Here is a 144,179-nt window from a genome sequence, read left to right as displayed (position 1 = left end):
AAATGACTGTCAGTATCAGTATCAACAATTGTGTGTTCCTCGCGGTGTAACAGTGTGATTGTTTGACTTGACTCGATATTCAGACAAAGAATGCTAAAGTCATCAAGAATTGCCAGATGCCAATGTGAATTCCAATGAAAGAATTGTTAAGAATTCCAAATAATTGCCCCTATGTTAAAAAAAAAAAAAAAACACAGCAAAAGTGCCCTCTTGGATGCACTTATGGTAGATAACGCATGATAAAGTGCCCTCTACGGTGGCCCAGTGTGCAATAAAACGTGATAAAGTGCTCTCTAGGGTGCCCCAACGTGCAAGAAAATGTGATGCAGTGCCCTAATGGGCACACTTTCAATGGAAGAATTGTGATGCAGTGCCCTCTAGGGTGCCCCTATGTGTGAGAAAATGTGGTAAAGTGCCCTCCAAGATGCCCCTATGTGCAAAAACAATTTGATGAAGTGTCCTCTGGGTGCCCTTCCAACGGAGATAATGTGATGCAGTGCCATGTAGGCTGCCCTACATGCTAGAAAATTTGTTGGCCTCTGTGTGCTCCTACATGTGAGACAATGTGCCCTCATGGGATGCCTCTATAGTGGAAAATCCCCTCCTGGTGCCCCCGTTTTTTATTTTTCATATATCCTTTTAAAAAACAGTTTAGTGGCAGCTTGATTCTACCTCAATTTCATTTCTGTTTAGATCCAATAAACTCATCCAGATAGTTTTTAGAATTGTTAGCATGTAGAAGTTAAACGTATCTTTAGAAAGAATGAAAAAAATCTAAAAACTGTCTGGATGAGTTTATTGGTTCCAAAAGAAAGTGCAAATGAGGTAGAATCATCTCTTGGGTGGAGTACCGCTTTATTTTTGGTACAAACCTCACACACATACTCAGCCACAAATCCTTTAGAATGTTCAGGTGTCAGTGGGTTTAGTGCAGTCTGAGCTGTAACCTTCTCATCACACTACAGTGTGAGTGAGGTAGGTTACTTAGCAATATGTTTTACATTTAAACCAACGGAAAGATTGCAGCTTACCAAAGATGCACTACTAATGTGTGTCGACTGCATTTTCTGGTTCGGTTTGTTTTTTTAAGCTGTATACAATGTGATGCCCAGATGCTCTTGCGTAGCATAGATTTTGAATTTATTCTATGCATGGAGATCACCACACCTGTCTTCACTGAGACTGCAATTGCTTCTTCTGCACTCCAAAGAAAGGACCTTGATCTGTCAGTGTCATACACCATTGTGGAAGGAATCATGGGAAGGGTGAAAGCAATGAGGAAAGATGAGGAATTCAAGGTCCTCTTTTCAAAAGCCAAAGAACAAGCAGGGGCAGCTGGCATTGAGATCTCTGATGAAATACCTGGACAAGCCAGACACAAAAAGGTACCTCAGAGGTACAAGTACAGCTCCCAATCTTCTACAGAGGACCATCAAGCCCAGAGCATGGAGGAGCACTATTGGGGAAAGATGTTCTTTACTTTTATTGACATCCTCTCCAAGGAGCTAGACCGGAGATTCAAGGGGAAGGATGTCACCCCAACAGGGGCAATCCTATCGGGTCTTCACTGCCTTACCATCAAGTCACTGGAAAGGCATGACAGAGCTGCACTATCTGTTAGAGATGTTTGCAAGTTTTATGACGTGGAGGAAGAAAATCTTGTCACTGAACTCAAGGTGTTCTACTCATCCTATGCTCTTCCAACCAGCAATGTGCAAGCTATGCTAAGGTGCCTTAAAGTCAACGATGTGGACACAGTTTTCCCTACCCTGACTAAGCTCCTCAAAGTATATGCCACATTGCCAGTGACAATCGCTTCAGTAGAGTGGTCATTCTCTAAACTGAAGCTGATCAAAACACAGCTCAGGAACAGGTGTGGGGAAGGCAGGCTCTCAGATCTTCTGCTGCTATCCGTTGGGAGGGACATCCCAGTTGACCAAAATGAGGTCATTGATATTTACAAACACATTGCCAAAAGAAGAATTCTACTCTGATTCCACCACCCTGATTATCTCCCTACCCTGACTAAGCTCCTCAATATACAGCTCATTCTCTGTGACATCACTTGTGTGTGTTTGTGCGTGTGTGTGTGTGTGGGAGTGTGAAATAAATGGTTAATAGTTCCCTGTGTTTTTTTATGACAAAGGTGTAGTAGTTATACTTACAATCTGAGTCACATAATAAAACAATTTTAATCTTAACCAGGGTTTGGAACTGTTTCACCATAAATGCTTCAAAATATTTCTGCGCGCTGGTGCCCCACCACATGCAGCTGGTGCCCTTTTTATTTTTTTCACCCTGTCCCAAAGACAGCCTGAGTCCGCCACTGATATCTGTTGATGGTCTCCTTTAAGTCAGACATCATTTCTAGCTGTAAGCATATTCTTCAGATAGCCAGAACTTCAAATATTTTTTAAAAGGTTTAAATAAAGTCATATCATTGTCAAAGAAGAGGCTTTGGATATTCTTAAGAAAGAAGGCATGCTTACCAATGTGGAGGACAACATTTATACTGGTGGCCAAAAGTTTGGAATAATGTACAGATTTTGCTGTTTTGGAAAGAAATTGGTACCTTAATTTACCAAACTGGCATTCAACTGATCACAAAGTATAGTCACGACATTACTGATGTAAAAAACATCACCATCACTATTTGACAGGTGCCAAATCTAGACAGGTCCCATTTCCTGTAGCCATCACTCCAACACCTTATCCTTGAGTAATCATGCTAAATTGCTAATTTGGTACTAGAAAATCACTTGCCATTATATCAAACACAGTTGAAAGTTATTTGGTTCGTTAAATGAAGCTTAACGTTGTCTTTGTGTTTGTTTTTGAGTTGCCACAGTATGCAATAGACTGGCATGTCTTAAGGTCATTATTAGGTCAGAAATGGCAAAAAAGAAACAGCTTTTTCTTGAAACTCGTCAGTCAATCATTGTTTTGAGGAATGAAGGCTATGCAATGCTTGAAATTGCCAAAAAAGATTTCACACAAAGGTGTACACTACAGTCTTCAAAGACAAAGGACAACTGGCTCTAACAAGGACAGAAAGAGATGTGGAAGGCCAGAAATGTTACAATTTCAACCCTGCAAAGAAGAAGGAAAATAAAGCCAGCAGATTTTATCTGTAGACTTCACTCATCTTTAAAAGGACGATACAAGGAACACATGATTGGACATGGTCCGTCATTTGGATCAAAACTTTCACAAGCAAAAAGGAAAAGGAAAGCACTTGAGTTAACTGAAGAGCAGTGGGTAAAAAGACTTGATACCAACAAAGTCAAAGTACTGCAGTGTCCCTGTAATCATGCCTGTGCCAAAAAAGCAGAAAATCAAACATGCAGACAGAACACAAAACAAATCTGTTTTAAAGATCAAAAGTGAAAAACATGTCCAAGCCTTTGCCAAACCAAAAGCAAAAAAGGCATCAAATGTATGCAAGAAGGATGTTCAGCAATTTGATAACAGCGAACAGGTTAAGAAATGGTCTGAAGTTGCTGCAATTAAAGATCCCCAAGAAAAGGTATTTATCATTTCTTTTGTGTGTTTCTTTTATGTAATAATCCAAACATACATGATCAAATAAACATGAAAATAACATTTTACAGATGCATGCTCTCTGGGAGACAAATATTGAAGAAGCCATCATCGCTGCACTGCCCTCAAATTCAGATGGGACGAGCTCAGTGGTTTTGAGAGTTGTTGTTGTTTTGGGGTTTTTTTGCATGTTCCATGAACGCAGAACATCGAATACTACCTTCGGCTGTTAAAAATTCAAAATGAGGCAGCGAAGAGAGTTTTTATTATTAGTCATTACACTGTCGGTGTAATAATGAAAGGAACAGATAAAATGCTAAAGAGGAACTTGATGTCAAAGGTGAGGACTTTGTAAATATTAAAAATATGCATCATTTATGTCTAAAGCAGCAGCATATTTGTTTGCCAATGCATGTCATTTGGATACCCAAACATGTAAATATTATACTATGTTTTATAATATTATATAATAATAATTTCTACATTTCCTGACTGACGGTTGTTTTTAACAGTTAACCCTGTATGTATAAATCTGCTTCATTCATGCATTCATTTATTCACATTTTAAGTCATATTTAATATCCTGTATGTTGTTAACGCAGGTGAATTTTGATGACTTTGATGGAGCAGTAGGGGCCCTCAATGTACACACTGCACACTGGAGCTTGGTGGTGAGTTTTGTATTTAATCCTGATTACACTGGCTACCGTTTTCTCTGTAATAATAATGTAATTTGCAGTTATTGTCCCTAATTATCATGCTTCAAATTAACCTGACTACATTTGGCTACATCAACAAAACTTGTTCTTAGGTTTAGGCCAGTCACGATTATTAAATAACCGTCTGATCGCGGTTATTTGATCTAACCGCAGTTTTTTGAGACAACCGCGAATATTGGGCGTTGTAACTCCAATCACATTTTAATGCACAAAAAAGGGAATTTAAAGTGAACATACTGTATAAATGCCATGCACAGCCCGTTTGTGTGTCATTCAGTTGAACTCCGAGTGTCACTGAGCCGCCGTGGATGTCAACCAGCTCCGGTCTGGATCTGCACTGTCAGCAAAGGCTTGCGTCAAACTCCCACGAAAATATAAACAAACAAGTATAAACGGTGATACTGAACGCAAAGCGCTCCAGTTTCACTTTAAACGATTGCGTAGTGGCAAATGTTCCTGGTTCATACACGCTGTGTTAATGACATGCAGTGACGCACGCTTACTCTATTTCTGTAAAGTAATGAAATTATTAAATGAAATCTCAAAGGTTTTGCTTCATTACAAGTAAGTGCTCGTGGGTTTAATCAGAGCATTAAAATAACGTGTGAAAGTGAAGAAATTAGGACAGAAATATTTTACTACTGCATAATATAAAACAAATATAATGTAAATATATATATATATATAAATTATATTTTATTAAAACAATTCTAAAATATGAGTTCAAAAAACAAGTGTAAATGTAAAATTGACCAAAACTAAAGTTGAACAAAAAGAGAGACATATTTTAATTATTTAGAAATATTGTGATATTTATTTTTTTAAGTTTTTAAAGCCTTAAAAGGAAATCATAGTTTATCCCTATTTTATTATTTGATTTATATTTTTGAAGTTAAATATGTAAAAATGACTTCTTAAGGTGTATGAAGCACACATGCAGAAAAAAGCACACCTTAAAAAAATGACAATTATATGACAATTAATCATGAAAACTCTTAACGAGACAATTAACCGTCACAGCCCTAAAACAGACAATTATTCGTTATAATCGCAATTATCTGTTTGACAATTAATCGTCAGCCAAATTCCATAATCGTGGCAGCCCTAAACAGACGATTATTCGTCATAATCGCAATTATTTGTTTGACAATTAATCGTCAGCCAAATTCCATAATCGTGACAGCCCTACTTAGGGTTTGATCAAGTCAAAATAGCTCCCTCATGTATTAAATGCAGGTCACCATTTATTTACATTGTACAACATGTAATTATGAAATCTCTATTTTTCCTTTCTCAGTTTCTAAATGCTGCTTCCAAAGAAGTCTCAATAATAGATCCTTCTGGAACAAACAAGGAAACACAATCAAAGAAAGCAGGAGAAAGATTTAGGTACTTCTACATTTCAGTTGCCCATGCATTTCATAAAACCATAACTAAAACTTAACAATACTGTAACAACTTTAGTAGGTTCTTTCAAAAGCGCTGCAACATTCTTGGCAGAAAAGAATGGTGTAACCTGAGATGGAATCCAACAACAATTCAGCACTCAAACCAAAAGGATGGAAGTAGTTGTGGGGTTTTTATCATGAAGGTATTGAAAGAACATTTTCTAAATAAATGTCCATACTCATGAAAGCAGAAACCCTGTATGATACAGTAGGCAAATGGCAACATATTATTTTCCTTTTTTGTACAACTTTTCTGCTGAAATGAAACCCATAAAATGCACATTTATGATTTCTTTTGATGTCATGTGTTCTGTGAAAATGCACATAACTACAGAAAATGAGCCTCCCACTGGCTAGTGAGGTAGAGTTTGGCTTGTAATAACAATATATGAGGTACAATAATAATAATAAACTCAATTTTAGTTTGGAGGAGTTCCATGTGAGTACATTTATCAAAACATGAAATATAACGCTTGCCAGCCTCAGTCAGCTGTGTGCTTTCTACACTGCGAAAGGGACCCCACCACACACACACACAAAACACGCACTTACTTACAGTGACGTCACCACATAACAACACCTGTCAAACTCGCTTCATTTCAAGTGGCCCGAGAGCTCATTTCTGAAACGTAGGATGGCAGGGGATCGCAACGTTTCACTGAACAATAAGTTAGCGCTTTCCTCGTGAATATAAATGAGCCTTCCCCTGTCATCTGTATGTTTTGGAGCGTATTTTGCTCACTTCAAAAGCGGAATGAAACAGCGCTACATGGGTCAATTATCAACACGGCTTAATCATAGCAGCACGAGCGCAGAGCAGGTGCAGTAATTCGTGGACTTGTCTCAACCGCACAGACACATTTTAAATGCGCCTGTGAACCAGTAAGATTTGCGGCGGAGATTGCGAAACCTGTTTGAATGCGGTACAGAATTGTATGTTACAAAACTCTTATGACTCGGTGATGAAACTAGTTTTAAACAAACAGCCCCCACATTCTAAATGGCACTGACAAAGAAAACAGTTATATGAACTATTACAAATATCATTGATAAAACTATGGAAGAACTATGGTGCATTTTCATAATTATGGACCACGCTATCAGTTTTCCATCTGTGTAAATCTGTTCTCTTGTAATGCTCTCCGATTGTAGGAAATATAAGTTGTTTTGTTTGCATTCAGAAATTCCAAGACATGACTGTAGTTTAATTAGTAAGAGCCTGATTAAATAAGGGTGCTTTTACACTGGCAGTTTAGTTTGAAACACAGCACGGTTCGCATGAAAAATTGGTAACGTGAAAGCTGTCATGCGGACCGGGGAGTGCCCCGCGGTACCGAACCCGAGACTACCTGTAGGAGGTGGTCTGAGTTCGGTTGCAATGGAACTGTAGCGTGATTCGCGTGAATGTGAAAGCAACTTGGACTCAGGTGCGCACTCGTTCAAGAAGTAAAGTAACCTGCGCATGCATTTTAGCCGATGATGACATCATTAGTTTCGACTAATAAATATAGGGTATAATAGGAGATGACAGTGGCGATATCTTCACCTTGGACACGAGCGTGAGTAAGCATGCAGTGTAAACAAAGATGCAAATGAATTCCTTGCAATCAGCTATCTCCTCAAAAAACGCTGTTTGCGAACAGCAGCAAGCCGCCTTCCCCTGGACATCTGATGAGTTACACCATGAAGCGCACATATACACATTTGTCGTTTACTCTACTGTGCATAATGGCACCAAAATAACAAAAAACCAAAAAGTATGATGAGTCGCGTTGTGTTCTCCATGCCTGTTTGTGATGACGTAAGATGAACGCAAATAGACCGAGGTTCGATAGAATCAAGTGAGTGTGAAACCAGACCAACGCTGTGGGGGACACCAGGAACAATCACACTCGGAATCTGACCGCAGCAAACGTGCCCAGTGTGAAAGCCCCCTAAATCTGTCAGAATATTTCAATTTAACCATATACAAATTAGATGTTCATTTTTTCCACAGATGTTACTGTTGTTAATATACATTTTCATCTGCATCCCAACCTCAAAATCAATGCTGTACTGTCAAATGTCCATTTCAATGCAGATAACATGTAATAATATTTGCATGGGTGCTACCAAAGCAGGTGCTGGTGCCACATTTTCAACAGGCCCTTTGAGGGCACAAATAAACCCTGTTGTGACCAGGCTGAAATTAAGTTTGACACCCCTGTTTTAATCTATTCTTTGACCAACACGTGTTAATACAGGTCCGGCGTTGCGGGCTTGTGGACGTGCGCACAACAAAAATCCTCAAGACATGTTAAAATTGGTTTATGCACTATTATATAAATAAATACAAATTAGAGGTCGACTAATATAGGACTTTGCTAATACTATAACGTGTTGAAAGAAAGGCAATTAATCTGCCAATAGTTTAAAACTGGTAGCCTTTATTAAATGTTCTTAGTCTTTCCTTCCTGTGATGGGGAGGAAGGAAAAAGATTTGATTCATAGCACAATTTTAACTTTAAAGGCTGAAATACGCCTCGACTCTTATTTTGAAATGTATGATCTTCACTGCTTCCAGCTTCTCATTCAAACAGATGACCAAAATGACTGCAAACTGCCCCCAACCTGGCGTGCTTGGAGAAAATACAACAGTGAAGGACGCAGCACATGCATTTATTAAATCAGATCACAATCTTCTGACGTTTGATAATCACATTAGGTCATATCAAGATTCCTGTCTTTTCACCCTCAAATTTAAGACCTCTATAAATGATAATTAAGACTTTTGTTGTATCATTTAAGATATTTAAGACTTTTTATGACCTTAAATTTGCGAAAACTGAATTTAAGACATTTTAAGACTTAAGGATCCACGGGAACCGTTTTTTTTTTGTTGTTGTTGTTGTTTTGTTTTTTTTTACAGTGCCAGCGTGGTCATGTAAATTACAACAGTTTTGAACTGTAAAATTTACAGGTTGTTCTGTAAAGTTGTTAACATTTTTACTGTATTTTTTTACATAATTATTCTGGCAACAACAGCTGCAATTGTTTTGTTTTTTTTTTTATTTTGTTTATTTACAGTGTAGCCATGAAGTGACAAAATGATAAAAATAGACTTAATGCACAAAGCACTCACTGAAAATTATACAGTACATGCAATGTACATGATAGACTGTAAACACAAAATGTGCATATAAAAATACACACCATAGTTTACAAGTCACACAACAAAGCACACTGCACTTTCAACATGTTGCATGTATAGCTGAAAAAAACGTTCAATATATTGAGTACGCCCAATAAATGCCTGTCAAAGTCTAAAAACTGATTAGGCCTTGAAGTTGTAGACTCAAGGGAACTAAACAAGGATTGAGAGAGAAACGTAGGACTGTTTAAAAAAAAATTAAAAAAATCTCATGCCATTAAGGTTTATTTGAACACAATATGACTTGGAGGTCTGTTTTATTTTCTTTTTTTACCTTAGCATTTTATTCGTTTTATGGCTAGATCATTTTTATTTCAAAATGCAAGCATGTATGAAGCCAAGTAAATAAGTAAACTCATTTTGTGAAAGTTTTCATAAATCCAGTTTTGTCCTTGCCTATGAAATTTATCAGTGTGAAACAAGAAGATCATCTCCCATGTCCTGTACCACAGATTATTCTGGTGAGCAGTTAAGTCAAGAACTCAAACAAGAGTTAAAAGACTAAAACAGCTCTGTGAAACATTTCATAAATCATGAAGATCAATTTAAACCTAGTATAACCCATATGGGTGGCCACTGTTAAGAGTAATAAGCATTTGATTGCTTATATACACAACAGTTAGTTCCGGTCCTTGAATCTGATTGGACGAGAGAGGTTCCATGAGTTCTGTTGTCTCACACCATCAGCACTTTGACGCTTCACTGTGTGTTGACTTAACAAGAGTTGACAGACAAAAACTTTGCTGTGAAAAAAGACTGGTTAAGATGAAAGTGGTTTCACTCTTGTTGGTGTACAACTTTTGAGCAATACGCGTTTCAAAATGAAGAGTCGCTATGAAAAAAAACACGATTATGGACCGGAGGACCACGTCATATGAATTCACAAATAGTGAACACAACAGGAGATATTATTTACATGTCTACAGCAGCACACGGCGGATTTATAGGCAGATAAAGTCTGAATATCGAACCGCAAACTATCTTTACTGCGGTTTTATCATTATCATATAATTAAACAGAACCAGCTAAACAAAGATTGCACTGCTTCACAGGTATAATATTAAGTGGGTACAACACAAAGGTCCAAAACAGATTAATTATAAGACATGTGAAAGATCTAGAGTTCATTATGTTCAGCATCTGGTTCAGCTGAGACGAGCTGCTGCAGTATTAGCTTTAGCATGAGCAACTTAATAGCGACTGTTTTAAATTGCTTTCATTTCACCGACACACAGTAATCTACAGAGTATGGGGATCGCATATATGCAATTATTAACCTCTTAAACTGTAATGTTTTTGTGCAGATGCGATCAGTTCGTGTAGTGACAGCCCACCCATATGAATACACTTGGTAGCTGCTTTAGCACCGTCTCTGTCAGTGGAGGTTAAAAGTGATCGATGAAGATCATATACTCACTCTGAAAGACTTCACACGTTCCCAGTTACAGTCCTGCACGGGTTGTGACTTCACTGAATGCTGGAGATTCACGTCCGATTCTCCGTTTAATGTGTGTCGTATTCACTTTCTGTGTTGAAGTTCCGCGTCTACGGAGGCCGAACACATTCACTCTCAGACTCACGCGCCCAGCAGTAAACGTCAAGGGTTTGTAAACAGTGTATTTCATTGAAGATGTGCCTGTGAAGCAGCAACTAAAGTATACGAACGATAGATAGATAGATAGATAGATAGATAGATAGATAGATAGAGTAGATAGATAGATAGGGTAGATAGATGGATAGATATATAGATGGATAGATTGAGTAGACAGATAGATAGATAGATAGATTGGGTGGGTAGATAGACAGATAGATAGATAGATAGATAGATAGATAGATTGAGTAGACAGACAGACAGATAGATAGATAGATTGGGTAGATAGATAGATTAGACAGACAGACAAATTGATTGATTGAGTAGACAGACAGACAGATTGAGTAGACAGACAGACAGATAGATGGATAGATAGATTGGGTAGACAGATAGATAGACAGACAGACAGATAGATAGATAGATAGATTGGGTAGATAGATAGATAGATAGGGTAGACAGATAGATAGATAGATTAGACAGACAGACAGATTGATTGAGTGAGATAGACAGATAGACAGTAGATAGATAGATAGATAGATAGATAGATTGAGTAGACGGATAGATAGATTGAGCAGATAGATAGATAGAGTAGACAGACAGACAGATTGATTGATTGAGTAGACAGACAGATAGATTGAGCAGACAGACAGATAGATAGAGTAGACAGACAGACAGACAGATAGATTGAGTAGACAGACAGACAGACAGATTGATTGACTGAGTAGACAGACAGATAGATAGAGTAGACAGACAGACAGATAGATAGATTGATCGATTGATTGATTGATTTAATTTTCAACAAGCACATTTCCCCATTTTTGGTTTTTGAGGAGAAATATTACACAGGCCAGACAAGATTCACCCATGTACAGAGTATTCCAAAGTACAATTGGTTAGTTTAGATAGATACTGGATTTTCCACACTTACAAAAACGTCCCATGGAATAACCATTTTTAGACATTACCATGATGTTAACCCCATGTTATTCTTTGATGTACCTTGGAGTACCATGTTATTATTATAGTATGTGAAAATGGTCATATGGTAATCATACAGTACCAGTATGTATGACAAATAATAAAAAACCATGGTATTAGGCTACTTTCTGATACTATCACTGTACCATGGGATCACCACAATATTTTTTTCTATGGGCACTACTATGGAAAATTGTCTTTTCTTCTCGGAGAAATTCACAAGCAACACAAAAGTCAGATAAAAGTCATGCATCAAAAGGATCACATATTAGAATCACATAAAATCACAATCTTCATTAAAGTGCTTGCAAGGACATGAAATAAGGATGTTTAGCTAAAAATGATCTTCTAACTGTAAGCAAACCCCACCTCTCCTTTCTCCACACACATTCACACACTCATTCATTTTAGACGCAAAAACTTATTTGAACTGTTTGTAAAACCACAATGGAATGTGCTGGAAAATTCTGATAAACCAGCATGTGATGGTAAGTGGTTTTACAAGGTTTCTAACTGATTGAAGCTGGTCATTTATGGTCATTTGCTGGTTTAGCTGGTTAATCAGCAGGACTACCCAGTGGCCCAAGACCAACCTGATTAAAGTTAGTAGACCACCTTGGCTATGCCAGATACCTGGATGAGCTGGTTAACCATGTTCCAAAACACAGCTTGACCACTTTAGTTTGCATGACTTGGTATTTCTAGAAGGGCAGGTTCATCAACTCTCAAATATTAAATATTTGAAAGGGCAGATTCGCTTGGCTAATTTAATTTCCCCCTTGAAGACATTTGGCAGCCAGTCTGTAAATGTAGGTTTTGAGGTGGCTCTGTATCTAAGCACAGCATACGTGTAAGCCCAAAGCACAAAACACAGAGTGGCATGTTTAAAGGAATAGTTTACGAGAAAATGAAAATGCTGTCATCATTTACTCACCCTTATGTCGTTCCAAACCCATTCGACATTCTTTCTTGCTTAGAACTTAAAGGGATAGTTCACCCAAAAAGGAAAATTCTCTCATCATTTTCTCACCTTCATACCATCCTAGTTGTGTATGACTTTCTTCTGCAGAACACAAATTAAGATTTTTAGGAGAATATCTCAGCTCTGTGGGTCCATACAATGCAAGTGAATGGTAGCCAGAACTTTGAAGCTCCAAAATGCACATAAAGACGGCATAAAAGTAACCTATAAGACTCCAGTGATTAAAATCCATGAAAAAAGCACCTTAAAAGTATCATAAAAGTAATCCATAACACTACGGGTACTATAATCCAAGTCTTTTGAATTCATAGAATGTCTTAGTATAAAGAACAGAACAGTAAATGAAGTCGTTATTCACTGATAATCTTCCCCTCCAGTGGACTGTTAACCGCTGTGACTTGATCATTGAGCCAGTTGAGAACCATTTCCTTGCAATTATCTGACTCTAATGAATCAAACAGCACATATTCCTGTAAACACTCATGAACATGCCAAGGAGAGCTAGGGTGGATGTAAAGATTTTCAGTGAAGAACGACTTAAATTTCAGTCTATCCTAACAGGACATTCTTCAAAAATTAAACTTTTGTGTTCCACAGAAGAAAGTAACTCATACAGGTTTGGAACAACATGAGGGTGAGCAATAAGTAAATAGTGAACTATTTCTTTAAGGAGGGGACCAGAAATAGGCCAACTTATCTAATGTTTACCACCTTACACGCCTGAACTCGCTCAATTCTTCTCATTCATTCTTTCTTTAGGCCTCCTCCTCTCTTCCTCTCTTTGCCGCTTACTGTCTCTGCCATGCATGATATATAATTTGACCCCAAGTGTTATCACGCACACTATCTTCAAAATAGACTGTCTTTGGCAAATTGCCTCTCTGGATCAACCAAGTGTGAAACAGGATCTGAGCAGGCTCGGTTGCAGAGGATGCATCCATTCTATTTTTGATGCTCTTGGAGACAGATATCTATTGAAGTCAAATTTTGGTTTATAATTTACTTCTGTGAAGCTTGGCTTTGACAACAGGCTGTACAGCATTCACTTGTTGCCATAGCACACTAAATAGTTATTCTCTGTTAGCCTAGGATCAGTTCAGTTAACACTGTGGAAATAACTGTCCATTGACTTATTGAGAATGCACAATAAATATTAATATTAAAGAACCAAAAAAAAAAAAAAAAAAAAAATGTTTTGTGTCTGTGTTATTATTTTATCAACTACAATTTTGTTATGAAATATGCATGAAATATGCCAATACCATATCATATAAAAAGTTCATCTGGATCACCCCTGCTAGGTCATAAGCAATCGCACTGTGAATTCGGCGACAGTAGGTTGAATGTTCTTTAGCTATAATCAGTCTGTGCTTATTGAAATTCAAAGCACTGCCCCCTGTGGCCGAAGATGGAAGTGTTGTTGAATGTATGGACACATGTGAGCTCCATTTTCCAGGTGAAATGTCCACAAAGTGCCACCATATACAAGTTGTATTTTTAGTTGTAAATGATACAATACAGTCAACAGGAATGCATATTTTTTAACCCTACTCCATAAACAAAACTGTAACACTAAACATAACGGTCAGTGGAGTAAAAATATCATTTTTGTTGTGAAAGAAAAAATAACTGAATTAAATGTGTAATTTATTTAGGCTCACAATAAGAAAATACAGGCATATTCATTTTTTATATTCTCGGCATCAGGCACTGAATACAGGTACAGTAGCCAATGTAAAGAAATGCAAATAAACTCATTTATCCATTTTTATGTGCTGCTCAAAAGATAAAAGGTTCCCCGATCTCTCAAATACAGTATAATATCTTAATATATAGGTGTAAAATATGAAATCTTAACATATAAATCTAAATTCATTAAATATGTACATTTCCCTGTGAAGGGCGCTTTAATTTTGGAGCAAGAGGTACAGGATTGACTTAACAGTGTCAGAGATGTCACTTTACTCACAGCTGATTGGTTCAGTGTCTGTTTGCGATCTGCAACCCAGAATAAGCTGGGTTACAGATAGCTGTGTAGTGTAAATTGCTATGGCAATGAATGAAAAAAACAGAATTTGCTCAAACTAAACTCAAATTTACCTCGGTAGCCACTGAAACCAGCTTCGTGAGAAAGATCTTTGGAGGTTGCCCGCATTGTAAGCTATCAGTAGTGCCAGAGAGAAAGGAGATCATACTTGTCATTATCCAAAAATGTCTGAAGGGCAATGGCACTTGTCAGATTATGGACCAGCTGCTGTGTTTTATAGAACTAATTCAGACAAACCCACCCCTAAACGACACATAAAATCAAAATAAACTGTAGTTGCTCACTTTACATGTTAACTAGTCTCTTTCTATCTAATTGGGCAATTCCTGACCAGAATTAACCACAATATGGACTAGACTTTATTCCGATAATCAAAAATCTGGCTAAGCCAGACTAACTTGCAGTCTCACTGCAGTTTAAAAATAACCACAGGTCACAAACTGTACTCACATTCATTTTCAGAGTAGAGCCAGACTGGAGACATGTCTCATATTTAAGCCCATGTTGTACATATATCTACTGTATAGATATCCATAAATGTCTCCATGTCTACCATGAACAATTTTTATAGTGCTCATTTGAGTTCAGCTGTAGTAAGAAGTCATACAGTCACTGATGATGTGTAAAATAGAGTAACTCCAGCAATATTTCAATCTAGGTCTATTTGAGTCTATCAGCAATGTCAGTGGTGTGTTCAGTGTTCTGCCTGGCATATCCAATCACAGCTGTCAGGTTGTCTGATTCTCTCTCGCTATCACAGAGGGTTTCTAAAAGGCTACTATAAGCCAGAAAAACACATGATTTATGTCTTATTTTGAACTGCCAAGAAATATACATAAAAGTGTGAAACTCACGAAATCTGTCAAGTAAATGTACTGGTCATATTTTACTCCAAAATCAAACAATTTATAAGAGATTATGTTTTTCATATAGAACTTGAAGACAATTTTAGAACATTTAAAGATTAGGACATTATTTTAATTTCCATTAAGAATGCCCCTACCCACACTCTCATTACTGTATTGCAAAAAAATATATAAATAAAAATAAACTTTTTTTTTGTTGTTGTTGTTGTTGTTGTTGTTCTGACTGTTATTTATGATTATTTATGAGTATTTTCTACTGTAATACAGTAAAACTTTATATTGAATCCTAAAAAAATAATGTCACAACGCCAAAAATCTTAATGGTTTCAAAAAGAATTTGTGATTTTTTTACTACATAATTTACTTTATAAAGGAATATGGCAAGGAAAAAAGGGAAATCTGTTTGTTGTTAAAATTGAATTCTTTATTTTTTAGAGTAGTGTACACACCCAGAGCTTAGTACTTATGCTTCTTTTCCATGGAGTAACATTTAGATAAAATTCATATTGTATTTCATCTGAATTTGGAGGAGTTGGAGGTAACAAAGGATCTGTCTGTTCTTTCTATCTGGTATTCCAGAAAGGAAGCCATATTGAAAACAACATTGGCCACAGTGTGTGAACTCTGATAATATCTGCAAAAACATCTTCATCACAATAGACCTATTCAGCAGCATATGCCCACAGCATGACCGAGTGTGCAGATTTGTATTTCATGTAGTTGCACAAAATGACCGTATCATGTCTAGGTCCAATTTCTCAATGTGAACAACTTATATGGGAATATAACATTAATTAGTGGTGTTTGCAAAGGCAAGCTATTACTATTGCTCATCTACTTTGAGTTAGGGATTTGTTCTGAACCCCTAACCCCTAGATTTATAGTTTTGTGCATAACTCACCCCACACTGTTTGTGCTACGAACATGAATGATACCCAGTGCCATCATTTGTGTCTTCAGGACCTCAGTGCAAAGCACCAATCGGGCCCCCCTTAGTCGTTTTCGCTTTCCGGGGGGGGTCTTCATTTTCAGAGCCCGTCTGGCCCATGGGCATTTCAGTCGTACCCTTTCAGCCAGCCGTCAGGGACTCCCCTCTCTCAAGTGAGGCTGCACACCCTGCACTGCCTGTAGTTATGCCACTGATGGTACCTCATACTATGCAGCTTGTTGAGAAGATGTGCTAGTACAATCCGACTTGACATTTTTGCCTGATGGCTGACAAATGAGTGAAAACAATCACATAGACTTACATCGGAGGAGGAACCTGAGTCATATCTAGATACAAGAATCTCATGGGATTTTTTGACTTGGAAAAATAGATGCGCACATCCAGTTGCAAAAAAGCTTCATGTAGGTGCTTGAACAAAATGAGTTTTTTTTTTTTTTTTTAAAGAAGCAGCTCCAAAGAATAAATCATTTAATATAATTCCACCCTGGTGAAGTTTCGACCCACACTATCTTTTATTAGACCAACTCTTGGCAAGTAGCAAACTAAAAACACCTCACAACACCTTTGCAACCACCTAGCAACACCCTGGCTGCGACTTGGGCATGGGCAATCAATTAAAAAATCTAGTTTCTTAATATTATCAGTGATATATATATATATATATATATATATACACACACACACAGTTGTGCTCAAAAGTTTGCACACCCTGGCAGAAATTGTGAAATTTTGGCATTGATTTTGAAAATATGACTGATCATGCATATTAGTGACCGAGTTTTCCACTTCTTAATAAGTGATTGAACAGTACTGACTGGCATTTTCAAGGCTTTGGATATCTTTTTATATCCTTTTCCATCTTTATAAAGTTCCATTACCTTGTTACGCAGGTCTTTTGACAGTTCTTTTCTGCTCCCCATGGCTCAGTATCTAGCCTGCTCAGTGCATCCACGTGAGAGCTAACAAACTCATTGACTATTTATACACAGACGCTAACTGCAATTTAAAAAGCCACAGGTGTGGGAAATTACCCTTTAATTGCCATTTTAACCTGTTTGTGTCACCTTGTGTGTCTGTAACAAGGCCAAACATTCAAGGGTATGTAAACTTTTGATCAGGGCCATTTGGGTGATTTCTGTTATCATTTTGATTTAAAAAGGAGCCAAACAACTATGTGATAATAAATGGCTTCATATGATCACTATCCTTAAATAAAAGACATTTTTGTTTTGCATGATCAGTCCTATTTTCAAAATCAATGCCAAAATGTCAAAATTTCTGCCAGGGTATGCAAACTTTTGAGCACAACTGTATATTAAAGGGTTTGTCTAATTTTTGTGTGTCCCCTGGGAATTGAACCCATTACCATGGGATTTTGCTAGTGTCATGTGCTAACAGTTGAGCTACAGAAACAATAACATGGTAAACAGAAGTGAAATGAGCCCATTCAGGACTGAAATACCTGAAAATCAAGAGCTCTATGGATACCATTGTCAGAGAGTTAGAGAAGTTGTTGCAGTTGCTATCTATTATCTGTGTGAGTATAAATGAAAGAACTAGACTCAGGTTACAGCCAAGATACAAACTGTTAATTGTGGGTGTGTGTTTGTTCTAACAGAATGAGTAATGCTGGTTCAGATTTCTGCTTATCTTGCCCAGTCAATGTGCATGCGTGTGTGTATGTGTGCAGCTGTCACTGAAAAGTCCTGCCATGCATGAATGGAAAGCCAAGCCTTCAGGTGTGCAGTCCATGCAACAGAAAGTCTAATCGTGCACTTTAGTAGATCAGTTCTTTCACCCAAGTATTTGTTCTTTGGTGTGGATGAATATTTTCTTCAGGCTAAGTCAGGAGCGTTATTCCCGCAATTGTTAACAAATGTTTCAGTGTCGCTGTGGTTACCAGTCCTCACACTCTCTCCCTAGAATAGACCTTGAAATGGGGCGTTTAGTATTGTGTAAGGGTTGTTTTGGAAATTATTAAAGTGCTCGCAAGGCAACACTATATTTATTTTCCTAAAATATAAATCAGACCCTGGTCAGAGAACAAAACGAATAAACCTACACTGTAAAAAATGTAATTTTTATCATTATAATTATATTTATTTATCACACATTATACGTTTGCACATATACAGTGAAATTCTTTTTTTCACATATCCCAGCTAAGCTGGGGTCAGAGTGCAGGGTCAGCCATGATACGGCGCCCCTGGAGCAGTTAGGGTCAAGGGCCTTGCTCAAGGGCCCAACAGTGGCATCTTGGCGGTGCTGGGGCTTGAACCCCCTACCTTCTGATCAGTAACCCAGAGCCTTAACCGCTAATTTTAATGGTAGAAGACTGTAAAAATGCTAAAGTAAAAGAACGTTAATTGGCTAACGGGTAGTTACCTTGAAATATACGGTAAAGGTTATAATATATTTAAAAAGAAAAGACGTAATTTTACATTAAATTACTGTAGAAATTAAAAAATATTAGATGCAAAAATTATGATTTCCTGTATTATTAACAGTAAAAATGTTGTATGTTTAACAAGAGAGTACATGTAATTTTTACTGTAAATGATTGTTAAAATTACAGTAAAAAACAATAATCGGGCGCTATCAGAAATCCCTGCATGACCCGTCATATTTCATTATACTTTATGGGAATAGTTAAGTTTCTTCTTACTTTTAATATCAGTTATGTACATTGGGGTGTTCTGTGTTATATTTGATGTAGTTTAGTTAATGTTTACTGCATTATTTTAATTTCACATGTGTTACCCTGATGGTGTTTAGTGTTTGTGTGAGTGACACTGTGCACTGTCTCTACATGTTTATTGGTCTTTGCTCCTGGAAGAGCCACTATTGATGAACTTCATGTCATCATGTGTTTTTCTGTAATGACTACGGTGATTAACAATACATTATAAGGTAAAAAGCAGATTTTTACAGTTTCAGAAGATTAATGTATCAAGTTTATCATTTAATAAAATAAACGGTAATGCACCATAAAAAATACAGGCATCAAAATCACATCCCGTAAATTCTGAAACGTGGTTACCGGATTTTTTACGGTAATTTATTATTTTTTTTTACAATTTATATATATATATATATATATTATTTTTTTGTTTTTGTTTTTTTTGGAGATTACATTTTGAAAATCCCCCATTGGCTTAAATTGTTAGAATGTTCAGGTTATAAAATCTAACAGGTAGTATTGAAATCATTGTAAAGTTTGCATTCAGAATTGCAGTTGTTCTTCTTTCTTACATTTATTGGTATACTGAATTTTTTTTCCTCCCCAATTTGGAATGCCCAATTCCCAATGCGCTCTAAGTCCTTGTGGTGGAGTAGTGACTCGCCTCAATCTGGGTGGCGGAGAACTAATCTCAGTTGACTCCGCGTCTGAGACCGTCAATCCATGCATCTTATCACGTGGCTTGTTGAGTGCGTTACCGTGGAGACCTAGCACGTGTGGAGGCTTCAAGCTATTCTCCGTGGCATCCACACACAACTCACCACGCACCCCACTGAGAGCGAACCACATTATAGCGACCACGAGGAGTTTAACCCAACATGACATTACCCACCCTAGCAACCGGGCCAACTGATTGCTTAGTAGACCTGGCTGGAGTCACTCAGCACACCCTGGATTTGAACTTGCGTCTTTACTCGCTGAGCTACCCAGGCCCCCGGTATACTGAATTGTGATTGGAGAAGTAATTCCTTTATTTTTATTTTTATTTTTATTTTTATTTATTTATTTTTTTGTGAATCTCTCAGAAAGCAGACTTTACAAAAAGGCTGTTATTGAAGGATGAGGCAGTTAACAACTAAGTAGGACTTAAATTGTAAATGCAAATAATGCAATGACGTTTTTAATTTGTAGATGGGGAGTTAAAAATAATCAACACAGGACTCAAAAATATCTTTTGGTGTTATATTCTGATGTCTGTTTTAAATAACAAAAAAACAAAACAGGTGTCGATGGGGCCATGGTGTATTTAAAAATAAATAAATAAAGAAAATAAACTGAAATACGGTAATGAAAAAAAAATTAAAAAGCAATGAAATACGGTGTTATGAAATATGGTAGATGCTAATGTTATATGAAAATACAAATAGGGCATTAGCCTCTACCCATATGCCACAGCATACATCACCTTCATACATGCTTATATCATTCACAGCGTTTTATGCATTTAACACATGCTTAAATCACTCAAAGCATTTAATGCATTTTTATCCAGACTTTAAGGACATGTATAACAGTTTAAAACAATAGAATTCTCATTACACATGTTTTTCACATATAACATGTATTACACTTATTCACTAAACTAAACTGGAAATCACTAGTTTAGTGCAACATGAAAGAGTGGCAGAAAGCGGATATCACAAAACTCTGGTTCTTAAAAGGTCCATGTCCAATTTATGACTAAAGTAAAATTACATGACATTTTTCCACTTGGCTTCATATTTAACATGTGAAGAGGCATTAACATAGAAAGCAGCCTGTTTAAGATTTTGTGGAAATTGAGAGAATGATTTGTGTGGTCTTGAAGACATCAGTAAGAATGAGTTCTTCTTCTTCTTCTTTCGGCTGCTCCCGTTGGGAGTCGCCACAGCGAACCATCCATGATCCGCATATTTGACTTGGCACAGGTTTTACGCTGGATGCCCTTCTTGATATCAGTAAGAATGAGTTGAAAATAAAAAATCAATCGACAATGTTTTGCATCATACACAATCGTCTATTGTAAAGAAATGTAACATGTAATGACAAAATACAATTGCTAAAAACAAAAAAGACATTTTTGCTCCATTTAAAGTCCTTCAAAGTCAGACGATAGCTCCGTGTGAGGAACAGAGTGAAACTTAAAGTTTTAATTGTTGTAATTCTTCCTCTTCGTGAAGGTGGTGACAGCGCATTTAAAAATATACATCCAAACAGTAGCACGTCGCGTGTGATCATGTTGTCCGCACACAAAGCCATCACGCACCGCCTCAGAAGATTCGGAATACAGTGCACAAATATCATGGCCGATCATTTTTACAGTGCTTTTCTCATTTATTGCACGGACATTCTGAAAACTCCCTCCCAAACTCTGTTTCCCAAGGCAAACAAAACAACGAGCAAATAAGCAATAAAAGGGTGATGCTTTGGTGGCGCAGGTAAAAGCTATAGTGGCTATAGTGATGTATCATTACAAGAGTGCGTTGGTTTAATGCTAAGAGAGAGGGTGGAAAATGGTCATACATCTCATATACATCAGTTCTAAAGTCCATGAATACTAGTTGTATATCTTTTGATTTAGTATCAGCTCAATAAACCCCTTTGACATGACTAAATCTGATCAACACTGTCCAGTTAAGAGCAGAGCTTGGGTTTTAGCTTTATCCATTTCCCTTATCTGTCAGAGTTCATTTGAGTTGCCCGTAACTCTTGCAGAGGTTTTTCTGAGGTTTGAGAACAACCATCTCAAACATGTGCATGATTTCCCATGGCAACAGATGAGTATGTCAGCCATGGTTTCAGGCTGAATTCATTGTTAGGAATGGGCCTTGAGAGGTCCGTGAGACTGTGACTCAGCAACAGGTGTGAGGAGAAAAACAGTGTCTTTTTTTAGCCTCAACAGTCACATGGCCCAAGTTAAAGTTAACGAATTGCATAAGTCTTACAGCTGTTGAATGCACATGCTGTCTTAAAAACTAATGACCATCTGTAGGGATTCAGTTGGTTCTTCTCTAGCAAAGCTTAAGTCTATGAACAGCGGATTTTGTGGATAGAGTTTATTTCGGCAATGTGAATATTCCAGATTTGCTTGAGAACAATGTCACCCAAATTGAAAGAAATGCCAACGTGACACAGACCTTTAACTCTCAATGGGTCCATGTCATTTATAAATGACTCAACAGACAACAGCCAGTTTTATAATTTAAAAAACAAAAACCTATTGCTTTATACCTACAAATGGGCATTTATTTATTTTTTTTTGACTGTTTTGCTTCTTAAGGTGTTTTAGATCAATAAAATACATGTATTTCGGCTACTAAATGAAGGTTGTGTCAGGCATAAATGAGAGTGAACCATCATGGAACACATATTTAGTGCATGGAGTAGTCTAGGTAACAATGAACAGGATTTAAGAAGGTGATTATTGATACATTAGTATAGATATATGGTTTGTTATCATGTAAATGAGACAGGCATTAATATTGTTCAGTTGATTTAATATAGAGAGCCAAATATCTAAAAATTATATCAGTAAATGAATTGTAATATATTACAATAAATTATATTAAAATAGTTGAAATCATTAAATTAATCATCAAATCACCAAATAAATCAATAAGTGTATTCCATATATTTGATTTTAATAGGTCTTTTTTTTTAATTTTTTTTTTTTACTTACCTTTAGCTTTGGAATGATTTTTATTTATGCATACACTCTTTTTATAAAAAAAAATAAACAAAAAAAAAAAAAATACTTTGCTTCACTAAGGGTCCATTCACACAGAATGTGTTGTTGCGTTAAAAAAGCTAGACTCAGCACAACGAATGGCACAGCATGCAGGTCTTTTGATGAGTTATGTTTGAAAAAGTTAAATTTCTGGTTCAAAGTTAAAATGGTGGGCTGATTGCACAAGATGCTAAAAAATCAGTGAGACTTGTTGCAACAGACATGATGCAGACAGATGCAAAAATGTGTCTTATGTGAATGGCCCTTAGAAATCTATTTTGAAAGGTGACGCCCACAAATGAAAAGATGCAAAGCTTGAACTAAAAATCAACCCAAAGCTAATTGTAAATATTTTATTATTTAACCATTTAAAAGTTAATATAATTTAAATGTAATAATTTATTTATAAATGTAATTATTTATTTCAAACTTTACAATATGGTTTTATTTTATAACATTAGTACAGTAAATAGATAAGTATCCTGAACAAACAATTAATAATATATTTTTAGAGTACTTATTAATGTTCATTTCGAAAAATACAATTATTCATTGTTTGTTCATATTAGTTCAGAATGCATTAACTAATGTCATCATATACAACTTTTAATTTAGTCAAGTATTGGTCATTATAAGTAAATTTTAAGTCATGTAGAAAGTGTTTAATAATTTAATTTAGAGAAATATGGCTCTTTTTGTTTTGTTGATTTATAAACTTTTTTAATGTGTAGATAAATCTAATGAATTAATGAATGAATTAAAATTAATTAAATAAATTATAGCCAATGAACAATGAGCAATTAACTAAAAAATAAAAGTAAAAACCTTATTTCAAAAGAGATTTACATTCCATTTTTTTTTTTTTTTTTGTTTTTTTGTCATGCACAAATTGTTTTCGTAGGCCAAAAGTCATATTCAAGAACAAACTTTTAAATTATTTGGGGGATGTAATTGAACTGTAAAACCAACAGTTAATTTTTTCAAAACCTATTTCATAATATGGTCCATAGAGGGTAAAATGCTATCACTTTAATTGTGTTTATGTCAATTCAAAAGCCAACATTACAGGCAGCAAAACAATTATTTATTTAGTGCTTTTAATAATGGTGGTTGTAAAAAATTAATAAATAAAATAAAATAACCAACAACGGCAGTAAAAAAAAAAAAAAAAATTTCAGGATAAGGAACAAAGCTTGGAACCAAGGTTCAAAGGTAAAGTAAGGTGTTCACAATATTTGAACACTTTAGAGGATTGAAGTATGCAGCAGTCAATGGTCTATAGGGACTTGTTAATGAAGGACAGGTTAGATTCAGGGGAACTGTCAACAGCAGCCATCCATTTCTTGCAGCAGAGGTTTACATATATGCAAACTTTGAAAAAGCAACAATATAATTCCACAACAAAACCCAAGACTTCTGTCACTGTGTAATCAGAGCAATGGCATTGCTTAGGATCAATGCTAAAATAATCTCTTAGAATGATAAATGATCCTTAGGAATAATCTTAGTATGATAATAGTATGAGCACATTCAATTTACATTTGTTGGATACACACTCATAGTCAAAAGCAGTCTATAGTCAGTTGAACCCTGGAATGTGTAGCAACAGTTTATGAGCTACAGGGTGTGACCTCACAAATGCAACCTTTGAGCAGAAAAGGTAAATCTTTTTGAAATCATCAATTGTGTTAGCTGCTTGCTGATCTTTTTTTTAACATCAAAAATAACAAGATGCACATAGGTACTCACAATCCTACCCTAAAATAGATATACCTGTAGAGAGACACCATATAGATTTGTCAGTAGATTGAATCTCTGTGTGCATTGTGTTATTGTTTTTAAGTGGATTAGGTGCCCTGATTGATTATATTAAATGTGCTTTGGCATTTCTTTTCCCATACCTCCAGATACCTTGTTTGAAAGACAGACTAATACTAGAATGTAATTATACCATGCACAGGATGGATCAGTTGCCAAGAGATAGAATGAATGTCACAGTGATGGTGGCACTGTGGAACGTTATAGTACATTAGGTTACCTAGGAGATCATATAAGAAATAGTTCTACTGTTTCACATCATTTATAGAATTTAGCTGTATAAATACAAAAAGTACTGCTGGGGTACCATGACACACAAGATGGCAATATAACTTTGATATACAGTAAGGGAGACAGGGGAGATGGAGCACTTGTATTACATTGCTTAATCTCTATGAACTTTATCAGTCTGGGTTCCGTTCATCACACAGCACTGAGACTGCTCTCCTCCGGGTGGTTAATGACATCCTCCTGTCTGTAGATTCTGGGTCAACAAACATCTTAATTCTCCTTGATCTAAGTTCTGCCTTTGACACTGTTTGCCATGATATTTTTATCTCTCATCTCTCTGAAATTCTACCACTGCCCCTCTCACACAAGGTGTTCCCCAGGGTTCAGTCCTTGGACCATTACTGTTTATTATCTATATGCTCTGACTTGGTGACATCATTTGAAAGCATGGCCTTAATTTTCATTGTTATGCTGATGACATTCAAATTTACCTTACCGCCAGCTCGGACTCACCATCTCTTCCTGCTTCACTCATAGCATGTATTAGGGACATCAAACACTGGATGTTCTTGAATTTTAACTCAATACCAACTCAAACGCATTACCAACTAAACTGAAATATTGTTAATTGGCTCTACTACTCAAGTGAAAAGGATGGACCTTGGCATTGATGGGTCTCAAGTTAAGCCCTCCCTTTCTGTCCGTAACCATGGTGTCCTATTTGACTCATCTCTTTCCAATGATTCTCATATTTCAACTGTTGTTGAAAACTCTTTCTTCCATTTACAAAATATTGCACGCCTCCAATCTATTCTCAATTTGGCTGATCCGATGAAAAAAAAAAAAAAAAAATTGCTAAATTACAATATGTTCGAAATGCAGCAGCAAGAATTCTCCCCTTTGCTCTGCCCATATCACCCCTCTTCTGCATGATATCCACTGGCTGCCTGTTGCCGAATTCAATTTAAGATACTCCTTTCAACATTTAAGGCTTTAAATGGTCTTGCCCCAGCTTATCTGTCTGATCCACCCTTATCTCCCAACTCGGTCTCTTAGATCCTCTTGGCCTTTTGTCCGTTTCAAGATTTCGACTGTCCACCGTAGGTGGTAGGCCTTTCTTTGTTGTTGTTCCTAAGCTATGGAACTCACTACCTCTTAGTCATCATAATATTTCCTCTTTATCTATTTTCTAGTTAAAAACATATCTCTTTTCTATACATTTTGAGTAATTGTCTCTGATGTTACATTTCCCTTTTTTCTTTTATGTGTGTATTTTGTTGTGTGTATATTGCACTGAAATATATCAGTTATATCAGGTTATTGTAAAAGCAATCTTGAACTTGGGAAATGCGCAATATAAATAAAACTGCTTCTTCTTCTTTATTAAAATAAATGGGAGAAATTGGAATGCCCAATATGGTGGATGTAGAAAAGAAGTCCCACCTTACAGGTTAAAATGCCAATCACATTTTAGATACAGACATTGCCTGTCAGTCAACTCAAGAGCGTGTATGCACATTAGCTGAACTAGCATGAAAAAAAGAGAGCATTTTTTGCATGATCTGAGCTGAAGCACAACTATGATACCACTGCTGTCAGATTTTACTGCTGATTTTAAATAAGTTCTTGTATCATAATCTTGACCAACCATTTTAGAGATTTCTGTCTTTCCCCATTCAAGTAGATAGGAGCTGCAATTTTATGCTGTTTGTTTACATAGAAAACAATGGGAACCCCCATTAAACAGTCTATAATAGGCTATTAAACGTCTTTTTGTGCAAAATGTAAATACAGCTATGAAACACAAAACAAGGTCCAGGGGTCACGTGACGCCATGCAAGAAGCAGACGTGTGAACGACGAGCTCTGCGCACTTTGCTAAATTTTTTATTATTCTCATGTTATAATCTGGTGAAATTCGATACACCCAGTTACACATTAGTTCTTTGAGGTAAAACATGGCAAAGAAGTCAAAATCATCAGGCTCTGGAGACATTAAAAGACACTTACGTGTTCAGGATGAAAGCCCTGACAGGCCTACAGAACGGGGACTCGATTTGGATGGCACGAAGGCAGAAAAGATCCAGCGTCAGTTGTCCAAAATATCGGTGATGCTGACGAAGGTTCTTGCTGACTTGGAGGATCTCACTGTAATACGTCGATCGATTATGGCGATGGAAATAAAATTCTCTGAGTTAGTTACAAGAGTGTCAGATGCTGAGAAACTAATCGATTATTTGGAGTCTTCGGAGAGGGAATCATCCGCTAATCCGCCTGCGACCAAAGTTGATCTGGAACGTATTCTTGAAAAGCTTGAAGATCTTGAGAATAGAAGCCACAGGAATAACGTCAGAATTGTTGGAATTCCTGAGCATGAGGAGGGCAGAGATATGGTGAAATTCCTAGATGAGCTCTTTCCGAGTCTGCTCGACATAACAGGCCACAAGCTGGAAATCGAGCGAGCTCACAGAGTCCCTCTGTGATCCTGATCGATCCTGGCCAAAATTCTGAGGTCATCCGATAAAGATCTTGTGTTGCGCCAGGCGAGGAGCAAATGAGAGCTTTCTTGGAAGAATCATAATATTTTCTTTTTCCCGGACTTTGCGAGTTCGACAAGAGAGAAACGTGATCGGTTCAGGGAATGCAAGAAACTCTTGCACCAGCGTAAGATCACTTTTTCATTGATGTTCCCAGCCAAACTAAGAATAGAAATGAAGGACGGTCACAAAGTATTTACATGTCCCAATCGGGCAATGTCTTTTATAGAATCAATGGGTGAGTAAACCATTGGGTGTTTCTCATGTGAGTGGGTAGACTCGCTGTACTTACTCTGGCTTTTGAGGAAGCTGGGCGTCATTTTGGTTTCTTTTTGCGTTGGCTCCGCCTAGCGGCTAGAGTTTGTTTTGTGAATAACACTTTCCTTAAAGAAGCTTTTGCATTGACGGAAGATTACTTTTGCATGGAAGTTCCCGGCCAGTTTGAGAGTGGACACTACGGATGACCGCAAAATATCTACATGCTCACACAAAGGATGTCTTTTATAAAGTTGACGGATTGAGTAAGTCATGTTATATACATTTACACCTGAAATTTGTTTTGTGGAGGATCACACCTTTAAAACAGTTCTTTGAATTAATCTACATGTTCTTTGTGTTCATTCTTCCTTTTGGCTGGGGTTTATTTTACAAAGTATTTTCTGTTATGTAATTTTGCTTCACAAATTTGTGAGGAAAAATTGTGCAATCCGATGGCAAAGTTGTCGTGGGGGCTCGTGGGCGTTCATGGACCTTTTGAGTTTAGAGGGACTGTCGCTGGTTGGCGCTCTCGTGCGCGGGATTAATGCGCACGTTTTTCTTTTTTCTGTTTGTTTTGTTCTGGGGGAAGTTCGGGGTTTGATTGTTTTACTAATGGGGAATGTGGTCTGTATAATTTTGTTTTTGACACACAGTTTATTTTTTTTTATTATATCAAAATGTCAAATGTTAATATGAGTGGATTGTCTCTCTCCACATGGAATGTGAATGGGTTGGGACAACCCATAAAAAGAAGGAAGGTTATTTCTTTTTTAAACATAAGAAATATGATATAGTGTTTCTTCAAGAAACACACCTTTCTCCGCAGGAAGCGGAAAAATTTGGGAAGATATGGGGTGGGCATGTTTTCTTTAGTGCTGGCTCAAGTAAGAGCAAGGGAGTCATTATATTGATTAACAAACATCTACAATTCAAATGTCTCAAACAGATTAAAGATAAATTAGGAAGAGTCATTATTGTTTTAGCAGAAATTCAGGGGCAAAGGTTGATTTTGGCTAATATTTACGCACCTAATGCTGATAATAAGGGCTTTTTTATAGATCTTGAAGGGATGTTGCAAGCCGCTGGCACCCCTCATGATATAATATTGGGAGGAGACTTTAATCTATTGATGGACTCAGTCCTTGATCATAGTGAAGCAAAAGTGTGTAAGCCCCCTAGAGCAACACTGACGCTTCACAGGATGTGTAAAAATCTTGGTCTTACAGATATTTGGAGACTTTTGAACCCATCTGGTAGGGACTATACATTTTTTTCATCAGTCCATAAGATTTATTCTAGAATAGATTTTTTATTTATTTTTTATATCTAAGTCCCTCATTTCATCGGTTATTGATTGCTCAATTGGAAACATTTTAATCTCAGATCACGCCCTGGTGAGTTTAGAGATGTTGCCACATACGGAGAAAAAGAAATCATATAGTTGCCGCCTTAATGTGTCCCTTTTGCAAAATCCTGAAAATACAACAAATGTTAAAGACTGAAATCAGTGTTTATATGGAGACCAACTGGTCCTCAGTATCCACTGTGGGCGTGGCTAGGGAGGTACTTAAGGCGGTTCTTAGAGGCCGGACACCGGTTCTATACAGTATGCCTCATTCACCAAAAAATCCAAAGCACGAGAACTTGTGGAGTTGGAAGGAAATATTAAAAATGCAGAGGCAGAGCTGAAGCGCCGTATGTCCACTGATGACCTCAGAGAAACGGCTTTCCAGCTGGGTGCTTTCCAGTGGCCCAGCCAGGACATTGGGTATTTGGGTATTTTGTTTCCAGCAAGTTTGTGTGATTTAGTTAGAGTTTATTTTGACCCCTTAATAAAACGGTTTTCGAGCGGTGTGGGCAGGTGGGCTTCATTACATTTATCTATGATTGGGAAGGTTAATGTTATTAAAATGAATTGTATTCCAAAATTCAATTACTTACTGCAGTCTCTCCCTGTAGTTGTCCCCCTCTCTTATTTCAAACAATTTGATAGTATCACGAAGTCCTTCATTTGGATTGGTAAGCGTCCCAAATTACATTTCAATACGTTACATAGGCCGATTGACAAAGGTGGGCTAGGCCTACCCAAGATTTTATTTTATTATTATGCATTCGGTCTCAGACATTTGGCTTATTGGTTGCTTCCACCTGAGAAAGCCCCTCCCTGGTTCTGTATAGAACAGAAATTTCTTGCCCCTATTTCGCCACTGCAGAGCCTTTCTATCAAATTAATCGGAGAAGCTAAGTTACATCCTGTTATCTCGCACTTGAACTCGGTATGCACAAAAGTGTCCAGACTGTTTAATTCTGACGTTTTTTTAAATGTTGTCTCGAGCATATGGCTGAACCCCAAATTATCCATCAACAAGTCCCCTTTTTGCTGGTCAGAGTGGATTGGGAGTGGGGTTACTACACTCGGTGACCTATATGAGAATGGAGTGTTGAGATCCTTTCAAAATTTGGTTCAGCTTTTTGGGATTCCTAGATCTCAGTTCTATATGTATTTACAGCTGTGCCACCTGCTCTGTACTGTTTTTGGGAGTGGTTTACACCCTCCTAAAGTGGCAGATACTCTGGGAGTGGTGATTACTGCTTTTGGAAAAGGTCATGAGGCATCGGTGTATTACTCCCTACTAATTCAGAGTCTGGGGGACGGAACTTCAACTTCTCTTAAGAGATTATGGGAGAAAGATCTAAATTTAGTATTGGAGAAGGGAGAGTGGGCTAGGATTCTAAAAAACGTCAAATCTGCATCTAGAGATGCAAGGGTTCGCCTCATGCAATTTAAGATTTTACATAGAGTCTATTGGACCCCCTCTAGATTGCATAGGCTTGGTCTTAAAGACACACCCACCTGCTGGCGATGTCAGTCAGAAGATGGAGACACAACCCATGTCTTTTGGGGATGTGTTAAGATGCAAGAATTTTGGATGAGGATTCAGAGTTTTATGTGCGAGGTTTTGGCCTCTCAAATTTTATTTTGCCCCAGACTCTGTATCTTAGGAGATGGGGCAGTCATTAATTTGGAGAATGAGCACATGAAAAACTGGGTCCAAACTAGTGTTATGATCACCAGACAGATCACTTTGTGGAGTTGGAAGTCAGCTGGAGCACCCCCGTTTCAGGAATGGTGTTCAGAGATGGCCAGAGTGGCAGCTCTTGAGGAGGGGGTATCCAGAAGACTGGGGAGTCTAGATATGTTTGTGAGGAAGTGGGGCTGATATTTGTCTTTTTTGGAAGGCTCTCGTGGAGGGACAGTGGAGAGAGAGGTATAGGGGTTTTATGTGTGTGATTGTTTTATTTATTTAATTTAATTAATTAATTAATTAATTAATTAATTAATTAATTTTTGTTGTGTGTCTATGGTTGTGTGACCACTGGGGTGTTGTTGGGGGTCGGGTGGGGGATTGGGGGGGAGGGTATAGTGGGGGTTGGATATTGATTCTGTATATGTGTGTTCTGCTATTTATATTTAATGGTTGAATCAATAAAAAAAATTTAATCACAAAAAAAAACAAACAAACAAAAAAAAAACATAAACAAAAACAAGGTCCAGTTTTGAACTAGACAACCACTGCTGGAGAAAAACAAGCATTTGTACAATTGGAATTTAGACTCAAACATTACAGTTACTGAGATAAAGCACTTGTGACAGCTTACCTGTGTGACAACTAGCCCCAGTCTCCCATGTGACTGAATGATTACCATATTCATTTTCTATGGTATTTACAAGGTACTCTAAGAATGGTATTACCATGGTACCATGTCCAAAATAAATAAATAAATAAATAAATAAAAATAAAAAACACCCACACATTTTCATGTCTCTCTATGTCATTTATTTGCAATCATGACTGATGGACCAATACTTTCTATGCAACACTTTATTCTGTACTTTGCACATCTTAAAAACAGAAGTTATTGGCTAATACTTGCAATACCGATGTCCTTCTCTCTTTGATACATGACGTTTAATAACATTAAAAGCCATGTTTGACCATTCATGATATTACCTTTGACCCTTACTCATAAACCTGTCTGACTGTCCTCTTTATACGTCATCGGTGTTTTGTATTTATGATAACATAAATTCAGTGTTGCCATAAATTCAATGGCTGGCACACCCAATATTTACTAGGACATCGACTATCTTTTAATGCAGTGAACACATGTGTAACCCTCTCAGAATACATCATTTTGGATGATGTGATTTTCCTTTGTGCAAAAGGTTAAATATAATGAATATTAAAAATGTATTCTATTTCTCTGCCCCTCACTTGCGCGGAACGTCCCGCGATCTCTGATTGGTCACCTTCAAGTTGTCAAACTAAACTACAGAGCAGCGCGTCTTCTCATTGGCCGAAAAGTGTTTAGGCAGGTAGCCGGGCGACCAATCAAAACGCTGGTGTCATGTTTTCCTCAAGACCGTGGTATTTCACACAACGACTTCCTAGTACTGCCCATTTTATTACATAGACTGTAATAACTGTAATACTGTAAAAACTGTAATAACTTGGCCAGAGTTTCGCTCGTTTAAAAATAGAAAAGCCTCTCTAGATGCCAAAACCTTTGCTTCGAACGCGAAACTACAGCAACCGCCTGTCTTAAACATTTGTAGTGTGTGTGTAGGAAATATTAGCCCAGCCCAGCAGCACTTCCTACTTCCCCTCCCTTTCCTCCAACTGTGTCAGTCGGTTCGCCCGCTGCACTTGCGTTCCTCTCTGCCGGGTTTCACTTCAGAGATGGCTGCGAAAGTGTGTAGATCGGTCCTTCTCCTGTACCGGAGCAGTGGAGCTGTAGCCTCTTCTGCCTTTCCCGCATTCGGGCTCTCCTCACAGCGGCATCATCAGCGCACAAGAACGGTGAGTCCCCGGAATGCAAACCGAGCACGGGCTGCTGCTGTCGCTGAGGCTGGACAAGGGGAGGGTTGAATTTGGAGAGGGATAAGGGGGTTGGGTTCCTCTCTTTCTGGACTGTGAGGATTAGCTAAAAACATCACGATAAGGAAGTACATCGTTATTGGGACATTTCTGTCCGCATTGAGTATAGTTGTGTATTGCACTGGGGTATCAGCAATTCTGCATCATTAACCAGTGCTTTTTCAGTCTATACCTTTACAAGACGTCCCGGCGGCGTCCACTTATGTGTAGTGCAATAGCTTTTCCCCAGGTATGCACTGTCTGGTCACCTCTCCTACATTGCATTTGAACTTTGCATACATGCTACGGCATTAAACGCGAGCGATCAGACTCGATCTCGTGGCCGAAGGTGTGCATGAGGTCCATGCGTTCCCTTACCAGGATAACCTTGAAAGCAACAGTGGGTTCAACTTTAACGCTGAATGTACGCACAACTCTGGGGCACGGAAAACATCGTGCGCTCTCTGTGATTGATTACGTGGCATTGGATCGCTCCAGTGCTTTCGGCATTTAAGCACGGAGCACGTGCATTTCCCGAACCGGACGGACCGCGTGAGAGTGGTTGATCCACTGCAGTCTCCGATTGTGTGTGTGTGTGCGCGCGCGCGCGTGTGTATGCGAGAAGTGACAGTGCGGCAGAAGTCCTCTTGTCAGGGGCGTTCACACAGGACGTTGCGTTCGAAACAAAATGGAACCGAATGCGTTTTTTACAAGTTGAACTATTCATAACTTGACGCGCCGTCTTAAAAACGCAACGCTCGTGACGCGACGTCCGTCTAACGCATTTGTACATGCAACTGGCAAAAAACGAACGCCCCCTTACATCCCAGCGCCTCCCCATCAGTGTCCGGGGAACTACAGTCATCGGTAAGGAGAGAGAAAAAGGGATACACTCTCCCTCACACTCATGCACATGCACATTGACTGTTCCTCGTTTAATTATGTCAATCTCCTCCTCTTTACTCCCGCACCCCTCCCTTCCTTTTCTGTTTCCCGTTTCCATCGGCAAGCCTCTGGGTTTTCTTTTGAGCAAACTCCAGTGCGCATTGCTCAATGGCGCTCCAGCATGCTTTGGGAAGCTCTTCAGGCACAGCTGAACAAGACAACACGGGCAGTCCTTGAGATAACATCATAGCTGCTGATTTGTTCCATCTCCATGGCTGTATGGTCACGAATTAGTGTTTCGAGGAGGAAGGTTTGGAGTTGTACGAAAAGATCCATGGGATTGTTACTGTAAAAGTGTAGCATGGAAAAATATAGAAAGTTTTGGGCACAAACATGATGGTGATACAATGGTATTATTTTAAGTACCATAGATAGATACTATGTTGTCCATAAACTCACTCTCTCTCTCTCTCTCTCTCTCTCTCTCTCTCTCTCTCTCTCTCTCTCTCACACACACACACACACACACACACACACACACACACACACACACACACACACACGTTTTTTTGGACATTGAATGACATTGATTTTGGACATTGATTAATAGTATGCAGATAAATAGTCTTTTAGTTTCATAGATCATCACACCACTTGGACTGGCAAAGAATCACACCAATAGCCTCTGTGAATTGTCTGCCGATCCCTTCTATGATTAAAGGGATAGTTCACCTAAAAATGAAAATTCTCTCATCAATTACTCTCCCTCATGCCATCTCAGATGTGTATGACTTTCTACTGCAGAACGCAAATTTATATTTTTAGAAGAATATTTAAGCTCTGTAGGTCCATACAATGCAAGTGAATGGTGACCAGAACTTTGAAAGCGCATAAAGGCATCATAAAAGTAATCCATAAAACTTGAGTGGTTTAATCTGTCTCTTATAAAGATATCCAATCAGTTTTAAATGAGAACAGACTGAAATGTAACTTCTTTTCACTATAAATCTTGACATCAACAATCTCCTTGGCGATCACAATTTCAAGCTCGATTACACTTCTTAGGGTTTGACGCATGCGCAGAGGGCTAGATGGTGCTTGAAAGTGTAATTGAGCTTGAAATCATGATTGCCGTAGACTGCTGATGTCATGGTTTATAGTGGAAGAGGAGTTATATTTTGGTCTGTTCTTCCCCAAAATCGATTGGATCACATCTGAAGACACGGATTAAACCACTGGAGTCTTCAGTTTGGAGCTTCAAAGTTCTGGCCACCGTTCATTTGCATTGTATAGACCTACAGAGCTGAAGTATTCTTGTAAAAATCTTCATTTATGTTCTGCTGAAGAAAGAAAGTCATACACATCTGCGATGGCATGGAGGTGAGTAAATGATGAGAGAATTTTCATTTTTGGGTGAACTATTCCTTTAAGCAATCCCAGTTTGATCATGAATCCTGTCTGTCATCTATTTATTTCCCTCTGGGCAGTCGTATTTGTGGATCGGTTGGCATTTACAGCATTCTCCAAACCGACCATGCGTGGACACTTGCAATGGCCAGCACAAACCTGTCAGACTTAGACAAAGCAGTGATGGGCCTCTTAAAGCTATGTCATGCTGCACGAGTGGCAACTCTCAAAGCCCCCTTTTATCATAAACATCCAAAGCACACCTGTGAGGTGTTCAACGAATTGCTACAGCTTAATGTTTTCCCTAAGGACCGTGCAATTCAGTAGATCTGACAAGGCATTGAGAGGAAAATCTGCACTCTGTCTTCAAACACTTTGGGCCTGTGCTGGAAACTAGCAGTTAAAGGTGCTAAATGCTGATAAAATCAAAGTAGTGATTTGTACAGTAATTTCAAATCAGATGATTGCGTCACGCTCCAAATAAGTTGGGACAGGGGCAATTTAAGACTAATAACAATCTGACGAGTTAAAATAACAAGGCATGTGAGGCAATCGTGCTATAGTATATGAGGATCCTCCAAAAACAGCCTAGTCCTTCAAGGATGGGTTGAGGCTCACCAGTTTGCCAGCAGATGCTTCAGCAAATTATGCAGCGCTTTGAGAACAGTGTTTCCCAAAGACAAATCGGAAGGATTTTGGGCATTTCACCCTCTAAAGTGCACAGTATAGTTCATAGGTCAAATGTCGGTGCGTAAAGGGCAAGACGAAAACCACTTCTGAATGTGCATGATCTCTGGTACCTCAGACGTCACTGTCTTAAAAAACATCATTCATCTGTAATGGATATCATGAACATGGGCTTGGGATAACTTTAGTAAACCTTTGTTAGTCAACACCACTCACCGCTGCATCCACAGATGCAAGTTAAGACTTTACTGTGCAAAGCAGAACCCATACATCAACACTGTCCAGAAGCACTGCCAACTTCTCTGGGCTCGGTCTCATCTTAGATGGAAAGTAGAACAGTGGAACTGTGTTTTTTTTTGGTCAGATGAGTCCACATTTATAATTGTTTTTGGAATAAACAGTTGTCTTATTTTCCGGGCCAAAGAGGAAAAGGACCATCCAAGCTGTTATCAGCGTCAAAGTGTTGCAAAAGCCAGTGTCTGCCAGGTTATGGGATTGTTTCAATGGCCATGGCATGGGTAACTTGCACATCTGTGAGGGCGCCATTAATGCAGAAACAAAAATATACTGCCATCCAGCACCATCCTTTCCGGGGACGTCCCTGCATTTTCCTGCAGGACAACGTCAAACCACATACTGCCCGGATTACAAGTGCATGGCTGTGTAAGCAGAGAATGTGGGTGCTAGACTGTCCTGCCTGCAGTCCTGACCTGTCTCCAATTGAGAATGTACAGAAATTACACACTTTTAAGAGTGCCATGGGAAAAGAACTTCATCTTGATTCACTAACTGAAATGCCAGTCACTCAGTGTCAGATATTTAGCCAGACTCTTATGTTGGACCCTTGAGATAGGCACTTTTGTTGGCTCCCTGTTGACTCACCTATTCAATAAAAGCTTAGTTTTTGAAACGAGAGAAGTACAGAGACCACTGATGAACAAAGTGTACTCACACTGTCAGAAGAATTAGATCAGCTGGAGATCTCTGTGGTCCACTTCAATGGGTCAGTGCCATGCATGATAATTTTTAAGGCCATCGGTCTGGGCAGTGTTTTGTAGAATTTGTTTGTTCTTCTTTCATCCTTCATGCTTGAGAGACACGCTGACTTTGTGTTCATATAGTGTGTTCATGTGTTGTGCAAAAAATGTAAATTATTTATATGTGCAAAAAAATAAATAAATAAATGGACTAGGTGGCGTGGTGCCTGAATGACTAGTCGACTAATAGTTTTAAGGAAGCCCTTTATTACTATGTTGGTTTCGGGTTCTTCTGACCCTGATCAGATGTGTATCTTAAGAGTCATTTACATATAAGGTTGTGCAAAATTATATATTTTAAAATTGGTCTCAAGGAAGCCCTGTAATTAGGCTGGTTTCGGGGTTTTCCTGCCCCTGATCAGATGTGTTTCCTTGAGGACATTTATGTTAGGGTTAGGGCTGCATGATTATGACAAAAATCAGAATTGTTGATTGATTCCCTTGATATTGTATTTGAGATTAATTCCAATTTGTACAATTTACATTAAAATTCTTATTTTGGGTGAATAAATTGCATGCCATATATTTTATGTAGGCCACATCCAAAACAAGCCAAGAGCTGTTTCTGAATTACTTTATAGCAGTTTTTTTTTTTTTAACAGTACATGAAGACTGTGCCCAATGGGTCAACATCACATTGGCCTTAGAAGCATGAAAAACATAACTTGTATTCAACACAGAAGTGAGCAACGAACTTGCCTGTGACTAGTTTCAATATTCAACCGCTATGAAAACTCATGTTAAATAGAGAATTAAAATGAAAAAATTGAAGCAACATAAGTAGACCCACATGGACTGCTATATCTGACTACTATAACTGACCCTTTTCACTAACTACCTTTTTAATTACCAACTAATCAAAGAATCAAGAAACAAAATGCTGTGTAATTCACCTGGCCTCAAAAAGACAAATTTCTTTGGGAGCCTTTACATAAAATGCACTCTTACATTTTTACAAAATGTCATGGTTTTAATAGTGGTAGCCTGATATATCGGTTGTACCGATTATATACCGCCTTTTAAAACGATCGGTTATTGCCAAAAATATAAGCAGATAGTTTCAGAATGTATGAAGATAGATTTTTATCTGACATGCCATCTTAAAAACGCAGTGCTCGTTTGAAGCACGTTTGCAACACTATGGCCATAGATGTCCGTCTGCATGTGATTGGTTTATAGAAAAAAATCTGTAAAGAGTCAACCTCACTAATCAACTTGTTGGTTATTGGATTCCAATTCCTATTGTGTGTGCATCTAATCCTGTGAATGTGATGCTGATCAAAGATCGTGGATTATCCAGTGTGTTAATCCAATCAGGATTTAAATGACCCAATTAACTGTAGCAGTGATTGACTGGGCGGCTTCACTGATCTGGATTAGCAGGAAAGGAGGGATGTAGGTCTAGACAGAGAGCGCACCTCTCATTGTCCCAGCTGGAAGACTGCTAAAGCTCATCTCCCGGCAATGAGACAGCAAGCACAGAACACAACTCGCATTTTTGATGATGGTTAATTATATGTTTCAGGCTTTTTTGGCTGTGAAGGACAGTGAGGTAGGAGCACCAGATTCTGCAACCATTAAATGATTGAGGTGTTCCTGTGGGTTTGAATGAAGATTCATTGAATGGACAACGTTATCTCTGTCTGATTTATATGGCTGTACAGGTCTAATACTCTGAAAGACTTTCCTATTAAATCTACGCTCGGCCGGTCTCTCTCAAGAAAGCAACATGAATCATTTTTCCATCTGTTGTAAGGAGGTCCATGTCATGGTTTCAGATTGCTGTTGGCCCAAAATGATAATTCTGTCATCATTTAGTCTCATATTGTTCCAAACCTGTATGACTTTCAAATTCTTAACCCTAAGTATGAGCAATCGTAGTAGCAAAGCTTGCCTCAGAAAACATCGCTTATCAGTGTAATTACTTATTAGACCTAGATTGGGGTTTCAGATCATTTTTTTTTAATGATGGATAATGTTTAGTCTATTAATTGGAGGTCTTCGTGTTAATGCATGCCAGAGTTTATTCAACCTTAAGGAATGTCATTAAGGGCAAACTTGGGGCTCAAAATTATGCAACACTTTTTTGTCTAATAAAAAGTTGGGATCCATTGGTGCAGTGTTCATGGTTATGCACTTCATTATGGCTTGGCACAATTGTGCCTGTAATCATTGCAAATCCTCAGTTACATAATAGGCCATTACATTTAGGAATGCGTAAACTTTACTCACGCTGAACATCGTGTCCCTGTTTATCTTTCCTCACAGAGGTATAAACTCGAAATGTGCAAATAAAGGGATTCCGATCCAGTCATGTGTTCGGCAACATCATAAACAGAAGATCTTTCCTGTGATAGCTGTAGCTCATAGACGTGCTTTTAGGTCGTGTGGAACTTTAGTGTTCTTTCGTCTCTGTTGCATTTGTTGCTAGCATTCTGTTTTTTGAGGACACTGACTTTGTTCCAAAACTGAGATAGGCTAGATTGATTACATTACAAAACCTTGCTTTCGAATGTGTTCCTAGGCAGATTACTTTTAAGGCAGCATCCTAACTGAAATTGAGCATGAAGTGCACGGCAGACTCGAGTCACAGTTGATTCCAATTACGCATGGGAATCATAAGGAATTTATTTGATTCCCTTTTCGATTCCTCTTCACGATTCAGTTCCAATAACAATTCTTTAGTACTTTTGAAGAAGAATTATTTGGAGATAAGAAATGCAATTCTTAAAGCTTTTACTGCCCTCAGCAGCCTGCTGCCAGATGATGAGATCACTTCAGATTTTGACAGAGCAGATACAACAAATTAGAAATAAATTTGATACAATTCTTGTAAAAGGCATTTACATAGAGATTTAAAAACGCATTAAAGCAAACCAATAATTTATCCTTACCAAATAAGCAAAATAAACTACTTACTAAAAAAATAAAAATGAAAAACATAAAAAATGCGATTTAACATTTTATTGATCCTTTTTTTAAATTCCACTTTACAACAAAACTTGCATATGTTTAACAAAAACATTTTTCATTCACCTGAGAAGCAGCATATAAGACATTTAGACTTGCTTTTAGAGAATAAATCTTGAATATAAGTGTATTTTGTCTTTATTGCACTCGCAGAAGTATAGAAGATAGACGTATAACCAATTGAAAAAATACACTTATATAAAAAATACACACATTTAAGATACATTCTCTTAAAGCAAGCCTAAATATCTTATATGTTGCTTCTCAAGTAAATTTATCTTGTTTTAAGGATTTTAGACAATTTTAAATGGAAAACAAGACAAAAACACTTGATTACAATAGGATTTTTTGCAGTGAAGTTCTTTACTGAATTAAACTTTTTTCCTTTAATTCAGTGAATGTCATTTAGAGGTATTTTTAAAAGATGATTGTGTCCTCTTTATTGTTAGTAAGCATGTTTAATACAACCTTTTAAGTCAGGGCACAAGCTGAATAATCGGTTAAGAATGAATGATTAATCGTTGCAATAATCGCAGAATAATCGTTCTAATAATCGTTAGATTAGTCAATTATAAAAATAATCATTAGTTGCAGCCCTATTCAGCACACACACGTACGCCGCCTGTCAATCAAACAGGGCGCAGCTGTTACTAGATCGCTTGTGAATTATAAAATTATGTGCTCTGGATTACTTTCAACAGCAGAATAAGAATATGAACTTTCTAATAAGTGACACAGGCCTAGGCAATCACAAATATAGCCGGTTATTTTTTCGTTATTGACGTTTTAATCAGTCTGCTTGTCCGGTCGGGTAAGTCAAATTCTCTTTCACTTGCCCCCTCAAAAATCCACTTGTCCCGAACAAGCGGAAAAGCGTTAATGTCGAGCCCAGATTAAATATTGTATTCAACATTATAAAACATTCCAAGTTTTTTCTTCTGCAGTATAGCTCCTAAAGTAAATGTATGTTGTTTTAAAGGAGTTTTAGATATTATTTTGGAAATCAAGCCAAAAAAGACTAATTAAAAATGCATTTTGGGGCTAAGACTACACTCTCACCTTATGTTCACTTTGATCCATCTATAACTCACAAAAACAAACTTTCTCTTCTTGATAGAGCTACGTATCACAGATTTTCTTCATGATAAGATACACAGTGAACGTGACACATATATTATGATTCAGTACGTCACGAGTCATCACGTTATAATCTAGCTGCAGCAAACGCACGCGAGTGATGAGCGTCCTGTGACAGAGTGTGCATCAGCCGGGAGAAGATACAATCTCTTCCCCGGTCACTTCATGCAACTCATAGACGCGCCGCTGACCGCACAGTGAAATGCCAGTTTTCTGCTTCCGTATTATTTGAACTTTAATAAAGCTAAAACGCATTAACTATAACTGCATTTAAGATGTAATGCCGGGGTGTTTCCACAGTTTATTTTCATAACCCGCTTCCTTATTATTAGAATTTTAATAAAGGATGCTTTAAAGATATAACGGAATGTGGCACAATAATCGTTTTATCTTGATTATCTTGTTTTCATAATCGTTGGAAGCCAAAATCGTAATTGAAAATAAAATTCGATTAATTGCCCAGCCCTATCCTGCATAAGACCAGTTGTCAGTTCTCTGAGCATAAAAGTACATTGCATACACAATTAAAAATAGCAAACACATTTTAATTAGACTGAGCTATTTTGTACTGTAATTTTTTGTATTGAAAATTATATTTAGAATCAACATTTCTCTCGCTTTGTCCACTAAGTTGGATTTTTTTCCCAAGCTTGTCACAGTGCAGTATGGGATTGCCTTCTCTGCGAAGGATACATGTGATGCTGCCTTACAATTTGGCCAAAATAAATGACCTTAGAAGGCAACAAAATGATGATGGTTTAAATATAGGCAGCTCACTAGGTTGTGAAACACAGCCATTGACTCAGTTTTGAGTTTCTGTCAGAAATGGCTCAGTTTATGCCAAATGTAATATTTCGCTTTGATTTAAGAAAGACCTTTTCACATACCATATTTGCATTATGATGTCTTACAGCTTCAAGATCCATACTTAATCAGCTTAAGTGCACTAAAATTACGGCAGTTCTTGAGTGTGAAGAGGAATTGTTTTTGGTATAAATTAACTTAACATTCGACCTCTGCAGTGGTGCTGGGCGACTTGCTGTGCTTTCTTACTGCATAGGTGCAAGTCATTGTTGATGCGGGCAGTAATGGAGGCCAGTGAGAGTAATATGATGATGGATGAGAGGACGGTTTTCCTCGGATTCCAAGACTGTTACAAAGGGCTGGCCCTCTCAATGGGGAAATTTGGACACACTGTCGATGTCATTACTTTTAACAGGAAAACAAATCTCTCTCTTCATTAGGATCTGCATCAGCTTGGTAAATTAGACTTTTAGATGATGGTCACCCATGCTGAAATCAAAGTCAGTCTAGTGTGAATGAATGTGTTATTGGGTCGGTAAATGTTTCTGTATGTACTTTTACCTGTAAATGGATCATGTAATGTAGGGCTGGAAAATACGAAGTGGGATGTGCTGCAAAGTCAAGATGAGTTTAACCAAACAACATGGCTACTTCCCCATTTATGTAGTTTCAAGTGAAGTGTGACTGCTTTGAATGTGGCTCATCCAATCAGAATTTATAATCTCAACAAGCTGTTTTATGCAACATGGTCTCATAGAATCATGTTACTATACCTACTTTTTTTGAAAAATGATTTTTCACACTGCTCATTGGACATCGCGGCAGTTTCCTAGTGAAATGAACACTGGAGGCGCTACAACAACGACTTCTATTCACTTTCACACAAATCACGAGCAATACGGCAGATTATCAGTTCATAAACACAAACAATCTGCCTGTTTAACAGTATGTAAGCATGTATATTTCTAGTCGTTGAAGGTCATATTCCAAAACTGCGATGTGTGCCAACATGATGCCCCCCTCTGCTTTCATCAGTCCTGCACCTGCTTTGGCATTCTGTTGTCCCTCTCTGGACATCCTTGTTTACCCTCATTTGCTCCTTTACATTATTCAGCTTCATATAATGGCAGAACTAAATGAATTGTGCCTGAAGTGAGTTGGGCTAGTTCATGATTTTGAGCACCTCAATGGAAATCCATAGAGTTCAGCTAAAAAAAACACCATCCTGTCTAAATGGTAATGTTAGCATCTGACATACCGATGATTAATAAAGAGATTGCCTGCCTGGCATATTAGATAATTTAAACCTTTTATTTTGGAGACTGGCATGGGAAATGTTAAGCTAGGCATTTTTCAAAGAAATCATTGTTGTTAGAATGAGTTCAAGTTCAAGGAAATATGAGGCCACGTTCACACTATAACATTTTCGGATGAAAGCGCAATGATTTCTCTATCTTTACGCCTCTCATCGACACTGGAACAGCTCTTTTATCTGCTGAAAATGGAGACTTTCAAAAACCCTCTAGTGCCGCATACTTTGGAAAACAATGACGTTAGGAAATGGAAAAATGAAAACATATCAGACTGTCTGGATGTGGCCAGTAATTGAAATGGCCAATAATGCATTTGTAACGTGTTATAACATATATGATAAAATGGATAGTTACAACTCTAAATTCTGATTGGATTAGCTGCATGTGGAGCCATTGTAAAATGGCAATAAACACACATCTATGACCGCACATTCTAAATTAATGCAAGTTCTGTGTTGCTTGGCAACAGTAAACAACCTACAGTTAGGATAATGAACTGTATTACTCGTCGAAATATTTTTTGTTTCTGATTTATTATTAATAAATTCAACTGTTTATTGAACATTGGTGTCTTATATTATATACAGTATGTCATATTCTATATGTAAGTCACAAAGTGCTGTTTGATAAATAGCACCAGTGTCCTCTCTCATATAGCAATAAGGAAAGGAACAGATTTATCTGTCAGTGTTGTCAATGTTTGCATACTACTGAGATTACCTTGTTAGCTCATGCTATTTGCATTTCCATCTCTTCTCATTCTTATCAAAAGATTTTATGGTTTCATATCTTGCTTGCATTCACCTATCCACATACCAAATAAAGGTGTAGCACCGTGCTTCAACGGGGGTGTAGCAACCATTATAACCCCACCCCTTTTGGGAATTTCTGCATTCATCCCTCTAATTAAAGGCCCATTCAAGTAAGAACTAGCAAGAAAAAAAAAGGTTAATTTAATTTTTAGCAATGTATTTTTTACATGTTCCAGAATATTTATATATATATATATAAGTACTGTGCAAAAGTTTTAGGCACTTGTGAAAAATGTTGCATAGTGAAGATGTCTTCAAAAAATAATGCCATAAATAGTTTATTTATCAATTAACATCATACAAAGTCCAGTAAACATAAAAAAAGCTAAATCAATATTTGGTATGACCACCTTTGCCTTTAAAACAGCACCAATTCTTGTAGGAGTTCTTGGAGCTTCTTGGAGAATTCACCACAGTTCTTCTATCTATTTAGGCTGTCTCAATTGCTTCTGTCTCTTTATGTAATCTCAGACTGACACGATGTTCAGTGGGGGGGCTTTGTGGGGGCCATGACATCTGTTGCAGGGCTCCCTGTTCTTCTATTCTAATCTTTTCTATTTGCAAAAGTAATGTTTGGGAGTCTAACATTTATATTTCCTATTGACACATTAAAGCTGAAGATATAAATAACCATCTTAAGATAAATGCTTTCGTGAAACATCTTATGTGCCTAAGACTTTTGCACAGTACTGTGTGTATGTGTGTGTGTGTGTGTGTGTGTGTGTGTGTGTGTGTGTGTATATATATATATATATATATATATATATATATATATATATATATATATATATATATATATATATATATATATATATTATTAGTTTATTTAATTTGCAATAAAAACTAGATCATACCGCTGTAATGTAATTTCAACACAGCTATTTTTATAAGCAAACTTTTGCTGGAACATTTATTTTTTAGTATTTTCAACCAGTTCTTGTGCTTCCACACGTAACACAATTTTGACAACATTTTTGATCATTTATGTTAGTCATCTAGATTTTTTATGTTACATTGATGAAGTTTCAACCAGCTGAACAACAATGTTCAAAGCACAGAAAACTGAATGTTTAATGTTTAAGGAAAAAAAACAAAAACACATGATGAACAAATGTATGTAAATGTAGAGTGACAACTAGGGCTGTAATGGTTAAAATTTCTCAAAGTTCAGTTTATATCACAGTTTTTGGGTCACGGTTACGGTATGGTTCAGTATTTGCAATGTTCAGAAAAAAATATACATTACTGCCAAATCCAAAGTAAGAATACACTATGTGGTAAACACTTAAACATGTTTGCCATTAATAAAAATCATGGTTTTATTACAGTAACCATAGCTTAACTATGGTATTTAGTAAAATCATAGTAACCACAAAATCAACATGGTTACTGTCAGGGTTACCATATTGAAACTACAGTATTACTATAGTAAAACCATGGTTCATTTTCGGGAGGGACCTTTACTAAAAAAAAAAAAAAAACTTTTTTCTGATTACTAAATCAACATTTTATATTAATACCTGCACTACTACGCTACATGCATCAACATAAAATGCATTTCAAATTCAACAACATATATTCAATGTTCAGAAGCTGTACATCACTATAGAAGAAATAAACTTGCTATTAAAATGGATACGAGAAGGGCTGTCGTAACAAGGCTAGAGTATTTTAATCATACGCGGAAATCCCACATCCTTATCACTGGAGTAGCGCCCCAAGTGCTTTTATTATTGTTTCATGTCTGAATTAGCACTAAGTGCCTGCGTATATTCGGAAGGGAGTGTGTGCAGTTTCGGCTCACCTGTGGTTGTGTGTGCGCCGCGCGATATCCTTCCTTGGGTGATGTTGGCGTACATGATTACTCATATATCAATGTATTAACAGTATACGACAGTGCCTGTTTTCTAAATGTTTTTGGCCATCACTGTTGTAATTTACTGTGAAAAGAAAATGTTCTAGACAGGAGGTTTAAATAACGCACGGGGCTTCTCTATCAGCGTCTCGTTTTCTGCACTTGGCGCTTAACGTTTTCAACTATGCACAACGCGTGCAGAACAGTGACATCATCAAGTTGACCCACGTGAAACTCAGGCGGAGCGTATCCATCCAGGTTCATTAGCGGAGGTTGTAACAGTGCGTGTCTATTGGACGCTTAGTTTTCTTCGCCAAACCTTGTGCTCCAGATGCATTTTTTTTTTTTTTTTTTTGGGGGGGGGATTTTTCCCCTTTGTCTCCCAATTTGGAATGCCCAATTCCCAATGTGCTCTAAGTCCTCGTGGTCGCATAGTGATTCGCCTCAGTCCGGGTGGCGGAGGACGAATCCCAGTTGTCTCCGCGTCTGAGACAGTCAACCCGCGCATCTTATCACGTGGCTTGTTCAGCGCATTACCACGGAGACATGGCGCGTGTTGAGGCTTCACGCCATCCACCGCGGCAACCACACTCAATTCACCATGCGCCCCACCGAGAACAAACCACATTATAGTGACCACGAGGAGGTTACCCCATGTGACTCTACCCTCCCTAGCAACCGGGCCAATTTGGTTGCTTAGGAGACCTGGCTGGAGTCACTCAGCACGCCCTGGGATTCGAACTAGCGAACTCCAGGGGTGGTAGCCAGCGTATTTTACCACTGAGCTACCCAGGCCCCCATGCTCCAGATGCGTTATTAAACTTGAGGTGAACCCTCAAAGGTGAACCCTTTGAGGTGAACCCTCAAAGTTTAACCCTCAGTGCTTACCGAACCACGCATGGTGAACCGTACGGTTCGTTTTATTTTAACCGAGAACCGTTACACCCCTAGTTAAAGCCCTACATTGGCCCCCAGAACTCTCTAACGTCCTTATTGTTAAACCCAACCCATGCCGTAATGTTCCCCTTGTATGCCCCTGGTTCATAATGGCCCATGTGTAAGTATTTATTTGTAAGTGTTCTGGAGCAGAGGTCCCATGTACAAAGATGCTTTGTGCTTTTCTTCTCAGCATCTGGTTGGAGCTTGTGAAGGGCTCCCTGTGGCCGAGGTGATCGATGTGTGGATTAACTGCACAGGGCCTTGACATTTTCAGGCCTGTTATGTTTGTTTTATTGTTGGAAATTTTAGAGAGACGTGTACAGCATGATAAAGACTGTCTGACTGACCAACATAAAAAGCAAACTGTCTGGCAATCTGATTGGAGCTTGCAATTTTTCACAAGTCCTTTCCTGTTTTGTGTAGAATAAGGGCTGATCGATTATGACAAAAATCTAAATTCTTTTTTTTGGCACCACATCCAAAACAATCTGAGAACTGTGTTCCTGAATTACTGCTTTATACATCAAGACCTAAATGATCAACTTCAAATTGGCTGTTTTATCAGCATGAAAATTGTTGTTATTCAAATTTGGAATAAATTACATACAACGTACATATAACGTGAGCAGTGAATTTCTTTGATTGGTTACAGTGCTCAACCGCTGGTAAACAACATGCTGTACATAGAAAAGTAAGTAGATGTAACTGGAAAGCTATAGATTTCACAATTAGTCTATTGTGGCAGCTATAATTGTAAACTAATCTTGATTATTTATGATTACTGTAATTGTGCAACCTTATCAAGATATGCATCAGACAGTCACAGTCTGTTTGTGTCTGAGGTTGAGACTAGTTTTATGGTGGATCTATTCATTTGCAAATGCCAATATTTTGTAATTGTTGTGTGAAATACTTCTGATATTTGAAATACTGCCCACTCTGTCAAAGCCTTAGGCCACATGTAACTTTTATCTTTAATTTAACTCCCTTAAAAAGTACAAAGTTATTTGCACAGAAAGAAGAAAGACCAGATTTCATATTAATGCAAATTTTGCTCTTCAGTGAAGCATGCAAAAAGCTTTAAAAAACCTTAAAGCCTTCATCGAACCAGTGAGGTTCCACTGGCAACACTTTCATGCCCAAAGATGAATAATCATTAAAGGAGAGATTAAGGGAATTCTTTACATGCATGTTATAGTGGCTAATTAGTGCTATTAAAAGGACACGAACAAGCCTGGGTGTCCACATGAGGACCTGAAATCTGTGTTTACACTGTTATTAGTAACTACAACAACAGCGCTCTGCCAGATGAACTGTAGAGCGCTATGAGAACTCCATAAACAAACACGCGAGTCCAGCTCCACCGGCTCAACGGCTGCCATGCTAACACTGCTTCTGTTGTGTTTCTACTCGATTACCCTGACTGACCGTTTCTCCAGCATATAATGGACAAACACCAACCCAAACCACAGGCTTCTCTATGGGAGCTTTATGATGTTTTTTTTTTTTTGCTCATGTTGCATAGGATCTGCATCTGATTGCCTATTAGACATCGAGCTTTCAATCAATGTGTTTTTGTTCTGTCTGGAAGCCTGGCTTCTCTATCCACAGTTTTCCTGAGCAACCACTGGGTGGTACAATTATGATTCTAATTGCCTGTTTTATGTTTCTGGTCTCGAGACACAATTTAAAAACAATTAAAATGAACAATTCAGATGGAGAACAACAACCATTTAAGTGTTATTTGGAGTTATTTGTGCAGTTGCTGGCTGTCATAAATAGTTAATGTTATCAACACAACTAACCTCGGAATTCATGACATCTACCCACTCAGGTGAGGTATTGTTAAAAAAATGTCATATCGACTCTGTGAAGTATCGGCACTATAGAGCTACCTATTTTTATTAATTTTTTTTAAACAAATGTAATACTTTAAACATCACATTATCTGCTAAGAATATTCGCAGACGAGTGAAAATACTGGAGATCAGAAATTGAAAACAGGCCATATTTAAAACATTTAATCTGAAAACAATATTACGTGAGGAATTACGCATTTTTTTGGTAAGTAACCATCTAATAAGCACAATCCGCTCCCCATTGGAGTTATGATCAAAGTTTATTTTGTGATTAAAAATGGCTGACTATAAAATTCCTTAAAGGAGCAGTATGTAACATTGGGTACTGCAATCCAAATTCAAAATATTGGAGAGAGTTGTCTCCCCTGCCCCCTCCTCCCCAGACTTGAAGCTCACGTGGGTTTCCAGGTTGAGGACACGCAACAGGAATGAGCAAACTGACAATGGAAAGTGACGAGCCTTACACTGTAAGTTGATCAGCTAATGTATATGTTTGCAATGTTTTTATAGTTTGCAAATTATAAACCAGCTTATGTGGATTTTTATAACTCTGTCAATGTTAGCTAGATGTTTTGTTGGCTTCCATGGCTGCAGCGCGCTGTGTTTGCCCGCTAAATAGTTTCAAATCTGGCAACCCGGGGTGTCGAAATAATATTGAGAAATGGGCAGTGGGCGGGAACTTCGAAAAGCTGCTTCGCGAACTTCGTTTGAATTTTGGCCTTCTTTTAGAAGGCTATCCAGAGATACAGTTTTTCAAAACCAGGAACACAACAACATCTGGGGACTTAATACTCTTTTTGCTGGTTAAATGCAAATTACAGAGACATTAGTAACACTTTCAGTGTTGCAGTACCCCAGCAGCTTTCTCTCTCTGTCACTCACCGGACACGAAGATTGCATATGTTGTGGAGGCGGGCGCTATGTGGATGACACTACACTGTGACATCTAGGGATGCTGCGATTTATACGGTTTCACTATTAACCGCTATAAAAAATGTCACTGTTAATTTAACCGCAAGAATTTAGAATCCACGGTTAAAACCGTGAAATGCTTTATTTAGACATGGCAAAAATAACATAACGTATAAGTATATAATATAAAAGAGTTATTCATAAGATTTTGTAAGCCTAAATGTGAAAACTCTTGTGCCTGTGTGGGTACTGGTGCTGTTGCTGTGGTTACGGATGGTGGCCACGTGGTGCTTAGCCAGGTGAGTGTGAACTTTCAATTCATGTGAAACTGTGGCTAGTACACACAAACTCCAAACTATAACAGAGGAACCAGACTCATAGCAACCAAAAAAGCAGCTTTTAGGGAGTATTCAAATAACTGACTGAAGATGACGGATGTAAATTTTGCAGACAGAAGTCATAGAAAGAAACACACCCTACAATTGGGACAGGATGCTCCACTAGTCGTCCAACAACAAACTAGTAAGTTAAATATTTTTAGCTGTGCTGATTTTAAAGTGAGGAATTAAAAGATGCTACTTTTTGTAATGTTTAAGCGTGCTGACAGCACTCGGTGCATTGCGTGTAGTTATCAGCGAGTAAACTTTGAAAAGTTGCGCCTTAAATCTTCGTCATTATTTTAAGCATTGCTTCTGTACAAATTTACTACATTCAATAATAAGTGTACATTTTAGTCATTATCGGACTTTAAATTGCCTGCTGTAAGCAATGTTCCCATTATTATGCATAGTCCACAGGTTTATTTGTAAGGTGTTGTGGACAGTATTTTTGCTTATTATTTATGTTGCCAATTCTTTATGTTGGGGTGTCTTACAAACAACGGATTGCTTTAATAAACTGTTAGAAGGCAGAAGAAAAAAAACGTTGGATGCAGTGAACTAGGCTACATGTTGCGCTCCCACAATAACCTTACATTTACACACTTTTGTACTACTCTGGTTAAACTGAAGCACATCGAGCTTGGGATGCACATAAGCAGTGTCATGCCCTAGATTGGAGCTTTTATTATATACCTCCTATTTATTTTCTGTGTATTTATCAGTTTTCTTATTGTAGGGCTTCCCTTAGCATCCACATATCCCCCAGAATTACATCCACTAAGACATTCAGTTGTGATATAATATGCATTTTTTGCATCAGTGCTGTTGTATAATAAGAAAAATTGCAAATAATCGTAAAACATAATCGCGTTTTTTTTCTCAGACGGTAATCTCACCATCAAAAACTCACACCGCAGCATCCCTAGTGACATCACAATGTAGCCGATTTCAAAACGTGTAGTTTTTGCTGGGTGGAAACAACAAACGTTCTTTTTGGACTGGAGAGGAAGCTTTGAGTTCTAAAACTTACATATAGTAGTACAATGACCCCTTATATGTCAAAATATCAAGGGAATTTTGATTCATCATGACCCCTTTAAATGGGCGGGACTTTGCCCATTTTTTACAGCGTATGTATGTAATAGTACCACTGTCGAGTGCAGAGTGTTCGGCAGCTCTAAGATACAGGCGGCATTATATTTTTCCTCTAACACATTAATTTAAACTTTCTAAATCAGATTTAAAAAAAAAATTTAAGCCGAGTTAATTATTTTTCTTAAGACATTTCATTCTCTTTGTAGTAGTTTGACCAACTTTTTGGAGCAACATGGGAAAAGCAACTGTCTGCTTCCCCATTTTTGAAAAACACCAGCCGTACCATACCTACAGTATGATACATATTGTAATAGGTCATGATTCATACATTGCGATGCATCACAATATTTAATTGGATTGCATTTGAAACTGTGCCAAATGCGTGAGCAGAACTCTATGGGATCAGTTTAAACCTTGCTTCAATTTATCCTTTATGACAATGAATCAACAAATCATAACCTGCCAAATTGGCTAGTGAGTTGATTTTCACCCACAGTTGGCAGGCTGGTGGGTGTTAATTTCAAACTCTGGTTACACTGGTCCAAAAGACCACTGAAGGAAAGAGCTTTTAATTTGTCTGCTGTCAGTAAGATGAACATGGTGGTTTTGTTGTTCTACATGATGGAACTTGTCTCAGGTCATTGTGGTCAGTCAAAAGTGTTTTGGATAGGAGATTGAGATCCTCCATATCTTCTAATTGTTATTGTTAGACACGGGTTAGCTCCTCTGCTATCATATGAGCCTATCTAGAGAAGTGATTTATGTGACGTCAAAGTAGCCGAAGGCTAATTGCTACTTTCAGTAGTCCAGTCTCTTGGGCACTGCTGGACTCCACATGGTATTACTGAGACCACAGTAGCCATATGAATAAGTACTGCATCAAGCTTTCATAGCTAAACTGAAGTGAGCGAGATAATGAGGGCCAGTTGTGTGGCGCACTCATCCTTAATTCAGCATGTGCCACTGTGTCTGTGCTGAGTAATGGGGCTCCTGATGTAGATGACTCAGCTTCCCGCTGTTCCATAACTCTACTCTTTGGCTGCACCGCACCCCTGCGTTGAAACGGCCAGTTCACTTGTGCCCATGTTCTGCAGCTGCCTTTACATTAATCTATTAGGCTGCATTTGCACTGTAAGGTCTAATGCACAGATCCGATTTAGGAAATTTCAGCCAGTTGACACATTTCTGCAGTCTAGTGTTATAACTACCATTGTACCGCTCAGCCGCAGCCTACAGTAGGCCATTCAGGGGATTACCATGTCATTATGGACAGTTTTTGGCAATTGTGACATCTAACTGAACTGATTTCCACCTGCACATATAAGAATTGATTTGTATGAAGACGCATTAGGTTGTTGAAACCCTGCATAACTTTACAGTAAACCCTAACCGGAAAGAAAAGTAGGCATCGTAATGGCAAGGACAAGTGAGGTTAAGTGTCTCGCTGCCTTGGCTAGTGGAGGGTTAAGGCACGACTGTGTGTTGTTTGTCAACTGGGTCTTGAGGGAAAAGAGAGTTTGCGCTCTGGATCAGCCTGTCAGCCTTGCCTCTTGAGCAGCAGATTTGCAGCCCTGCTCCTGCTACGTGCTGTCAGAGGGAAACAAGCTCTTCCGCTACTACTGATAAATAAATGCACACTTTTCATTTAGCATGCTTTCTCCGTTTCATCTACCAGACTATTTTACCATTAGCAAGTTCGGCTTGGCACACAGCATTTAGGCTATATTTTGCTATGCAATATAAATAATTTCTTTATAGCATGTCCCTAATCAGAACTTTTTAATGTCATGATAAAAGGTTAATTTTACAATACAAGGTAAGTCGTTTAACTAGGGTTGGCAATAAAGAACTGGTTCTTTTTCAGAACTGGTTCCATTAAAAAATAAAAATAAAATAAAATGCTGATAACTACCCGAATTTAGCTCATTCAAAATATCAGACAGTGTAAGAAAACTGTTTACCTTGCATTTAAATCAAATTATTGTCTGCTTTGATGTCAACTTAAAAAGCCATGCTCACAACACTCGTGCACATTGGAAGCCAGTAAGAACGCCGGTAAAGGTGTGTACATGCAATACAAAATCGGGATAGTAGGCAAAAGTCTACCTGTGTTTATTGGTTTATTCTTAAGCAGTTTAAGACCTTATCCCATTAATTGAAAGCCTTGGTGTTGACTTATTAATCATAATCAGTGTTAGATCATGCATGTAAATATGCTCACTGATTTTTATTTTTATGATATGCAGTTTAGTTTCCTTGAACGTAACTGTATTCTATGGAACACGTACTAAAATACGTTGACAGCGTTCCCTGCACCATTATTAAACATTTGGCAGAAGTACTAGAACTGGACTCGTTAAGTAGAATAGGAAACAGAAACCATATTTCTTAAGTTCATGAATGTGAAAATATAAGTAGACTGGGGCATGTTATTTCTCAAAGCATGTCCTAACCAGACGCGACACGATAAGATTCCAATGACAAGCAATCTGTCTGTTCACACCAGGCGTGACGCGACACTGTGATATTAATACACTAAAATGAGGATAATTGACAATAAAATGTAGAAAACAGAGAAATTACAGACAGAACAGACAACTAATTTTCTCACATAAGCTCCGTAACACTTTCTACGGCAAGCCCCAAGGGCATAAATACACAATCACAAACATACACAGGGCAAAGTTGCGTTATGAATCGCACCCTTATTCAGTCTATTCCGATAGTTTATGTTCACGCAGTACTCCTGTTTTTATTTCTCCAATCTCCATGTGACAGGGAAGCGGAGAGAAGGTCAGAATGAGCCGGGATGTCTCTCCACTGCCATTCTGAACCAGTGTGTGTGTGTGACAGAGCTCCTGCTGAAGAGAGCGAGACCTGATGCACAACATTCAGTAGGTGTGTGACACCCTCAGCCAAAATCAAGTTATTGTGAACCGGCTAGTGAGATGCCAGCTTTAGTATACTGTAATAAAAATAATTTTAGGCCCATTTGTTGATTGCGCTGCCTGGCTCAACATCGCAATAATAGAAACCATTCCAAAAATAAAATGCCCTGTCGCTTGTTGTGCGTCGCGGCTGCTTAGGACAAAATCTCTGATTAACATGGAAAAGATACATTTTATTGTGTGTCACGGCGTCACGTCACGTCTGGTTAGAACAGGGTGTGACGCAACCAATGTCGCATTGCAATGGTTTGAGGCTGTCTACAATGGATGCGTAGAAGCAAGTTTTCTAATAGATGAAGTGCATGGACAGTCAACTGAAAGCTGTAGTGCCAAGTGCATGCAGCACATTAGAAATACAACAAGTTCTGCTTAAATTGTTAGTTCGAGGCACCCAATGTAATGGTTGGATTCAGTGTAGACAGCATCATTGATTAAATGGGAGCAATTTGCTTTTGACGTGACACGGTGCGTTGATCACTGCGTTGACTGTGCATGCAAACTGCACAGCAGACTTCTGAGATGGTCTGAGTTTGTTCTGAGTGTTTAAATGCAAGTCAAAATTCTTGTAAACCCCTGAAATTCTTGCCCAACCCCTGAAACGAATGAAGGTGTACTTTTCTGTATAACCTCTCAAAAGTAAGTAGTCAAAAGCCCTAGCACTCACAAACATTTATGTTTGCAATGCATTCATGAAACCCTGTCATAATGTGAAAAAGACAAAGGCAGCACATAAGAAACCCTGAGAAACTAATTAATGGCCCTAACAGTTAATTCCTAAGAGGGGTTAGCAGGCAGATCAGAGAGTGTGAGGGTCCCCCTGGTGCAAAGCATCACATCGGGTCTCCTTGGCAACTGAAAAACTTCCAGACTATTGCGTTATACTCTGGCCTGCCTTCTGAAACTGAGGAAGTGAATGTAGAACATGTTAGACAAAAATAGTTGTAAGATGTGAGACATCTGAACAGGGCAACATTCATTTCTAGCAAAGGCACAGTGGCTAAAATATTAAAACATTAAAACCACATGCCTAATATTAAGTAGGTCCCCCTCATGCCACCAAAACAGCGCCAACCCGCATCTCAGAATAGCATTCTGATATGATATTCTTCTCACCACAATTGTACAGAGCGCTTATCTAAGTTACCGTAGACTTTGTCAGTTTGAACCATTCTGGCCATTCTCTGTTGACCTCTCTCATCAACAAGGCGTTTCTGTCCAAAGAACTGCCGCTCACTGGATGTTTTCTGTTTTTGGCACCATTCAGAGTAAATTCTAGAGACTGTTGTGTGTGAAAATCCCAGGAGATCAGCAGTTACAGAAATACTCAAACCAGCCCATCTGGCACCAACAATCATGCCATGGTCCAAATCACTGAGATCACATTTTTTCCCATACTGATGGTTGATGTGAACATTAACTGAAGCTCCTGACCCGTATCTGCATGATTTTATAAACTGCACTGCTACCACAGGAATGACTGATTAGATAATCCCATAAATGATTGTTGGTGCCAGAAGGCTGGTTTGAGTATTTCTGTAACTGCTGATCTTCTGGGATTTTCACGCACAACAGTCTCTAGAATTTACTCCGAATGGTGCCAAAAACAAAAAACATCCAGTGAGCGGCAGTTCTGTGGACGGAAATGCCTTGTTGATGAGAGAGGTCAACAGAGAATGGCCAGACTGGTTCGAACTGACAAAGTTTACGATAACTTGGATAATCACTCTGTACAATTGTGGTGAGAAGTATGTAATCTCAGGATGCTATTCTGAGATGCGAGTTGTTGCTGTTTTGGCGGCACGAGGGGGACCTACACAATATTAGGCAGGTGGTTTTAATGTTGTGGCTGATCGGTGTATGTGTACCATAGTAGAGTCTTTGGTTGAGCCAATGTCGGGCTGCACAAACAGATTTCAAATGTGTTTCTGGCGGCGCAGAAAATACACCCAGCAGCTTTAATGTGTGAAAACAACTCTACATTAAGTAAGCCATTTGTTGGCGGACTTCCCAAAGAGTGTTAACACTGGAGCAATTTTAATATGTTTTGCTCTTGTTTGTTTGAGCCGTCCGACATGTCAACTTTGGTCTCAAATAATGGTGTGAATTTGTTGTGAGACTACCTATTTTTTTTAACATTGGCAGATGGTGGAAGTGTTTGGGGAACCTGTTTAAAACAGTCATTATTGGGGCTTGCTTTATCAAGGCCCCACTATTACTATTGCTCTGACCTTCTTTTAGGGATTTTCCAAAATCCCTAACCCAATTCTTCTTCTGCGGCAAAAACTTTGGCACGTAACTTGTCAAATCGACCGGCTTAATGAGAAGAGGTGTACTATGACTTTTGTGAGCGATCGGGTGTATGATGTTTGCACAGTGGGCGAAAAAAAAAATTGCGAAAAGCCCATAGATTTAACATTGAAAATGGAGCAGAGGGGCATTATGTCTCCAGAGCAGAAAATCTTCAAGACATGGGTGTGGCTTCTTTTCACTTGGGGCAGTAAAGCAAGTATAGTGACACACTAGCAATCCCCCAAAACACCATAGCTGCATTCTACTTCAAATTTTTATGCCCTTACCTTGCTAACTTCCCTCCGTGTCATGGACTCCGATGTACGTCATTGCTTATGTTGTGTGAATGCCCACTTCTGGCAGAATCCGTGCAGTGAGTTTAACTGGAACACCCTTAGTCCTTGATCACTTGGAGCACATTTAGGGCTGATGTCATTTTGTGGAATTATTTAGTGATTTTTCCACCAGAGAAGACAATGCTTTCAGAGATTGATGCAATCACAGATTCAGGTAAAATTTAGTTGTAATCAGAGGCTTATGTATAATTTTTGTCTGTTAAGAAAAAATTAACTTTTTATTAGAATTAATTATTAGAAAGGATTAATCAAGTTTTATACAAACAAATATGGTAACATTACAATGAACTCATTGACTGTGTAACAGTCAGTTTGAGTTAGCTACAAGTATTATGCTGTTAAATCTCAATATAACATTTCTAAACTGCTTAATTGACCTAACTTCCCTTCCATCATACATTAGAGTTGTGTGGGGGTGGGGTAGGTTAAGCGTGATCTGTGCTGTGATGTCACAAACGAGTTGCATTTTGGGATATGGAGCTGCCTGAAGCATACATCTGAGTAGGCTCGCTCCCTCGGTCAAATCAAGGAGTTGAGGGTCTGTCAACAGAAACTTCCCTCGCCCACTTAACAAAGTGGACTTCCATAATGGTGGTGTTGATTCCCCCGAGGGGAAGTGCTTAGGGATGTTAGCGAGTGGATGTTTAATGTGAAGTGGAACGCTGCCCATATCTTGGCACCAGAACATTTTAGGGACATGGAAGTGGGCTTGTATGACTTTGGGCAGACTACGGAGGCCCTTGAGGGCCCACGGGGCCCCCAGGGGTCCCAGCTATATCTCAGAACCAGAACATCGTAGAGACATGGGTGTGGCCTCTTTTGACTTAAGGAAGTATACTGAGGCCCTTGGTAGAACATTGTGGCAGCAGGCATACTTCTTCAGAAAATGGGCATATTTAGGTATTTTTACTATTCATTTTGGTGCCTAAAATGACACATTGCTGATTTGACTGACCGAAGTAATAACAGTGAATTCTTCCACTGTTCGATGTTTACATGGGGAAAATTTGACAGTAGTCCTTTAAAAAAAATGCTATGGAAAAGCTGTAATGTAAAAAAACAAGGTTTCCCATTTGTCTTTCACAGGAAGCAGACACATACACAAAAGCTTTGTTTCACAGGCAATTTGCATTGCCACGTGAGCCTGTGGCAACTCCACAAAGGCATTTAAATCTAGACTGAAGGCTTCCACGCACAGCTCGAGAGGAAAGCATGAGCTTTCAGATCAAGCTGCTTTCAGACGATCAAGAGCGAAGAGATGGCAGTCACTGTGCATATGACCTCACTCTTCTCTCAGTCACCATGGAGTTGCTGTGGAAACGCTCCCTTTTTCCAGAAAGTTGCAATTCAGCCTGCTGAATGCACCCACTCCAACACGCTTCTTTATGTGTGATCCGTGAAATGTTACAGATATGCCAAGTGGCCAATGCTAACACTGTTAAAGACCCTATGAATTCAAAATTGTTTTTGTGGCTTTTAGTCCATGTCTGTTAGCTTTGAAGGCATCTCTATGTTTGTATATTCCTAAAGGTTTATGAAAATATGAATGACTCATCTAGCACTCCACAGATTTTTGTCCAATCAGATGTTCTCAAGAATGAGAATCTCCCTCTTCCTAATAGGACAGTGCCCACCCACGTTTTCAGCACTCTTGGTTCTTGAAGTATTTTTTATTTTTTTTTTCCCAATAAGGATTTCATAAAGTATGTTATAAAAGAGTTTTAAGGCATGAATCAAACCAACCACCTCTGCGGTGAATCAAAACATTACAAACTTGAAATATTTGAAAGTCAGACAAAAGACAGTGGTAAAAGACTGTATACATCACGTCTTAATAAAGTACAATCCCATGAATTATTGCGCATTATGTAATTTAATTAATAACAATGGAAAAAATAATTGTAATTGTTAATTGTAAGTATAGAAACAACTTATGTCAAGTTTATTGCAAAATATTCAGATATGTACAAATACACAAATAGTTTGAGATTGTAGGGAGAATGACTCGATTGCAGTGCATCATTCACAGTGCGTCACGGGAGTGGGCAGTCGCTGCAGAGCTTTTTGGCTTCGGTTTGTTTGGTGTGATTCTCTGATTGGTGGATTTTCCTCCTCAGGATAGTGGACAATGTAGTTCTTCACCAGAAATTCAGCTATTAAATAAGATTTTTCAAAAATAAAGTTGAAATAATGTGGACTGATAACTTCAACAGAAGCATATCGATGATGTAGCATATACCAACTTTGGAGCTCATGGTAGGATGGTCTTCAAATGTTTATAAGTTATCGTTAAAAATCAATTCCCTAATGGGATTGTTACTTCCAGAACCAATTGTTGCTCTATAACATTTTTCACAGAATAGCAAGTAGCAGATCATGGTTAATAGATGTGACACAACATACAGACTATTAGCTATTTTTTTTTTAAAAAGAAGAAAAAAAACATCTGTGTTGACGTTTCACGTATTGAGGACAAAAACAAAAAACTAAAACGCTTGTCAAGCCATTTCACTGGGTTTTTTAAGAGCATCAGCAATTAGCCTATCAGGTTTAAGCCGAGTTGATGTGTCAACGTGTTCTCTAACATGCAGCTGTGGTGTTAGTCTCAGACTAATGCGGTCTTGTATTGACTCCTCTTGCCCTTATCAAATTTCTTTTCAGAGTGATTTGATTGTATGCTATGTGTGGCCTTGCATCAATAAATCACTGTAGTTCACTGATTCTCGTTCAATAGAAATACCCATTGAGTGGCTCATGTGCTCCTCTAAAGACCTGAACTCCAACAAATTTGTCATTCCAAAAAAAGTTCTCCCTCCCTCACAAAATTAATTTACATTTAGTAAGTTTGCTTGAAATTAATGAATCCACTAAATGGGAAAGAAAATAGCATGTGTACCTGTACCAAAAATTAGAACAGTCTAAGAAGTCGATAGGTAAAAGCAGCTGTTTTGCTGTCACTTAAAATAAATGTTTGTTAAAGACTGTTGTTTCTTTGAGAGTTTTTAGTTTGTCCTACTAAAGTTACAAGCCTGGCACTTTTGAAGGAATAGTGCCCACAAAAATGAAAGTTGTTGTTATTGACTCCCCGTCATGCCGTTCATGGTGTTATTTTTTTTCCATTGAACATGTAGAAAAGGAGAAATGTTTAAAGAATCTAAGCAGCTATTGTCCACAGTCGGCACGGACTGTCCATGTGCAGCCCAGATTTTCTCAACATGCGGACAGCCAGAAGAAATTGCATAACAATATTGCTCAGCCAATGGAAGACCAGTGATCTAAACCCAGTGCAGTGAGTGTAAGTCTCAAGACTGCAGTAAGGCTGAAGGTTGGCTTCTATATGAGGGCTCAGAGTGTTAAGTACAATACAGTGGCCAGTAAAACAATCAGTGCTCTCAGCAGTGCAGGACTAATGACAGAATCAAATTAAGGGGATGGGTGTCAAACAAACATCACTCTTTCCCTGGAAACCTTAACCAATCAAACATTCCCACATTTTAATGTTTGGATTACATAAAAAACTACATTTACAAGCTTGTTCAGGCGTCATTGAATTGATAGAGCGTTGCACTTGTGATGCAAAGGAATAGGGTACGATTCCTGAAGAACATGAGGGTCGACACGAGCTGAAAGTGTCATAGAACAATTACTAAACTATATGGTTGCTTCAGTAATTGCATTTTTCATGTCACGTTCCCATTCCCAGGTTGGGGATGTCAGTTTTGTAGATGTAAGACTTGATAGTGCATTAACCTTAAAAACCTCATCTGTTTGGGAAAACATTTAACACTTTTAGTGTCACACAGTAGACATTTTTCACCTGGGAACTGTTGTGATGTGTGAACCATGTAAAATCATTTAGTAAAATCTGCTTTGTGAAAGTGCGAAAGTTGAGTTGGAAGCAAGACTTCCTGGCAACTGCACCATCTCTCCATTTTTTTTTTCTGCCTTCTAAAAGGGCATTCTCTGAAATTGTCAGGAAAACATAGTGTAGTTGTTGATGACTGAGCGTAGTCATCATTTCAAACTATAAACTCCTCAGTAATCTCTTGACATCGTAAGGACCTCGTAGGTTTACGGGACTCTTGCTGGCATTGTTTATCTTTTAGCGACAGTAGCTGCACAGCTTGTTCCCATATTCCCCCTTCTAGAGAATTTTAGTGCAAACAGCAGCAGTAAATGTGAATAATAATCTGGTTTTGATAACATTTCACTACTCTTATAGGAGTGTGTAGATGAATGGGCATGCTTTCTCTGTTCCTTCTTTTTTAGGGCTGCCATGTTGCTAGTCTTTGATTATGAATGAAGAGGAGTTAAAGTTGTTCATCTCTGCTTGTTCGGAGGCAGCCAGTTTAAGAGATTAACCTACTGCACTGTCATTGAGCGTGCCAGCCTACACCACACTACTGAGTGTATTTGAGTGTTTTGCTATTGCCTTGCAGTTATAAATTCTTCAATATTATTCTTTCAGGGTACATATGTCTTTTCAGACTCCCTTGTATATCGTCGCAAAAAATAGTTTTTCAAGAGTATGGAAAAACTCTTTTTATCATAAACAATCTTTCAAAATGAATCGAAATAACATGATTAGTCATCTTAACACCATAAATGGAATTCTATCATTACACATCTGTTACTGAACTGTTCAATATTTTAATTGGACTTGGGTATTTGTTAGCAAACATGGACATACACGGTTTTCTTATCATGTGTTCCAGTGGGGCATGTTCAGTTACAGACTCGAGTCTAACCGTTCATGTACTCAACTCAGTTGGTAGGTTATTGATTGCTAGGGAATTTATTTTTGGATATAGTCTGAGCTTTCACTTACTATTATAGATCGAAATCAGTTTTATGACTAGGGTTTCTAGTCCGGTGGTTGTGTGGACAGTTCGGTTTCGAGATGCGTTTTCCGGGTCCATCGCATAAATTGCCAGAATTAGCTTTCACTCGTGGTTTTGTGAAGAAGGAAATCTGGCAACCGTATATGGCTGGGATAGTCTACTTTTTAAAGCCATCTGGCATTGTGCTTGCATGAATGACTTTGGTTATCAGAGAAATCACAGAGCCAGCGCGATGTAGCCAGTCTCTGCACTACACTTCAGCCGGACAGCTGAGGTAAATTAGTTGACACTCTTCAAAACATAAGGGCGGGACGTATGCGGTTTTGATGGACACTTCTCAAGGCCAAAGGAGATACTTGTTAAACAGATAGCCTGCTTAAACATCTTTTCATTAGTCATTTCGATGCACAATTCAAACAGTAGGAAGAGGTCAATCGGCACATTCCTAAAGTGGAGATAGGCCTTGTTTTTCATTGGACAGCAATGATGTAGACCTTAGTTAAGCAGATGTAGTCTGAAAGAGTATCCGGGGAATTCAAAAATGACGAATTGCGCCCTGGCAAAGGTGCAAATGCGGCCAGAAAAACCACGCTGAATGCAATTTGCGGACAGGTTCTGAGCGCTATAAATCGGAGGATGCAGCCGACCACTGCGATCTGGCACACTCTGCCTGGACTGTACAGCATCATTCCATTACTGTGATTGGGGCTGAAACGATTAGTCGATGTTATCGACGACGTCGACAATAAAGATACATTCTCTGAAAGCAAGTCTAAATATCTTATGTTGCTTCTCAAGTAAATTTATCTTGTTTTAAGGATTTTTAGACTATTTTAAATGGAAAACAAGACAAAAACACTTGATAACAATAGGATTTTTTGCAGTGAATTTCTTTACGGAAGGAAACTTAAAATATTTCTTTCCCTTTAATTCAGTGAATGTCATTTAGAGGTATATTTAAAAGATGATTTTGTCCTCTTTATTGTTAGCAAGCACATTTAATTAAGTCGGGGCACAAGCTGAATAATCGGTTAAGAGCGAATGATTAATCATTGCAATAATCGCCAAATAGGCGAATAATCGTTCTAATAATCGTTAGATTAATCGATTATCGTTAGTTGCAGCCCTAACTGTGATCTAGACACCTGAATCATCTCTTTAAACTGGCAGTGTGTTGGGTTAGGGTAGTCTTATTTACATCAAAAGGAGGTGTGTTTGTTTGATAAGTAATGGCAATGACTTAATTTAAATACTGAAGATGCAGTGCTATTTCATTGCTGATTGTGCCTGTTTAAGCTAGACTACGGGTGGTTATTGAATAAGACGTAGATTTTTGCGCTGAAATACCACGCACAAAAGTGGTGCGACTGTTTAGTAAATTCTTCCCTCAGTTCGCTAATTGTTTGAAATTGATAATGCACAGAAAACTGGCAAGCACTATCTGGAAATCGGTGGTACCAATCCAATTGGCAGGCTTCTACTCAGTTTCCAGCAGTTGGAGTATACCAGTCCACCAGGAAATTAGGTTGTTACCTTGTTGGACAATGAGCGCTTTAGTTTTTCCACAAATCACTGGATTTGCCAAAGTTTACCAGGTTAGTGGCTTCTTTGGAAGACAGACGTTTTGTGAAAGAAGTATGCATACTTTTAGTTAGACAGAATTTCTGGTTGCAAAGTCTACAAACATTTCTTTTAATTAAACAGACTGTACTTCTATTTCACACAGCCTCATTTTCATTCACATCAAAAGAAATCAACTCTTATCTAAGGTCTGCTAGCTGCCTCAAGCTTCCCTGTTTTGTTCTCTACATAGGTTACCTAGAGATGTGGAATAAAGGAAAGTTGGACATGAATGTGTTCGTGACTAAGTGTGTCAGCTGCAGCACGCTCACACACAGCTGGCGTCTTCCATGCCTCATGCCTCCGCTCACGTGTGTTGTTGCAAGCACACCAGAGCCTGCTCATTAGGAGGAATTCCCCTCATTTCAAATTCAGCAGAAAAGCTCACGGCTTCCCCTCACGACTCCTGCCTTGGAATCTTTCTGCACGGAAACATGTGCACACACTCCTGCTTAACATATTGTAGGCAGAACTTCATCACTGCCTACAAAATGCACTGCCTAAGTGTCTTAACCATCATAATAGGATGTTCTACATAGGCAAAACTATATGCACCACACGAATGGCGCTCAACACGAAAGACTCTTTTAAAATTAAAAAGATTTTAATACCGGGCACAGTTAATTAACAAGGAAAATGAAAAATGGCCCTTGATAATAGAAAAGTTACTGATCCCTGCCCTTCACCAAACCATAACCCTAAACATAACCTTTACCCACCCCTAATCCTAACCCTTAACTTTGTCTTGTAAGACTTTCGCAAAAGGAGCCTTACAGTCTAGACATGACCAATGCTGAGCCACAGAAGAAAGCCATCACCGTTTGCAGCAGGACCAGGAAGGGAACTCACCATCAGGAATAGACCCCAGACCTTATCCAGACCAAACCCTTCTCTGACCTCCCCAATCTACACTGTGACCAAATTAGTGTGAGGAAATCAACTTTTATGTTCATTTCTATTTATTATTATAAGTAGTATTACAGTAAGTGTTAAGAGTGGGGACAGGAAACAGTATGGGCAGAAGAGTGTGACAAAGTATGGATTTGAACTCAGGATGCGGACACACTCAAAAAAAAAAAAAAGCATATTTACACAATTTTTACTCTTCACGGCACTATAGCAACACTAGTGTTGCACTTTGCTGTAACAGAACATCTCTCCTCAACAAGCCTCTTGATGTGAAGTGTCTGTAGTCTGTAGCACAAAGGATGCGGGACAAATTAAGGCTAGGTCACATTTACCTTTGCTTGGCAAAATTCCGTGGGCGAAATACAGTCATCTCAATGGGGATTGGTGCGATCAGGAATTTCCAGTGTTGGACCTCTTGTGGCGAAGAAATTTCCCTTAAACAAAATGTTTGTAGGATACAAGTTGGTAATCTTTGACACGCAAATTTGCAGCATTCGCCAGCAGGAAGATGCTTGGTTTGGCAGTAACCTCTGTATGGCCGATGCTTCACAGATAGTTTGAATATTAACAATGGACAAGGAAATAATTTTAGTTGTGAGATTCTTAACAGTAAAACTTCCTAGAGTATACTTGCAATATAGAAAAGATACTGCTTGGCAAGTAGTATTTGCTGGTTTCACACTCACTTCACATCCGCCCATGCCCTCAATGCCTGCAGAATTTCACCAAACAAAGGTTCAGATCCTTAACCCAATGTACAAGCTTAAGTAATAGAGATGCATGTCTTGGGATTAGAGCTTGAAGTCTTGGAGAAGGCTACTTTTCATTTGAACAAAGCGTACCTGTCCACTGACCCTCTCTCAAATTATACATTTGCATTCAAGTGGTGAATGCTGCCTTTATCTTTCATTCACACTGATGCAGAAGGCAGCAAGATTCACATCGATTTTTCCCAGCAGCTGTCTACATTGAAATTGCTTTTGATGTGAGAGAAGTGTTCCCTTCCTCCCTACACACACACACACACACACACACACACACACACACACACACACACCAGTAGCCACAGTTTCAAACCATATGGAGAAAAAAAGTAAATTAGATTTTAAGATGCAGTATAGAGAAGGTCTCCCAGGTTTCTTCCAGATAAAGACCAACTTAGACCAGCATGAATTTACATGCTGATTCAGGTTGGTTTCTGCTGGTGGTGCTGGTTTGGTCTAATTAGTGGACCAACGTAGCCATGCTGTTCACCAGCAAAAAGTTTTCCGTGTGCTGGTACGTCTGCATGCAGCCTAGTTTTTATAAACACGCAGACAGTCTGTGTCTTTTTGCACCATCGGTGCGTGCGCATTTTCGCTTAAAGGGTATCAAGAAGCAGTCATGGTGTGCATGCGTCTGTATGGGGACGCGGTCAAAAGAATATACTTTGAAAAGACTGAGCACTCAACTGTGTGGAACGGTACATGGATAAACTAAGTATACCTTAGGCTTAAGTTTCTCTCAGCTGTTTCTGTATTTAGAAGTGCTGTGCTCTGGATCTTGTGTATCACGAGGGCCCTCATTACCACTGGTTTAGTGCCCAAGTGTGTATGTCAGGTCATATATTAACTCAAAGTCTGTTACTCATCTCTGAAAGAGTACAGGCTTTGACCTCATAGGGAATCTTATTAAGTTGTGTTCACTCTCTAACTATTGAGGAGAGGGTTAGTAATTGTCAGATTGAGGCTGCAGGGTTTGAATTCAGCATCACATTCGAAATACAGAATGTGATGTTTAAGCATATTAAATTTGTGAAAATTGCCAAATAAAACGAGTGGCTTAATAGTGTCGATACTTTACAGAGTTGTGATGACAGTCTTTTGACATTGGCTCACATGAGTGGGTAGATGAAATGAAGCGATGTAATGTACATTGATATTAGGGCTGAACGATCCATAGATCAGGATTGATGCATCGGTAAATTAACCAATGATGCGATGTCATTGATGCAGCATGTAAACATTGATGTGTATTTTTTTTTAAGATGCACCTTTATGTTGGCCCTTTCATGCCAGCCACGTCCGTACACATTTCCGTCAGGGGATGCAGCAATCTTATTATATTAATTTAGCTTTATAAGCCCTAAATATGCTTCTCATGTGGGACACAGATGTGCACGAGGTGACTGAAGCCAAGTTGAGCTCTGCTCTATCCTTTCGCATCCTTGAAATGTGAGCTCTGATGACAAGACAGCGCAGAGTGGCTCACATGTGCGATTAAATCGGCTTCCTTAGATATCGTGGCACATGCGACATTTGAATTCAACATGAGAATTTTCTATTTTAAAGCGCTATGGAGCAATGCAACAATGTCAAACGGCTAGACAGCCCCGACATTCTGAAGAGCACTGACGAGGAAAAGAGAAAACACCTGCCTTGAACCAGCATTAATTACAAGACTTTTCACATCTTCACATCAACACCCTTACTAACATTTATCACAGTAAACTGTAACAGAATTTTTCAAAACAACCGTGGAAGTTGTAGCTAAGAAAAAACAGGGTAGCGCATGCTCTTCTGTCGTGGGTTTGTAAGTATTTTAGATTGAAAGACAAAATTTAGGCACATAATATCGTAATATCGATCACTGGCAACTGAATCAAACTTTGAGGTGTCTGCAAACATCGGATCGCTGGCTAAGAGAATCGATATAAGATCGTATCGTGATGAAACATGCAAATTACACACCTAGTTTATATCTTTAACTACTTCGAGTTGTTATGACAGCCGACAACTGCACAAATTAAAACTGAACTCATTTTTACTCCAACTCACACTTACAATGCTTTTTGTTCTCCTTCTGGACTGCTCGTTTCGATCGTTTTACATTTGCTTCTTATGGAGACCAGAACCAGAGAATAGTACTGCGGAAATCAGAATCATCATGCCGTTGCCCAGTGGTTGGTCAGGAAAACTGGACTGGGGCAGGAGAAGGTATTGTAACATTGAAAAAATTCCACACATCACTTTTAACTCCTTTTTAGGAAAGAAAATAACAAATGCTGTGCAGGGACTTCTGGGAACCCTTGATGACTCAAAATGGATGAATTGGAGAAAGGGTTTTATGAAACGGTATATTGACCACCAGTGGTTTGTGCAATAAAAGTGCCATTTAAAACACTACTGTGGCTCCTCCGTCCATGTTTTTGTTTTTGTAATACTTAAAAGCGCCTCTTAAAATCTTAATGTGATAAAATCAGAGATTTACTGACATTTACTGGATTATAGGGTTTACCTTTTTTACGTCTTCATGACAATGACGTTGTACTATTGGATAAAATGTGACACAAATAGGGTTAGTAAGTGATTTTACATGTATAATGTTTACTTCTTGTGGCAATACTTTTGAAAAATTTGAAGTATTATGTTTTATAATTTGTTATGGAATGGCTGCATTCACTTCCATTGTAAGTGCCTTACTGTAACCGCAATTTTAGCTTTTTCTACAAAGATACATGATGCCACAAATGCAGTTGATTGAGCTTAACTTGAATTGAACCCGGAACAATCCTTTAAGTGAGGGGCCATTACCAAATGGCAGACATGTGCAAACTATGAAAAGTTTGAATTATTAACATGGATAGTTTGGACATCGCAAATGACATTGCAAAGTTTATGATTTCAACACCATTATCAAGAAAGAAGAGCTCTTGTTTTGATGTATCAAGACAAAAGCCTAAGGGTGTGTGTGTGTGTGTGTGTGTGTGTGTGTGTGTGTGTGTGTGTGTGTGTGTGTGTGTGTGTGTGTGTGTGTGTTTGTGTGTGTTTGTGTGTCTGACAATTTTCTGATGAGCTCAACCTTTGTAAATCAACCTGCAATCAATATTTAGCCAGTCAAGATTCTAAGTAAAAATACAGGATGACTCTTGTGGTTTATAGTCTCCAGCTGGGAAGAAAGTGCTCCATCCTGGACTGAAAGATATTATGTAACTGTCAGCAACAGTCTACTGGGGTGTTTTTTAAACATTTGATATCCAACATTTTTTTTTTCTGGTTATAAAAAGTTATTTTAGCCATTTTGAAAACACTGACAGAGCACTCATGCATGTTTAGAAAGACTGCAGATTTTGAATCTGTCAGCCTTAAGTCATGGACACTGTCTCTACAGGGGATGAAATGTCCATAAAATTGCTATCATTGTGCTGACAAAGGAAAACTCGACAGCTTGGGTGTTGTTGTTTTGATCTTTGGTGGGACGTTTGCCGTTAACGCTGACAGGATAATCTACAGAAATACACGTGGTTGCTTTATAACCATCACAACCATGGTGACAGTACATTACCATTAAAAATTTAAAAGCAGATGACCATGAAGCTTTATATTCAGGGTGATAATGATGTTTCAGCCCTTCACAGAAAGATAACCTTGCTTTTTTTTTTTGGAGGGATATTTCCCATATTTAAAGATAATCGCTCTTCCAGCGGTCCCATACAGTGATAAGTAGAACTGCTGTGTGACGATATCTGGTCTTAGACACACACAGGAGGAACTACAGTCTGTTTTTGTGAGATGTACCAAAGTCTGTTAGGATACGGCATATTAGATTGCTCTGTGGTTGTGAACGGTTATTAGTAGGGATGTGGGAAGTACCAGTACTTTAGTTCTAAGTCGAAGTAACAATGCCATTTTTTCTACAGTACCAGCAGTAATGATAGAAGTACAGGCTGTACTTGTGTTTGCATACATGTCACAGTTCAGGCAAATTGAGCTTTTTGGAGAGATATTAATAGAAACACAGTTGTTGATTGTCTTTAAAAATGAGAAATGTCAAAATATCAGATCTGTGGAATAGATCTCAGTACGACGGCGTTTTAGTGCCACGTAAAAAAATAAATAAAAATCTAACATTTCGAGAATAGTCATAATATTTTGAGAATAAAGTCAAAATATCAAGAATAAAGTCGTAACATTATGAGAATTAAAGTCGCAATATTTCGGAAATAAAGTCAAACTTATGAGAGTAAAGTCGTAGCATTATGAGAGCTCTCTGTTCATGAATGAGGTGTGCATTAGTACAGGAGTTGGTACACCTGTTGGTGCCTGTCAAGTGAGGCGCGAGATACAGGCTTGCTCTCAAGTGAAGCGAAAAATAATTGGATCGCTGTGAATTATATAGGTCCATTTCAAGACATTGTGCAGATTCACTAAACAGTTGTGCAACTTTTGCACATGGAATTTGAGTGCAAAAACCTGCATCTTGTTCAGTAACCACCCACAGTCTATTTTAGCAGTACAATCAGCACTGAAATTGCTCTGCGTATTGAGTATTTAGTCATTGTCATTCCTATCGGTGCAAACATGCTCCTTTCTGTGTAAATTAGGCTCATTGTATATTGCGCTTCATTCACAAAAAATGCTTGGCACAATTTAGATGATGCTATTACCACAAATAAAAGTAGGCGGTAAAATAAATTTTATTTTAAAAGAGATGTTGAGAACATTTTCAGTTCATCAAATCAGCAGTAGTTCATCAAACACTAATCAAATTATGGAGAAGAGCATTATAGCTTGGCATATAGCCCATCCAGATGCGCTGTGTAGTCAAGGACACTTTTTCTGCATTTTTTAAGAGATGATTTAGGTGTCTGGATCACAGTGGACATGTACAGTCCAGACAAGGTCAAATTCGGTGATCTGCAGCATGCAAAAAAAATAGCGCATTTACCTGACACAATTCATTCATAGTGAATGTAGTAACCCCTCAGTTATAGTATTGTTTTGAGAGTAAAAATCAACAAAAAGCAGACCATGTCTGGGCTTCCCAATAACGTTGCAACTTAAGGGTTTACGATCATCTTAACTAACGTCGCTCCTTATTCTAAGATGGAGTAACAGCTGTTTCCCATACCAGCATGCAGATCGCTCGTTAAAGTATATTTAAGTGTTATGGGAGCTGTCCGGTTCGAAGATGTGGAAACTTTGGCAGATATGTCCAGGAGTTTGTCTTCCCAAAATGAAAATAATGTGGAAATACTGACAAACATGGAAGTTGTTTGTAAACTTGCCAAAGTGCCGAAATTTATTAACTATTACAGAACTTAATTATAGAAATAATGATGGCTTTAGTAAGATGGGGTTTCTAATAATTCTCAACTTCATTGAGATTAATGAAAGAGACACAAGAAATGCATGTAACATGAATGCACGTGATGTGGGCTCTCACGTAGCCTAAAGTTTTGTTTCTTTCGCTGGGACCTGAACAGATGCACAAAGAACAGGATTAAAATGACGGACATCAGTACTGAACTATAGACCTATGTAAATATGAATAGATCATCTGGTTACAGTTCTAGGCACTGTGCACTTGTAGCATTCCCCTGGATGAATTCAATAACTGAAAAAAGTGTTCTTGACTACACAGCGCATCTGGATATATGCCAAGCTACAACGCTCCCTTTCATCCAGGGGTGGACTGGTTACCGGGAGCTCTGGGTATTGTCCCGGTGGGCCACTGGGTAATTTAGGCCGGCCTTCTGTTGCGCAAATACTGGCCCGAACTATAGGTGATATAGGCAGCCACCCTGGGTTCCAACATGCCCGCGCGGACCTCAGAACAAGCAAAAATGTCATGAACTCTGCTAGACAAGCCAATACAATGGCTTTTATTTTGAATAATGTAATGATTTTTATTTCGAAATTGCTTATACATCGGAGCGCATTTCTACTGTACCTCTTGTGGACCTCATTATTTGACATACAAATCACAATAATGGTGACAACCAAAAACAACATTAAGTCTAAGATGAGCTCTAAAAAATCACTAAATGACAAATAACTGCAAGTTGCAACAAATACAATATCAACAGCGTAAATAAAATCGGCAAACAGTAAAGCTATGAGCAGTACATAGTAATTTGCATAATTTATTCATGCCGCAAAGCATTTATGGGAGCTGAAGCGCGGCTTGCTGAATAGTGCTCATGCCTGATAAACATGCAGAAAATAAGTCATGAAAAATATTACTTTGTAGCTGATTGAGTCTTTGAGGCTTACTTTGTTTAAAGGATAGCAGAAACAACACTTGACAAAGCACTGGGCTTTTCACTTTTCCTCAAGAATAATCTGGGGAAGGACTTAAAACACTGCAGATATAAAGACGCAACAAACTCACATAGAGTGAAAATATGAGCAAATAATCTGCAAAGATCTACACTTTAAGAGGTGTTTATTTTATTTTATTTTTTTACACACTTTCCCTTGTACTTTCATATACATTTTAACCTTACATCTGTATGTTGGGAAAAAAGTTTTCTGACATGTTATTTGTCTGAGATATATATATATATATATATATATTAGTGCTTTCTCTAAAAAATCCATTCATCACATTTACAGTGGTTTTATGTTTTAAAGTTATGACAGTTTTTGCACCATGGGGCCCGTTGTCATGACTAGCAGTCAATAGAAATATATTTTTTAAACACAAAAATGTGAAACTGAGCCGGAAAATAAAAAAATGAGCCGGTGTGTTGCGGGCTGGGTTTGGTGGGCCGCTCTGGGCCAGGGCCACTTTTTAGTCCCAGTCCCTGCCTTCCTCATTAGTGTTTGATGAATTACTGCTGATATGATGGGTTGAAAATGTTCACAAACATCTCTTTTAAATAAAATTCACTTTTACTACTTTTTACTACTTTTATTTGTGGTAATAGCACAATCTAAATTGTGCCAGGCAATTTTTGTGAATGAAGCGCAATCTGCAATGAGCCTAATTTACATAGATAGGAGGTGTGTTTGCACCTTGTTTGATGCTGCTTTCTTCATGATTTATTCTCAAAATATTTTTTATTCTAGTAATTTTGACTTTATTCTCAAAATATGATGACTTTAATCTTGTAATGCTATGACTTTATTCTCAAAATTGTGACTTTATTCTCTAAATATTAGAACTTTTTTAAATTTTTTTTTTTTTACTTTGCACTAAAACACTGTTGTACTAATAGACCTGCTGCTGTTGTTGATATTAATCAAACAACTACATTGACAAGAAAATGAGAGAACTACTCACTGCTCTTGGCTGGATAACTTTAGCTTCAATAAGTATCAACATATTATAGTATCTTATTATATACTGCAAAGATTATGCCAGTACTTTATGTGTTATTATTTTGTATACTTGATTTCGTTCATCTTAATTTATTCTATTGCTTGAAGCCTGATTCTTTGTTCATTTTATTACTGACTGTTTACTTGTTTTTTAATAACTGCTTGAGAACTTGAAAATGTTTACTTAATTAAGAAATTAATATTAGTTTTTGCTATGATATTGAAATTGTAATGCAGAAAAGTTAAATTTCACAGATATTGAAATTTTGGTATCATGACAACCCTAGTTATTAGTTTTTTTTTATCCAATTTCACCCGTTTAGTAATTTTGCCAAGTCCACCCCTGAAACTCTGCCACTGTCAATTTTTATCTTCTAGCATATGAATCCGCAGTGTGCAGTTACTAAATCACACCAAGCATGCGCTTCTAACCTCAAGTCATTGTAAACAATTACAGCCGGTGTACTGGGTTAATTGGAGTCTCTCAGCGTCTGAATGGCTGGAACAAAAGAATTATCACGTCTACATGCTCCATTACTCTGCATGCAAAATAAATGTTTTTTTTTTTTTTTTTTTTTTTTTTTTGAGAGAGAGAGAGAGACAGGAAATCAAGGGGTAAGAAAGAGTGGACAGGGATGCACTGAAAAAAACAACCTATAGATTGTACCCCCCAAAAATGAGGCAGCAATTTGCATCCACTTTCTTTGAATACATTTTCTCAATTTTACCATGCAGTATATAGGTTAAGAATATAAGTTTACCTAATATAACTTAGATAGTTAGTGCAATTTACCTTTGAAAAATAGGCAAATTTTACTTTTAAATATATGGTAAAATTAACCTAACCTAAGTATTTTTTAGACCTATTTAACCCCCCCCCCCCCATTATAATTATTGCAGATTTTTTTAGATAAATTACAAAAGTTATTGTTAATAATATTTATTGACCAATATGTGTACAAATGGGTTGACTAAACAAAAATCTTTCACAGAGAATCATCTTTGAATCAATGTTTAAATGCACAATACAGTAAAACTTTAATACATAAAAATCACATCTGATCTGGTAACCAGTTCTTTAAAAAATGTCCTATTAACAGTACACAAGCCTTGTTGCTCCATTTATTCAGTACTTCATTGTCCTCAAAATCATAGCTAAAGAAAGACACAAAGATTTCCATATCACACAGGTGTATTAACAGCTAATTCGGTGTTGAATTCAAGTGGGCTGCTCAACTCGCGCTGTGTTTACCATTCTGTACATGAGGGTGCGAGTGGAATGCAGGTTCATCAGGGCTGCGCTGCTCCGGTGAGAGACCGGTGGTAGTACTGTTCTGCTCTCGTGCGGCAGCCGGCAAATAACGCTGCACGTTTAATTCCGATGGCTGTTCCATCCTTGTATCCCAGTCCAACAGTGGCAGAACAACGATTCCTTCATTGTTGATCTGAAACACATACCTGAGCCTCAGTGAGACGCTGGCAACTTTCCGTGATTTTTATTTTTATTTTTAACAGCAAACAGAAATATTTTCAGATTCATAACATGATAAACATGCATTAAAGTATTAATGTCTTTAGTATCTAAACAAAAATTCGCTTTTCTGCAACACATGAACCATTAAATACTCAGATTCAAAATGTGCACTGCACGATAACGTAGAGCTTGGTCATACTTTAATTACAACAAATTTAATGTTATTTTATCACATTATCTTAATCCATGATAAAGGATTTCATTCAGCCCTTTGTAAAATGTTCCTGAGCGGGCAGCGGGATGAACTTGTAAAGCCTTGCCACTCGGATAAAACCGATATAAAACTTGCATGATGTTTTAATTTCCTTTCAATTTGCCAAGTATAATATCAAAAACACAAAGAAAATAAAAAAAACAAATATGTCTTACCTTAAATTATTTGTCCAAATGGCATTTTTCTGTCGATCCTGCTGGATGTCCGTTATTTCTGTCACCGGCTGCGTTTCTCATCGATAACGCATGTGCGCATGCGTACATGAATAACATTTATTTTAATAGATTTAATGAGGCTTTTGTATGTGGTAGTTTTAATTAAATTATTAGAGGACATGTTGTGTAATTTTATCAAAGGAAATTTACTGCTGCTAATTCAAGAAATGTTTAACTGTTAAATATTAAGTAAATATACCTCAAATGATTAGGTAAACTGAAGATCTTATTTCCTTGGCTACATTTTAACCATCCTGTAGGAATAGTAAATAACCCCCAACCCCCCCCCCCACCCCACAATTTTTTTTTTTTTTTTTCAGTGTGGGAACATGACCCAGGCTGGACTCAAACATGGTTTTCCCTTGAGCATAACAGCTCAAGATGTTGGAGTATTCAAACTGACCACCAGATCAACACAATATAAAGCTTTTGAGTCACCAATAGGCCTTCAACTTTCACTATACCAGCATGTTTATCTTGTTATCTGTATTTATTGCAATCGGAAAGGTAAAAAAAAAACAAAAAACAAAAAAAAAAATTGGGCTTTATTCAACATCATGTTTTGGTGGGTAAATTCAGTAGGACTGAAGAGAGAAAATGAAGAGAGGTCTCTTAAAGGGATAGATAGATGTTTGTGTACATATAATTTCGTTTTTTTTTTTTTGTTTGTTTGTTTTTTACAATTGGAGTTTCAATAGTCTTGGCCTGTTTGAAAATTCCTTCAAGTAAGTTTATGGGATTTTTGGGGATTTTCGCTACAAGAAAACCGCAAGTCCGTTCAGTAAAAAAAAAAAAAAAGACATAGCAACTCGAGTCAGAAAAGGCTGAAGGTCTGTGCCGAATTTGGTGGAAGTTGCTTAAAAGCTCAAGGAGGAGTGAGAGTCAGAAAGACATTTGGTCTTGGTTTAAGGATTTTGAAATTTTGTCAAGCCAACATACACTGATCAGCCACAACATTAAAACCACTGACAGGTGAAGTGAATAACATTTATTATCTCGTTACAGTGGCACCTGTCAAGGGGTGGGATATATTAGGCAGCATGTGAACAGTCAGTTCTTGAATTTCATGTGTTGGAAGTAGGAAAAATGGGCAAGCGTAAGGATCTGAGCGACTTTGACAAGCGCCAAATTATGATGGCTAGACGACTGGGTCAGAGCATCTCCAAAACGGCAGGTCTTGTGGGGTGTTCCCAGTAAGCAGTGGTTAGTACCTACCAAAAGTGGTCCAAGGAAGGACAACCTGTGAACCGGTGACAGGGTCATGGGCACCCAAGGCTCACTGATGCGTGTGGGAGTGAAAGATAGCCTGTATGGTCCGATCCCACAGAAGAGCTACTGTAGCACAAATTGCTGAAAAACTTAATGCTGGCCATAATAGAAAGGTGTCAGAATACACCGTGCATCGCAGCTTGCTGCGTATGGGCTGCATAGCCGCAGACCGGTCAGAGTGCCCATGCTGACCCCTGTCCACCGCCGAAAGCATCTACAACAGGCACATGAGCATCTGAACTGGACCATGGAGCAACAGAAGGAGGTGGCCTGGTCCGATGAATCACGTTTTCTTTTAGATCATGTGGACGGCTGGGTGCGGGTGCGTCATTTACCTGGGGAAGAGATGGAAGCAGGATGCACTATGGGAAGAAGGCAGGCCGGCAGAGGCAGTGTGATGCTCTGCTCTGGGCAATGTTCTTCTGGGAAACCTTGGGTCTTGGCATTCATGTAGATGTTACTTTAACACGTACCACCTACCTAAAGATTGTTGCAGACCACGTACACCTCTTTATGGCAATGGTATTCCCTGATGGCACACTGCAAAAATTGTTCAGGAATGGTTTGAGGAACATGACAAGAGTTCACGGTGTTGAACTGACCTCCAAATTCCCCAGATTTCAATCCGATAGAGCATATATGGGATGTATTGGACAAACAAGTCCGATCAATGGAGGCCCCACATCACAACTTACAGGACTTAAAGGATCTGCTGCTAACGTCTTGGTGCCAGATACCACAGGACACCTTCAGAGTTTTTGACTATCAACATGAAGTTTGGTCCACTTTGCAGCTTATTCTGTATTAAAACCGCCCATTTAGACAGGAAAAGATGGTTTGACCGACATGCTGTACAAAGCAACCAATAACCGTTCATTTTATTTTAACATGCTTTTTTGGACAGGTTTATCTGAAATTGTTTATTCCTTATAACCTAACAGTTGTATAGTAAGCAGAAAAGGCAAATAGGATAAATGTATGTATAGATCAAACATCTGTCCGTCCAAAAGAAACAAGTACTGATCATTTCACAGACATAATGCAGAAAACAAAGCGGAATATAGAATTCTGCTCAGAGATATCTTGATAATTTTCTACGCTGTGTCCAGATTTCATGCCTCTAACCTGAAAAACTTTTGCAATTCCAGTGATTTGTTCTTCCCCAAACTACCTTATTTAAATAATCCGGTACTTTTTTGTTTCTAGTGAACTGTTAAAATTTTGTGCACCCTAACCCCTGAAAGTTACGTAATGCCAGCCATAATCAGCTCAGGTTATAGTAATCCCATGCAAATTGTTGTAATGGTGAACATTACCCAGTCTCCTGTGAGAAAGGAGATTTCCAGGTATTTTTGCACTACTGGATGGCGTATTTTGTTTTAATTTATTAATTTAATTGAATTTTGTACCTTGTACCTAGGCCTGTCACGATTATTGAGATAATCGTCTGATCGATTATTGTGCACTTCAAATTCCAATCACATTTTAATGCCCAAGTAAGGGAATTTGAAATGAATATATAAATGCCATCAACTGCGCATATGTCTGTGTCATTCAGTTGAACTCCAAGCATCACTGAGCCGCACCGCAGACAGCAACCAGATCAGCTTCTGTCCGGAAGAGTACGTGAAGCGTTCCTCAAGCATTCTGATGCGTGCACCGTCAGCAGAAGCTCTCGCCAAACTCGCACGAAAATATAAACCAACAAATTTATGCTTTGATAGTGAGCACAAAGCGCTCCGGCTTCACTTTAAACAATTGTGTAATGGCAAATGTTCCTGGTCATTGTGAGTTCATATGAGATGAACATATAATGATGAAATGAAATCTCAAATAAGGGCTCATGGGTTTAATCGGAGTATTAAAATAACGTGTGAAAGTGCTTCAGATTTTTACTTGCCCTGCCAAAATTTTCACTGGCCCCAATACAAAAATGAAAAATAGCTGTTTTTACCATCATGGCTTTAAAAAATGTGTCGGAAGCTAAATATTTTTTAAAATATATATTTCGTTTTTTAAGACCATTTCCCCCAAAATTGTATCACATGTATAATTTGCAAGATATGATTTATGTAATTTAATTTAAGCACTTATATAAATACAGATATAAATTCACAAAAACATTGTTAACCTCAGCTGTCCTGCCATTTACACGTGTTTTTAGTGAAGAGTTCTGTGGAACAGATCATGGTTTTTCAATCGCTCCATTAGTCATGCTGTCAACCTTTGGGCCCTGTGTTTTCACAACCAGGATCAAAGATTTAGTCATGGAGATTTGATTATTGGCTGAATGTAATAAACATGAATTCCTGAGAGAGGAGACTTGCTTCTAAATCGGTTGCAATGTGTAATATACAGTATAGATATTACAGATATGTATAGATATGTGAATTAAGAATTTGGATATAAACATAAAATTAGACAACCTAAACAAGTCCAACACTGACTGATACATAAAGCACAGAAAGAAAAATACCTGTATTGTTCAGAAATGAGAAATGTAATGTGTGTTATGAGGATGATATGAAGTAGACTGTTTGAAATGGTCATCTTCACCCTGGAGCTGAACAGGTCTGATAATAATAGCCATAGTGGTTTTGCTTCATTTCATATCAAACGCCATTATCATGATGAATGTTTACGGTTTAAAACATTACCTAATAAAATGTATACTTACATTTTAGATACTGAGCAGCTTGTGATTTCTGGGGTGTATAACTGGGGTTTAACGAGGTTTATAACGTTTCATTTAGCTCTTCACCTCTAAAGGTGAATTAATGGGATGAAAGACATTTTATTTTTTTTTACTGTGGGAACAATACTAGTGCTCCGTCCCTTTACGAGGACACATGCACGTTGAACAGAGTCTACGCTGCACAGAAAGAGATGCACGGAGAGACATAGATTTACAGTACTATTGAAAGAAACTGTTGGTTTCTTGTGTTCCAGTGTGTGGATTACAAATTTTCACCAACATGTTCAAACGAAAAACAAAAGTGTGAATTTTGCATACTGTGAATTTAAAATGTTGCACAAGACGTGCAATCCCGCTACGAAATTCATGAAGTGGGGTTTTCCTGCTGTTTTCTACACATTGGTAATTGCTGCTGTTAAGACACTTGGAAAACAACGAGAACAGTTCAAGGAGGGCACGCTCAGTGTCTGCGTGCTGTTGTGTGCCCACGCGACTGTGCCTTGCGCATCCAGTATATTATGCGCTCGCGCGTCTTTGCGAGTATCTGAGTGCTCGGGTAAAAGACTTTGTTCGCGCCATGTAATTTTTGTGTTCTCTCGCTTGTTTGCTTGCACTAATGTTATAAATGCAGCACTGGCCCGATTGGGTAAGTGACAGTTCTAGCAACTGGCCTGAATCTCTCTTACACTGGCCCCGGGCCATTGGCCAGTCCTTATTGTCGAGCCCTGATATCTTACTATTGCAGAAAGTCATATAATATTTATATTATATAAATATAAAACAGCGGTGTAAATGTACAATTGACCAAAACTAAAATGGACCAAAAAGAGAGACATATTTTAAGTATTTAGAAATATTTTGAAATTGAAAACATTTTTTTCATGTCTTTCATAAGTTTTTATAGCCTTGAAAGGAAATCATATAACCACTTTTTTATTATTTGGTTTATATATTTGAAGTTAAATATGTAAAAATGACTTCTTAAGGTGTATGAAGCACACATGACAATTAATCGTGAAAGCCCTAATAGAGACAATTAGTCGTCACAATCGCAATTATTTGTTTGACAATTAATCGTCAACCAAATTTCATAATCGTGACAGCCCTACTTGTACCCGAACTTTGTTGTGTAGTAATAGAGCCCGAAGACACAGTATTGAAACATCAAGAAAATGCACACCACGCATCAGAGGATTAAGGGTGTGTTCACACTTGGCAGGTTTGGTTCGATTAAAAAGAACTTTGGTGCGATTGCTCTGTTAGTGCGGTTAATTTGAACAAGTGTGAACGCTGCCATTTGAACCTTGCTGTGCACCAAACAAGCGGACCGAGACCACCTGAATAGTGGGTCTCGGTCCGCTTCCAAACGAACTCTGATGCGGTTCGATTGATAAATGAACTCTAGTGCGGTTCGATTGATAAATGACCAAAGATGTCTAAACAAACCAAAAACAGGAAGTAATTTGCCTAATACTGATCTCAATCATACCTGGCTCTTCTCATCATAGGAGCTATGTTGCCCATTATAGTTCAGTACAGGCGTCGGAAACACCGTCAGCCGTCCTTGCAGCATATCTTCGTTTGTTCTCAGCTAGTAAAAATACCACCATATATACATATATAAATCTAACGAGGGCAAGTTCCATCGCAAAATATACATCATAAAAGCTGTCCAATCAGGTTGTGACTTTTTCCTGATGCCTTTTGTTTCGTATCTTTAGGTTTGGTGTTAAAAATGCCAGTGTGAACGCTAAGCGAACAAGGACTAAATGTATCATTTTCTTTTTTGGTCTGGATCAAGAGAACCGAACTACAAGTGTGAACACACCCTAAGTCTTGCGGCAACTTTAGGGAAGATTTATTCTGCAGTAGCTAGCCTAGCTTAGCATAAGCATCTCCCTTTACCCATAATGCTAATATTTAATAAACTAATTGCTGGAAAAGTAATCAGCTAAATAAATACTGTGATCGATCTGTTTAGATTCGACTTGACAACAGTATGTAAATGACAAGGACAAACTCATCTCGGCAATTTCAACAGACATTGCTGTTCCCATGCGAATTGACAGTAAACAACACGGATGTCCTGTAGTAACAATTAATTTATTAAACAATTTGTTAATTTGCAGACATATCTCTGGAGAACGAATCCCGTCTAAATAGAGCTTTTCTCTACTGTAAGCTCTGCTTACTAGGGAAAAAGCACACATACTGTACACGAAAGAGTCATATGTATATACATTAGACATATACAAAATTCAAACCACAAGGTAATTGCAAATGTTCCTAAAAGACTACAGGAAAACCTTCACAAGCAATAGAAGTAGACACCAGGTAAAACGTGTAGAACACAGCTGCTTGAATGGAGGTTTTGATTCTGTAGTTTAGCTCTTGTGTATTGCGAGTTGTTGAGGATTTGAAGGAGGGAAATCCTCACACAGGGCAGGACTAATTGCCGCTGTCATGGTTGAGTGGCTGAGAGCCTCACTCATGCTTGGAGACTGTGGCAGTTCAACAGAAAGATTTAGTTACTCTCATGGACTGACCTGTCACCACTTCCTGTTTAAACACTGGTGACACAACGTGTTTGAAATCTCATCTCTGGCTCGGCATGCACTGGCCTATTATTTTCTTTCAATTAATTTCGTCTACTCGTTCCTGAGAACTGAACACCTTTTATCTATCACTCCAGGTGTCAGCGCGAGCTGTAAAATATACTGCAGAACTCAAGAGGGCAAATGTACGGGCTTGGTGCCTGCATTAAATTAAAAGATAAGAGCTTTCAAGAGACTTGAGTCCTTGACCCGACGCAACCTGCACTAAACCTCGCCCACATACTCCCACACACCCCACACGCTGTACCCTGCAGCTTTTTACTTCTTTGATGAGACACGCCAACTGCATCTGTTGCTAATACCAAGCTTTTGCATAATTAATTTGTAATGAGTGTAAAAGTGCTTAATTGGATGGGGAACAGCTGCTATATGATGTGTAAAACGAGAGGAGGATGGGAAATTTTCAGTGCTGCATTTGTGCCAAGGTCCGTTACATAGAAGAAATGCTCCCTTGAAATTAAATATTTCATAACGATGGGTTTCTGTAACCATAGGCAACGCTTGTTGACGCTGTGAAATCCGTCTTGGTATGCTGCACCAGAACTATCTTACAAAAGCCCTAGTTGTAACAGTTAAAGGAATAGTTCACCCTAAAATTACAATTCTGCTATCATTTACTCAACCTCATTGTTGCTCCAAACTCTAATGACTTTCTTTCATGGAAAACAAAAGTTGGATTTTTAAAGAGAATGAGGACTGTGGCTGTCAAGTTCCAAAATTACCAAAAAGCACCATAAAAGTGGTCCACAAAGTATGACTGATGTGCTATATTCTAAGTCTTTTCAATCAATACGATAGCTTTTTGTGATGATAAGTTGATAATCCCCTCCACTAAGCTCTGAAATGGACCACAAAATATGTATGGACTACAAAAATGGCACATAAATGCCATTTGTTGCCAGACACCATTGTTTCTCGCATGTTTCGAGACCAAACAGCATAACTGTCAAAACTAAGGCAGGCCGTTTAATGGTGCCAAAATTAGATTTGAGAGCTAAACCGGAAGGGAAGATTTTGAGTGAAAAACGACTTAAATTTGGTTTGTTCATCTTACAAAGCTTTTGTATGTCTTCAGACAACACACGAGTCATATGGACTACTCTTATGGTAAAGCATGAGAATATCCATTTATTGGTTCACTTCATTTCTTGTTCTTTGCGTGTCATTTACATTTTCAGAGACTGATTTTGTTTCCTCCTTTCCTCCAGGAGGCACTATCCATTCCCCTCGGAAGTCACCAGACTCTCAGGAGAGCACATGGCCTGAGAACAGGTGCCAGTTCTGCTCTCTTCAGCCACCTCAGTGCCACTTTGCCAGCCCAGGTGAGTGTTTTAAACAATATAGTATATGTTTAATATTATAGTGGTGAAGTCAGCCTGATGCCATGCATTTTTAATGCTTTATTAACTGTCAGGGCTTCTGTGCAAACCTGCACTTGACCAATATTGAGTTGTATAGGCCCTGTTTCAAGTGCCGCCCTCAGCCCTTGCAGTCCACTCTTAGTTGACGTAATGTCATGTTGCACCAGTACTGGGCTCAATAAAGGGAGCGCATTAAGGATGCACAGCGTCGGGAAAGCTTTCTGTAAAATTCTTCTTTAAATATTAGGCTATCAATTGATTAAAATGTTTTCAAATTAATGACATGCCTGTTAATTAATGGAATTGATTACAATTAATAGCTTTAATAAACATTGACTAAGACTGAACATAAGCCTATCATTGGTGTACAGTACGGCCGGGTGATGTGTAAAAAATATTTTATTGATAATTGCCTTAAAAAATATCGCAATATCTGATTACATCCTCAACCCCCCTGCCAAGGGTTGGTGAATATTTTAGCTTTATTTATTTTGCTTTAAAAATTAAATTCATTTATTGAAACACAAAAAATTTAAAAGACATTTCTAAATTTAAAATGCACTTTAAATGAAATGAAAAAAGCAATTAAAATAATGAAGTGATCAAAAAATCTTATATAACCATAGGGGTGGGCAATATGACCAGAATCTTATATCACGATTTCACTAATTTTATATCACGATAACGATATACATCACAATGTAGTTTAATAAAAATTGGTTTATATATTAAATAACCATATTGTTATGCCTATTTTTGAAAAATCCAGTCAGTGAATTAAATACTTTATAAATGAAAACTACTTCCTCTTTTATAATTTTCTCTTTATTTGGATCTTGACAAACAGAGTAAAAAAACAAAAAATTTTTGACGTTTTTCCCACGATAGAAAGAAACCGTGTTGAGTAGCGCAAGTGTCTGAGGAGCCCAATCTGGAAGCCTGCTGGAGTCGTGTGCAATTTCATGCCTCAGAGATAGCACGAGTGAAAATCACGTGAAACACAGCTGCGTGTCTGATGAGAAGTATATTGAAATTGCTTCGGCGACCTGAAATTTAGCTTGGGCGGCCGCCGAAAAAGGGTTAGTACTTGAAAATCCCTGTTTCTTCAATTCTCTCAGTCTCAACTGAAGCCGCTCCTCCTTCCTTCTCCATTTCTCCAACAGAATGTGTACCACGTACATGTTACGTGAATAGAATGAAGTGCTAATTTCTTGCACGCGGTTTTTGCGTAACCACGATATAGACGATAATCCAAAATGTATACCAGTTGCCAAATTTGTACCAGCTTATCATGTCTACCGGTATACCGCCCCTATATAACCACCACCCCAAATCCAAACATTTACCATCTCCAATGGCCCCATTTGCCTTCACGCAAGTATCAGGTAGAAAATTACTAATTGCCTACAAATTAAGAACTAAAGACAATTACAAATGTAAAGATAATAATAATCATAATAAATAAGCCTAATTAATTCTCTTGTGTTCCCAAAATAATGCTGCCAAATGTGTTCTTCTCGAATGTGTGTTTGTATTGCATTTTGGTAATACAATTAATGCTGCCTAAAGAAAAGAAAATAGAACTCAATGTTAGGTTCAAGGTGAACGTGTCTTGTAGTATTTTATGATTTAATTACGTTCGTCTTTGTTTCTTTAATACAAAGATATATATTACTGAACCTGCAGAGTTGTGTTCATAATAGTGGTCGACCGATATGGGTTTTTAATGGCTGATGCCGATATCCAGAGAGCAGGGTGGCCGATAGGCCGATACAATGCCGATATATCACACAATTTAATACAGCAAATAACAAACATTAAAATTGTTACAAAAAAAAACAATTTTTATTTAGCACTATATTTACTCAATTTCACACAAAACTAAAAAATTATATTGTATTTTAAATGGTAGACAGCAGTTTCTTCAGATTTCTGTTTAGTCATCAAATTTTAGTAATTTATTTGCATGTGAAGAAATTGTTAATATATTAGGAAGAAGCAAATAACAGTACACACAGTAGTCCAGCACCCATGGATGGCATTTCCACGTTATCAATCACATTTACTCAAAATATAGAATCTAACCAACTGTACATACAGTGATAGTGAATAAGAGATTAACTGAGCACGTGACGCGCTTTTAACTTGGTTGCATCCGAATACGTAGGCAGCTGACTTGCTACCTTTCTGCCTAATCAGTTAATAGCTTAATTGACATCTGTTTTGAATGAATGGAACTCTTAAGGAAACTGGTCTCCAAACAGTTTGAAAAGCACCTTATTTTCATCGTACCTCCGTATACAGCCTCCGGAGGCAGCATTTTCCTGGTTTCAGAAGCAGCCTTGAAGTTGCGCTCGTGCGGATCCAGTGCGAGCCTCAAGCTCCTGACAGTTTAAACAGCTTGGATTGTCGTCTTGATTTGTGAATCAGAGGAACTTTTGATCCTGGTCCTGAAGTTTTTGATTCTGGCTGATAGAATATGCACTTCAGAGGAAGATATAAGACGAGCGCTCAGAAAACGCTGGATTTTCACGAGGTTCGTGAATGACATCTGTTTAAACAAGATATCTGCATATTTGCAAACGGTATATAATGCAAGTTTTATTGATATTTGCCTTTTATCATTAGAAAAGTGACAGGGAACTGTTGACGAGAGACATAAATAAATGAGCACTCCACAGGATGCTGGATCTGCTGAAGTTGTGTGAGGTTGGTTTATTACATCTGTTTACACAAGATATGTGCATATTTGCAGACGGTATATGATATTAGTTTTGTTGATATTTGCCTTTTTCTCATTTGACAAGACAGTTAAAAGTTACAAGTTGAACTGTTGAGGAGAGAGAGGGAGAATGAAACAGTCGGACACTTTAACATAATGAGCTCAAGCGCGTCTACAGCAGCTCTGATATGCGGACTGTTTAAATGAGACTGTTGCACACCGGTCTATTATTGTAGTAATACAATGGCACATAACAACAAAACGAACCTGACTGCTCGTTTACATGTCTCAGTCGCTTCACATGCAAGCAGGTGATTTTCGCCACCCTCAAGAAAAAAATCGGCCAAATGGGAAAATGTATCGGCCGGTGGCGATAATTAAAAAAAAATCAGAATATCGGCTGATTTATCTGCCTCAGTGATGCATCGGTCGACCACTAGTTCACAATGCATGTTAACTGCATTGAAATCATTGATGGGGTTAATCCACATCATGCCATAGATGTGGTCCATAGAAATTAAATTGAAAGTAACCCAGAATATTCCTGTTAAGGTGTCTGATTTGAGTGGTTATCTCTTATGCACTATGGTATGATTTAGACTCCAAGAGCTTTTTTGTTTGCTGTGTTTCATTTAGTTCCTGGGAAGGACCGTAATCCCGCCCATTGAGCCTGATGTCTTCAGTAGTGGCATTCTTTAACATATGATCAATTCTTCCCAGTGAATTTTGTTTGAAAGGGAGATCAATTCTAAATCTGCCCAGAGAAATATAAAGATTGGCTTTTTATGCCACGCTATGTTGGTTTGTTAATCCAATGAGGCGTACACATGGTATTAAAAACATCCCTGTAAGGTAAAGTGTTCGTATATTTCAAATAGGGTAGTGTATCTTCCTCGAGCCAGTGCATATGACATGAAAAATGTATGATCAGAGGAGAATATTTGTTCTGGGAGTGCTTGCCTTCCTTCTTAGCAGTGCATTAGCATGTTTATCCTTCTGTGAGTGTTTGTCTTTATGTCTGTGTATTCTGATTATAGAAATGAAAAAATGGTATATGGAAGTCAAATTTTTTGAGAGCGTTATTGAGTGTAATATGGAGACTTGCTCTTTCCTAGACCAGGGAATTGATGAAGAAACAGATAAAAATGCTCCATCAACGTCTTTAGGATGGCAGAGAGAGTGCTACTGGTCTATTTTTCTCTCTTCTGACCTTGTTGCTGTTCAAGGCTCTGTCCTTACTACTGCAGAGTGCAGTGTTTGGCATGTTTTTTTTTTTTAGGGAAAGGAAAGAGCATCTATGTGGAAATGCAGAACATTGTAACCTGTCAAATACAAATTGCCTTTGCCTTTGATATCGAAATAAAAGCTTTCAGTGTCAAAATAAAAGCCCCCAAGTGAAGGTGAAGTAAACAGGACAGAAATATATTACTTTTGTATAACGTAAATCTAATAATCAGAATAATTAAGAATTATATTATAATAATCAACCTGACGTGTCCCACAGTAATAATTTAGTATTATGCAATGTTCAACTGGGGTTTCAAAAATAAGTCAGTGAAGTCGCTTTGTGCACCTTGTTCATTCACAAAACGTATTAGTAAAAACATTTGAAGGTAAATAATGCTTTTTATTCAGCTACTACGTATCACTGTGTATGGAATATAAATTTAAAGTGCATATCGATGAAAATGATTGAATTTCATTCTCCCTTGTGTTTATTTAATGAAACACTAATTATTAGGTTTTTATTTAATGTCTTTAAAATATTTACTTGGCTTCAGTGGCTGTTTGAATGAAATGATGGTTCCTCTGATTAAAAAAAAACAAAATAAAAAAACACTTTTGAGCCATTTTAGGGCAAATACATAATTATCAAGATATATATTGAAAATCGTCAATACGATGAAAAATATCAAGACATAATTTAAGACATATTGCCCAGCAGTACTTTTCAGTAGTGATATATTTCTGTCATTTTTCCCCCTATAAATTTACCTTTAATTTTGAGGGAACTTTTATTTTGAAGTGATTCTGTGTTGTTTTGACCAAGGAACTCTGACGTTATGACGGCAGCTTCCCACTATTTTGCATCTTTGTAATTTAATAGTTTATTTTTCATTACAAATGATATTATCAGCATAATGGTTTGAGTGAAAATTTTGTGTGAAACCTGATGATTATGATATAATCATGATCCTGCATGTGAATTTTCACAGATCATCTTGTGAAAGTGCTTTAATGAAAGAAAACCTGTCCTTTTGTACAAAATGTTTTAATGCAGTTAATGTCAAAAATGTTCTTGTTTGATTACCGATCATGAAATTGTGTGGAATCTTAAATAGTTCTTATATTATGTCATTGTAATCATGTAATCACTAGCACGCAAGCAACAGCGAGAGAGGAGCAGGCTATTTTATTTATAAGAAGTTTTTCACACCTGCATTCCAATCTACATCTTGATGTAATCCCTCCTCGTGATCATGCAGCGAGTTCATCAGCTGAATGGGAGACTAAACACTATTAAAGTGTGACGAGACTCACGCTGCGTGTGCAAGCCATTCGCGCATCACAAGCCTATCAACTATTAACCTTTTTCAGTGAATCACATCTGCAAAATCCTAAAACTTTATTTCCAGGTTTGATTTATATTTTGAATAGACTCAGATTTTTGAACGCCATGATGTGGGTTTATGTTTTCTCTTTTATCGTTTAATGTAGTGGTCGACCGATATATCGCCGAGGCCGATATTCTGACTTTTTAAATGATCAGCATCGTCTGATAAATTTTCCTGTTTGGCCGTTTGTTTTCTTGAGGCCGCCGAAAATCACCTGCTTGCATGTGAAGCGTCTGAGACATGTAAACGAGCAGTCACGGTCGCATATCTCGTGTAAACAGATGTAATAAACCAACCTCACACAACTTCAGCAGATCCAGCATCCTGTGGAGCGCTCATAAATCTTCGACTAAAGCACGTTTCTCGTCAACAGTTCCCTGTAACTTTTCTAATGATAAAAGGCAAATATCAATAATACTTCTATTATATACCATCTGCAAATATGCAGATATCTCATTTAAACAGATGTAATTCACGAACCTCACGAAAATCCAGCGTTTTCTTCCCATTGAGCGCTCTTCTAATATCTTCCTCTGAAGCACGTATTCTATCAGCCAGAATCAAAAACTTCAGGATCAGGATCAAAAGTTCCTCTGATTCACAAATAATGACAGTAACTCTGTGACAATACAAGTAGGCGATCCAGGCCATTTAAACTGTCAGGAGAAAATTGGACACACTGGATCAACATGAGCGCGTGAGTACAACGTCAAGGATACGTCCGAAACTAGGAAAATGCTGCCTCCGGAGGCTGAATACGGAGGTATGATGAAAATATGGTGCTTTTCAAACTGTTCGGAGACCAGTTTCCTTAAGAGTTCCATTCATTCAAAACAGATGTCAATTAAGCCATTTAACTGATTAGGCAGCAAGGTAGCAAGTCAGCTGCCTACGTTTTCGGATGCAGCCCAAGTTAAAAGCGCATCACATGCGCTATAAGTAAATGTCTTATTCACTATCACTGTATGTACAGTTGGTTTGATTCTATATTTTTTGAGTAAATGTGATTGATAACGTGGACATGCCATGGTTGCTGGACTACTGTGTGTACTGTTATTTCCTTCCTAATATATTAACAGTTTCTTCACATGCAGATAAGTTACTAAAATTTGATGACTAAACAGAAATCTGAAGAAACTGCTGTCTACCATTTAAAATACAATAATATAATTTTAGTTTGTGTGAAATTTAGTAAATATATTGCTAAATAAGCAATTTTAATGTTTGTTATTTGCTGTATTAAATTGTGTGATATATTGGCATTGTATCGGCATATCAGCCACCTTGTTTTCTGGATATCGGCATCGGCCATTAAAACACCCCATATCAGTCGACCACTAGTTTAATGTAATTTTGACTTGTGACCATGGTTTAATGAGGGTGCACCTGTATGCTGGGTTGGAAATCTCAAGGATTAATAGTAGTGTTTTCCTTATTACATCACGTGTTGTTCTGAAAGCAAAATGAAACACTGAATGTGTAGGCTGTCATCCGCGCAGCCTGACCGAAGCAAAGCGGGCGCTTTTACTCGTGCGATTAACCAAACGTGAATCACTGCCGGCTCGTGATGTGTGAATGGCTTGCACGTGCTGCACGAGTCTGTTGGGTATACTGCAGTCTCGTCACATTTGAACTTTTTGTTTAGCCTCCCGTTCAGCTCATGAAAACACGCTGCGTGATCATGAGGAAGGATTACATCAAGATGTAGATTGGAATGCAGGTGCGGAATTTATATAAATAAAATAGTCTACTCCTCTCTCGCCATTGCTGACGTGCCAGTGATTACCTCTCCATAGGTGCCATAGTTTGCTGACCCTTGTCCTAGAGCTTTCAAGCTACATACACCAAACTCGGAACAGACCTTCAGACTTTTCTCGCTCTGGTTGCTATAGGCCTTTCTTTTCTAACTGATCGGACTTCTGGTTTCCACAGCGGATGATTATGCTAGCAGTGCCTAGCTACATGCTAAAACATGCTAGCAATGCCTTATAACGTGCTAGCAACACATAACTACATGCTAAAACATGCTAGCAATGGCAAGCAACATGCTAGTAACTCCTAGCTTCGTGTTAAAGAATGTTAGCAATAACTAGCAACATGCTAGCAAGGCCTAGCTACATGCTAAAGCATGCTAGCAATTCCTAGAAACATGCAAACAAGTCATAGTTCCTTACAAAAAATCTAAACTAGCCGTGAACTTGCCACAAATTTGCAGCAAATTTGCTGGTTGTTATTTTTACATGCAAATAAGCTTTTGATTCGCCACAAATGTTTGCCAGAAGTTTGCAGCTCTTCGCCGGTAGTGGTGAACCTCCGGCAAACCTTTGGCAACAATGAACAATTTGCCGCACATTTGTCACAAAGCTCATTTTCATGTGAAAATTATCAGTTGCGAATTTGCGGCACGTTTGCGCCAAATTTTCCGTGAACTCTCGATTTTCATTAGGGTTTGTAGGAATATATAGATCTTTGACAGCGTGTTTCCCCATCAAACAATAACAAGATTAGTACAGCTGAATTAATACATTTCTGTAAGGCTGAATCTCTCTCTCTCTCTCTCTCTCTGTCTCTCTTTTAGCTGTCTCTACCGTCTGTCTCTATCTCTCTCTCCCCCCTGCATTGCTGTATTGAGGGTCATCCGCTGCATTGATTGCCTGAGCTGCAGCCCTTTCCTCCACTGACAGCTTATCTCTCAAAGAGAGAGTACTATACTCAGCATTATTCTTACATGCATATGATTTAACACACACACACACACACACATACACACACACACACGTACAGAACTATCTAAACAAACAGCATGTCACAGAGGGATGCAGGATTGGTTAACTGCAGCAGTTTGGTAAGATCAGAGAGGAGATGGGGATGTGAGGAGGTTTATAATACCTGGAGAGAGCTATCCGTTAGCATTCCCGTTTATCTCTTTGTCAGTTGCTTGGCACCCCCGAAAATACTTGACCTGCATGCTGGCATCTTTGCTCAGGGGCACTCATTTCATGGAACATTTATAGCCAGTTTTTGATACATTTTATACAATGGTTAAATAAACAAGTAAATAATACTTGTTAGTTCACACATTTTTTTCTCTACCAGCGAAAATAGTTTCAAATGAAGCCAACACGTATAATTCAAAATGCAAGGCTTGGACCACAACGGCAGAAAAAGTAAATGGTGTCAAGCGTCGGTCGCATGGACCATCAAAGATGTTAGGAAACACTTAAATGTGGTGTAGATATTCAAGAGACAAAACGTTTTATAACAGGTTGGAAATAAGTGCTAAATTAAAAGGGACAACACAACTGGTCTTTGAAATATATAGTAAAAATCTATCGTATTTTAGGGAAGTTAGCATAGGGGTATGCAGTCTTACTTTTAGTTCTTATGTGGACCCGATCTAAACTTTATGCAACTGACTTGAAGAGTCAGGACCAGTCTTAAAGTATAACTTTTAACAAACTTTTAAGACTAGTCTAAAACAGATTTATGCAGCCGGCCCCTTTATTTTAATTAGCGTTCTAGGTAGGGGTGGGTAATAGTATTGTTTTCCCGATTAATCACGATCTTTGTTCGAACAATCTCGATATCGGCTCTTAAATCCCAAGATCGATCTTTCACTCATTGCGCAACCCTCCACTTCAATGAGAGGAAATCATATGCAACCAAATTTCGCTCTATGCGACTAAAGTGAATGTATGTATTTGGCAACTGGCTGGTAAATGTTTACATTTCACTCACCAGGGGGCCTGGGTAGCTCAGTGGTAAAGACGCTGCCTACCACCCCTGGAGTTCGCTAGTTCGAATCCCAGGGCGTGCTGAGTGACTCCAGCCAGGTCTCCTAAGCAACCAAATTGGCCCGGTTGCTAGGGAGGGTAGAGTCACATGGGGTAACCTCCTCGTGATCGCTATAATGTGGTTTGTTCTCAGTGGGGCGCGTGGTGAGTTGAGCGTGGTTGCCACGGTGGATGGCGTTAAGCCTCCACACGTGCTATGTCTCCGTGGCAACGCGCTCAACAAACCACGTGACAGGATGCGCAAGTTGACGGAATTTTTTTTTCAGTCATAATTTTGTAATATATAATCATTTTCCACACTGTCTCTGGCCCTCTGTCTGAAATGCTCGGTTTTAAGCTTTAGCCCTTTAAGACTTCAATGTAAATGCCCAATACAGCCATATTTAAAATGCAATCCAAAGAAAACAAACAAACTCCACAAGACCACAACATTTATAAAGCTAAAATTTTTAGGATTAACAAAACCCACATCCAACACATTTCATCTTTAATGTATTAAACTGTTCACTCAAGCAGCACCATAAACTATTAAACAGTCATAGCATTTGAAACATTTGTTAACGAAACTGTTTACTCACATGTCTGGTAGTGTTTAACTGCCCCATCTCAATAACAGTTCCTTTGCAAAGTATGAATCATATTGTGACTGGTTCACAAGCAATCCGTGTGATATGAGCCGAAAACACATACAGTCCACGCTGAACTTTTCTTAAAACGCAAATATAATACAATCCATGGTGATGTTGGGTGCTTCAACTGGCTTCAACAGACCAAAGCAGAGATGCTTGTCTTCACAGCTCACATCTTCTGTGTTTGTTTACACAAAGAATGGCACGTATTTCTCCCAAAAGTTTTTAAAAGTTGTGCTATACTGCTCTTAAAATGCTGCTCACATCGCCAGAAACGCATCAAAACGATCAAAGACGTCCATCTAGTGCATGTTTACAAAAGACCAACACTTAAAAATAGGGCAGATGGTTGAAAAAATGGTACAGGGCAGCTTCAAAACAGCAAGAAATAGCGCAGCTGAATGAAATCAAACGGAGGTCTCTTTTTAGAGTTATAACTTGACACTGCATCTTTTAAAAGAGGCGCAAGATGCATGGTATTGGTCAAAGCCATTCATCTAGTGCATGTTTATGTAGAAAACATTTAAATCCAGATAGGCACATGAAAGTGTCCTGTGTAATTCTGCTTTGCTGTAGATGAATCTTCCATGACAGGCCCTCTCTCTTCTTCACCTATGTGACAGACTGAGCACCAGTGGGCGGGGCCAAGGGTGCAATGACGATAAACAGGCGTTGATGTCTTGATGAAGAGGCAGTCGTATGCAGATGTTTTTGGTCCTTGTGATGTCACAAATTCCACAAATTCCAAATGAGCTGTTTCTGGAGTTTGATTTAAACAAATGCTCTTCTATTAAGAAGGAAGTTTTCGACTTTGTATTGGAGGAGGGAGTGTGGGCTAGGATTCTGAAAAAACGTCAAGTCTGCATATAGAGATGCAAGGGTGCGTCTTATGCAATTTAAGATTTTACATTGATTTTATTGGACCCCCTCTAGATTGTATAGGCTTGGTCTTCAAGACACACCCACCTGCTGGCGATGCCAGTCAGAAGATGGAGGCACAACCCATGTTTTTTGGGGGTGTGTTAAGATCCAAGAATTTTGGTTGAAGGTTCAGAGTTTTATGTGTGACGTTTTGGGCACTCAAATTTCACTTTGCCCCAGACTCTATATTTTGGACAATGGGGCGGTCATAAATTTGGGGGATAAACACATAAAAAATTTGGTTCTGACCCATATCATGATTGGCAGGCAAATTATTTTAGGGGACGGAAGTCGGATGGAGCGCCTTCATTTCCGGAGTGGTGTGCGGAGATGGGGAGGGTGGCTGCTTTCGAGGAGGGGTCAAGCAGAAGGCTGGGGGTTCGGAATTTGTTTGATAGGAAATGGGGCAAATTAGTGTTTTTGGGGGACTCTCGGGGAGGGGCTGTGTAGTGAGTGGTTTAGTTTGAATTATACATGATTATTATATTTTCTTTTTTTGTCTTGTTTTTTGTTTTGTGTGTGTATTCCTATTTGTGACCACAGGGGTGTTCGTTGGGGGTCAGGATGTGGTGGGTGATTGGGGAGGGGTAATAATTGGGGGTTAAATGTGATTCAATGTATATATGTTGTATTTTTCTTTGTGATATGTCTATGAATCAATAAAAATATTAAATAAAAAATAAATAAATAAAAAAAGAAAAAAAAAGGAAGTTTTCAGTTTTGAAACTTACAGAATGTTTTAAAGATCAAGGAAAATGTGATTCCTGCCATGACCCTTTAAAAAAAATACTGGAACCCAATGATTTTCATGACGTTTAATACCGTTAACAATAAGCCTATTTTATTGTATTCCGATTCTCAAGCTCTCTAGTCGATCCGAGTTCAGTTTTGATACAATTTGGTTTGATTCTGATTCATTTTGGTAGTTATAATGCACATTTTTCTTACCATAAAATAAATTCTCTCTCAGCTAATGCTGTAAATTACACAGGGAACCTGCTTGGTACATTACGAAAATATTAAAAAAAAATTAACAACAGGGCCCAAACTATGCAGTTCAGTTGCTATTTATTTGACAGATATGATAATGAACACAACCAAAATTGAAGTAATGTTTAAAGTAAAAGTAAATAAAAATAGATTTTGGGATTTTAAGCATATACTGTATATTGTAATTGTTCAAATGAAGATTGGAAAATCAATGTTTTTAAACAGCCATTGGCCACATTTAAACGAATCCCTTTTTACAATTCCTAATGTCATCGTTTTCCAAAGTATGCGGTAATGGAAAGCGTTTTCAAATGCTCAGTTTTCGATGCAGGAAAATGCTGTTCTAGTAAGGATGAGAGCCATAAATGTAGCAAAATAAATGTGTGTTTTTTTTTTTTTTAAACAAAAACATACAAGTGTGGACATGGCCCTAGTAAACGATTCTTGAACGTCTGCATTCTTGTGAATGTTCAAGAACCGCCTATGAACCAGTTCTTTAATGAACTGGTCAAACGACTTGCATGTCAATCTCAACTCCTCTGTCTAATTGCTCACTCACTCAGTGAATCAATCTGGACAGTTACAGAGTTAACATCTGACTCACTCATCAAACTGCAAGTCATAACTTTGTCATATCTGACTCTACCTGAAAAAGAATTGACACTGTATTCATTGAGTTTACTTACTGACTGTTCATATGACATTATGTAGATACACATTCAGAACACATTCTGTTTTGTTAAAATAAATGGTCCAAACCCTCATCCCACTGTATATCCAAGGTATGCCTCAATCTTTCGTTGAAAGCAAACTATAGTAGCTTGTAACTGTTTGTTTGTTTGTTTGGTTGTTTGTTTGTTTGGTCTTCTCAATAGAACAGCTGGGAAACCTTTACACACACTGAATTGCCAAAGAGAACATCTGGTAATTCTGTTGTTTTTGCTTCATTTATTTTTCTCTTTCTTTGTGTGCCTCTTTGTTATTTATGATGTACTGTAATAAGATATAGTCATAATGAAATCAGAAAATAGTTGTATAGCACAGTTCCTCAGGGATCAAGTCCATGATGCAACATAATGGTAACAAATTAAGCAGCAGTGTCAACTCCAGACATCGAGAGTTTAGGGTCTGTTGTGACAACAAGGGTCTGTGTTTGGTGTATTGCCGAAGCTTTGGAAAGTTAGCCAAGCCAGCTGCCAGTCTTGTGCCTAGAGCAAGGACCTTTATCAAGAGGATTTTGGATTGGCACCCTGTGTGCTGGCACACATCTGCTAGCTTGGAGTCTTGATTCGTCTGTGCTAATGGTGTCCAGACCAATTCACAAACAAATCAACACATTCATTAAAATGATTTGCTACCGAATCACTGTAGCACTTCATCCTAATCAGATTACGACACAATAAAACAACAAGTTTTTCGTCCTGACCAGCTTTGACTGTGATGAGCTTGGTTTCAGTTTTCTATTTCTTTAGCGTTTTGCTTTGTAGCCTCGCCCACAGAGAAACCTCATTGAACCAGATGTAAAAATCACATTCTTTCAATAGTTGAATTGCTTATTAGGGGGACCGGGGTAGCTCAGTGGTAAAGACGCTGGCTACCACCCCTGGAGTTCGCTAGTTTGAATCCCAGGGCGTGCTGAGTGACTCCAGCCAGGTCTCCTAAACAACCAGATTGGCCCGGTTGCTAGGGAGGGTAGAGTCACATGGGGTAACCTCCTGGTGATTGCTATAATGTGGTTCGTTCTCGGTGGGGCGCGTGGTGAGTTGAGCATGGTTGCCGCGGTGGATGGCGTGAAGCCTCCACACGCTCTATGTCTCTGTGGCAACGTGCTCAACAAACCACGTGATAAGATGCGTGGGTTGACGATCTCAGATGCGGAGGCAACTGGGATTCGTCCTCCGCCACCCGGACTGAGGCAAATCACTACGCGACCACGAGGACTTAAAAGCACATTGGGAATTGGGCATTCCAAATTGGGAGTAAAAAAAAAATACACTGAACTAAGAATATTTTTAGAGGAAAAGTGTATTAATTTTAATTTTATTTAAACTATTAGCTATACGCACATATTATTTGGGGTCCTCCACATGCGTTTTGCGGTATTAATGTTAACGATTAATCAATCGAACATGTCTGAAAATGTACATCTTTAGTACTTTAAGTACCTAAATGCTGCACTTTTTCAGCTGTCAAAACGGAGTGTGGAACGTTGGACACTTTGTGTACCCATTGCTGGTGGATTGCTGTACGTAGCGGAAGGCACGGAGTTACCTGGATTTGTTGCTGGTCTGACAAAACAATAAATAACAGAGAATGCAGCAACTAGTGAAACTTCATTGAAGACCGCACCATCAACACACACTGTGTGAATATGTACATTGTTTGAGATTCAAGTGTTGAACTGAGGTTTGCTTAACGTGCTAAAGCTAGCAGCAAGACATCACATGCGTTTGAAACGTCAGCTTTTAAACGCCGAATGCTTCTGTGTAGTAAAAAAACACTGTGTTCCATTTGGGACGATACAACACTTTGAAAATTCATGCATTATGGCTGAGTGCATGGTATATTTTGTAAGTGCATATTGTATAGTGTGTCATTCATTTGGGACGCAGCTCAATTTTAAGCAGAATTTGTGGTGAAAAACTGCATAACCCATGATCCTGAAGGGAAACTATCCACCAATCAGAGAGTCATGACAAACAAACTGCGCCAAATGAGCTCTGAGGCGACTGCCCTCTCCCCAGACTGACCACACTGTGAATTTGGAAACAGTTGGATGACTTTTGCTGAGCTTTCCGAAATTCGAAGCACTGCCCCCAGTGGCCGAAGCAGGAAGTGTTTTTGAAAGTAAGGGCACATGTGAGCTCCAGTTTCAAAGTAAAATGACCACTGAGGAGTGCTAAATGCTAATTGTTTTTTTTTCCCCCATTGTAAATAGGGGCGGGCGATATACCAGTAGACATGATAAACCGGTAGAAATTTGTCAAACGGTATACATTTTGGATTATCATGTCTAGTGTGGTTACGCAAAATCGCCACCATGTGGCAAGAAATGGGCACTTCATTCTGTTCAATTTACATGTACATGGTACACATTCTGTAAGAGAAATGAAGGAGGAAGGCGGAAGGGCTTCAGGTGAGACTGTGAGAATTTACCCTTCGCTAAGCTCCGCCCCCCTTGGTTATCATTGTTCGCTCTGACAAGCTCTGCAGAACTCCCCATTGCAATGAATAGGAAATTGTGAACAATGCAGTTTTTGGCAAAATATTCTCATAAACAGAATGGATAATATTTTTATGTGAGCTGGTATGAAGAGTGACATTGAAATGCATATATCTGAAGTTTTTTGTAAAAGATATTGTTACATTTCACAGTAATTTGATTAAAAACTGTAAATCAGAATCAAGGCAAACGATTATAAAGAGAAAAACTTAAGTTTAATAGCGATTACACACCTAATAACATTAGCATAAGAGAAAAGAGCTGTTTATAACGTCTCATAACACACTCATTTTGATGCTGTGAACTGTTTATTTACTATCGCTTTTACTATGACTTAGCGTTCAGTTATTAGCTTTAATTTACCTTGGAGAAATTGTAGGTGTCATTACAGATGTTATATATTCATTTGGGAATGAGGGCTGACACAGTTTAATCCATAACATACTCTTCTCCAGATTTATTAAAAGATTATTTAAAAAATACAAAATAAAAACACCACGTATATCATCTCTGTGTAACTCGTTTCACTATTACAAATGAGCAGGCAACAAATTTTTTTTTGTTTTTTTTTTGATGATTTTTATAAAATCCTGCTTAAAAGTACTCAAACACATATACTTCCATAGGCTGTCATTGGAAAATAGCAAACACATGTCAGAGTAATGGCGGCAGGGCAACCGTTGCTAAGACAGGATTAGTCAGAAGCGCTTTTAAGGCGGGGCTTAGCGAAGGGTCAGTTGAAGAAACAGGGTGTTTCAGGCACTGTCAATTTTGAAATTGGCCGGCTGTCGAAGCAAATTCAATAAAATTCATCTCACGTTCTAAATATGCTTCTCATCTGACACATGCAGCTGTTTCACTGGATTGTCGTAAGCGCTATCTCTGGAGCATGCAATTGTGGGTGAGTTCAACAGGCTTCCAGATATTTGTGCTCCAGAAGAGCGCAGAGCGAGATCATTCACGCTACTCAGTTGTGATTCACCTTAGAAATGTTGGAATAATTATGCAACATTTGTGTGGACACAGTCCATTGGCCTTATTGATACAAACCAAAGATTTACTTTACCACAAATAAAGAACATGCAGAATGACACTCAAAGTCTCCTGGGAATACTACAGAGTGATGAACAAAATGGTGAATTGTTCAACTTGGTCTCAGAATCACATTACTTATGTGGCTCGTTGTGCGTATCACGGCAGTTTCCTGGTGAAATAAAAGACGCTACAACAACAATTGCTTTTATTCACTTTCACACAAATCATGGGTGAAACGACAGATAATCAATTCATAAACACTTTTCTCCCCTGTTCCTCACAAAATGCTGTCTTACGACATCTGAACACTTGTACGATAGCATCTGACTTGTAAGCTAGGCTAATACATTTTAACGTTTTCATGACACAACTACATTTACAGGTGATTTCAAGTGCGATCAAATTGCACAGTAGCTCAACTGATAGAGCATTGCACTGCGGTCCTGAAGTCTTGAAGAGCATGCGAGTTGACACGTGAGCCAAAAGTGTAACAGAAGCACCACAAAATGATGTGGTTGCTTCAGCAATTATGTTCTTTATCATGTTTGCTTTTTATGACACTGTCGGTTAGGTTTAGGGTAGGGAGGTCGGGTTAGGGTTAGGTTAGGGTTAGATTTAAAACTCGATAGAGCACTAACCTTAAAAATCTCATTTGTTTGGGAAAACATTTAACTACCGCGATACCTGTAAGGACCCACATAATGTCGTTTTGCAAAAATGTCACCACAGTCACATAAACCATATGTGGTTTGCCCATACAGCTTGAGTTTTGTTTACTGGCCCCTGCTGAATACAGGTGGTACTTCAAGCTTGAATTACTCCAATGGTAGAAATATGCTTTATTACGGTCCGGGGACACGATTAATTGCGTTAATTTGTTTAACGCGTTATTTTTAAATATAATCAATCAACCGAATTAACAAATTAAATCAACAGCCCGAGTAAAAACATTTGAAAACGCTGCAAAAGAGTTTCGGAAAGTCATGGAAATGTACTTGTCAAACTTTGTGCGAACCCTGAATAGGAAGAAGGAAATAACAGTACACACAGTTGTCCAGCAACCATGGATGGCATATGTGCATTAGCAATCGCATTTTCTCACAAAAGACCAAATCAAACCAATTGTACATACAGTACACAGCGAAAATGACATTTATTCATAGCGCATTTGAAACGCTTTTACTTTAAAGTTGCACTCATGCGCTCGTGCGAATCCAGCGAGAGCAGCAGCAATCTACTGAGAGTTTAAACGGCCTGGATCGCCTGCTTGGATTGTTACGGACTGACCGTCATGATTTGTGAACTTTTGATCCAGATCCTGAAGTTTTGATTCTGGCTGATGGAATTTGCGATTCAGAGGAAGATATTAGATGAGCGCTCGACAAGAAAATGCTGGATTTCCATGAGGTTCATGAATTACATTGCAGATGATATATATAATATACGTTTTATTGATATTTGCCTTTTATCATTAGACAAGAAAGTTAAAAGTTACAGGGAACTCCTGAGGAGAGGCTGATCAAATACGCTTTAGTGGAAGAAATATTATTGCTCCACAGGATGCTGGATTTGCTCACGTTTTGTGAGGTTTGTGTATTACATCTGTTATGGTATACAATATTATTTTTATTGATATTTGCCTTTTTAATCATTAGACAAGACTGTTAAGAGAAACAGGGAACTGTTGAGGAGAGAGAGAAGGAGAATGAAACAGGTGAGCAGTTTAACATTATGAGCTCAAACGCATCTATCGCGGCTCTGATATGCGGACCGTTTAAATGACACCATGTTGCACACCGGTCTGTTATTGTAGTAACACAATGGCACATAACTACAAAACTGGGGCAGCAACTAACGATTATTTTGATATTCGATTAATCTTCGATTATTTCTACGATTAATCGATTAATCGGATAAAAAAATGGAATTTTATTTCCTGTAAAAAAACTGATAATGATAAAGGGCGTAAGGATTTGGTTTGATTTACAGTACTGAGCTCACGATTCTTAACAAAACGTAACAATAAATGCTCATCATTAAAGAGTAAAATGATCTATAGGGCATGGAGTGGGACAAAAAATCATCCCAGCAGAGGGCAATAGTGACACGAGAATAGAAATATTCATAATTCTGCCCAACTGAAAAATACATATTATGGTAGATACATATGCTTGTACACCGTCACTGAATACATACATTTAAGTATTTTAATATTATAGTTTTTAAAATAGTATTTTCACTGATTAAATGTTTATAAACTATTCTTTAAAAAAAATTGTGTATGCTTATACAGTAAAATAATGTTTGCCATAGTATAAATTAACTGTGAAATCATTACATGTGGCATTATCAGGAGGACTTTCAAATATCAGGACCCTTAGCATTATTATACATTATATTCAGCATTGCATACAGTTTAATATAGTACAATCATGCTGAAAAGACTCATCCCGGTGCTCACTGTATTACATGCGCTTACATGAGCAGGAGAAAACACTTTAAAAACAGTCACACCTTGACTGCTGAGACATCAGTCTGATACCCATGAAAGCTGCACAATTGATTACATTGAAACTGAAATCAAGGTGTGATGTAAATGATTGCGCTCCCTTTCTCCATTGCGAACGGTTTGAGTGATGTGGATGTAAGAACAAACAGTTTTGCAAAATACGTGGCTGATTATTAATTTATAACATGTTTACATTATAAAACGTAGAAAATAGCAGTAAAATGTAAGTGATGCGCTGGAGAGAAACAACTCATGCATCAAACAGCACAAGCACTCTTTCAACGCACCTGATGCAGAAACCGCTCCACATTAAACTGTATGCTTATTATGATCTTCTTTGAAGTGTGAAGGGCGCCCTCACGAATTGGAAAATGGGAGAATTGATCTGCCGATAATTAAAAAATTCCGAATATCGTCCAATTTGTCGGCCTCTGCGATATATCGGTCAACCACTACTTTAAACTGCCGTTGTCATGACAGTCAGCTTATGTCTTCATTTCTGCCAGCTTTGTGCAAGATTGAAATCTGATGAAATCTAAAATGATCTCATCCTTTCTCAGCAGGCTGCTGTAAGTGTGTAGTGAATGCAATAAAAATAGTTTCCAACCATCGTCCATTCTTTTTCCCTCTTAATCATTAATGGCATTGTTAATGAACCAGAATTAAATTCCTTACAATTCTCATCCCTAGTCAGCGCAAGAGCACAAACTACCTGCACTCCCCATTATTCTACTATAAATAGACTTAATGATTTCTTACTCTCATGAGTTGTATTTCATGCCACAACCTCCCCTTGATGCCAGAAAGGTTTGATTACATCATTCTTAGAGTTGGAAAAACACTCTCTAAACAGTAGCTAGATGCTTTTCTCAGAGTTGGGCTGTTTTTGTGGTGGTGAAGACGAGTTGTGTTTTTCAGGCTGTGTTTGTGATTGCAAAGCCATCTGGAGATTCTCTTTCTCCCTCTGGAAAACTGAAAGATAATGGTATCTGGCCCCCAGAGATGTGAAAACCCATCAGAGGCCACAGGTAGCTAGCGCACACAAACATTGGCCGTAATTTTGCTTGCTGCTACTGAAATCAAAACTCATCAAAGCTCAAATGAATGTGTGAGGCAGGAATGGAGATCCAGTGTTGTGCTATAGGACAGATGTGTGAAGTTTGGAGGGAACCAACACCATGACCAACGCTCTCCATTAGGGCTGTCACTGGACACAAACTCTAGTAGTCGATACCAGTAATATTTTACGATTTTTGGTACCAATTTTCATACCACCGCAAAAACTAATATGCTGTTGAACAAACTCCTTTATTTAAAATCTTAAATATTAATCTATGGGTGTTTCTTCAACTAAGGGCACTTGTTTAAATGTTTTTCACACTCAATACTTTTTTGTTTGTCTACTAACGATGTCTACTAACGATGTCCAACAGTCTATGCACATGCATCACAGCAGATTAATGTATTTTGTTTTCTGAAAGTCATGAAAATTCCCACCACAGTCGTTTCCAGCACAAATTCAAATTCTGTATTGTGTTTAATAGAATTTTGTACCGAAAAATGACATTTGTAATGTTTTTGAAATCAAATGGTTGAATCATTTTTCTTGCTAAGGCTAATTTCATAGCTAACATTTTATGTATCCGATTAAATATTTAATACACACAATTAAATACTTTCTCACTTTTTCCATTTTGGCAAAATTACAGTTTGACTGGAAATGACGGCCAATAAAACGTTCTGCTCACAAGTGACATCTAACGTTTTTAAAAGACATTAACATTTTGGAAAAAAATTATAGAAATAATTTTCACACTATAAATATTTAAATAGTTTATTTTACTCCCTGTTTAGATTATCATAATTTTAAGCATGTCATAATTTGTATTTTTGAAATAGATTTTCATATTTTATTATTGAAAGTCTGGCTCTGGGACAAGGCTAAATCAGCAAAATGTAGAATACACATAAAAAAATTAAAAAAATGCAAAAAATAAATAATGAACCTGGTAAAAAGTTTCCAATTTAATGAGACCTTATATATATATATATATATATATATATATATATATATATGAAATAAAAATTGACATTTGTTCGTTTTAATAAAAATCAACCCCATGACATGAAATTGCCCGAAGTTGAAGAAACACCCTTAAATTAAAACAATTGCATATAGCCTTCAAGTTTTTCTCAGTTAGGCAATTTGCTTTACATTTTTCAAGTCATTATTCAAGTGAACAGCGAATAATAAAAACCAATGAAGCAATTTACAAGCAATTGAACAAAGAAACTATTTAAATAAACAATGCTTGAAGTTTTTCAAGTATCTAAACACCTGAAAGTTATTACATTTAAAATAAAACTACATAAAGTATTGGCGTAGTCTTCAGTGCATTAGATTATTAGATATAATACATTGATAATGACTTCTGTCAGTGTGAGAATCAGGTCTGTAAATTAAATTTAGCTTTAATATTCTGTAAAAAAATTAGCTGAATTGATTTTTTCTTTAGACTTAACTTTATGCTCATGTTGGATTGTAGGGGGCTTATTAAAGTGCTGCTTCTCTCTATTTCTTGTCAATGTTGTTGTTTGATTATTATTAATTCCAATATATTCCGATTTTCTTGATGAGCGAACCATGGTGCAAATAATGGTATATGCTATTTACACCCCAGTGCAAATAGTGGCAGATATAATTTGCACCCCAACCCTGGTGGAAATAATGGTAGATACTGATTGCACCCTGGTGCACATAGTGTCAGATACTATTTGCACCCATTTTCAATTATAACATACAATATGGGCATCACTGCAGTGTGTTTATTGTGTTTATTTAGAGACCCACACACACACTACATTACCCTCTACCCCTAAACCTAACCTTAACCTTACCCTAGAAAAAATAACCTTGGTTTTACTACAGTAACCATGGTTTCACGTGGAAACAAGTGCGATTGACAGATCCTGCCTCCGGATCAAACCGCGCTCTGCACTCTCCGACATTCACTGTGATCAAATCACTGCGATGAAATCAACATTAATATTCATTTTTATCTATTATTTTAAGTAGTATTAAAGGAAATATTAAGAGTGGAAACAGGAAATCGATTGGAAAAAGAGCGGGACAAGATGCGGATTCGGTCGCTAGGACAACACAACACACTAAAACACCGTCTTTACACCCCACGCCACTGCAGAGACATCTATTGTTCAGTTTGTCATATATTTCTGTGGTTCAACCAGACTATTGTGGTGCAAATAGCTGCACTGTGTGGCAGATGCTATTTACGCCGGGGTGCAAATAGGCACTCCCAAATTTGTATTGTTATTATTTTAGTCAATTTGGTACTGAATCACTGGTACTTTTGATATCCCTAGTCTCCATAGTATCTAAGATACAATCGGTGTCATTTATGAAGGAAAGAATAAAGCTAATGAAGTGTAACCATCTCACTCAGTGTTTGAACACTTGAATTGAGTCTCACTTTCTTTGTTTAAGGCTGGATTTTTTATCTGATCTCCTGGTAGGCGTGTTTGCCGGAGAGGAATGGCATGATTAACAGAAATGGGCCACAACTGTGAATAGCAGATAAAATTTGATTCTAATGCCTCCATTTCACTGTTACAGTGGAGAGTTTTATTTTTATTTCTTTTTTTAATCTATTTATAGCATTTATGTGTTTTAGAAAGACTGCTGCTTTCTTTGAGCTGGTAAAAACAATGCTAATGTCCTAATGCTTGTGTAGTCCAAGATTGAGTCTAGACCAGCTCACCCAGAAGATGCAGGCCTGTCCCTGATTTTGTCCAATTGTTTCTGTAACACCCAAGCAGCTGTGTGTGTTCATTGATTCACTTCAGTGAATCATTTGGTTTTTAATTGTTTCTCAACTCTCCAAGGGTCTTTTGTTTAGGCTTTTGCAGTGTGATTATGTTGATTGGAAAGTCTACAGATTGCTTTATCCATAAATTAAAAAGCATGCAATTTTTGTGCCTAGGGGTGAATGATGTCCCACAAGGCTTTTGTTAGGTTTCAGGATCCAAGTTGTGAAGCTACTTTGAAAGGACAACAATGAAACACAAACACATTGTCTTCCACGCTGTTCAAGTTCAAGCAAGTTGCTGTTGTCGGTTGTTGTTGGTTAGCATATTTATGCAACTAGCTTGTAGCAGTTTTGTGTAGGTGTGTGCTATAGTGATTGGGATGGGAATTGTGAGGAATTGAACAATTCTGGTCCGGATTCTAATTCCTCTTAACGATTCTGGTTTGTTAATGGTTCTATCTATGATACTTTTAGGACTTTTGAGGAAGAAAATGAATGATTTCAGTCTCACAAGCCTTAAAGGGATAGTTCACCCAAAAATGAAAATTAATTTACTCACCATCCCAGATGTTTATGACTTTGTTTCTTCTGCAGAACACAAACAAACATTTTTATAGGAATATCTCACACCATACAAGGCGATATGCACGAAGAATCCGAATTGCCATAAAAGAAGAAGAAAGTGAAAGTGGAGATTTATAGTCAAAAAGGACTTCAATATTGATCCGTTTCTCACCCACACCTATCAATCGCTTCTGGAGACATGTATTTAACCACTGGAGTCGTGTCGATTACTTTTGTGCTGCCTTTATGTGTGTTCGTTTTGGAGCTTCAAAGTTCTGGTCGCCATTCACTTGCATTATATGGACCTACAGAGCTGAAATATTCTTCTAAAAATCTTCATTTGTGTTCAGCAGAAGAAAAAAAGTCATACACAAGTACAACATTACAGAACACAGTAACAGTTCTTATTTCCTTTTGAGTTGGACATGACAATACTTGCGCGAAAGTAAGAATGATTCAGTAACAGCTCCAACTGATGATGTTTTTGATTCACTAAAAAGAGCCACCTCACAAGAATCATTTGTTTGGAAATTGGACCACACTAGGCGTGTTTTATTTTACGATGTAGATTGAGTTGAGAGTCAGCAATGCTGCTGAATTGCGTTGCAGGAAACACTGTCAGAGTATTTTAGTATGTTGTTCTGTCCGCATTGGCGGAAAGTTGCACGTGTGGGAACCGTTAATTGACCTTAAAGTCATAACCTGAAAGTAGTAAATTTTTTTAATGGAACCGGTTCTAAACAAGAACTGGTTCTTGGTTCCCAACCCTAAAAAGTGATAAAGCTGTCTCTTCCATGTAAGTCTGACTTTTTTCCTAACCGATGGTGACCAGCGACAGGACGTTTTGTTGATTTGTTTAGTTTTTATTTCGAAAGTGTCATATTGATTAGCCCTGCCCACAGTGTAATCTCATTGGCCCAAAATCCTGCTTCATAATTTTGCGCAATTTGCACTGACAATGACTAATGTTTTCCGCAAGTGAAAGTGTCCAATTACAGGGGATTATCGAGATAAAGCAAGCAATATTTGGCTGGTCATGTGATCTCAACATGGCAGCGCTCATGAATGTGCACCCAGCACCACATGTAAAATAAAGCAGCTGTTTCTTTAAAACTGATATGACTAGAATGTTTTTAAGCATATTTTAAAAAAATACAATTTTACTATTACTGTTTCTCTTTGTTTAAAAGTCTAGCAATTATTCCCCCCCCCCAAATATGATTGTCTGTCATTTTGTCGCATTGGTGCTGCATTTTCACTTTCACTGTGGACAGAAAGCAGGACCTTTGACAAAAGGAACACAAGACAGGGCCAATTCCCTCCATCCCAGCCCAGCTGTGCCTGAAAGCCTGACACATCCACACAGACCCCTCGAGATGCCAGCATCATCTATAGTTACCAGCAGATATTGTTCCTGCAGAGGAGAGCTCATCCACAGGGTTGCAGAGAGAGAGAGGGAGGTAGAATCAGAGTAAAAGAAAGACAGAGCATGTGCTGCATTGACATGCGGTGATGTGAGACTCTGTAGCAGGTCATCAGGGTTCTCCAGTGAGTCACAGACTGAGGTTTTTGTGCACATATTTGCGTGATTGTGTCACTGAGGATTCTCCAGTGATTTATATTATGAGGGTTGTGTGATATTGTGTTGGTGTTTGGGGTGTGTTACATACTCTACATTGGAGCCTACTGTCATCTGTCTGCATATGCAACCAGGCTATGACAAACTGGGTGGGCAGCTTTGCACGTATACTCACATGCATTAAAGGGATACTTCACCATTTACTTCAGTTGCTGTTTTGTCATACAATTTGAAAGAGTTTGAGGTTTGAAGGACTTCCTACTTTTATAAAAAGGTATAAATTTAAATCATCCTGGTCAATAATATGTTCCGTTCATATGTCATCCTGAGTGAGGTGAATATGAGCAGATCCTCAACATAGGGTTGTAGATGCCTGGGTTGTGCCTATTTAAAAACACTGCAGGTGAATTACTATAGTAACGTCTCAAAAACATGATGAATTATGCAAAAGAAAAGAAGTAATTTTTCGACCACCCGGGCAATAGCCTTTATCTTGATATACAGTAGCATTACCCCACTCATCACAGGTTCAGATGCTATAGAGCACTAGTAGTAGTTTGGGTTGTTTTACTACATTTGGGATTACTGCTATCAAATCCGTTCCGTTCAGTGCAGTGTGGGTGGGTGCCATTTGTGGAAATGTTGAAACTGTAATACTGATGATTTGCAGATGGAGTAGAACGCATCCTTTAGAAAGATCGTCATTTGGCTGATGGTGACCATGTTATGTGGGCAGAACTCAACAATAAGGATGTTTTTTTTCCCCGCTAGCCTTGTCGAGCCAGTAAGTCAGATTTTTAATTGCCCTGCCAACATTGTTACTGACCCCAACATTATTTTATTTGATTTTTTTTTTCTGTCAAAAATATATTTACATATTTTATTCAGCATTTAAAATGTTTAATTTGCAATAATAGCTGTTATAGACAGAACTGATACAATATGCTAAAGTAGATCATTTTGTGATTTTGTTCTACAAATTTTATTTAAAGAAAAAATTGATCTTAAAATTTTTTAAACACCTGAGAGACTGCTCTGAAAAGATAAGTATGAAAATATTACTTATAAAAAAATTAAAAACTGTACTTTTAATAACTTGTTTAAAGATCATGCGTGTAAAATTAACATATTTTTTTAAATAAATACTACGGTCGCACCACATTATATTTTTTAGGGGCAAGAACAAGTTAAAGGACAGTTCACCCAAAAAATGAAAATTCTCTCATCATTTACTCACCCTCATGCCATCCCAGATGTGTATGACTTTTTTTCTTCTGCAGAACACAAACAAAGGTTTTTAGAAGAATATTTCAGCTCTGTAGATCCATACAATGCAAGTGAATGGTGACTAGTACTCAGAAGTTTCAAAAAGCACATAAAGGCAGCATAAAAGTAATCCATACTACTCCAGTGGTTTAATCGATATTTTCAGAAGTGATATGATAAGTGAGCATGAGAAACAGATCAATATTTAAGTTTTTTTTTTTTTTTTTTTTTCTAAAAATCTACACCTTCACTTTCACTTCCACATTCAGCCACCTACTGGTCAGGGCTGGTCAAAGGTGGAGATTGATAGTTAAAAAGGACTTAAATATTGATCTGTTTCTCACCCACACCTATCATATCGCTTCTGAAGATATGGATTTAAAAACTGGAGTCATATGGATGACTTTTATGCTGCCTTTATGTGCTTTATGGACCTTCTAAGTTCTGGTCACCATTCACTTGCATTGTATGGACCTACAGAGCTGAACTGTTCTTCTAAAAATCTTAATTTGTGTTCTGCAAAAGAAAGAAAGTCTTACACATCTGGGATGGCATAATGGTGAGTAAATTATGAGAATTTTAATTTTGGGGTGAACTATCTCTTTAACTTGGTAAAATACATTAATTCAACATTAATACATTCAATTTTCAAATAAAATTGAGTACCAAACTGTTAAAAATGTTAACTATACTAAAAATATGTGCTTTTTTTAGCTTTTAAATAGCCCTTTGAAAATCATAATCCGTTATTGACCTCCATAACAATTGCACACACCGCAAAACATTACTGATTGCTTTGTCATTATTTGCAGTTAGGTAACCAAAACTCTGTTAGCCAAGTAGATAATGTTGTGACATTAATTAAATGTGCTCTGGTTGATGTGTCACTTTTCCCTAAACCTCATTGTAGGTAAACAAGCACACATATAAGACATCATCTTTGGTTTACAAATAGCTATAAATGCTTGTCTGTTACACTATTCCTCACTGCAATAAGAAGCAAGAGTATAATATTGACCCAAATTGATCCAAACAGAGTAATTCAGCTGCACTGACTTCTAAGCATTGGTCTAAGCATTGGGCTTTAATGCATAGGTCAGGCAGCTAGAGAAAATATTAGGAAAATAATAATAAGATAAAATTGCCATAGCAGACTCTACATGTATCGTCCTTAATATTACATCCCACAAAGGTTTTTTTGTTTGTTTTCTTTCTGCTCTCAGTATTTGATAAATGAGGGAGCCATCAGGCCACTTTCACATTGTAATATATGAAGCATTGCATCTAAGCTGAAACATAATAAATGAAAATGCCACTTTGGGACTTCCATTAAAATTTGAGTGCTGACACTTTTAATCATTGTATATTCCTGTACGGAGTCAGTAAGTCAGAGATTTAGTGAGCAGTATTTAGAGCATTTATTAAGTATGCAGTGATTTACTGTATATACTGTGACCTACTCTGTATGTGCATGTGTGAGTTTCCTCACAAATATAGTTAAACCTAATAAAACCAACTTGTGAGGACAGTCCTTTCATTAAAAAAAAAAAAGTACAATTGTGGGGCTTGGGTAGCTCAAGGAGTATTGACGCTGACTACCACCCCTGGAGTCGCAAGTTCAAATCCAGGGTGTGATAATTGACTCCAGCCAGGTCTCCTAAGCAACCAAATTGGCCCGGTTGCTAGGGTGGGTAGAGTCATATGGGGTAACCTCTTTGTGGTCACGATTAGTGGTTCTCGCTCTCAATGGGGTGCATGGTAAGTTGTGCGTGGATCGCGGAGAGTAGCATGAGTCTCCACATGCTGTGAGTCTCTGCGGTGTCATGCACGACGAGCCACGTGATAAGATGCATGGATCAACTGATACTTGTCCTCCGCCACCCGGATTGAGGTGAGTAACCGTGCCACGAGGACCTAGTAAGTAGTGGGAATTGTGCATTCCAAATTGGGAGAAAGAAGTAAAAAAAAATAAAATTGTTTAAATTCTATAAATTCTTCAGACTTGTAATCAGAATTTCTGTTCGTCCAAAATAAATAAGTACAGATTATTTTACAGACATAACTCAAAAGCAAAGCAGAATGTACAGATCTGCTTGTGGATATCTAGTTTATGTGCTAATAAGTATCTCGAACAAAACTCTCATTAGGAAATTCATTTAGAATGAATTGTGCCTGGTAAAAGCGCTGCTTATTTGAATGCATTGTCTGCGCTGGTTTAACGGCCGAATTATCTTCATGTTTGCTAGCGTTCAGTGGCAGATGCCTTATATCTAAGAACGAAAGCATGTCAGACAGTTCTGGGAAGTCATAGTTGCCAGTCATTTTGATGACGGGCTTTGGCTCCGGCATTTCCGACAGTTGCGATGCTATGTAGTGATATTGGTCCTCTGGTTATGCAATGTTCCATTCAGCTTGGAAAGTTAAAATTTCCAATTTCCTACCAGGAAAAGTGCAATGGAACGCCACTCGACGTCATACATCCAACTAGGAAACTTTCAGTCTTTAACTTTGTCAAAATGCAGGTGCACGACCTCACACAAACATCTCAGCACCAAAGGAAATTTACAGAGTTAATGATAAACTTTCACCTTTTAAGATCCTTTAATGAGTCCTATATCCTACTTTGAATGGAATGCAGCATTAGTCTAGCCATGAGCGAATTATTCAGTCACGTGTCTTGTTTAGGCAAAGTGACATGACTGTTTTTAGTGCACATTTATAATTTAATTAGTTCTTTACATTTATATAGCACTTTACATAGTATTGGGTGAATCTCCTCAACCACCACCAGTGTGCAGCATCAATCTGAATGATGCGACTTCAGCCATAGGGTGCCAGAACGCCCGTTACACACCAGCTATTGGTGGAGAGGAGGTAGTAGAGTGATAGAGCTGTTTCATATGTATAGGGGATTATTAGGAAGCCATGACAGATAGAGGCCAGTGGGCAAATTTAGCCAGGATATCGGGGTACACCTCACTCTTTTCGAGAGTTGCCTGCTTAACTTATTGGGTACACAGGTGAGAACTGCAGGGTGGACAACTGAAGTATTCTTGGGCCTTTACTGAATAAAAAATGTATCTACCTCAAGCAAGAGTTTAAGTTTTTTAGGCATATTCTGGAAGTTTTATATGCATCATGATCTTTCCATCCACCATTTTTTAATAGCCCAGAATTTGCATAAAAAAACATGGACAGAAACCCAGCTAGCGTGACATTTCAAAGGTGTCTGGGGGGCTGTATGTCTTTGTGGTGGGATTACCATCTCATACTCTTAATTGACCGATTCATAATGATCAGAACCACAAAAATATCACATCCCTTGAAAGAAATCCTCATGTGCACGTACATGCACACGCGGCCTGTGAAATGCATTTTGCTGAGCTGTTTCTGCGCAGTGCGGGGGAAGCGGGGGTGTTAGTGCATATCAAACAGGGAAACACTGAGATTCAGAGCGAGATAGTGGGAGGGAGGGGGATGCCGGTGAGTGGAGACGAGAGGAGAGGGGTAACCCTCCTCTCTAGAAAAGGGATTCCACCACTGCAGTAATCAGCCATTTCTGCAGTCTCTCTTTCTCTCTGTGCTACTGCAGAGTTCCCATGAGCACGCCCACAAACACATGTTCCCCCTCAGAAATCCTTTCATCTGAGTCGTGTCATCAGTGACCGGAAAACACGTTCAATCTCTCTTTCTGCCTGTGCTGTAAAGGATGCTGTTCTTTTTTGGAAAGGAACAGAATGCAGGCCTCTCAAATCACGTTTTTCAAAGTTGAACTACTTTTGAAATCATCTTGAAATACGTTTGTAACCAATTAACTTTTGCTAAAATGTAGGTATAGTATCATGAGACCAGATTGGCATTAACCCCTGACAATTCATGGGCATTCAGTTCTAGACTGTTCAATTTTGAGTCCATCACCTGCACCATAAATGCTGTGTGACTGATTACATCGCCATGGACGTTGGAAAAAGATGTCCTAACAGTGCTGCTGTTGATGTTTCTGTGGCTCAACTGGTAGAGCATGGCACTAACAACGTTTTGATTCCCAGGGAACTCATACTGAAAAAATGAATATCTTGAATGCACTGTAAGTAGCTTTGGATAAACGCATCTGCCAGATGCATAAATCATTAGCTGATGGCACCACAAGAAATTGCACAATCCAAAGCCCTTCACCAATTCACTGGATTGTTGACCTCAGTTGAAAAGGAAAATTGTTCGAGGCAGGACAAAGATAAATAACATGCATTGATGACCAGAAATAGGATCAATTTTGATTTCATGTTGTCTTTAACTTGAAACAGCGTCTTAAAATAAAGACCTGACACAATGACCAAAGACGTCCATCTGATGCAGGTTTATAGACCAACAATTAGAAAGTGCAAGAATGTGTCTTTTGTGAATGGCTCACATATTTATACAAAATTTAAACATTTAAATCCTAAGAATGATTGTATAAAATAAAAAGACACATATGTACAAAATAGGAGAATGTATACAATATGAATGAAATGTATACAGTGAATTAGTCATGTCTAACAGTGTGAATGGCAGACACATATTTAGCAGCTAGTGCAGCTGTGCTGTCATCCTCTCCAGGTATATAGGGGATTTTCTCTGTATCACTGAGGATAAGGAATGATGGATTCAGTGTTTCAGATTTGGGGAAAAACATTTCTCTCACAGTGTGGTACTTGAGACAGATGAGAAGAAAGCGTTTCTCATCCTCTATCTGCTTTAGGTCGCAGGACTGGGCAGCCAAATAAATGAATTTTCAGTATTGACTATTTTAATCCAGTGGTTTAGATTGTCTTTATGCCATATAAATATTCCACCTGAATCATGGCTGCATTTTATTTGAGAATTTTTTAATGAGGGAACAACAATTTCTCGGTATCCTTTTGGATAATGAAAAGTCTTAGTACATCGTGGTCTACAGTCTTGTTACCAAAAGTAGAAGAGTGCAGCCAATACGGCAAAGGCTGGAATAAAGTCAGCTTTGTTAACAGCCGACTGGCAGTTCCACGTTTTGAATTAGGAGAAAGTGATCAGGGGTGTGTCTTATTATTTAATAAATCAAAGCCTAAAATTGTATACTGAAACTCCAGTAGGATCACTCTACACTAACAACTTTTCAACTTGTCTTACCTCAGTAACATGAAAATGCAGTTCTACCTAATATAGGAACAATCATTAAAGGCTCTTTCACACCGAACACAACACAAAGACACGACTGGCCAACGCAAATACTCTCCGTTAGCATATTCTAGCCTTTACAATTGGTGATGTTGGTCAACAATCAATTTTTCTCTGGTACAGTATGTGCTGCACCATGAACAAAAAGACAAAATCAAAGCAAATGAACTTCTTCAAACCTATGCAGGGATGATGAGTTTGTTTACTGGCTCAAGCCACCAATTGCACTGTTTTTTTTAACTGCTGCGGCCCCTGACACATGGCCCCTGACACATGATCCAAAACTCACATTTTACTGGTTGGGGCATTTATTCACTGATACACTCACTTTAGAAAAAAAGCCTCACTTTGTCGGCATGCGAATGCTCGCTCCCAGTGTGAAAGGCTCTTGGAATCCATTGGTTCTATAAAAATGTTCATCGCAGCAACAGTGGCCGTTAAATCTGAAATCCAATAGAGAGCAAAGCAAAATATACAGGGGTACTCAAAGATATGTTGTTTATTTGCTATTATGAGCCTCTAACAGAACTGTGAATATCTTTTAGAGATATGATGCCACAAACTAGTTTTTCCTTTAAAGCACTCATTGTAGCTGTCTGGGAAGTTTGAACTTGTAAACAGGACCTTCCGGCAGACTGATAACAACCTATGCACCCAGACTCCTGGAATTTTCCTAGATGCTGACAAATTTCATTTGAATTAGTGACTTAATCCAGCTCTTGCCATTTTTGTGTCCAATTAATATCCATCAGACCGTCTATAAACAGTCCATGCAGTTCTAATCTGGGACTAAGTGCTATAGTCAAGTTCAGATGGTTTGTACAGTTTGGATTCACATTGTGTGGCTTATTGTGTGTTTGTGTAAAGCTTAAGCTTGTTGTTCCAATTCAATGCCCATCGCGCCTTTTCACATTTTCAGCTGTAATGAAAGCACACATCACCCTCTGTGGAGGGATTGGCTTGTTATCTCTTCATTACTAATTAATGACAGTCCTCGCCTGAAATCTGCTCTTCAACGGCTGTTACAGAACTGAAGCGACCTCAGTCTCTTCCCTCAGGCCCAGCCCACTCACTCATTAAACTTCTTCACACCTCTGTGCTGTCTGTCAAAGCATTTACCTTCATCGCTTAATATTGTTATGTCGAAAAGGATTGATTAACACTGGATTATATTTGGACTTCTTGCATTGGATGTATTTAGACATCTTGAAGTGTTTATTTTTTGACATCGGACAATCAAACACTGTATTACAATGACAGTTAGGGTTCAGGTCAGGTGAACCTATGACTTCTAGTTCCCACCCAGTGCATAGGGTTTAGAATCGAGAATGGATACTGGTTAGATTTTTGAAAAACATAGTGACCGTTTGATTTTCATGACTTTTGGTTTCCATTAACAGTTCTTGAATGGGCATTTTTCCACCAATATGGACAGTACATTGTACTAAAATACTCAGACATTTTATACTTTTGTGCTATTCAGTGGCAGCGTTGACTCTTATGAGTCAGTTCTTTTGAATCTACAGAGCATGAGGCCAGTGTAATGCACTTACCAAATGAATGAGCTGGTTCTTTTCAGTGAATCAAAAACACTTTAGTCTGAGCAATCACTGAATTAATCTCACTGACCAAAAAAGGGACTTCAGCCATAGACAGCTTGAAATAAACTAAGAACTTTTACCATGTTATGTCGTACATAGGGCTCCTTGGACTTAAATCAGACAGTGCATTTACTGACTAGCTTTGAATAGTAATGAGTGAATGAAATATGTTTATAAATATTTGTTCCTCAGAAGTAAAAATCATTATTGGAACCATTAAGGAAGCGAAATTATTGTGAGGAATTGGAACTGGAATCCCTAAGTTCCTTGCAATTCCCATACCTAAAGAGGGGACATTAGAGCCTGTTCTGCCTCTGTGCATAGTTCCTGGCAGAAAAAGACAGGTCCTATAAGTTTAAGGTGGTCAAGGTTTTTATCCAGTTTAAACAGCTCTTCCAAGCCAACATGGTCTACCAACTCTAGTGAGGTTGACCAAGATGTTCTACCATGTTGACCTCAACCCCATCATCTCGTAGTCTGACTGATTGGACTGGCTTTGACCAGTTTGAGACCAATTAAAAATTAACTACCATTAGAAGCTGTTTGGGGGTTTTTCTTGAAAACTCAAGAGATGTTTAAGGATTATTTGCATGTGTGCAGATGGTTGTGATTTGCATCTAAGAATCTGGGTCAGTGTTACCGTACAGCGAGTCATCTGCTTACAGGAGGAGTAGATGGAGAACCTCTCTCAGATGTTTGAAGCAAGTGGTCATGTAGCAGACACTTTTTGCCAAAGCTACCACAGTACACTTATTACGGGGACACACCACCTAGAGCAACCTGGAGGTTAAGTGACTTGATCAAGGGCACAGTGGTGGAGTTCATGACTTGTTCCTCACTTGTACCTTGTTTGAAACAGCAGCCTTCTTGTTAGCAGCCATGGGCTTTGACAGTTACGCCACAAGTGCTGCGTTAATGCTGTATACTGTGGAGTATTTTCAGACTGCTATCAGGTTTTTGGGGCAGCGTATGTGGGAGGAGAGTTTAATGTGGATATGTGATGCGTTGGTGGATGTGCCTTGAGCTCTATTTCAGGCTTACATGGGGTGCTTGTGAAACAAGCTGACAGAACAGACACTGGATCAGACCTGTTCAAATCGACACCAATCAGACACCAGGTGTACTCGAATATGACAACACTGCACTTCTCCAGACATTCTACACCCAAACACATGGCTCCTGCTGCTGTCAGATCAGCACACTGTCTGGGTGTGTTCATAGTGTTGTGTAAGCCAGAGTTCCCTTGAATTCCCATGCTCTCAATATAGAATCCCCACTCAGCTTCTTCATCGCTCTACCTCTCTCTCTTCCTATGTTTGTTTCTCTCTCTCTGTGGTAAGTGTCCTCTCTAGAGGCAGAGTGGAAAACATGATGTATTTGCCCTAAATTCAGAACATGTGGTTTCCATCTGGCTGCCTTTCACTCAAGAAACACCCAACTGCCAGTTTGAAAGAGGAGGAGGGCATTCCATCAGACTTTACTGTCTTTTAGGCTTTACAGTCTTCATATTTTTTGTCCACCAAATCTGGTCTTCAGATGGTCTAGATTGGCCAGGCTGAGAGACAATCTAGTTTTCAGCAGTCGAGATTGCTTCTCAGCCTGGACAAGCTGATCTTCAGCAGTTCTAGATTGTCTCCTAGCCTGGCAAAGATGGACTTCAGCTGGTCTAGATGGTCTTTCTGCCTGACTAAGCTGGTCTTCAGCTGGTCTATATGGTTTACAAGCCCGGCCAGGGTGGTCTTCACCTGGTTTTGTTGGTTTCCTGGCCTGGCCATGCTGGTCTTCACCTGGTCTAGATGGTCTTCCAGTCTGGCCAAGCTGGTCTTCAGCAGGTCTAGATGGTCTTCCAGTCTGGCCAAGCTGGATTTTAGCTGGTTTTTCAGTGTGTTTGTTTGTGTATACTTTGTGTATATGTTCAATACCAGTGTATGTTGCTGAGTACCAACCCCCATTACATTCTGAAATCATTTCCACATTTCAAACAGAGGGTCTGTTGATACAATGACACCATCAACAACTGTGGGAAATGGAAGATTATATGATGCAAATTCAAAGTAAGTTTTTAGATACCCCAATGTTAAACTGGGTACATCTAAAAATAAAAGAAGTACATACAGTTCACATGGCATACAGTAAAATAAAATTAGCATGCACTGTACATGGTAAATACCAGTCACATTAAAATACCTTAAAAAAACACAGTAAACCTACACGCTATTATTATAATATTCTTAGAATATGAATGTTAATACCTTTTATGAAGTTCAGTGCAAACAAATAACATAACAGTTGACCTATTCAACGTTAATGTGGGCGAGAGAGGTCTAATATAAATGTTGAATTATGCTTTTAGAAGAATGGTGAAACTTTATAGTTTTATGAACTACAAAATTCTTACATTGATTCAGTATACTTTTCTTCAAGCAATCTCTCAGTCTTAAATCAATGCATCTTATCAATATTACTAGTGATGACTAAATAATGCTTGTGTGCAGCCATTAAATGTAAAGTTCTACGTCACTGAAATATGGCACACATTTCGTCTCATCGCTCTGCTGAGAATGCCTTTCTGAGTTCACTGTGAATGCGTATAGACTATTGAGTTTCAAACTCAGGGTTGAGTGAATTAACAACGAACTGCAAGTAAGCAATGCTTGGCTTAAGCAACCTAGAGTTCAGGGTTTGTGTCAAGGTTAGCTAAACTTGCTTTCTGGAATATCCCCCAGATACGCACAATAACACACAAAGTAGCCTCCCAAAAGGAAAAAGATCATTTGTAGACTCCCTGAATGCCGGCATATCTCACCCATCAATATCAGACAATCCTGGACAAATAGGGAATGCCTGCAACAATTTAAATAGACTTGATTGTGCAAGCAGTGTTGTAGGAGTGTGTTTGTGTAGTGTTGTATTGCCCACTTACTAAACTTCCACAAACCAAATGAACTTACCTCTTTTTCTCTGTAGGGCTGGAAGGGCTCCCCCTCATGGCAGGGTCAAAGACTACTGTGTTCTCCTGCTGCTACAGAAGGTAAGTGCTCATGTGCAGGCATTGTTTATTTGAACATATGCAAATATGAGTTTTTGCATCCCTAAGATGATTTGTGGACTGTAAACTTCAGCAGGGACTTGAACTCGGGTTCCCTTGCACACTAAATAAAAACTGTACCACAAGACTTACACATCTCAGAGTTACATAAAGAACTATTAAGTTGGAGTTCTTTTCTTCCTTTGGTCATGTGACCGGGGGCAGTGAATAAACTGACCTGGTAAGAGTTATGATGCTAACATTTCTTTTGTTTTTAAAAAGGTTCAGTAGCTAGCATCTACACGTGTGTTTTAGAGCAGCCTCATCTTTATATCACCTCATTTGTCTAATCGGCCATACAGTCTTTAAAAGACCCTTGTCATTTTCCCTAATGGTGTAGTTAAATTAACTATGTAAATCATATTTAAACACAAACACACTAATTAAATGTCCAAATATACAAATATACTTCATATTCAAGAAAAGGAGTTTATTATGATTCATCTGTAAAGATGAAGACAGCCATTGAAATTAATGGGAATGCTAATGGACAGATTTCTCATGGTATTATAGACCTCCTCAAGGGAGTGTTCACAGTGCATGCATTGTGGGTAAAGTAGTTTTGTTGCCACTACTACAGTGTAGTAGTGTAGATCACAGTAGTTTGTATGAGGCCACTGGATGTGTGATGATGGGGTCAGTGTGTGCACAGAGAGAAATTATGGCACTTTTCCACTGCACGTTACGGTTGGACTCGACTCGACTCTGCTCGCTTTACTTTTCTGAGCTTACTTTTCCACTGCAGTTTAGTGCCACCTCAACGTGGGTGGGATTATAGGCTGATCGTCATAGACCATAAACAATAACACGGCCGCTAGCTGTTAGCTACTAGCTTGTTGCTTGGTGACTTTACACAAGTGTAACAGTTAAATTGGCCTGGTTGTTTGAGAAGCAAGCTTTCCAGTAGCTGGTCAACTAAATAAAGTAAAGCTTTCAAGCAGAATATAGAGTTAATGTAACAAAACGTACCATCCTCCATCGTGGACTCCAACAACACCGTGGCCGAGTCCAGGGCACTCTCCCTCCCATTGCTCACCGGTCTATTGCCATAGATAGCGTCCATTTGGTCGAACCACTTCCACTTTCTTCTGTTTGAACCACTCCGGCTGTTGTGGTCCTTGATTGTTCTGTAGTCACTTAAGTTTTTTTTAACTTTTCCCTACACTGTTGGTAGGTCCGGTGGTAGTCGTGTGTGACCAACAGCTGAGACACTTCCTGAAAGACTTTTTCGTTTCGCGTCGTTTCGTTCATCTCTAACGAGAGGAACGTCTGCACCTCGTTTATTGACCACGGCGTGGTTTTGCGCAAAGCCATTTCTTTTTACATTTAGAAAGTCACGTGAACAAATGATACTGCTATCGCTGTTGCTAACTTTAAAACTAGCGGGATGATGTCCCGTGTCGCAAATCCAGTGACGCTGGTAGTGACGATTCTCTCTGACCAATCAGTGATCTGCAGGGTTTTGACGTCACATTTAGTATCGGCTCGGCTCGCTTGGAACCTCGACCGAGGTGGTACTAAAAAAAGTACCAGGTACTATCCACAGTGGAAAACCCCCATTAGAGTTATGAGGCACTGAGAGAAATGATACCCAGCAGGTCAGAGGGACAGAGACAGAAAGAAAGAGAGGTGAAGACACAGAACAGAGGTATGAATGCAGTCTGTGAGCTCAGTGCACTGTAGAGAGAAAGAGCTGATTTAGTTTAAAGTGGATTTTAATAGCAGTTCTGTTATAACAGTTGCATCATCGCACACAGAACGATGCCAGGAACAATAAAGAACAAAAAGACAAGATTTGAAAAGAGGAGGATAGAAACAGTTAAAGATGAAATGTGATAACCCACTGCTGCAGAGCAGTGTCTGATACAAACCGTAATGCAGTAATCTGTGATGTACTGTATGTTACATGGCTCATTGAAGATTTAACACACCTACATCCTGAGCAGTGTTGGGAAAGCTTCTCTACATTGAAGCTGCCAGGCTACTCATAATTTAAAATACAGTTAAACCAGTGGCATGTTTCATTAGAAACCTTGAACTTGACTACTGTTAAACATTTGATGAGCAATTCTCTAACAGGAGCTCTGTAGCTGTAAAGTTCAATGTTGATTAAAACAACACTGATGCGTGATTGGAGGGAACAATTTCCAGACATAAAGCCGTGTGTCCACCAAAGCGTTTTTTCCTGAGGCCAGCATATTTTTTTCAATTGTTTGCAATGGGAGCGCCGCATATTTAAAAAAAGCCAGCAATGTGATGAGGCACTGAGCGTCTATTCCACGCTGAGCACTGCACGCTTGGTGTTTTTTTTTTGTTGTTGTTTTTTTTTTTCTGGTCGCCGAGAGTTGAGAAATGTTAAACTTTGGGTAAAATGCAGTGCTCGTCACGGTCACTTTTTACCCATCCGTCCAATCACGGTGGAGAAGGGTTGGGACGAATACCACACCGACCAACCGTCACATCCTGCTTGTACAACGACTGAACAACAATGGATTATTCATGTCTGTACCAGATGACATTCCCGGACTACCACAATAGTAATATGAAAAATAATGCTTCAGCCTTCCCTTCATCCATAGCAAGGACCAGAGCAAATACTCTTCCTTGTGCCGACATTTTTACATTCAGTACTTGTTGATAACACAAACTATCTGCAAAATTAGGTACTTGCAACACATTACTTCCGCAGATATTCCGTATCATAGCAACCAAAGCGGCTTAGCTGAAAAAACGCTGTACCTCCAAAGCGCTCTCAAGCGCTCCCAGCTGGGCGTTTTCAGAAGAGTGCCTGTCATTTTCAGCTGGCAAAAAATGCTTTGGTGGACACATGGCCTTAGGGTGGACACTCCCTGTCCCCCCAAATGTACACCTATAAGCTAAACTACTGTTATGTCATGACATCTCTCACAATAAATTTAAGATGTAGTTATGGATATGACAAATTTATATGTTTGGTCTTGGTGGACCAGATCTGCTTATGCTGCTGCTGCCGAGCAAATACGAAGACTTGCTACTGCTAGAGCATACACAGAAATGCAGTGTCGAGCATGTAAGACGTGCTGCTGCTGCGCAATAAGACATACTGTACATACTATCCTCTTGAAGCAGATCTAGACAAGTGGTGCTGGGGAGGAGGAAGGTTACCAGGCAACTTAAATGTTGGACAAAAAGAGAATACGCCAGTTGATGGGGTAACAGATTACATGTTGAAATTTATTATCTTGCACCATGTAAGCTTATTGTCTTATCACAGGTTTCTCATTACGTAGATCGCGATCGACCGGTCTTTCGCCACACAACCAATGGTTGATCTCGATAACAGGTCAAAGGGGAAAGAGAGTAGAGAGAGAAAACACATAAATAACAGGAATCTTAAAGATGGGCTTTTTATTTCCTCGGTTCTATAGCCGCGCACTAAGTCTGACAGCCTCGAAAGGGACTTTGCTAACAGACTTTGCTAATGTGTGTGCATGCTTTGTGCGCGTGTGCTCAGAGAGCGCTCACGCTAACGAGGAGTCGCGCTTACCCTGTCAATTAAGCGTAAAAATTCTATCTTTGTGTGGTATTAATATAAACACCATCTGTTATGTCTAAAGTAAATGTAAATAGTGGGACAAAAAAGCGGATTTGTTTTGGAATCTATACTGACACCTATTGTTCTGGATACTGGAAGTTTGTTTACCGAATGCTGCCGCTTTACCCCGAATATGTTTATCTTCTGTTTTGTTAGTTTTAGTCTGTGTTTTTATCCATCTCATAATGCACACATCCCTATAACGGACATTCTTGTATCCAGTCCAAACTCATTTTTGTGCATTGTTGCGCGCTAGACTGTGACTGTGCAGCCGCGGCTCTCTTGACGTTCGATGTCATGCCGCTTATCCGTGAGAGCTGCAGGTCTTGTTTGTCCTCTTGTTTGGACATTTTATCTTTTCACTTGCACTCATTCTGTCCGGACTGTCTAGTGGATCATATTCCTCTTTATCAATACTATAATATTACTCTGGACAATGCTGTTGAATCGAGCTCTGTTGTAGCTGTATTGTGTTTGTTGTTTTATTTTTTGGGTTTGCTTGTTTTGTTTATGTGTACTTTATGTTTGAGCATTGGCTGAAAGCGCTATATAAAGTAAACATGTTATTATTATTGCCATTATTAGTGGTAGTACCTATGGCAATTGCATGACACAGGTTGTCATGTGCTGTAAACATGGCAGCGCCCATGAGGGGGCGACCCGCTCCATGTAAAATTAAACAGCTTTTATTAGGTTTCTGAAATGACTGGAGTCTTCATCTATTGTGAGTGTTCATCATTTTCAACATGTTTATCTAAAAAAATGCTATTCATGTCTTTGTGTAAAACTTTTTTAATTAGCAACAACTTAGTGCTCCTTTACGTACTTGAATACCTGGAAAATTGCATTTTGTTGAAAAGTGCTTGATATTAAATCAGTGTAATGTGTGTCCATGAAAGATGAAATCCTGCACTCCACTTTCATTGAATAATGTGTCTTTTGATATCCTTTCTGTTCTTTACAGTCAGATAAAAAAGTAAAAAGGAACATTAATTTTAATCACACGTTGCACAAAGGCGATAAAGAAACGTCTTTCTCGTTAATAAACTGGGACACCTGTGCGAGTCCGAGATATGCTCGTTGCTCTCTTAAAGTGACAGTACCATTTTAGCGCTTGTAATACAGTCATTACTTGTAAATTGTACACATTATTTCAAACAGTGACGGCTCATAATATTATATACCATATACAATTTCATGATATAATATTATTTGATAGAATGTAGAATTTGTATATTTTAAAAAGTTCAATTGTGTTTATAACGATGGAAAACTAATTATTACAAAAGAAAATATACACTTTTACATACATTTTCAGGACCGGTTCTGTTCAGTTCTATTGCTTGTTCTGCACATGATCAGCCTGAATGTAGCCGACTATTTCTGAAGATTTATTTGTTTGTCATCTTTTCTTATGAGAAAGATAATTATATTATGAGAAACTCATAATATTTCAACTTTGAGCATTCATATTGTGCATTAAAGAACTTTATTTTGATGAGAAATTAGAATGTGCATTTTGCTCAGAAAATTGTCAAAAAAACTTTTGTCATACCGTGTTATTTAAAGGGATAGTTCACCCAAAAATGAAAATCCTCTAATCATTAACTCACTCTCATGCCATCCAAGATGTGTTTGACTTTCGTTCTTCTGCTGAACACAGATGAAGATATTCAAAAGAATAGTTCAGCTCTGTTGGTCCATACAATTCAAGTGAATGGTGTCCAGAACTTTGAAGGCCCAAAAGGCAGTATAAAAGTAATCCATAAGACTCCAGTGGTTAATTCTATATCTTCTGAAGCAATATGATAGATGTGGGTGAAAAACAGATCAATATTTAAGTTTTTTTTTTTTTTTTTGTGCTAAAAATCTACACTTTCACTTCCACATTGTATAGACCTACAGAGCTGAAATATTCTTCAAAATCTTTGTTTGTGTTCTGCTGAAGAAAGTCTTTCACATCTTGGATGGCATGAGCGTGAGTAAATGATGGGAGAATTTTCATTTTTGCGTGAACTATTCCTTCAATAGTTATTATATCGATTCGTGATTATATCGAATCGTATATCGAACCGAATCGTGAGAACCATATCATCCCATCCCTAGTTATACCAGTTTACCAACAATAATAGATAACCTCATTGAAGCAATATCAGGGGGCAATATCTTTTTTAATTATATAAATTAATATTAGATGAAAGATCAGAGCAGTATGATCTCAATTATGGTGTCAAATTAGGGTGTAAAAACACTGATAACTGAATTGAAAACACAGTAGTGTTTATTTTGCTACAAAAAACACTTTCGATTGAATCTGTGAATTTTTTTTTTTTTTTACCATATCTGAAAGAATCTGACATTTAGTCAGGTGAACACACCAATTTAATTAGTTATTCCCATGCGCTGATTTTAAGAGAGAAAATCTACTGCCCTGCATAAGCCACTGACAAACACCATTGTGTCTTTGACTGTATCCCAGGATCTTTGAGTGACGCTTTAAAACCACTTTCTGTCCTGTCGGTATCATCTAGACGTCAGACCTCACCGTAGAGCATTACAGTTGTCACTCATTCTCACCGCAGACATAATAAACATAATGACTGCAGTAATGAGGCAGTTTGGAATAGGGAAGTGTCAACCAATTGGCAAAGACAGCTGTCAGGGCCAGAAATGAACTTGTCCATTAAGGAGCAATCTTTGCCCCTGGGTTGGATTTTCAGGGGCATTTTATACATTTTAAAGGGGAATTTTTCTACCCACCTGAAAAAATATGGTGTCATCCTTTGATGTCAAATACTTCTAAACTGAATAAATTAACAAATATTCTCAATATGAATAACTAGATTAAGAAATTATTACCTCTAACCCATCTGCCCCTGGTGCAGTCTATGGGACAGCTTGTTGGTTTAAGAGATTCATAGACATTTAATAGAGTGAAGTACAGTGAGGTCCACTGACTCCACAGGGGCCTGTTTGCTTTTAGCTCAGGAGAGAGCATTCATAACATAGGTTGAACTGAACGGTTCTAATACTGCAGTTGTGTGATGAACTCTGTCATTCATGGCCCTTGAGTTTCCCACCTAAGTGTCATTGTAATACTGCCCCCTACTGTGGGCATATACTCACACACTCTCCTTGTACAGGTCCACATCTCTTACACAAGCACAGTGTTCTGGCAAATCTCTGTGACAAACCTTTGCTGAACATTGCCAGAAATGAACTGCGTGTTTGCCACAAATAAACAGTTTTTACATGGAACAGCATTGTAAAAAGTCTCCTATCTCAGTGTAGACTGAACAGTCAGAATCTTTCTGTAAACATTTTATATATAACATTTTTTTTTTTAATATATATATAACTATAGGTATCTTGTGGACTTTGAGAAAAGTAATACAGTAACTCTCCTAAAACACACTGTACACTCTTAAAACACGTTCAATAGTCTAAGTTGGCCTTTAACAATGTCCAACACTTTATACATGCATCACAAGAGAATTTTGTACTCTCTCACAACTGTACATCACTCACAATTTTTTCTCCTTGGTAAAACAAGCACAATAACTTTAGTTTTTAAAAAAAAATGTTTTCATTTATTTTTTAATTGTAGGCAAAATTATTAGTTGTGGTGGAATTGACGCCACAATAGAGTGACAGTTGTAACTGAATAGTGAAAAGTTATACACATTCGGGCACTATAGTTTGTTTATTTCACTCATTGTTTAAATTCGAATGTATTTTTAAATGCAATTATTTTTTTGTTATGATAAAGGCATGGTAAAAAGTGTTTTACTCATTCTTAATTGGAGACAGGTCGGGACTGCAGGCAGGCCGATCTAGCACCACACTGTCTGCTTGCACTTGTAATCTGGGCAGTATGTGGTTTGACATTGTCCTGCTGGAAAATGCTGTGTCTGTATGGCAGTATATATTGCTCCAAAATTTGTACACGTTTCTGCATTAATGGTACCCTCACAGATGTGCAAGTCACCCATACCATGGGCACTGAAACACTTCCATACCATGACAGACACTGGCTTTTGAGACACTTTGACGCTGATAACAGCCTGGATGGTCCTTTTTCACTTTGGCCCGGAGAAAACTATTTGAAAACTGTTCCACTGTTCTGCTTTCCATCTCAGATGAGACCGAACCCAGAGAAATCTGAGCGCTTCTGGACTGTGTTGCTGTATGGCTTTTCCTTTGCATAGCAAAACCTTAAAGAGACAGTTCACCCAAAAATGAAAAATTGAAAATTCTCTCATGATTTACTCACCCTCCAGGCATCCCAGATGTGTATGGCTTTCTTTCTTCTGCAGAACACAAATGAAGATTTTTAGAAGAATATTTCAGCTCTGTAGGTCTTTACAATGCAAGTGAATGGGTGCCAAAATTTTGAAGCTCCAAAATCCACATTAAAGGGGCATAAAAGTAATTTGTATGACTCCAGTGATTAAATCCATATCTTCTGAAGTTATGTGATGGGTGTGGGTGAGAAACAGATCAATATTTAAGTCATTTGTTGTCACACATTTTTCTCTCTGACCAGTAGGGGGCAATATTCATGAAGAATGTGAATCACCAAAAACAGAAGAAGGAGAAAGTGAAAGTGAAGGAAAAAGGACTTAAATATTGATCTGTTTCTTACCCACACCTATCATATAACTTCAGAAGATTTGGATTTATCCACAGGCGTCGTATGGATTACTTTTATGTTGCCCTTATGTGGATTTTGGAGCTTTAAAAGTTTGGCACCCATTCACTTGCATTGTATGGACCTACAGAGCTGAAATATTCTTCTAAAAATCTTTGTGTGTGTTCTGCAGAAGAAAGAATGTCATACACATCTGGGATGGCATGAGGGTGAGTAAATGATGAGGGAATTTTCATTTTTGGGTGAACTAACCCTTTAACTTGCATCTTGGATGCAGTGGCGAATGATGCTGACTGACAAAGATTGACTGCTGGCCAGATTGAGTGCATGGCTGTGTAAACTGAGAGTGCAGTTGCTAGATTATCCTGCCTGCAGTCCTGACCTGTCTCAAATTGAGAATGTATGGTACATTATGAATCGCACAATATGGCAACGAAGACCCCGTACAATTGTGCAGCTGAAGACTTGCATAATGGATGAATGGGGGGAAACTTCGCTTGGTAAACTTAACAAACTTGTGTCTTTAGTGCCTGAATGCTTAATAAGTGTTATTAGAAGAAATGGTGAGGTTATACACAGTGGTAAACACTCGACTGTCCCAACTTTTTTTTTTTTTAGAGTGTTGCAATCATCTGATATGAAATGAATGTATGTAAAAAATAAAAAAAAAAGTCACAAGGTAAAACATCAAATAATGTGTTGTTGTAGTGCTTTCAATATAGCACAGGGTGAATCGAATTTACAAATCACTCTTTTTTTGTTTTTATTAGCATTTCCAGTACTGTCCCAACTTTTTCGGAATTGGGGTTGTAAAATAAAAGCAATTTTTTAGAAAACATCATGGAAATGTATTATGTGGGCCCTGATGTGTTAGAAAATAACAATGGATTAATTTTCAGAGGTAGTTTTATAGTCTTGCTCTTTTTAGGGTTAATTGACTTTCATATATCATATAAAAAAGAAAATTTAAAATCAACCCATGGGACATAAATGTGCCCGTAGTTGAAGAAAAACCCTTAAACATCTTTGAGGAATTCAGGAAACTTTTTGCTTGCCTACTTGTTGGAAGCACAGTTCATCGCCAATTTGGTCTGACTGTAGTGCACCATCCATTAGGAACGTGCAGTAGCATTTAGACCGGCGCTGAATACCTCAGCATACATAAAAGCCTCGTTGATTTAATAACTACACATTTAACGTCTTTTGTTTGCATGGTTTCCACAGATGTTACAGTGGTATATCAGAACGGCTTGCCGGTGATCTCTGTACGTCTGCCGTCTCGACGAGAACGCTGCCAGTTCACCCTCAAACCACTGAGTGACAGGGTGGGTGTTTTCCTTCAACAGCTGCAGGCAGAAGACAGAGGTATCGATAGAGTCGCCATCTACTCTACAGGTAGAGTACCAACACAACTCCTCTCAATTTTAGATGAACTATGATGGTGTTAGTCACAGTACAATTAGATGCTGAAGACTATCAAAACCAGCTCATTGTAAAATCCCGATATGGCTCATATCAAAGGTCAATATACTATGTATACTTTACATACTGTTAGTTTTAGAACTAAAAACGTCTGACCCCCAACATCAACACATCCAAGCCTATATTTGCATTTCATTGCCTACTTGGCCTATCCTGTTACAATGTAGTAGCAAATAGTGCAGATGAAGGAGAGATACAGTTGTTGTTAAACTAACAATAAAAGTGTGGTGTCTGGGAAGTTTACCAAACGTTGTGCTGTTCTGGGCTGTCGGAAAACTGCATGCCTGCATTGACTCCCGAAGGATCTCAATGTCCAATACACGGATAAAGTTTCAAGTTTATAACGGATTATGAACTTGATGAACTATGATTGTGTGGCAAACCAGACACAATATGAAGCAGAATTTGTGGAGAGGTTAATGATAACCTAGGGCATTTATGGATGAGAAGTACTTAACAAGTTCAAAATCTTCATAAATTTGCATTTGGTGTTAAAGGCCTTTCCAGTTAATTTCTAAAGATAATGAAGCCCCAAAATTGCCCATCATTTCTGTAAGTCAGAAAGAAAGTGTAAAATGGTCATTAATTACACTATGTAACACAATTTTTGTTCCTGGGTAGTAAGTGTTATTTCCTAATTGCTTATGCCTCAAAATTATAGAAAATGGCTATTATTCCCCACAAACTTTGCTTTTGTGACCAGGACAGTGATATTTTGAAATGTACCTATTTCCAGTAAGAAAACAGGTGAATGTGTCTTTTCGTTCACATACAGTCAGAAAAAAACAAAATATGAATCCAAATTAACATGTATTTATACTACAGTAATACAAAAATGACTACAAAAGTTTAGAAGTGAGTAGTTTTCCGAGATTTACGATTATAATGTAAATCACTTTCACGAATCAGCCCCCAAATGTAGTCTCCCATCAAGTTCTCGATATACTGTCCTTGGTAGCGGCGTTCAAAGTCCAGTATATCCTGATGGAAGCACTTGCCTTGCTCCTCCGAGTACGCTCCCATGTTCTCCTTGAATTTATCAAGATGAGCATCAAGGATATGGACTTTGAGGGACATCCTACAGCCCATTGTGCCGTAGTTCTTCACCAGACTCTCAACCAGCTCCACATAGTTTTCGGCCTTGTGATTGCCCAGCAAGCCCCGAACCACTGCGACAAAGCTGTTCCAAGCCGCTTTCTCCTTACTAGTGAGCTTCTTGGGGAATTCATTGCACTCCAGGATCTTCTTTATCTGTGGTCCGACGAAGACACCGGCTTTGACCTTTGCCTCAGACAGCTTAGGGAAGAAGTCTTTAAGGTACATTAAGGCTGCCGAATTCTTATCTAGAGCTCTGACAAATTGTTTCATAAGGCCCAATTTGATGTGCAGTGTGATGCATCAGCACCTTCCGGGGGTCCACCAGTGGCTCCCACTTGACGTTGTTCCTCCCCACAGAGAACTTGGTCCGCTGTGGCCAGTCCCGCCTGTGGTAGTGTGCCTTGGTGTCCCTGCTGTCCCAAAGGCAAAGATAGCAGGGAAACTTGGTAAAACCGCCTTGAAGACCCATCAGGTATGCCACCATTTTGAAGTCTCCTATGACCTCCCAGCCACACTCATCATACTTCAAGGCATCCAGCAGGGTCTTGATGCTGTTGTAATCCTCTTTGAGGTGCGCCGAGTGAGCCAGGGGAAAAGACGGGTACTTGTTACCATTATGGAGCAGCACGGCTTTGAGGCTCCTGGATGAGCTGTCAATGAAGAGGCGCCACTCATTCTGGTTACAGGCGATTCCGATTGCCTCAAAGACTGGTCACATTGTGGCAGAAGCAGAGCCCATCTTGACGGGTGAAGAAGCTGGAAAAAGGTTGGTGGCGCTTCCTCTGATCTGCGACTTGCACACTTCCATCCAACAAGTTCCACTGCTTGAGCCTAGACGTCAAAAGCTCGGCACTGGACTTGGTGAGACCAAGATCTCTAATTAAGTTGTTGAGGTCTTTTTGGTTGGGGAAGTATGGATTTCTCTCCTCAGCTCCACCTCTAAAATTGTCATCTGGATCTACAACGTCTTCCTCGCTCTCTGACTTGCTGCTCTCTTCTAAAGATGGCTGCTCTCTCTCTGGAGGAGTGGGTACGGGGAGCTCATGGCAGTGTGGCACCGGGGCGATGGATGAAGGAAGGTCCGGATATGTGATAGCAGGTGCATTTTTGCCAGTCCGACGTTTGGAAGGGTCCACCATGCAGAAGTAGCAGTTGCTTGAGTGGTCAGTGGGTTCCCGCAAAATTCTTGGGATAGTGAACTTCATGGCTCTCTTTTCCCTTCTGTACCATCCTACAAAATTGCATTTATTTCACCCATGACTAATGTGTAAGAGATTCATATATATCATATATGATATCTTTTTTCAATAATATTGAAAATTGTAAAACATTTTAAAATCAAAAACTTTTACAATTTTAAAAATTAACAAATTTTATAACATAAAATTCAGAGCAAAAATTGTCCATCTTACCTTCCAGATTTTTTTTTGCAGTGCTCGCAGGTGAAATGAGGTGCCCAGGGTTTGTCTTGATCCCAGACAGGCTTGCCGAAATATGCCTTGTAGGCCTCATACAACTTAGCAGATGCTTCCACGGAGTACTTTTTCGCTCTTGTCTTGATAAATTGGCCACAGACATAGCAAAATGCGTCTGCCGGATGCTTGCAGCCTCTTGATGCCATCTCAGAAAAATGCAGATATGTATCCACTTATGCAGCTGGAACTAAACTGAACTGGTGGGCTTAAGGCCCCTGTATTTATACTACAATTTATATTACTGGAAAGTTCTAGAATGTTCTAGAAGTTACTCCAAGTTTACTCAGCATTGAATCTATCCGGAATGTTCTGGAATATAGGTAAATTTCAAAATATCACTGTCCTGGTCACAGAAGCAATGTTTGTGGGGAATGATAGCCATTTTCTATACTTTTGAGGCATAAGCAATTAGGAAATAACACTTGCTACCCAAAAAAGAACAACATTTGTTACATGGTGTAATTGAATATTGACTTGAATGAATGTTTTTGTGCAAATAACTTTTTTTTGCTAATATTTATAAATGAAGTGTACCTCAAGGAAAAATGAAATGATTAAAAAGGTATGCTAGGACCGCTTTAAAGGAATAAGGTAAGTGAATAAGGTACAATGTAAGTGAATGGTGACCAGAACTCTACATAAAGGTATACAAATAATCCATAAAGACTCCATGATTACATCCATATCTTCTGAAGTGATATGATAGGTGTGGGTAAGAAATAGATCAATATTTCTCCACATTCACTTTCACTTCCACATTCTTAAGTTTTCTGCAATTCACATTCTTCATGTGTATCGCCACCTACTGGGCAGGGAGGAGAATTTATAGTAAAAAAGGACTTAAATATTGATCTGTTTCTTACCCACACTTTTCAAATAGTTTCAGAAGACATTGATTTAGCCACTGGAGTCTTATGGATTACTTTTATAATGCCTTTGTGTTTTTTTGGAGCTTCAAAGTTTTGGCCACCATTTACTCACATTGTATGGACCTACAGAGCTGAAATATTCTTCTAAAAATCTTTGTTTGTGTTCTGCTGAAGAAAGAAAATCAAACACATCTGGGATGACACGAGGGTGAGTAAATTATGGGCACATGAACTATTCCTCTAATGGTTCGCATACAAATCAAAATACAGAAAATGCAAAAGTTTTCTCCATCCCTGACATCGAAATGTTAACGTACTGCTGAATGCTGAAAAAGGTTTTTACATCTGGGTGAAATTGTGGTAACAAACAAAACACTAGGTTTGTCAATAAGGTTTTACCTACATCTTTTCTTACCTTTCAGAAATAATAGAACAATGTTTATGGCTTTTAAATGACCTTATACGTTGTCGGCTTATTAAGTCGATGAAAGATTGTGCATGTAAATGCACACTTTGTTCACCGCTTTAGGTGCAAAATTAAAGAGTGTTAACAAAAATTTGCTTTGTAGTTTAAACCTCATCACACATGAATCTGTGGCTTAATCTGATGGCTTTAATTGATGTCTAATCTTATTATTCTGACTGAGGAACAAGAATGGTTTGTTCTCTGTGTAATCCAGCTCAAATATTGGTGTGTGTGAGAGGCACTTGAGCTTGTTCTCTGCTGTGAGATGTGTGAGAGGGGTTATGTGCTGTCTTTACCTCACTCCGTTTCACCTTCAGATTGTAAAATGGTTCATTTCGTGAAGAGCACACTAATGCTGCACAGGAAATCTTTGTGATAAGCATTTAGATTGGCTCTTGTTGTACAGAGCCATTACAGTGAGATGATCGCAGTTTAAAAGACTTCCTCTGTCCCCTCAATTACACATTACACTGTGAAAAATCACTTTCCTAAGCAGTATTTTTGTCTTCTTTTCCAGAAACAAATATCTTAACATCCTTAAACAACATACAGTAAATGTCCTTGAGAAGCAAAATTGTGTAATATAATTTCAGCAAATGCATTTTGAAGTTTACTTTTCTTACCCCATTGGCAGATTTTATTTTCTTGTTTTTTTTGTTTTGTTTTAAGCAGAAAGTTCCCAATAAGAAGAGAAAAAAAATCAGTACCTTTTCATTATTCACAAATAGCCACATGAGTTATAAAATATAAACCCTTTTTACATTGAATTTCATGCAAAAAATCAACTTTTGTATAAATACTATTTATACTGTATATACTGTTTATTTATACACCAATCAGCCACAACATTAAAACCACTGACAGGTGAAGTGAATAACATTTATTATCTCATTGCAGTGGCACCTGTCAAGAGGTGGGATATATTAGGCAGCAAGTGAACAGTCAGTTCTTGAATTTCATGTGTTGGAAGTAGGAAATATGGGCAAGCGTAAGGATCTGAGTGACTTTGACAGGTGCCAAATTGTGATGGCTAGACGACTGGGTTAGAGCTTCTCCAAAACAGCAGGTCTTGTGGGGTGTTCCCAGTAAGCAGTGGTTAGTACCTACCAAAAGTGGTCCAAGGAAGGACAACCGGTGAACCGGCGACAAGGTCATGGGCACCCAAGGCTCACTGATGCGTGTGGGAGTGAAAGATAGCCCGTCTGGTCCGATCCCACAGAAGAGTTTCAGTAGCACAAATTGCTGAAAAACGTAATGCTGACAATGATAGAAAAGGTGTCAGAACACACAGTGCATCGCAGCTTGCTGTGTATGGGGCTGCATAGCCGTAGACCGGTCAGAATGCCCATGCTGACCCCTGTCCACCACCGAAAGCACCTACAGTGGGCACATTAGAATCAGATTCAGAATGAGCTTTATTGCCAAGTATGCTTACACATACAAGGAATTTGTCTTGGTGACAGAAGCTTCCAGTGAACAACAATACAAAAACAATACAAAAACAGCAGCAAGACATAGATAATAATAAAAAATAAAAAACAGTTATACACATACGTACCGACACACACATACATACATACATACACATGGGTAGTGCAAATCTAATACAGTCTGTTATGTACAGTGTAAATGTTTTTTTTTTGTTTTGTTTTTTAAGAGGAATGAAATGGCAGAAGAGGTTGGATGTGTTGGATAAATATAAGAAAGACTAAACTGTGTATTGCACATAGTTATTACTCAATGGGGCAATTTAACTGTTCATGAGATGGATAGTCTGAGGGAAAAAAACTGTTCCTGTGCCTGACGGTTCAGGTGCTCAGAGCTCTGAAGCGTCGGCCAGAAGGCAACAGTTCAAAAAGGTAGTGGGCAGGGTGAGTGGGGTCCAGAGTGATTTTTCCAGCCTTTTTCCTCACTCTGGAAGTGTATAGTTTTTGAAGGGGGGGCAGGGGACAACCAATAATCCTCTCAGCAGTCCGAACTGTCCTTTGTAGTCTTCTGATGTCTGATTTCGTAGCTGAACCAAACCAGACAGTTATTGAAGTGGAGGACAGACTCAATGACTGCTGAGTAGAACTGTATCAGCAATGTGTCAATGTGGGTCTCCCACTTCAGGTCCTGTGAGATGGTAGTGCCCAGGAACCTGAATGACTCCTGCTGCCACAGTGCTCTTTAGAATGGTGAGGGGGGTCAGTGTTGGGGTGTTCCTCCTAAAGTCCACAATCATCTCCACCGTTTTGAGCATGTTCAGCTCAGGGTTGTTTTGACTGCACCAGACAGCCAGCAAACGAAACCATGAGCGTCAGAACTGGACCATGGAGCAATGGAAGAAGGTGGCCTGGTCTGATGAATCACGTTTTCTTTTAGATCATGTGGACGGGCGGGTGTGGGAAGAGATGGCAGCAGGATACACAATGAGAAGAAGGCAGGCCGGTGGAGGCAGTGTGATGCTCTGCTCTGGGCAATGTTCTGCTGGGAAACCTTGGGTCCTGGCATCATGTGGATGTTATTTTGACACATACCACCTACCTAAAGATTGTTGCAGACCACGTACACCCCTTCATGGCAATGGTATTCCCTGATGGCAGGATAATGCGCCCTGCCACACTGCAAAATTGTTCAGCATTCGTTTGAGGAACATGACAAAATAGTTCAGTGTGTTGACTTGGCCTCCAAATTCCCCAGATCTCTATCCGATTGAGCATCTATGGGATGTGCTGGACCAACAGGTCTGATCCATGGAGGCCCCACCTCGCAACTAACAGGACTTAAAGGATCTGCTGCTAATGTCTTGGTGCCAGATACCACAGGACACCTTCAGAGGTCTTGTGGAGTCCATGCCTCGATGGGTCAGAGCTGTTTTGGCGGCACGAGGGGGACCTACACGATTTTAGGCAGGTGGCTTTAATGTTGTGGCTGATCGGTGTATATACACACACTATTTTATATAAACTTCCTTTTTATTATCCAAAATGATTATTAAATCTAAACTTTTTTTTTTTCCATGACATTTCCAGCAAAAAAAAAAAAAAAAAAAACTAAACATTTTAACCATAGAATTTACCATTTTTGGTAATTTTTTCCAAGCCCAATTTGCTGCAGTGTCTTTGGACAGAGGAAATTATGGAAATGGTTATTGTCGCTATGTCTCTGGTATGGTTTACTGTAAATAAAATGGCTTTTTTTCTCTGATTATGTCACTGTCACAACTCTAGTCTTGTTGAAGTGAGGGAGAAAAGAAAAAGCATAAAATTCAGGTTCCGAGGTTTAGAAATAATATTCAGAGATACACCTGTGACTGTTTCAAGAATTCATAGCGATAAATGTGTGCATATGATATTTAGAAATAACATCATTTTATTTCAGTCGCACAGGGTTAAAAAAGAGGCTGGAGTTTAGAAGTCTTAGGAGTTTTGAGAGCATATTCAAAATAATTTATTTCAGAGTAGCTTATTTATGCCGTCACAAGCTACTTTTGATGCAATGATATTATAACACATACAATTCATTATAAGTTCATACATATGATATTTGTAATTAACATTATTTTATTAAAAAAAATAAAGTGGAGTTTTGAGAGCATTTTAACATCCAAAGTTATTAAAAGTCAATTCGATCTAGTTTTAATGAACAAATTCGAAGTTATATAAAACCTGTAGCCTAACTAAAACAATTCCTAGCAATCAATTCACATGTATTGTTACAAAGAGTTTATTAGACAGAGAAAATAGAAAGTGGTTGGAGCCGCTGCACGAGGGATGCCCATCGATTGCAATGGAACAGTCTTCAGAGTGTATTGTGTTTTGTATGTGTTTACATTTTCTGATTATCATATCCTCTTGTATTGTGGTTGTACAGCACAGTGGTCAACTCTTGTTGTTTTTATTGTGCTTTATAAATAAATTGATTGATTGAAATTGAACGCACCTCTGATTGTCATCAGGTGTGCTTTGTTATAATGAGATTAATCTAGTTTTGTTTTTTGAGCAGCCCAACAACCTCTGACGTTAGTGGTTCGTGGTTCGAGGCCAGCAAGCTTTTGGCTGTTGGTGGAAAAGGGGCACAAGACAATGATTAGGTGGGCCTGAAGGCCAGTGGGTGGCACCGGCCCACCCAGGCCCACTCGTGGCTGCACCAGTGGCTCCAAAGTTGCGCGCTTGCGATGAAGATAGCTTTGTTACTTGCTCCTTCAAAAATCCACTTGTCGCAGATGAGCATTAATGTCGAGCTCTGTTATTAATAGACCTGTTTTGTCCAAATGAAGGGAAAACATTTTGAATTATCTATCAATGTTCTTAATCGATATTCTTAAAATTCCGAAAATGGCACCTCTGCTGAGTCTTAGTTTCTCCAAAGTTCTCTCCCTCAACTATATAACATTTTTGGAAGTGTTTCCACAATTGCCTTTGGCTTGCGTGCTAGTTTTCTTTTTTTTTTTCTAGTGTCTGTGCAGCTGCTTTGGAACAATATATATTGTACAAATCCCTTTACAAGTAAAACTGAATTCAATTGAATATCTTATTCCCTCTCTCTCTCTTTCCGCCTCTATAGATGGAGCAAGGATAGCGTCCTCTACGGGGATGGATATTTTACTTTTGGACAACTTTAAGCTAGTCATTAACGATACAACATATCTGGTGCAGCCGCCCAGGAGAGGTAAGTGTGCCCTGATGCAGTGTGGGTCATTATGTGCAAGACATTACAGAGGCACAATGGTGCACACTGGGAACATGCAGTCAGTTTTATTATTCTGTTGGCATCTGTTGCAGATCTGCTGCCACCTGAGGAAGCAGAGCGACTGAATGATGTGAAGCTCTTAGTGCAGCAGCTCTACACCACACTGCGCATAGATGAGCATCAGCTCAGCAAAGAGAGAGAGCTGATTGGACAACTGGAGGACCTCAACTCTCAGCTCCGCCCACTGGAGAAGGTGCATTATTAGGCTCTGTATTTCATCAGCATTTAGTACGTAACACTTAATAATGGATAAGAATAGAGAATTCTATTCAGTTAAATGAATAAAGTCATTCTAGTGGAACAGTCCAGATCATGATTTGCCTTTGGGCTTGTTGTGTTCTCCTGGTAGACTGCCCTAAGATGCAAAGAAATGTTCCTTAAGATTGTTCTACAAATATACTGGTGTGTTCTGTTGAAATCGTATTTACTGGGATGTTTGTAATGAAATTTGAAATGTCAGGTGAAAGAAGAGCTGAGTAAGAGAGCCGAACGCAGGACTACTTGGGTGCTGTGGGGTGGGATGGCTTACATGGCCACGCAGTTTGGCATTCTGGCTCGGCTGACCTGGTGGGAGTACTCATGGGATATTATGGAGCCCGTCACATATTTCATCACCTATGGCACAGCCATGGCCATGTATGCTTACTTTGTGCTGACACGTCAGGTGAGCAGTTCAAGCTTTGTATCCCCACAAGTACTGCCCCTAGATGCTGAATGAAATTTCATAAGGATTTAAATACTAGGGGTGTGAATTAGCAGGGACCTGGCGATGTAATATTATATTGATATATGTGATAATATTGTGATTCCTTGTTTTGTGTATTGCAGTTCAAAACTGTGATTTATACTGCAGTCTTTTAATTGTACACATTCTTGGTATAAAAAAATAGAATTTAAACTTGTAAAAAACATAATTACTGATATCTGTAACTGCATTTTCCACAGTAGAATTTCGCATTCACATCGTTATTCACTCCAGTTCAAAACACAAAGATATCTTTAATTGTTTTCGCTCTTGTTGGCATTCCAAATGTACATATCAGCTATGTACTTCTTACTAGTAACACTTTTATTTTATATATCATTAAAGGTGCATTCAGTATTTTTTTCCCTAACTTAAAAAGTTTTACTTCTAAGAAATGAATTGTAATTTTGAAACATATGTATAAAATCATGAGCACTCGCATGAGATGAAAACTCAAGTCATATCAGTAACCTTATAAAAGCTCATTTATTCTTCAAGGGGCAGGGGCGCCCTCATGGGGGCTGCCATTTTAGAGTCACATGACCAGCTGAATACTACTCGCTTAATCTCAGTAACCGTCTTGTTATTGGACACTTTCACTCTTGGATTAAATTAATCATGGCCGACTGTGAATATAACATTTTTACAGTAGCCTCAGTAACTAAAAACTATTGATTTAGAATGATGCCGCATCCACACCACTAGGTGTCACTGTAAGTCCAAGATGACATATTAAAAAAATTTACACTTGACAGTCCACTTTTATCCCCAAAAATATGAATGGAATATGTAACTAAAAATATGAATTATTTGTGTTAGAATATCGATACAGTTTTGTGAGGTTAAGTATCGCAATACTTTAAAATATCCAATTTTTTCTTCCCCCCCCCCCCCCCTCTTATGAATACATGGGTGTTGTAGGAGGGTGATATCTATCTGACCTTTCTGCTGTTGTTCCCTCATGCAGGAATATATTTACCCAGACGCCAGGGACAGACAGTACCTGCTCTTCTTTCATAAGGGAGCAAAGAGAACACACTTTGACATTGAGAAGTACAACAAACTGAAAGATGCGATTGCTGAGGTAAGCCAGCACACAAACAAACATTGTCTCCCGTTCTCTCAAAGGAATAGTTCACCCCGAAATGCAAATTGTCGTCATTTATTCACCCTGTCGTTCCAAATCTTATCACTGTCTTTGTTCCATGGAACACAGAAAGAGATGTTTTGAGGCATGTTCATGCTGCTTTTTTCCATACAATGTAAGTATGCAGTGATAAGAAGCTGTCAAGCTCCATAAAGGACTAAAAAAAACACCATAAAAGTAGTCCATATGACTTGTCACCATAGTCCAAGTCTTCTGAACCCATATGATAGCTTTGTGTGAGGAACATACTAAAAGTTTAAGCTGCTTCAAGAAGTTTCAAGAACTGTATGTTTTCCAATAATAATAATAACGTTTTTTTTTAATGTTTTGTTTTTAGCATTTTAAGATTTATTTTAGCAAATTTTATGTCATTAGATGATTTTCCACCCACATTTTTTTTTATGCAAATTTTGAGATATTACATACATTTTTTTGTAAATTAAAGGTGTAGTTCACCGAAAGATGAAAATTCACTCATTTATTCACCCTCATGCCATCCGAGATGTGTATGACTTTCTTTCTTCTGCAGGACACAAATAAAGATTTTTAGAAGAATTTCTCAGCTCTGCAGGTCCATACAATGCAAGTGAATTGTGACCAAAACTTTGAAGTTCCAAAAAGCACATAAAGGCAGCATAAAAGTCATCCATATGACTCCAGTGGTTAAATACATGTCTTCTAAAGTTATATGATAGGTTTTGGTGAGAAAGATCAATATTTAAGTCCTTTTTTTTTCTTTTTTTACTATAAATCTCCATTCTCAAACAGCCCTAAAAAGCACGCTCTACTAAGAGTTCTTCTTCTTTTGTTTTTGGCGATTCACATTGTTTGTGCATATCGCCACCTACTGGGAAGGGAGGAGAATTTATAGTAAAAAATAATTTAAATATTGATCTGTTTTTCACCCACACCCATCATATCACTTCAGAAGACATGGATTAAACCACTGGAGTCTTATGGATTACTTTTCTACTGCCTTTATGTGCTTTTTGGAGCTTCAAAGTTCTGGCCACCATTCACTTGCATTGTATGGACCTACAGAGCTGAAAAATTCTTTTAAAAATCTTTATTTGTGTTCTGCACAAGTCTCACACATCTGGGATGCCATGAGGGTGAGTAAATAATGAGAGAATTTTCATTTTTAGGTGAGCTATCCCTTTAAACTTGGGTGGGAACACAACTAATGACACAACTAATGACATCATTGTCAGTGTGACTGACAACCGAACGCGAGTTTGAATGTGTGGAAGCGTTAATGAGATCTACAGCGGAGGAGAAGCTTATCTGTGAATAATGACATAAATTTCAGTATTTTCTTCACACAAAGCTATCAGATGACTTCAGGAGACTTGAAATATAGCGCACAAGTCATATGGACCAAATTTGGAGTTCAACCGCCCCTATTCACTGTATGTTCTCTTTGTATAGAGAAAAGCAGTTTAAATGTTCATCAAAATATCCCGTGTTTCACGGAAGAAAGTCATGTGGGTTTGGAACAGCATGACGTGTGAGTAAATAATGACTGAATTTTAATTTTCTTGGTCCACTATTCCTTTAACCAGGTTGGTTGGTTCTTATTTTTCTTCTCTATCTCAGACGGAGGTGGATCTAAAGCGTCTTCGAGACCCGCTGCAGTTGAACCTCCCCATCCAGCAAATCAATGCCAGCAAGGACTGATGACAACATTAAGACCCTTCCTCCACGCGCCCTTATTTCATTCTTACTTTCATGCCTCTCTTTCTTTTTATCTTTACCGCCTCCTGAAAAACCATATCCACAGCAAGCTTCTGAGTTGTTGTTTTTTAGCATTATTTGTATTGTTTACTTTGATTTCCAGCAAATTTGGCACATCTATGCAGGGGAGAAGGAAATACAATATAACAAAAGGAAACAACTACACCCCTAAACGGATGGTTACGAGTTGCTTGCCGATCAAAGCGCTTTGATAACTACTGGACCACAGAGGAAAAACGCAGCTATTTACAGGAAGTCCCTGCTTTCAGACAGGAAGTTGGGACATTGGGATTCAAACAGTACATTGCTACAAGACAATGACCCTATGTTTTGCATGGATCTGTGCATAAACACAGATTCTGAGGGCTAAAAACCATCTGCCCTTGGGTTGACAGTTTTTCCACATTGGAGTACTGCTCTTCCTAACTCTTACACATTGCAGAAGAGATGTTAGGGTATTGCTCTTTTCCATCTTGGAAAAGATGTGTTTACCATCGAACCAGTTCTCGTGTGGCTGCAACGCTGCATCGACACCTGTACCTGTTCCTAACAGCCTAAGCTCAGCCCTCAAGAATTCCTTTCTTGCTTCATGTACGGACCTGTTGAAAGCTGAAGACAAATCTAACAGCTAAAATATCACTGTGCGTTCTATTATTCCAAAAAGAAAAGGAAATTTTGGCACTTTTTATTTTAAAAGCCATATTATGTTTATTATTATGATGGGAAAAAAGAAAGAAAATAGAGTAGAAACTTTTCTTCTCATTGTTAGAGGATTTTTTTTATTTATACCATGCCACCAGGCATTACATATCTGCAAATGTCCTGTTTTTTTGTTGTTTTTTTTAATAGAGCTGTCATGTTTGAAGTCCTACAAACCCATAAGAGAATTAATGGTAACATTTACTTAACAATTAATGTTAAGGGTTTATAACGGGGTTATTAATGATTAATAAGTCATTTAGAAATGCATTATAAATCATTGATATGCAGTTATAACAACATGAATAAAAAGGGGGACTTCCAACACTTGCCAAATAGTGAGCATTTTAATTTGCTTGTTATAAATGCTTAATAAATGCACTTATTCATACTGAAATTAATCAAAAGCATAAAATGCCCTTATTCATGATTTATGATGCAATGCAGCAAAAATTGACTATTATAGTGAGATTTAAAGGAGGGATTGTAATTTTTCTTTGTGTTTATATTCATTACTGTGATGTCTTGACTCACTTGTGTTGTCACTTTCCTAGTCATGTTGATATGTAAAGAATGGTGCTAGTCCGAGTGCTGTCCCAACTCAACTAAAGTCCTCTGCATACTTCATATATGTCCACTTTAAGGTACATTTTCATTGGTTGTTGTTGAATAAGTGTTATTAAGCATTTATAACAGGTGCGATAAAATGTCTCACTATTTGGCAGGTATTATATGAAAATCACCCTCTTTAATCATTTTGTTATAACTGCATATCAATGATTTATAATGCATTTGTAAATGACTTATTAATTATTAATGAACCCCTTTATAAAGCCTTAACAAAGGTAAAATTAATGTAAATTCCAGAGGGATTCCCGAGGCGAATTACCTTTTCGGGATGACTTTTAACAAATTGACATCTTGACTGAACAGCTCTATTCCCATTAAAAAAAACAAAACAAAACTCAGATTGTCAATCCCTAACGCTCTGTGCATTTGGTAATGATTTTTAATACACACATTCCCTCCATTTACATTGTGATGAGAAATGCACATGGATTCTTTCAAATGTGCAAAGATTTGTTTTGAGTTATTTTCAAAGGTTTCCTCTATCTCTCAACTTATACTTCTTTCAAACAACATGAAATGACATTTTCACACAGTGCCTCACAGCATCCGCTGCAGTGTGCTTGTCTGTGCTCTGATTTTCTTCTGAACACACACATTAATCAAATAAAATCCAAGTAACTGACCCATCGAACCATCTAAAAGGGATAGTTTACCCAAAAATTTAAATTCTTCAGCGTTTACTCACCGCCATGTTGTTGCAAACCCTTATGATTTTATCTCTTCTGTCAAACACAACAGATGTGTTTTTGAAGAATGTTCTGGTCTCTCTTTGTGGAGACTGGGGCTTCCAAGCTCCAAAATGACAAAAAAGCTCCATTAAAGTATCATAAAAGTGGTCCATACTAGTCATACTCTATATTCCAAGTCTTTTGAAGTCATCCAGTAGCTGGCAAGGAGAAGATTATCATTGAAAAATGACATGCATTTTGGTCTGTTCCTCACATAAGGGATCAAATGGCTTCAGAATTTTGGAAAATAGCACACAAGGCCTATAGACTACTTTGACTGGTACGTTTTTTTTTTTGGTCATTTTGGACCTTGACAGACCCAGTCTCCAGTTGCCTTTATTAAATGGAAAGGAGCGGCCAGGATGTTCTTGAAAAGTTCTTCAGAAAAGAGAAAATCATACAGATTTGGAATGACGTGTGGATGGATGAGTAAACAAAGACAGAACTTTAGTTTTTGGGTAAACTATTCCTTTCAGGCAGGTCACTGTGTAAAATGCAATCTATTTTTCTTTGTAACATTTTGGACATAACCAAGTTCTCATAACTCATGTGGCGTTTTTAGCTACATATATCTGCCTCGATATGCCAAGAGTCTTACCATACATGCAGAGAACATGTAATATACTAGATCCTAGAATTAGTGTGTGTTTTGCACACTTTGTGGCATGCTATAGAGAGAGATTGTTGCATCCTTTGTCTATATGTGGTATCTTTAGCAGACAGGGCTTAGCAATGGTTTGGCTGATCTTCATCATTTTTTTTCATCATTTTTGTCTCACATCTTCAGTTGTAAATATTACAGGGTGAGACTCCAGCCTACAGCTCTGAAGGAATAGATAACCTTTTCAAACCTGTATGCCATTTTAACACAAAAAAAGTACAAATTTCGAAGACTCTACATGCTGCTCTTTCCCATACAATGACAGCTGTCAAGCTCCCAAACTGACAAAAACGCATCATAAAAATGGTCCAGACTAGTCATACTCTATACTCCAAGTCTCCTGAAGTCATACGAGAGCTTTGTGTGAGCAGCAGATTGAAATTAAAGTCATTATCTCTTTTCCGGAGCGCTCAAATCTCATTCGCGCTTGTGTTCATTTAAAAAATGGTGCCTTAAGACATATTGCTCTCGGTTTGATGTCATTGATGGCAAACACCATTGGTTTTCGCATTTCATGTGACGGATTAAGACACAGCAGGTTTGATTATGCACACAATAAATTTATAAATAAATTAGTAACAAGTGAGATTTGAGAGCTACAGCAGAAGGGAAGATGATTGGTGAATAACTGCTTAAATTTCAGTCTGTTCCTCACACAAAGCACTCGTATGGCTCCAGAAGACTTGGAATATAGTGCACGTGATATGATGATACGTTTATGGTGCTTTTTGGCCTTCTTTTGAGCTTGACAGTTTAAATCACCATCCACTTTCATCAATGCGAAAATAATTTTCTGGATTTTTCTTGTATTCCAGTAAAAATATCTAAACATTGTTAAAACGAGATAAATATACTTGAGAAGCAAAACTACATATGTTGTCTTATTTCCAGAGAAATGTAACAAAATTTATTAACGTTTATGCTTATTACATTAAAAAAACTATTTGCCAAAATTATATATAAAAAATAAAAATAGCAAATAATTGTTTTTCTTGTTTTAATAATAAACGTTACTGAATTTCGTTAGATTTCTCTGCAAACAGGGCTTAATGTCTTATATTAATTTAGCTACTCAAGTAATTTTTTCTTGTTATAAGAAAGTTTAAATATATATATATATATATATATATATATATATATATATATATATATATATATATATATATATTTATTTTATTTTATTTTTTTTTTACCAGAAAATAAGACAAATATATATATATATATATATATATATATATATATATATATATATATATATATACGAATTTGTGTTTGAACAGCGTTTGTTGGATGACACATTTTACTATGAACTGAAATTTTGTCTGTGGTTCACATGTATTTGATATATGGACAGAGTTGGTGATCACGATTTTGCCAAGTTCCTGGAACAGTGTTCTTGTCAAACCAACCCTAACCATACTTGTCAAAAGTACAGTCATTGCAACAGTGGGACAGCTTTTGAACCATTTTGTTCAAGTATCTTGTCATATGTTGACAAATTATAAGTATATATTCATGTATAATCTTCGTCCACAGCACTCTAAAAATCTTTTCATCTGCCTCACATATGTTATTAATAATAATAAATTCATCCCATCTGAAAACGTTAGTGCACGTGCAAAAAAACATGCCCATCTCCTCTTCAAAAATGCCCTGAAAACTGGTCTTGAACCTGATCATTATCTAATGATACATTTAACTTTTCGTTTATTTTGTAGGGTTTTCTTTTTGTTTCAGGGTTTTTATAATAATCTATCAAATATATGGAACTTATTCTAAAGCGGGTGTTGCATGAATGTATGTTTACATGGGGTAATTATATACAAATGAATTTTAAAAATGTAAAGATTATTATGAATGCTGATTGCAGAGTAACAGACTCCTGGTTTATCAATAGATGATTTTTCCTTCTAGTCCCCAACCCTCAATGGCCCAGTAGTGAGTGCCCTGATGTACTGCAGTGGCTCTGAATGGGAAAGGATCTAAACTCCATTTATGTCCTGTTTCAGTCTGTCTGTGCTCTGTCAGTCTTAATACTGCTGCTCGATCGCTCGAGTCTATCAGAAGAGCTGCGGTGCTGCCTTTATTCTGAACCCTGAACTAAGAGTATGGAAGATCTGAGCACATTATTTCTCCACCTCTGACGGCCCTTGCTCCACCCCTTTTTCTTCCTTGAGTCTGTCTCCCACACTGATTACATTTTAGATATGTGTATTATTTTGAAGTTCTTCATGTGCACTTAAAATGAAAATTATATTTTGGGGATAAAAGGAAATGAGTGACGATGAATGAAAACATTTTTGCTTTATCCATGTACTTTGTTCATTGTTCAGTTTTTTTCTGTCATTGGCATCGGATGCTGTAATG

General features: G+C 38.2%; 2 protein-coding genes across 2 annotated transcripts in view; one reads left to right on the top strand and one right to left on the bottom strand.

Moving 5' to 3' along the window:
• LOC127413934 (calcium uptake protein 1, mitochondrial) overlaps positions 1 to 10,474 on the bottom strand; it is a 98,228-nt gene extending 87,754 nt beyond the window's left edge. Inside the window, exon 1 of the mRNA XM_051651514.1 lies at positions 10,315 to 10,474. The gene's annotated coding sequence lies outside the window, so the exon portion shown is untranslated. The remainder of the gene's footprint in view (positions 1 to 10,314) is intronic.
• A 21,015-nt stretch (positions 10,475 to 31,489) lies between these two features.
• Positions 31,490 to 142,942, top strand: LOC127413940 (calcium uniporter protein, mitochondrial). Its single transcript, XM_051651520.1, has 9 exons — positions 31,490 to 32,461; positions 81,408 to 81,521; positions 116,999 to 117,062; positions 126,569 to 126,739; positions 135,283 to 135,387; positions 135,501 to 135,661; positions 135,929 to 136,132; positions 137,181 to 137,297; positions 138,957 to 142,942. The coding sequence occupies exons 1-9, from the start codon at positions 32,342 to 32,344 to the stop codon at positions 139,035 to 139,037; spliced, it is 1,137 nt and encodes a 378-aa protein (XP_051507480.1). The 5' UTR covers positions 31,490 to 32,341; the 3' UTR covers positions 139,038 to 142,942.
• Positions 142,943 to 144,179: the final 1,237 nt, after the last annotated feature.

This window comes from Myxocyprinus asiaticus, chromosome 23 (assembly GCF_019703515.2).
Source record: "Myxocyprinus asiaticus isolate MX2 ecotype Aquarium Trade chromosome 23, UBuf_Myxa_2, whole genome shotgun sequence".
NCBI classification, from domain to species: Eukaryota; Metazoa; Chordata; class Actinopteri; order Cypriniformes; family Catostomidae; genus Myxocyprinus; species Myxocyprinus asiaticus.
Note: the sequence above shows the minus strand (reverse complement) of the source record. Positions and strands in the feature narration are given on the sequence as shown.

What these genes read in the sequence shown, in the direction of transcription:
- LOC127413940 (XM_051651520.1), top strand. Translation starts at nt 32,342, where the DNA reads ATGGCTGCGAAAGTGTGTAGATCGGTCCTTCTCCTGTACCGGAGCAGT. An exon ending in ATCATCAGCGCACAAGAACG is followed by an intron (nt 32,462 to 81,407) that starts GTGAGTCCCCGG and finishes CCTTTCCTCCAG; the next exon opens with GAGGCACTATCCATTCCCCT. An exon ending in AGTCGCCATCTACTCTACAG is followed by an intron (nt 126,740 to 135,282) that starts GTAGAGTACCAA and finishes CCGCCTCTATAG; the next exon opens with ATGGAGCAAGGATAGCGTCC.